The 111,613-nt window shown below is 40.5% G+C and overlaps 1 protein-coding gene across 1 annotated transcript; it reads right to left on the bottom strand.

The window, feature by feature from the left end:
- Positions 1-20,811: 20,811 nt before the first annotated feature.
- On the bottom strand, positions 20,812-83,738 carry arpc1b (actin related protein 2/3 complex subunit 1B). The gene is made up of 10 exons (NM_001006823.1): positions 83,610-83,738; positions 74,786-74,851; positions 57,089-57,193; positions 44,671-44,893; positions 43,023-43,130; positions 41,420-41,626; positions 37,082-37,157; positions 34,619-34,815; positions 22,339-22,429; positions 20,812-21,075 (listed from the first exon to the last, which is right to left on the bottom strand). Exons 2-10 carry the CDS (start codon positions 74,847-74,849, stop codon positions 21,037-21,039), a joined length of 1,110 nt encoding a protein of 369 aa, NP_001006824.1. The 5' UTR covers positions 74,850-74,851; positions 83,610-83,738; the 3' UTR covers positions 20,812-21,036.
- Positions 83,739-111,613: the final 27,875 nt, after the last annotated feature.

Raw genomic sequence — 111,613 nt, 5'->3', positions numbered from 1 at the left:
TTGATAAAAACCAATAAGTTTAGGAAAGCATTGCAACTTGGTAGTTTGGAGTAGACAGGTAGTTCTACCTATTCTTGATTCACCAGAATCTGTTCTTTCTAAAAATGTATGATTTTCTGGGATAAACCTTCTGTTAGTGGAATTTTTGACCTTGAAATCTGAAGTATGCAGCTTTCTGGAGCAGTGCTTTGGAAATTTGGTAGTGTACTGCTGGGAGTTTTTGACCTATACAAGTAAGAAATCTTCACAAAACTATATATATTTGGTATTGACACATTCAGGAGACATGGGACTTTCCAAATCAGTTGTATAAATACATTTTGTTTCTGGTGTATGTGTTTATATTATGGAAAATATTTTTTTTTCATTTTTTAGACATTTAGAAGCCTATATCTTGTTACAGAATAAGAATTACACAAAAGTTCCACCATATTTTGAAAGCTTAAGTTATCCTGAAAAAAACGACATATAGTTTTCCTGGGTAAACTAAAAGTAAACAGTAAAAAACTAAACAGTAAAAAAATGAAGCAAGATTTTTGGTCCCCGGCGTTTTCTAGGTCATCAGCTATGAGCCCTTGTCTGAAACACACTCTTTTTATGTGGGACCGCTACGCCCCCGCATACAATTTAACCTAACCTCTGAAGCTGGATATAAGGTACTATTTAGGTGGTATCTAACCCCAGTTAGACTAGCGAGAATATATCACAACACAAATGATCATTGTTTCAGAGGTTGTTCAGCCCCAGGTACGATGGGTCATATATGGTGGCACTGCCCCAAAGTGGTCAGATATTGGGTGAGAGTTTATAACTTAATTTTTTCTGTCCTGCATCTAAACTTACGTAAAAACCCATATGAAGCGCTAATGGGATTACCCTCGGCCAAAGTTCCTAAAAATAAGCAAAAGCTTTTGAATCACATGTTTTTAGCTGCAAGACAGACAATTGCGAAATCCTGGAAGTCCCTATCCATACATTTCACCTTATTTAAAAATAAGGTTGACTGGATTTTTATTAATGAGAAACTCTCAAGTATAGATATGGACAGACTCAAAACGTTCCAGACAGTCTGGGAACCCTGGATAAAATACAGATATCATGACACATTACCCACTCACCTCCTTACAATATGAGTAAGGCAATAGTGACAAATAGTGACCATTCTCTGCAATATTGTATCCCCATACCCTACCTTAGTTATACAGTTATTGTTGTTATTTGTGCAGAATCAAACTGTAAATGATAAGGAATCTTAATACAGTCTTTAATGATTATCAAAAGTAATAATATTGTGGGAACTGTAGAAAATAAGATAAAGGGGCGATGCCCCATCAGAACCTATAAGTTTGTGTAAAAATGGGAAATACATGATAAATACAGCGATTTTTCATTATATAATTATTGATGCAACTATACTTGTAACAAACAATGCTTTTGTATGCACTGAAAATTTGAAAAAATAAAAATATAAAAAAAAAAAAATGAAGCAAGAAGGGGTGGTAACCTTATTGACACGGGGGGGGGGGGGTAAGTTGGTTGATGAGAACAGGGAAAAAGCAGAAATTTTGAACTCTTATTTTTCATCTGTCTATACATCTGAAGAGCCAGCTAATGAAGGCTTCCCTTTTAATATGCCCAGTTCTAGTAATTTAGCTTCTGACGCATGGGTCATTCGGGAGGAAATTCAAAAGAGACTTAAACATGTAAAGGTAAACAAAGGTCCAGGCAACAAAAAGCACTGGCACTCAAAGCTGCAAAAATGGGACAAGCCCTTTAAAATTCTTTATTGCGGAGGTGCAACGTTTCGGGGCAAAATAACCCCTTTATCAAACATTATCAAGCAAAGTTATTTTGCCCCGAAACGTTGCACCTCCGCAATAAATAATTTTAAAGGGCTTGTCCCATTTTTGCAGCTTTGAGTGCCAGTGCTTTTTGTTGCCATTGGAATTTGGGAGGGTGCCGATCCCTCCGAGCAGTGTGCACCGAGCGCTAATTTTTCTTGGAGAGCTAAGGGTGTGCGGGTAGGATCTCCTGTTCTTTCCAAACAAAGGTCCAGCACCAGATGGGATTCATCCCAGGGTATTAAATGAGCTGAGCGCTGTGATTGCCAAGCTTCTTCACTTAATTTTTCAGGATTCGTTGAGGTCTGGCATGGTGCCGAGAGACTGGCGAATTGCTAAAGTGGTGCCATTATTTAAAAAGGGATCCCGTTCTCAACCTGAAAACTATAGGCCTGTTAGTCTGACATCAGTAGTAGGAAAACTTTTGTTTTGGAAGGGGTAATAAGGGAAAGGGTACTTGAATACATTGCAGTTCACAATACTATAAGTTTGTGCCAGCATGGTTTTATGCGTAACAGATCTTACCAGACTAATTTAGTCGCCTTTTATGAGGAGGTGAGCAGGAACCTCGATGCTGGAATGGCAGTTGATGTCATCTACTTGGACTTAACTAAAGCGTTTGATACAGTACCTCACAGAAGGTTAATGATCAAATTGAGGAATATTGGCCTAGAACATAATATTTGTAATTGGATAGAGAACTGGCTGAAGGATAGATTACAAAGAATGGGGGTAAATGGAACATTTTCTAATTGGACCAGTGTGGTTAGTGGAGTACCGCAGGGGTCAGTCCTTGGTCCTTTGCTTTTTAACTTGTTTATTAATGACCTGGAGGTGGGCATAGACAGTACTGTATCTATTTTTGCTGATGACACTAAATTGTGCAAAACTATAAGTTCCATGCAGGATGCTGCCGCTCTGCAGAGCGAAAAAATTGGAAAACTGGGCAGCAAACTGGAAAATGAGGTTCAATGTTGATAAGTGCAAAGTTATGTAAAGTTATGGTAGAAATAATATAAACGCGAACTATCTACTGAAGGATCTAGGGGTACTTGTAGATAACAAGTTGTCTAATTCCAGGCAGTGTCATTCTGTGGCTACTAAAGCAAATAAAGTGCTGCCTTGTATAAAAAGGGCATTGACTAAAGGGATGAGAACATAATTTTGCCCCTTTATAGGTCCTTGGTAAGGCCTCACCTTGAGCATGCAGTGCAGTTTTGGGCTCCAGTCTTTAAGAAGGATATTAATGAGCTGGAGAGAGTGCAGAGACGTGCAACTAAACTGGTTAAGGGGATGGAAGATTTAAACTATGAGGTTAGACTGTCGAGGTTGGGGTTGTTTTCTCTGGAAAAGAGGCGCTTGCGAGGGGACATGATTACTCTGTACAAGTACATCAGAGGGGATTATAGGCAGATAGGGGGTGTTCTTTTTTCCCATAAAAACAATCAACGCAGCAGAGGTCCATTTGAAGCAGCGTAGGTGGTTTTTCACGGTGAGGGCAGTGAGGTTGTGGAATGCCCTTCCTAGAGATGTGGTAATGGCAGATTCTGTTAATGCCTTTAACCCTTTCCCTGCCAAGCACGTAGCTTCTACGTGCTGGCATAAAAAGTTGTTGTATGACAAGCGCGTAGAAGCTACGTTTCCCATAAAGACAGCGCGTTCTCTGCACTCGCCGATCAATCTGAGTGCAGAGACGCACTGCCAGGCCCACAACCCCCTAGGCAACGAGCTTACCGGCGCTGCTCCCTCCTGGGCCCCCTCCGATCGCCTCTGTGTGACCCCAAGTCGCAGCGACATCATCAGGACGTGCCTGCTGCTTGGGGTATTTAATCCTGCCCCTGGCGCCGCCCTCTTCACTTGTGCAGCATCGTGGAGCCTCTTGGAGCCTGCCTGCATCCCCCTGCGGTCTTCCAGCACCAGCGATCTGCCTGCCTGCCTTTGAGATCTGCCTTGCCTGCCCCAGGTACCAATTTTGCACCATTTACACATCACACTAATTTTTTTTGCTGATTTTATTTTTTTTTTCCACTTTTTTTTTGCACAGGCAACACTTACACACATATACACACCTATACATATACTCACACACATACACACACTCCTTTTGCAAGTGTGCACACATACATATTTTTTACTTTGCCTTTATTTTATTTTCCATTTTTAGCCTTTACACACTAATCACTGTTTCATCAGTTTTATTTTATATTATTGATTTTGTTTCATTGCTTTTTCAGTTCTGCGTTATGCTTTATTTCTGTTTTATTACTTGTTTTACTCTATTACTCTGATTTCTAAGTTCTGTGTTATACTTTTATTTCTGTTATATTATATATATACTGTTATTACTGTTACCTTGATTTTGCAGTGTGACAAGTGATCAGGTAGCCTGAACGCAAGTCACACGGCATAATCACATTTTTCTTGCATTTTTTAGTGGTTTTGTGAGTTTTCAGTTCTGTGTTGTACTTTGATTAGTTTTATTGCTTGTGTTACCTTGATTTTGCAGTGTGACAAGTGATCAGGTAGCCTGAACACAAGTCACACGGCATAATCAAATTTTTCTTGCATTGTTTAGTGATTTTGTGAGTTTTCAGTTCTGCGTTGTACTTTGATTAGTTTTATTGCTTGTGTTACCATGATTTTGCATTTTTCAGTGGTTTCATTGCATTTTATATTTGTGTTGCTGTTCATTTACTGTTCTTGCTTATTGATCTTGGTTGTATTTACAGAACTTTGTGTGTGTTTTATTTCAATAGTAATTAGGTCATAATCACTTTTTGTATATTCAGTGATTTTATTGCATTTTTATTTGTGTGTTGCTTTTTTTATTTGTGTGTTGCATCTACTGGTTTTTGCTTTTTTTTTTTGCTTGTTCTGGATTGTTCCTGATTGTTCTTGGTTGTATTTTTTTTAGGGAGTTCAGTAGTTCAAGGGAGTTTAGAGGGGGGGGGGGGGGGGGGTTTGAAACCAAAGCTGCTTTTTTTCTTAGCCAGATCTTACTTGTTTTTTTTTCTACTCTCTGCCTTGCCTGTGTTGCAGTAGTTTATCTTTGCGTAGCTGTTAGATTTTTCTGGCTTCTGATCATATTCTGATTTACTTGATTTTTTGTGTGACTGATTGGGAGCATTTTGGACTAGGGTGTTATATTAGTTTGAAAATATTTTGTTGGCAACATGGCCAGGAAGTTGTTCTCAGTTGAAGAGGCTGCTGCACTGTGCATGGCCTCTAGCTCGGAGGAGTTCAGTGACTCTGATTCCGAGTATGTGCCCCCTGGTTCAGAGAGTGACTCCTCTACTGAGGAGTCATGGTGTAGTAGTAGCACGGTTAGTGCTCTTGAGGAGCCTATGGAGGTAGAGGAGAGTGTGCAAAATGAGGGAGAGGGTGATAGGGCTAATGCTGCAGCTGGAGGAGAGCCTGCGTGGAGGCCTCCTTGTAATTTTCCCCCTGAGATCCCCCCTTTTACTGCAGTCACTGGTGTTAAGGTGGACACCAGGAATTTTGAGCCTATTGATTTTTTTCAATTGTATATCACTGAGTCCATCCTACAGGATATGGTCCTCTATACAAATTTAAACGCCGAGCAATACCTTACCCATAATCCCCTACCTAGGTATGCTCGAGCGCAGGCATGGCATCCCACTGACATTGCCGAAATGAAAAAGTTCTTGGGACTCACTTTAGCTATGGGTCTCATAAAAGCAAATTCTTTGGATTCCTACAGGGATACCACTACTGTGTTGTCTATCCCTGTTTTTTCTGCCACCATGCAGAGAAACCGGTATCAGCTACTGCTCCGGTTTCTGCATTTCAATAACAGGCTGCATAAATTGAGGCCCCTTATAAATAGCCTGTCTGAGCGGTGTGAAGTGTATACCCCTTCCCAAAACATTTGTATAGATGAGTCACTTCTCCTCTTCAAAGGGCGCATTGCATTTCGGCAGTACATCCCAAGCAAGCGTGCCCGCTATGGGATAAAATTTTACAAACTGTGCGAAAGCATTTTGGGGTACACCAGCTATTTCATGATTTATGAAGGCAAGGACTCCCAATTAGACCCCCCTGGTTGTCCCGTTGATTTGACTGTCAGTGGCAAAATTGTATGGGAGCTCATCTCTCCACTTTTGGGCCAAGGTTACCACTTATATGTGGATAACTTTTACTCTAGTATCCCCTTGTTCACTGCCCTATATTGTATATATTGTATATACTCCAGCCTGTGGCACTATAAATCGTACCCGAAACGGATTGCCCAGGGATCTGGTCTGCAAAAAACTGCAAAAAAATCGTGGAGAAGTTTATGCCCTAAGAAATGATGAGCTCCTTGCCATAAATTATTATGACACAAAAAATGTATTCATGCTGACGACAATCCACGATGAGTCAGTAACTGTGGTAGGCCCCCTAAAACAAAACCTCTCTGTAGCAGGGAATACAGCAGGTACATGGGTGGCGTTGACAGAACTGATCAACTCCAACATTATTATAACGCCACTCGAAACACTAAGGCCTGGTACAAAAAAGTTGGTATATACTTGATTCAAATGGCCCTTTGAAATTCATACGTTATATGGCAGCAGTACCAGGCCCCAAATTATCCTACTATAAATACCAGCTGCAGATAATCCCTGCCCTGTTGTTTAGTGGCGTAGAGGAGACAGAGCCTGAGATGCCCCCTAGTGACAATGTGGCCCGATTGATTGGGAAGCACTTTATTGATACGCTTCCACCCACACCTGGAAAAATGTTTGCCCAGAAAGCTTGCAGAGTGTGCTACAAAAGGGGTATAAGACGAGATATATGGTACTACTGCCCTAAGTGCCCTCGCAACCCTGGGTTATGTCTCAAACAATGTTTTGAAATATACCATACTCGGCTGCACTATTGAAAGGGTAATAAATTGTTGTGCATTGATGGAATTTCTAATAATTATTGGCATCCCACTTTGTGCAAAATTAATATAATAGCCTTATGGTTTATGTATTCAGGTCAGAATTTTATGTTGTGGTTAGTTTGGGTGTTTCCTTACCTAAAATGTTATGTTAGGTTATGTATAGCCAACTGAGGTGTTGCGTGACGGACTGGGCCCCTAAAAATTTGTGGTGCGTGATGATCATGATGTTTCATCTTGCCTGCGGAAGATTTCATCTCCCCTGCCGATGCCACAAGGTTTTTTTTTTACTGACACCTCATAAGCTACCCTTTCAGGGCAGTTGCTATGGCTATATGTATTTCTGGGTGACATTTTAGGTTTTACTAGTGTACAGGGCAGTACTAGTGTTTCAGGGCAGTTGCTAAAGCTATATGTATTTCTGGGTGACATTTTAGGTTTTACTAGTGTACAGTATTAGGTCTCCATGGAATATTTTTTTAATTATTTTTGCACAGTTAGGGTCTTTGTTTGCAGTAGTGAAAAGAAAGTTATAGTTTGTTGGTAGATGGGAGTTAACATTTCAACACTTATGCTAATTGTAGTCTTTCTCCTTATTATGAGTAATAGTATTGTTCTGATGGCATAGCTCTTTTGGTTGGAGAGAAACTGGCGAATTCACAACTCATTAGCTCAGCTTTCAATGCAGATATTGAGGCCTTTATTTTGGGCAATATATATTTTGTTCTTGGTGCAGGCATTCAGCTTTTTTCAGAATTGTGGTGCTATGCAACTTATGCAATAATTCATTATTTCACGTCACCTCTTTAGCCATACCCCCCAACTGTCCCGCTTTTTATAGCGCATCCTGCTGTTCCGGATAGTTCAATGAATGTCCCGCACTGTGTATGGGGGCAATTGGGGGCACTGTGTATGGGGGCAATTGGGGTCACTGTGCATGGAGGGTACTGTGTATGGGGCAATTGGGGGCACTGTGTATGGGGGTACTGTCTTTGGGGGCAATTGGGGGCACTGTGTATAGGGGAATTGTCTATGGGGGCAATATGTATGGGGGAGTACTGTCTTTGGGTGCACTTTCTATGGGTGTATTGTGTATGGGGGGGGCAAAACTGGTACATAGTTATAACTCACTTATAACTGACTGCCTTCTCTCTATATTTTTATTAGATAGTACAGAATGAGGGTATAGCACATTTGCGTCTGATCCCGCCATTTCAACTATATATAAGGAGTATTTATATTTTTTTAAAAATGGGGTGTGGTAATTGGGGCCACAAAAGTGGGCATGCACAAAAAATTGCCGCGCTGCACGCACCAAATCTTTTTGTCCCTATTTTTTTTTTCAAATGTTGAGAGGTATGCTTTAGCTAATGCCAGAGCCAGAACTAGGGGTAGGCAGAAGAGGCACCTGCCTAGGGTGCAACAATTGGGGAAACCTCTCCTGCCTACCCCTAGCCCGCGCTCCCTTCTCTTGCCCCCGCCAGTTGTCATTATTCGGTGGGGGCAATGACTCTTTCACCACCTCCCCGCATCACCCGAAGATTCGCAGGAATACAGATGAAGCTATACAGTCAAAAGATGTTCAACTAAACAGATGAAGGTAAATGGAATATATATTGGGGCTAAATTGGGCAGGTTTTTTTAGTTGTTATTGCAATTTTGGGGAGAAATCTAACTTTGGATCTTTTTTTTCTTTATTTCAGGCCAAACCGCAAACTTCTACGGAGAACTGCGTCCACAATTCTGCATGTACAAAAGCAAGAATGGCGCTGCTGAATAGCTACAGTTGTGCACTTTCAGAAAACATATAGTTTTTGGGGGTATTTCACAGGTAAGGGAGTGTTTAGACTGACAAATTCCATGGAGTGCACTTAGAGCGCAGCTCCAAACTTTAGAGCTGAAATTGCTCTTGTGTATTGCCCCTGTTTTGGGCTGTTTGGAGGCCGTGTCTTTAGGTGCACCCATGCATGTGGGGTATTGTTTTGTTGAGGACAAGTTGTAGATTGATATTCTAGTGTTTTTTTTTTTTGTTGTTATGGCAATTTTGGGGAGAAATCTAACTTTGGATCTTTTTTTTTCTTTATTTCAGGCCAAACCACAAACTTCTACGGAGAACTGCGTCCACAATTCTGCATGTAGGTAAGCAAGAATGGCGCTGCCCAATAGCTACAGATGTGCACTTGGGGGTATTTCACAAGTAAGGGGGTGTTTAGACTGAAAAACTGCAAGGTGTGCACTTAGAGCGCAGCTCCAAACTTTCCAGCTGAAATTGCCCTTATGCATTGCCCCTGTTTTGGGCTGTTTGGAGGCCGTGTCTTTAGGTGCACCCATGCATGTGGCATATCGTTTTACTCGGGATAACTTGTTCTTTCATAACCTGCCTTCATTTGAAAATTTTCATTGGTGTTTTATTCTCAAATTTACTTTGGACTTTGTGACTGTGATAGTGTTTCAGAAAAAAAAAAAAATTTAAAATATGGTATATGTTTTTACTCTATCTGTATGACAGGAGCTACATTTAGACCAAAAACTACACCACAACTAAAAATATAGAGGTGTGCAGTTTCTAAAAATGTGTGACTTATGGGGGTATTCCATTTCTGTCATAAGATATGCCATGTTAAAATAGAGATGGCCTTTTCACTTTTTTTCGATGTAAAATTCCACAAAATGCTGTTTTATTATTGGGGTGTCTTCTGGACAAGAAAAGTGGGTTACCAATACATATTTGGTATTGTTGGATTCAACAGAATCGGGGCTTTTACAAACAGTAAAATTTTTGTAAGTTAATGTAATGTAGAAAGGTGGATAGGGTAATTTGTCACAAAGACCCTACATGCCGAACTGTGTGTTGCTTGCCTGGTGCTAGGGTTCGGCATGTGGTGGAACGAGTGGACAAATTGTTGGGAGGGGCTGGGGAAGACCCGGCAGTCTTGGTACACATAGGCACCAATGACAAAGTTAGAAGAGGGGGGGAAGTCCTCAAGAACGATTTTAAAAAGCTAGGTGCGAAGTTGAGGGCAAGGACTTCCAAGGTAATTTTCTCAGAGATATTACCTGTGCCACGAGCAACATTAAGAAGGCAGCGGGAGCTTAGGGAGATTAATGCGTGTCTGAGAGATTGGTGCAGGGAGGAGGGCTTTGGGTTTCTCGAGAACTGGGCTGATTTCTCAATCGGCTACAGGCTCTTTGCCAAGGATGGGCTGCACCTCAATGATGATGGGGCAGCTGCTTTGGGGGAAAAGATGGCTAGAGGGTTGGAGGAGATTTTAAACTAGGAGTGGGGGGGGAGGGTGCAGCCAGTAATTCTGTGGTAGACAGGATAGATGAGGTAGTGGGCATAGTAAGGGAAAATGGGGAAGGAGACTTGCTTCGGGATACTGATAATGGCAGGGAGGCCCATAAGTTGTTTACACGTCATTCTCACGCCGGAACCAGTATTAAATGTATGTTTACCAATGCAAGGAGTCTGACTGGTAAAATGGGAGAGCTGGAGGTACTGGCGTTGGAGCGGAAATATGATGTGATTGGTGTTGCTGAAACTTGGTTGAATGAGTCTCATGACTGGGCTGTTCATATTGGGGGGTATACATTGGTTCGGAGGGACAGGGGCAATAGAAAAGGAGGAAGAGTGTGTCTGTTGATTAAGCAAGAATTAAAAGCAAATATTAAGGAGAAAGTGATGGGGGTAACAGAGGGAGCTGAATCCTTATGGGTTGAGATTCTCACAGATAGTAAAGAATCTACCATACTAATTGTAGGGGTATGCTATAGACCCCCTAATGTAAGCGAAGAGGAGGAGGCCCAGCTCCTGTTGCAAATAGAAAAGGCTGCTAGTTTGGGGCAAGTAATAATAATGGGGGATTTTAATTACCCTGATATTGACTGGGGCAATAGTACTGCCAGGACAGTAAATGGGAACAAGTTTATAAACTTGCTGCATGACAACTTTATGTCACAAGTTGTTGAGGAGCCAACCAGGAACCATGCTATACTAGATCTAGTGATCTCTAATGACCCAGAACGTATAGCAAATGTGCAAGTGGTTGAACCCCTGGGTAATAGTGATCATAATGTTATTTCATTTGATGTTTGGTGCAGGAAACAAATTTACACGGGGGCAACAAAGACACTGAATTTTAGGAGGCAAATTTTAGCTCCTTAAGGGCAGCGCTTCAGGGCATAGATTGGGGCATTATGTTTTCTGATAAAAACACAGAGCAGAAATGGTTGTCATTTAAAATGATATTAAATCATTACTGTTCTCAATTCATTCCATTAATAAGAAATAGTAGAAGTGTTAAGAATCACCCTATGTGGCTTAACTCTGAGGTAAAGAAGTTAATAGGGAAAAAAAGGAAAGCTTTTAAGAAATATAAGTCAGAGGGGACAGTAGCTGCGTTTAATGATTATAAACACTATAACAAGTGTTGTAAAACAGCAATCCGGAAGGCAAAGATAGAAAATGAGGAGCGCATCGCGGCCGAGGCCAAGACTAACCCCAAAAAGTTTTTTAAGTATATTAATAGTAAAAAGATGCAGGTTGAGGGTGTGGCCCCATTGAGTTATAGTAACAATATGGTTACAGCGCATACAGAAAAGGCAGATGTGCTTAACCAGTTCTTTTCTTCTGTGTATACAGTAGAGGAGCCAGAGTGCCAAGTCCCACCCAATAGCTTCACTGTTGCCTCAGCTCCAACTACACAGTGGTTGGCACAGGATATGGTGCTTAAAGGGTTACACAAGATAAATGTAAACAAGGCACCTGGGCCAGATGGAATACACCCTCGGGTACTGAGAGAGCTAGGGGCAGAATTGCAGTGGCCCTTGTTTCTGATATTCTCAGACTCGCTTTCATCAGGTATGGTACCTAGGGATTGGAAGAAGGCGAATGTCATTCCTATATTTAAAAAGGGAGTAAGATCTCAGCCTGGCAATTATAGGCCTGTAAGTTTGACATCCGTGGTGGGCAAGTTATTTGAAGGCTTGTTAAGGGATCACATTCAAAATTATGTAGTGGAGAATGCCATTATGAGCAGTAATCAGCATGGCTTTATGAAAGACAGGTCATGTCAGACCAATTTAATTGCTTGTTATGATGAGGTAAGTAAGAAGCTGGACAGTGGGGATGCAGTAGATATAATCTATTTGGATTTTGCCAAAGCATTTGATACCGTTCCCCACAAACGACTGCTTTCTAAGCTAAGGTCTATTGGTCTTAGTGAAGTCGTTTGCACATGGATAGAAAACTGGGTACAGAGGGTGGTTGTTAATGGCACATTCTCTACTTGGAATAAGGTTCTCAGTGGGGTCCCTCAGGGTTCTGTACTGGGTCCACTTTTGTTTAATTTGTTCATAAATGACTTAGGGGAGGGTATTATGAGTAATTTATCAGTGTTTGCAGATGACACAAAACTCTGCAGACCAGTCAATTCTATCCAGGATGTGACATCACTGCAGCAGGATTTTGACCAACTGCCAATCTGGGCAGCTAAGTGGCAGATGAGATTTAATGTGGATAAATGTAAGGTCATGCACCTGGGATGTAAAACTATGCAAGCCACTTATACCCTTAATGGGACTGCACTAGGCAAATCCATAATAGAGAAGGACCTTGGAGTCCTTGTAGATAATAAACTTGGCTGTAGCAAGCAATGCCAGGCAGCAGCTGCAAGGGCAAACAAGGTTTTGAGTTGTATTAAAAGGGGTATAGATTCACGGGAGGAGGGGGTTATTCTTCCCCTTTACAGAGCACTGGTAAGGCCCCATCTAGAATATGCTGTTCAGTTTTGGTGTCCAGTGCTCAAATGGGACATTATTGAGTTAGAGAGGGTCCAGAGAAGGGCAACTAAGCTGGTAAAGGGTATGGAAAGTCTCAGTTATGAAGAAAGACTGACCAAGTTGGGTCTGTTTACACTGGAGAAGAGGCGCTTAAGAGGTGACATGATAACTATGTATAAATATATAAAGGGATCATATAATAACCTTTCTAATGTTTTATTTACCAGTAGGTCCTTCCAACGGACACGAGGGCACCCACTCCGTTTAGAAGAAGGGAGGTTCCATTTAAATATTCGGAAAGGATTTTTTACAGTGAGAGCTGTGAAGTTCTGGAATTCCCTCCCCAAATCAGTCGTACTGACTGATACATTATATAACTTTAAGAAGGGGCTGGATGGATTCTTAGCAAGTGAGGGAATACAGGGTTATGGGAGATAGCTCTTAGTACAAGTTGATCCAGGGACTGGTCCAATTGCCATCTTGGAGTCAGGAAGGAATTTTTTCCCCTCTGTGGCAAATTAGAGAGGCTTCAGATGGGGTTTTTTTTGCCTTCCTCTGGATCAACTAGTAGTTAGGCAGGTTATATATAGGCATTATGGTTGAACTTGATGGACGTATGTCTTTTTTCAACCCAACTTACTATGTTACTATGTTACTATGTAATTGTTCTTGGAAAAAAACCACAAAATAAAAATACTTTTTTCTTTATTTCACTTTTTTTTAACATATTTCACTCAAAAAATGTGTTAAATCTCCAGAAAAAGTACACAATTTTATTATAATGTTCAAGCCCAATTCGTTCCATAAAAAACGATATATAACATGCTTTATTTCATGTAGGTTTTCTTGTCAAGAAACCGAAGCAAATGTAATGAGTGCAAAATGTCTAAAAACGGCTTGGCAGTAGATGTTCACTGTTGGGACAAATCGGCTGGCAGTGAAAGGGTTAAGAGGGGCCTGGATGAGTTCTTGAACAATCAGAATATCCAAAGCTATTGTGATACTAATATCTACAGTTAGTATTAGTGGTTATATATATAGTTTATATATGTGAGTGTATAGATTTGTAGGTGTGGGTTGTGTGTGCTGGGTTTATTTGGATGGGTCTTGTAAAAGTCTTGTAAAAGCTTCAATGGACTTAGGTGTATTAGGGGGTTCGAACTGGCTAGGGGCCCTAAACGTAGCAATCAGGCCCTGGGTGCTCCTAAAATGGTCCTTAAGTTTCATTGTGCATTGAAACTGGTGAATATCTATCATTATATCAAGTGTTTGTGATGTTGTGGTGGGTGTTGGTTTCTAAAAAACCCACTGTGTATAGAATCCGGTGTGTGTGGAATAGGGCTACTGGGTATTGAGCGTGGGACTCTCCCCCTCCTGGAACCTTGTCCTCTGGCTGGTGTGTCAGAGGAGTGGGTGATGTAAGGCGAAGAATCAATGCGGCCGAAGCGTTGAAAATGTGTGGAAGGTGTGGATCTGTCCCGAGGTGCAGTAAAATACCCAAAAATGCACCAAAATCACAGAAAATGTAGTAGAAACACCAAAATAATACACAAAAGGTAGTGCGCAGTGCGGTTAGCGAATACACTATCCGCAATTAGCCATCTGTATACACGTCTATTCTGGTAATCCGCCACCACAATGTTCACGTTCTGTTTCTTGAACCTGTGTAGTTCTGCAGTGTGGAGTACCAGCTATTTCACTTGCCATTTGTATTTTTATTGGGACTGCACCCAGGCATCGTTTTTCCTACTGTGACGTGAGTGCCTGTTTACAAACCAAATATTTCTACTACGACTACAGTGCACCCGAGTTCTTTGCATATTTTTGAACACCAGCGAGAGGATGAGGTTCCAGGAGGGGGAGAGTCCCGCGATCCACACCCAGTAGCACTATTCCGCACACCCCGGATTCTGTAAACAGTGATTTTTTAGGAACCAACACCCTCCCACGCGGCGTGGGAGGCCCCACAAGAGACGAGTTGGGTGTCAGCACTCGGTCCACAAGATATGCCAAGATATGCCAAGCAAGATATGCCAAACAGGTAGTGTTCAAGTTCACATACACTTTCAACAGCTGAATTGTTTTTACTCTCTAAGGGACTCTCTTTTGTCCCCACCACAACATCACAAACATTTGATATAATGATAGATATTCACCGGTTTCAACGCACAATGAAACTTAAGGACCATTTTAGGAGCACCCAGGGCACGATTGCTACGTTTAGGGCCCCTAGCCAGTTAAAACCCCTATCAAAGCATTTTTTACAAGACTTTTGATTGACGAAACACGTAAACAACCAAAGTTCCACCTTCCTCATCGTAATCTTACTAACTCCGAGAGAAATGCCATCAAAAGTCTTTCCCAAAACCCCAATATAGTTATCCAGCCAGCTGACAAAGGGGGAGCTGTAGTTGTGCTTGATTAGGCCGACTACAGACAAGAAATTTTTGATCAACTTACAGATTCACCCACCTATCAGAAACTCAATAGCGACCCCACTTGGTCCTATAAGAAAAACATTGATGCAACACTCTCACAGGGCCTACAGTGCAGCTACATTAATAAAGACACTTTCTCACCAGCAAACATCCAAAATGCCCTATCTTTTACACTCTACCAAAGATCCATAAGCATCTTACACATCCTCCAGGACGACCCATAGTGAGCGCCAGAGATTCCCTTCTACAACCCTTGTCCGTGTATGTGGATAATTTTTTGCAGCCTCTAGTGACAAAGTCCTCTACTTACATCAAGGACACTGGTGATTTACTACTCAAATTGCGGCAACTTTACCCTTTACCTGAAGGAACCTTACTAGCCACTATGGACGTTTCCTTCCTATGGACCAATTCTGGAAGATGGTGCACAAACTTAACCAACTCCAGTCAACAATACGGTTCACTGCACACCTTGATGTGAACTCGACTGCATTACTTGATCTCAACTTGACCGTGAACCATGTGACTTTAACTACTTCAACCTATAGAAAAGCAACAGACCGCAATACCTTACTACACCACACGTCCTGTCACCCTCCTCATATCCTTAACAGCATCCCATACTCGCAGATGATGAGGATGGTAAGAAACAATTCAATTACCCGCACACTTCACCAACAGACTGACAATCTTAAAGCCCACTTTCTTCAATAGGGTTACCAACCAAGAGAACTAGAACACAGCAGGCTGAGATCCCTTGCTCACACACAAGAACAGGCTCTACACACCAATGACACCCGGGTACATAGGCAGATCGTTTGACTTTCATCACAACCTATACCCCTAATAAGAGACCTTTGATTCACCATTGGTCAGTACTAGAGAAGGACCGTACCCTTCCTCCCATATTCAGGTCCCCTCCCCGGATAGCGTACAGATGCGGGAGTAGCTTGAGAGACTTGCTAATGAAAACGGACCCTATCCACTGCTACCAGACACCAACTTCACAGTCCTGGCTGCCTACCACTACACTTGGGTGCTACAAGATGTCCTAACTGCATTACCTGTAACTCTCTCATCACGGGCCCCACTTTTAACCATCCATGTTCTGGTTGGCCCATCACAATAAAACACAGGGTTACCTGTACTTCTAAATTCATTATCTATTTTATCAAATGTCCCTGCAGTCTCTTTTATGTAGGTAAGACTATAACGACTTTTCGTGACCGCATCGGTCAGCAATCCGTGCAGCTCTGACAACCGGAAAAGCCGATACCCCTGTTGCAGCACATTTCCTTACACATAAGCACTCTTTGGCCAGCCTACGAAGTATGATCATTGACTTTATACCTCCGCCGGCTTGTGGGGGCGACCGAGAGAAGTTGCTATTACAAAAAGAATTGAAATGAATGCATAAACTCAACACCATGAATCCCTACGGTCTAAATGAACTAGTTTCATATGCTTCCTTCTACTTGAAGTGAGATCTGGATTTTACCTACAAACACTATTGACTTTTTTTAAGTTCTGTTTATCCATAATTTGCTGTTTATTATTAGTTAATTTGTTTTGTAACCACCAATTGATGTTTCTTTTTAACAACAAAATCATAAATAGCTACTTTGTTCTGTAACAGCTAATATGGTATCTAGATGTTTCCCTGGTTTCCCCCTTTTTACTGACTGATGTTTCTTTCCTTCCTACATTCAATTGAGACACAGTGAGAACATTGTTCTTAAACTCTTTATTATACAGCTTGTAAATTACATCTAATTGCTTTTTATAGAGTATAAGGGATCTTGTCAAATTTATTGTTGGCACTGTAATGTATACATCATGTTTGTACGTCACTTGTGCTGTCAGGACAGATATGTCTTTTCATTTGATTATAGGTATGAGCAGTCCTCCAGCTCCATCTACTGGACACCTGTAGATATTTCCTGGTGTTAGTTATTTGTTTAATAAAGTTAGCTATTGACCCCTGATGTCATAACTCCAGGTCACAGGAAGTAGGTGTTTTCCAGCCTGTGCAGTTTATCTCATGTGCTTTCAGCTTCCTCCATGCTAAACAGGCCCTATGCAGCATTGTTGGTGAGTGTATACAGTTTTACTTGCTTAATATACTCAGCTTCTGCATCTTAGAGAGAGAGGTTTGTTTCTGTTTGATAGCAGATTTATTACATCCGTGTAATGTATATGTATGCATATTGTTTCACCAGCAGAGACACTTATACCCTTTTCATTTGTATGTATTTCAGTTTTACCCTTTCATCTTCAAATACTCATTAAACAAGTTAACAACTTACACAGTGTGGTGTTTTGAAGAAGGGTTATCTGCCTGTCAATCTTACTTCAGACAGTGAGCAGGACAGAACAGTAGACAACACCACGCATAGCTGATGCAATACAGCACATCACTATCTAGTTTCCCGCCACACTGGGTATTTAAGTTTTGTTTGTTTGCTTACGTGTAACTTTGAGAAAGGCTGCTGTCGCGGCCGAAACGTCAGTTCTTGTTCTTTACACCTAATAAATCACTAATTTTTTCATAAGTCCTGCGAGATGCGATCCATTTTTCCTACTATATATATATATATATATATATATATAGAAAAAAAGACCAGCAACACCGGATCTATTGCAAACAATCAATTATATATTGAAAAATACATGAACATGGTAAGGGAATTGGGATCTTATATACAGGATACCACAGACTTTTTACGTGTGATCAACAGCATTGAGACTAGGGATAAGGATTTCCTTTTTGTTACTATGGATGTACACAGCCTATACACATGCATTCCACATGATGCAGGTATACATGCAGTTAGAGATTTTTTAAGTAACAACCCCAGGTACACTGGACCACCAGTGGAATTTATTTTGTCTCTCCTGGAGTTTATTCTGTACAACAATTACTTCAAATTTGAGGAGAATTATTTCCTTCAACTGGCCGGGACCGCAATGGGGTCTAATGTAGCGCCCACTTATGCCAACATTTTTATGCATTGGTACGAGACTCGAAATATTTATAGTCACCCACTTTTCCGTAAACACGGTGGTTACTTTAGGCGCTACATAGACGACCTGTTTTTTCTTTGGTATGGACCGGATGAGGAACTTTTGTTATTTGTTCAAGATTTAAATGCTGTACCCTCAAGTATAAGGTTTACGGTACATAGGGATAAACACAGCAGTGATTTTTTGGACGTAACTGTGTATAAAGATTTAATAAATAACCAGCTCCATACTAAGTTATTCCAGAAACCCACGGACAGGAATTCGTTATTGCATTATACTAGCAGCCATCCCCGCCATCTTCTGGATTCATTGCCCAAATCGCAGATGTTGAGGGTTGTTAGGGTAACAAGTAAGCAAGAGGAAAGGATACTTTTTACCATCCACACACTGGTAAGCCCTATACCATTAGACATAGGCTTACATGCGTTTCACGCAGTGTGGTGTATATTATTAAATGCCCATGTGGGCTAATATACTGCGGGAAAACCTGCAGACAGTTGAAAGAAAGGATAAATATGCACCGGGCCACTATTAGGGCCGCTTTGGACCCTAAACCTGTGAAGATGGAGGGTAAACAGGACATATCTAAACAACCAGTGGCACAGCATTGGCTACATGCTAGGCATCCAGTATCATCATTCAAGTGTATGCCAATTGACTGTATTTCAGGCTTACAAAGAGGTGGGGACAGTGATCGCATCTTGCTACAAGGGAAGCATTTTGGACGTATGAATTGGACTGTGTGGCACCTAGGGGTCTGAATAGCTCTCTGTCCTTGAATTGTTTTTTGTGAATACTTCTGTGCAAATGTATTTGGTTTATTATGATTAAGTTGATGCATTCTTATATATGTATATATGGTTATTAACTGTGTGACTCTTTTGGTTGTTCCATCTTGCTATAAGATAATATAATCTGTGACTAGGTAATAGTATTGTTTTAGATAGATTCTAAATATAATTGGGGGCCCCCATTTATCAGGAAAATAATTTTCCTGGATCAGCTAGCGTAGCGCATTCATGTATATTTGATTTTATGGATATGATGGTTTTAATTATGTATTGATGACACTGTGAGATATGAAGTAGGGTACACCAATAATGTATTATTGAACAACCTGTCTCCTATTTAATGTGATATATTACTTTACATCGCATAGTGTGCAGATTACCTGTGTGCATCATGAATTTTACAAGGTGATCACCTTGTAAAATTCATGATGCACACAGGTAATCTATAGAAAATAATTATCTATATATAGAAAATAATTATCTGTGGCCAGCACACCCTTCAAGGTTTCATCAAAAAATGTTTTATTGTAGATATATTGTTAAAACCAACGTTTCGGTCCTTATTAGGACCTTTCTCAAGGATTTTCGGTCCTAATAAGGACCGAAACGTTGGTTTTAACAATATATCTACAATAAAAAAATTTTTGATGAAACATTGAAGGGTGTGCTGGCCACAGATAATTATTTTCTATACAGACATAATTTTGGCTATGCACCCCGCAGAATATTGAGCCTTGGAGTGCGGACACCATTTGGATTGATATATATATATATATATATTATACACACACACACACCCCAATATCTAAACTAATTGTAGATTTTCATCACAATGGATAATTTCGTATTTTGCTTGTTCAAGAAGTCATCCAAGCCACTATTAAAGGCATCAATAGAATCTTGTCATCACAACTTGACAGTCTAACCTCATAGTTTAAATCTTCCATCCCCTTTACCAGTTTAGTTGCACATCTCTGCACTCTCTCCACTCATTAATATCCTTCTTAACCCCTTCACTGCCAGCCGTTTGGGACAAAGCAGAACTTCTACTGCCAGACAGTTTTTGAACATTTTGCACTGTATCACTTTAGGGGCCTTTCCTCGGTGGGACTTTTAGTTTACCCAGGAAGACAATATATTGTTTTTTTAAGGACATCCTAAGTAGAACTTTTGTGTAATTCCAATTCTGTAACAAGATATAGGCTTCTAAATGTCTAAACAAAAATTAGTTTATGCATGAAAATACAACTGATTTGGAAAGTCCCATGTCTCCTGAACGTGCCAATACCAAATATATATATAGTTTTATGGAGATTTCTCACTTGTATAGGTCAAAAACCTACCAAATTTCCAAAGCACTGCTCAAGAAAGCTGCATACTTTAGATTTCAAGACCAAAAATTCTACTAACAGAAGGTTTATCCCAGAAAATTATACATTTTTAGAAAGAACAGATTCTGGGGAATCCATAATACAGTAGGTAGAACTGTCAGTCTACTCCAAACTACCAAGTTGCAATGCTTTCCTAAAGTTATTGTTTTTTATCAAAATTTGTAAAATTTCTTAAAAATCACTTCAAAGCTTCCAGGCTATAGTATCTTATCTCCTACAGGTCATAAAGTAACCAGATAAAACACCCTAAATTTGAACGCCAGGGGTCCACTGAACAGTTTGATGCCCAATATGTATAGGTTTACCTAAGTATGTGGCATGTAGGGGCCCCAATGTGAACATACCCCCATATGATCTATCATTTCTGCTTCTGCAAAATCAACACATTTACATCATTTTATGTGGGATAATGCTACAAAAAAGCATGCTCACCCCAGAAAGCCATATATTTTTGGAAAGTACACATTCCCCTGAATTCAAAATGGGTACCCATGTCTTTCTACTCCAAAGTACCAAGCCACAAATCTTGTCTATATTTGGCAATATTGATGACATTTCCAAAAATCAGACAACCTGTTTACCCTCTTTATTTTCTCCTATAATGTTAAATATCATCTCAGACACTATTGCAAAATAAAAAAAAAATTAAATAAGGGATTTGGAACAAATACTTAAAATTTATTTTGATAGTGTAGAATAAAAATTATGTCCAGCATATTCTGTTCCATAAGTAAGCACAGATACATTAAGCAAAACAAAATTAATTGCGGATATAGGCTTTGGCTTTTAAAAGCTTTGGAAAATTTTGTCTGCTGCAAGACAACCTTTTATAAATGAAATATGAAGCAGCTTGGCAACAGAGAATCCACCCTTCCTGTTTGATCACTTAATCTTCAGATCTTTCATTGCAGATTCCAGGATCTGACAGAAAATAGTAAAAATTATGTTGACATTATGGTAAAACTGTGAACATACACAATCAATTTCACTGAAAAATACCAAAAGTATTATTGACTTATTGTCATCATCTGCACACAAGATTACGTTATGGGAAGAAATTATTTAAAAACTAATTTTACAAAACAACACTAAGATAAGCTATTACTCCCCCCCAGCCCTGCCCATAATTATGCCTAAATAGCTGGTAGAGATAAGGTCATCCATAATTCCAAAAGACAAACTGAGGGTGTCAAACCCTAAAAATTCTGGATAATGCATTTGGGGACAGGACCAGAGAATTAGGTTGGAACACTGCACCCTCCATTATGCACTGGGAGTCACCACCCTGATGTCCATTTTATACCGCTTCACACATGTTAAGTATAACTGGTGCATTACTGTGGGAAAACAAGGTTTGGAAAGTTGGTAAAGTTGTTGAGTGCTTAGATTATTGGCTTGGATGAAGGGGTGAGTTTTTAATAATGGCTTGTAAGAATGTCTAGGTAATATCTAGGTAAGAAGGGGAATTCCAGAGCATGTGTTCAATACGTGGTCAAAGTAATGAGGAGGGGAGAAGGAGATCATGTGTAGCCATGAGACAATGTCTGGGGTTATGTGTGCAAATAAAAAGTTGATATATGGTCGTGCATTATTGTTGAGTGCGTTTTAACTCATTCCAAGTTCAGAGAAGGATGGGGACATTTATACTTGAAAAGGCTAGCAATAGAAAGCCTTTTACCTGAGAATTTGTAATTCTGTATAAAGTGGCTGTTCCTTTTTATGGAGGCTAAGACTCCCTAAATTTTATTATTCTATGCCAATGTACAAAGGACTATTTAATTCTAGAATACCACTGTCTACACTGCATTAAAAAGTAAAGGGGTTGTTCATCTTAAAATTTAAAGTACTCAGCTTGGAATAGAGAATAGCATATGACCCTTATTTGGATTTTATATATATATATTTATATATTTATTGCTGCCCCAAGTCTAATATGGCGTGAAATGTTTATACTAAATGCTACCAGACCTTTTAAACCTAAATACTAAAATGTACCTTAGGACTTTTTTTTTTCTTCCTGCAAGATATCAGCCTGTGTGGCCATAGCTGTAAAAAACAATTTGCCCCATCTTTGTTCTATCAGTATAACCAAAGCTAGTTATGTACATTGGTTGAAATATGGAGCTCTTATTACTTTCTACTGAAAAGCAGAAATTTATAGTGTAGTAGAAATGAATGGCTCACCTTGACGTCCCAGATGCACATCCCTCCATCTAAGCCAGTGGTACAGAACTTGGAACACTTTGCCTTCCCACCACTCAGCACAGATATTTGGCTGTTAAAAGTAAATGTTGGTTATAAAAATTATCTCAATCATTAATACAAACAAATAAGATGCCCCATCAATAATACATTTAAACCGTTAAACACACAATGATATCAGCCCCTGATGGCCAATGCATGTGGTTTAAACAAAATACACATAAAGCCATAAGTCTATCCTCTCTCCTTAGGTGAAGTAAAAATGTTTACAAACATTACCTATATTCATTATTGGTCTGAGGTCCCTGTAGAGCATGTGCTGAATTTAAAGCATTTTTAAAAAAGATTTTGTCACAGGATTTTTTTTTTCCTTTTATATAATGTTTCACTTCCTTTATTCCTCTGGCAGAATCCTGCACTGAAATTAAATCGTTTAAAAGAGCAAACAGATTTAATATTGCATTTTGACATGATGATAGGCATTATAGGGCCAATTCCCACTCAGCGCTGCTTCATGTAGCAAAACAGAGGCGGAAGCTGTCAGTGTAGTTTTACTCAGGTGCTAAGGTGTGTAAGAGAGCGAATCTGCTTCTCTCAGCCTGTAAAAAAAACCATAGGCTGACAGCAGCGGCGCAAATGCTCCATGTGCCCTCAGCCTTGCTGCAAGTTGGAGTCATGTAACCCATCCCTTTTCCCCCAGCAGCCAACAGAACAATGGACAGGGACTTCTGGTGGGTGGACCTTGTTAATGGATGCCACTGTACCAAGCGCCCAATAACCTCTCCTAAAAAAAGTCTACCATGCTGCTAGCAAACTGATCTACAAGCCTTAACAGAGTCCTGTGCACGGGTTGTGTGTGTGTGTACCTGCCCCAACCACCGAAGGTGACAGGCCCTAACCACCTAGGGCACATCAACCAGGGAGACAGCAGCTCCCCGAATCAGCTTATTGGAGAGGTGGTCAATGACACAGAGACCCGACCCAGCGGACCCTTCGAACTCACAAACCATAGCAGATGAGTCGTCAGGAAGGCCTTGCTGAGCACTCCCCTCAGATGACATCTTGCTCACATCTGAGATTTAGGAACACAGCTACGACTACATGGCACAGTAGATCGGCATCTGAACCTCAATGTAAGTGCCTATCCACAGACTTCATGGCTGACACCATCTACCCTTGCAAGGCCAGGAGGGAGAAACCTTAACTAGGCAGGCATAGACTTGCCACACTGCGGCCTATAGTATAAACTCTACAGCGCAAATAAAGCCTCAACTCCACTGCAACATCTACTGGCAGACTCTGTACTACTCTGCTCACTTGTGGAGAGGGAAGCGTGTATGCAGACTCTGAACTGATGGCAAGCGATCCCTATAAACTAAGATTTAAGGTACCCCTATACCCCACTACAAGGCCTTAGCCTTGTTATCCCAAATTATATATTATATATGGATACAGGCATTTGTATAAACCATATCCTGGGCACAGGCTCCTAGGACCAAGACCCTTGAAGACCTTCAGCTAAAGAATACATGGCTGAGATGAAGAAGCTGACCCTCACCTCAAACAAGAGAAAAACATGAGACCTATCTAAATTTCTGGCAATGGATGTATGCCAGGCTCTAAGCATCCCACCATTCCACTTGGTAAAAATAGAAGGAGCACACAGACCCAGACAAGTACTTGCTAAATTCCTTACTCATGTAGAAATGCTTCAAGCATACAAAAAACAGATCTACGGACAAAAAAAACACTTATCTACCTAGATTTCTCTCCTTCTGTAACTCAGAGGATAAGGGAGTTCTCACCCATATCAAACAGTTATTTGAACATAACATACAGTTTGCATTACAACACCCAGCAAAATTAAAGTCACACATGAGGGACAAGAGACTAAATCACATTTTGGGCTTAAATAGCGATAGTTTTATGTACCACTGAATGAAAGGTGCGACAAAGGACCAGTTAGTACATTTGAAAATATGAGTAATAATACTCTTGACTATGCAATTCTGCCATGCCAGTGCAGCACCCTTAAACCCAAGCTGTTGGTTATTTCAGAAATGAGGTTCAATTTTGCATTATGGTTTGTGTTATTGAACATGGGAATGAAGAAGAGTCTGAGGCACACTATGGACTTGACTTTTTGGGAATACTAATTAAAAGGTGTGGCGCACACCCAAACCACTCTTACATGAGAGTATAAGCAACTATTCTTGTCACTCCGAATCAATATTTTTTACCCTGAGCTGTTGGCAATATTAGAAACTAGGCATACCTTTGTGCTAAAGTTTTTATTACTGCTTTTTTGTACTAATTACCTTGGGATGTGAAAACACCTTGTTCAATACCTGCTTAATGCAGTAATGTTAAGGTTGAAAAAGAAAATGTGATGGAAGGTGATTTGAAAAGATTTTTATATTGTTAATGGTTATTGTAGGTTATTACAAATGTTTTTAAAACAGAAACACAGACAACTACTCACACAGAAAAAGGCTCACAATATTCTTTAAACAGGTACACATCTTCACTCACAGAGGTCACATCTAAAGAAACAAACTCATCTCACTCTAATTCGCAGCCTATACAAATATGTCTACCCACTCTAGACAGAATCACTTCCCCTATTAATAAATCCTCCCTCCATTTAAACTCATGGAATGCCAGAGGCTTAAATTCACCTCAAAAATGCAAAAAAAACTTTTACTTCACCTAAAGAAAAGTAAACCAAACATTGTCTTCTTAAAGCAGACACACTGGCAGGAAACCATCAACATAGTGTTTAAGGATTTCTGGATTCAGGAATGCATCTGAGCAGATTACACCAAAAAGGAAAGAGGAGTGGCTATACTCCTCAGTAAATCATTGTCAGATCAGATCCTGTAGGAAGATACTTACTAATAAACCTAAACTTAGAGGGAGAACAGTACTTAACTGAATAACCTAGTGCCCCTAACCATCCATTTTATATTTAGCTGGTACAACTGCATTTGGATCATGCAACAGGGAATATAATCAATTGAGGTGACTTTAATGCAGTCCTAGACCCAACACTAGACAAACTGGGACAAATTACACACACTCCCCACCTAGAGAGCATAAATTATCTGGTGTCCCGTTGGTCCCTCTTAGACCCCTAGCATATACTCTCCCCCACAACAAAGGAATAAGGGAGATAAAAGACAATATTGTGCATTGTCAGCCAATATAGGGGTAATAGCCCTCTCAGACCAGGCCCCCATTCATCTAAAATACAAACTGGCTAAACCAATTACGGAATGTTTTTACTGGAAATTTCCTTCATACATGCCCACAAACATAATTTAGCAACTTCCTTGTTACCTCCTGGGAAAACTCCAAAGATGATCATTTGGTACATTATGATGACCCAGCACTGTTTTGGGGGAGCATCTAAAGAAGTCTTTCGAGGTCACATTATCTCTTACATGTTTCAAAAAAGACAGGACATTCTAAAGTCCTACACTTTCCTAACACAATCAGATAAAAGCAACATATACAGTACCTACTTTGTACTTAACCCAAGGAGCAAATCAGAAACCAAAAACAAAGAAATACAAAAAGCCTTTAACACCTTAAAGGGATACTGACATTGGAAATTAAACCCTTTTTACCTCTATCATAACATTGTCTTTGCGCATGCTTTACAATTTTGCTGTAAAAATTATTTGCCCAATACTTTTACATTACCTATCTGATCCCCCTTGTTCATCTACAAGGGGGCTGCCATATTTGTGCTACAGTAGGCCGTGTCACAAAAGCAGCCCTATCAGTGAAAATGATCAACATGACCTATAGGTTACTTTTAATGTACATTCAAATTTTGTAATTTCGTTTTTTTAGTGTCAGTATCACTTTAATAATGATAAGGCAGGGTAGACTCCTAGCACAACTAGCCAAACCAAGGGGATCACCAACAAACCATTCTAATTGTTAACAATAAGAACATAAATCCTATTATATTGTTCAGAGGCATGAGACAAGGATGTCCTCTCTCTTCCCCTATTATTTAATTTGGCAATTGATCTCCTACCAGAATTCTACAAGATATGCCCACATTCAAAGGCATTATCTTTAGACACAGATGACACACATTTGCGAATGACCTGCTCCTCTATATATCAGACCTGAACACGCATTCCCAGCTCTATTAGAAGAAATATGGCTCTTCAGAGGACACATCAGGATATGTTATTAGCTTTAAAATGTCCACCGCCATTGTCACAATCACGCCACTCTCAGACTCACGTGACACAGTGTAGCACGGTGGATTTTCTATTGATTTTATAATGATTTACAATATATACATCTGCTTTGACATATGAATCAAATCTTAGCTTTGAGTCAAGTAAAAGCAGCAGATTTTTGGACAGCTATTGTCCAATGTTCAAGGTACAATGTCTTTGTTCTATGTATATTGCTGGGTAAACAGTATACACAGGTATTGTTACCCAGCAAATATCCTTGGAATAAACAGCTGATAGACAATATACTCTATGTACAAGTTTGTACACAATATTGCACAAAGTTAGCACTTGGTGTTGGGGGTTTGCTAAGAACTCTGGTATAAAAGGGAGCCTCGACCAAGTGTCAGGAGCTTTGCCTAGGACTCCTGAACGAGTGCCGGGACATTTGGATCATCGCTTGGTTATCAGGAACCTGAAGGTCTTGCACCAAAGGTTATGGGGCTCCCCGATTGTGCTGAATTGTGCAGAACTGGCTAAGCTTGTAACTTTAATCATACAAAGATAAGTAAATCTATTTAATTCTATTATTACTTGTGTGGGTGTAAGTTATTGCTCACTAACAGTCTATCAGAAGGTTTGATCATGGATCCTGCATATGTATTAATATTTGTTATTAATACAAATGATTAATATTAATAAAGGTTACACACCGGGACGGGGAAACAAGGGGTTCCACTCAGTCACCTTTCACACAGGTTAGACTAATGTCAGACACCCCCAAACACACCATTGCCCAAAATAACTATTTGATGCCACCATCTATCATTAACAGGCGATTGAAACCTAATCTGAATGTCTCCATGCTCTCTACAACAGGTACTTTTTCCTAATACACAAATGTATCACACACTCTCTCTCATTGTAGTTAGGGCTAGCTTCCACTAATTCAACAAGCACTCTAGCAGCCAAAGGGTTAAATTACTATCAAACACACTCTCCTGCTAGCAGTTAACTAGTTAATTAGCATTTACACAGACAACTTTCCCTTAACACACAGACAAGAGGTTCATACATTAGGCCCAAGCATTCATACAAGCATGTGAGTTTTAGAGCCAAAGGACATAACTTATTAAATTTTATATTTAATATTACAAAAGTAAACAGTGCATATATATATATATATATATATATAGAGTCCAGAGTGGGGAGCACACCACATAATAGTACTAAACCTCGGTGCCAGAGCTAGGGATTCTACAAATAGGTAAAAATGTCGGCACTCTTAGGATTTACCTGCGCGTGGTACGGTGTTTCCAATAGCCGCTACCACCTAGCAACGCTCGGTCCCTCTACTGCCTCTATGACGCTAGTGCACGCAAGGAACTCCTGCCTGTCAGGAGCGGGTCTCTGTCCTAAGATCGTGAAACGACGGGCTGTAAGTCTTCTTTTTGCCACAATCTAGGAAGGGTATGGGGCGGTCAAATGATACCAGACACACACTTGACGTACTTTTTATTTTTCTTTATTTTGATTTATGTGCACGGTCTTGCTTTTGTGTTTCTGTTTTCTCTTTCTTTGTTTTTGGATTTGTTTATGCTCTGTTGCTTAGCAACATTCTCTTGGCGCCAAAGTCCACCTTTAAAACGCAGCTGTATATGCTTTCTTGTACTCCCTGACGAAAGTCCTAAGAAAGGACTGAAACGTTGGTAATAATAAATTTCACCGCTTGCATCTGACAAATGCCTAAATTGTGTAAATCCTATATATATATATATATTAAAAAGAGACATACGCATACAGAGCAAACCGTAAATAAAATAAAGGGGAATAAAACACAGAGAAACCCTATGTACGTTACCAAGTAATTCCTTTGTGTCCTCCTGAAGCAAGAGTTTGGATACCTGATTCCGAAGCATTTGATACCGTTCCCCACAAACGACTGCTTTCTAAACTAAGGTCTATTGGTCTTAGTGAAGTCGTTTTCACATGGATAGAAAACTGGCTACAGGATCGGGTACAGAGGGTGGTTGTTAATGGTACATTCTCTACTTGGAATAAGGTTCTCAGTGGGGTCCCTCAGGGTTCTGTACTGGGTCCAATTTTGTTTAATTTGTTCATAAATGACTTAGGGGAGAGTATTATAAGTAATGTATCAGTGTTTGCAGATGACACAAAACTCTGCAGACCAGTCAATTCTATCCAGGATGTGGCATCCTTGCAGCAGGATCTTGGCCAACTGGCAATCTGGGCGGCTAAGTGGCAGATGAGATTTAATGTGGATAAATGTAAGGTCATGCACCTGGGATGGAAAAATATGCAAGCCACTTATACCCTTAATGGGACTGCACTAGGCAAATCCATAATGGAGAAGGACCTTGGAGTCCTTGTAGATAATAAACTTGGCTGTAGCAAGCAATGTCAGGCAGCAGCTGCAAGGGCACACAAGGTTTTGAGCTGTATTAAAAGGGGTATAGATTCACGGGAGGAGTGGGTTATTCTTCCCCTTTACAGAGCGCTGGTAAGGCCACATCTAGAATATGCTGTTCAGTTCTGGTCTCCATTGCTCAAATTGGACATGATTGAGATAGAGAGGGTCCAGAGGGTCCGTTTAGAAGAAGGGAGGTTCCGTTTAAATTTTCGGAAAGGATTTTTTACTGTGAGAGCTGTGAAGTTGTGGAATTCCCTCCCCGGATCAGTCGTGTCGGCTGATACATTATACAGTGGTTTGCAAAAGTATTCGGCCCCTTGAACTTTTCCACATTTTGTCACATTACAGCCACAAACATGAATCAATTTTATTGGAATTCCACGTGAAAGACCAATACAAAGTGGTACGAAAACACAAACACACGAAACACAAAAGCATAGACATTGCCTGATGCGTGCTAATGACTAAATAGAGTGCACCTGTGTGTAATCTAATGTCAGTACAAATACAGCTGCTCTGTGACGGCCTTAGAGGTTGTCTAAGAGAATATTGGAAGCAACAACACCATAAAGTCCAAAGAACACACCAGACAGGTCATTAAGAAATTTAAAGCAGGCTTAGGTTACAAAAAGATTTCCAAAGCCTTGAACATCCCACGGAGCACTGTTCAAGCGATCATTCAGAAATGGAAGGAGTATGGCACAACTGTAAACCTACCAAGACAAGGCCGTCCACCTAAACTCACAGGCCGAACAAGGAGAGCGCTGATCAGCCAAGAGGCCCATGGTGACTCTGGACGAGCTGCAGAGATTTAGAGCTGAGGTGGGGGAATCGGTCCATAGGACAACTATTAGTCGTGCACTGCAAAAAGTTGGCCATTATGGAAGAGTGGCAAGAATAAAGCCATTGTTAACAGAAAACCATAAGAAGTCCCGTTTGCCACAAGCCATGTGGGGGACACAGCAAACATGTGAAAGAAGGTGCTCTGGTCAGATGAGACAAAAATGGAACTTTTTGGTCAAAATGCAAAACGCTATGTGTGGCGGAAAACTAACACTGCACATCACTCTGAACACACCATCCCCACTGTCAAATATGGTGGTGGCATGATGATGCTCTGGGGCTGCTTCTCTTCAGCAGGGACAGGGAAGCTGGTCAGAGTTGATGGGAAGATGGATGGAGCCAAATACAGGGCAATCTTGGAAGAAAACCTCTTGGAGTCTGCAAAAGACTTGAGACTGGGGTGGAGGTTCACCTTCCAGCAGGACAACAACCCTAAACATAAAGCCAGGGCAACAATGGAATGGTTTCCATGTGTTAGAATGGCCCAGTCAAAGTCCAGATCTAAATCCAATCGAGAATATGTGGCAAGATCTGAAAACTGCTGTTTACAAACACTGTCCATCTAATCTGACTGAGCTGGAGCTGTTTTGCAAAGAAGAATGGGCAAGGATTTCAGTCTCTAGATGTGCAAAGCTGGTAGAGACATACCCTAAAAGACTGGCAGCTGTAATTGCAGCAAAAAGTGGTTCTACAAAGTATTGACTCAGGGGGCTGAATAATTACACACACCCCACTTTGCAGTTATTTATTTGTAAAAAATGTTTGGAATCATGTATGATTTTCATTCCACTTCTCACGTGTCCACCACTTTGTACTGGTCTTTCACGTGGAATTCCAATAAAATTGATTCATGTTTGTGGCTGTAATGTGACAAAATGTGGAAAAGTTCAAGGGGGCCGAATACTTTTGCAAGCCACTGTATAACTTTAAGAAGGGGCTAGATGGATTCTTAGCAAGTGAGGGAATACAGGGTTATGGGAGATAGCTCTTAGTACAAGTTGATCCAGGGACTGGTCCGATTGCCATCTTGGAGCCAGGAAGGAATTTTTTCCCCTCTGTGGCAAATTAGAGAGGCTTCAGATGGGGTTTCTTGCCTTCCTCTGGATCAACTAGTAGTTAGGCAGGTTATATATAGGCATTATGGTTAAAACGTGATGGACGTATGTCTTTTTTCAACCCAACTTACTGTAACTATGTAACAAATTGCCAACTGTGAGCGTTAATGTCAATGGGTACCTATCTTCAGAACTGAAACTCACCAGGGGCACACTCAATGCTGCCCACTGTCTATGGGGCAACACTTTCTTCGCAATTTCTGGAGTACAGCACCATACAGGGTATGGCCTCAATGGGGCTTACTTACACTGAGTGATATATCTTGAAATGGACTATACTACCTAAGGAATAGCTTAGACACATGCAAACACAAGAGACACTCCATATGTTCCAACTATATTGCCTGTGATATGTATTGCCTTCATATTCACTAATAAAAAAGAAACTTAGGAAGAAAAAAAAAACCACAATAGACAGGCAACAAGATAGCAGCTCCCTGATACCTTTCCTTAAAGGAGAAAGAAAGGTAAAAACGAAGTAAGCTTTATCAAAAAGATCTATGTAAATACAGCCATAAGCACTCACACAAATGCTGCACTGACTTCTCTGTCAAAAGATTTGTTGTGCCTGTAAGTCATGTGCCAGAGACATGCAGCTCTCTCCTGCTCCCCCCTCCCTCAAGAATGCTAAGAACTCACTCCCCTCCCCATAGGAATGTGGATCTGAGTCAATCAGCAGGAAGCTGACTCAGTCTTACAAACTGAGCATGTATACTTGGTCTTGGTCTCAGTGCAGGAGTGAGGCATTATAGGAATTTTCTTTACACAGCTCAGCGTTTTTTCTTCCTGTTGGGCTTATGATCATCTGAACAGGTGAAATATGGGGAGACTTAAGGGCACTATTGAGACAACTGAAGGTATTCCTGCAGCTTGAGATTAACTCTTTATTAGTCCTTCTCTTTTAAGGCAGTGATCCCCAACCAGTGGTTCATGAGCAACATGTTGCTCCAAGTGGCCTCAAAGCAGGTGCTTATTTTTGAATTTCTAAGATTCACAAAACTTTGCAGAATCCACCAGGGAGACCGATAGTCTCAGGGTGTGGATCTATATTTCAACCATTAGCAATTTATTTGGATGTTATATGTCAGCCAATTTTTAAATTACTTCATACGTATCTGTCTGACACCACAGATTTTTTTAATAAACTCACTGAGGTAAAATTACCAGAAACAAAAGTTTTGATATGTTCCCTTGACGTCGTCTGTGATCTGTATTCCACCATTCCACATGCTGAAGGCATTGAATGCATTCGATATTATCTAACTAAGTTAAATCTTAAAACGCATGAAATTAATTTTGCATGTGATGCGTTGGAATTAATATTAACTAAAAATTACTTTGTATATTATGAACAGTACTATGTACAGCTGATGGGCTGTACAATGGGTGCGAACATGGCGCCTATATATGCGAATGCGTTCATGCATATGTTTGAGAATAAGTTCATTTTAAGTAATAAAAATTGGAATGAGCGCATTCTATATTATTGGCGCTAGAGATTTAAGAAGGGGTTGGATGGATTCTTAGCAAGTGAGGGAATACAGGGTTATGGGAGATAGCTCTCCGTACAAGTGAGGGAATACAGGGGTATGGGAGATAGCTCTTAGTACAAGTTGATCCAGGGATTGGTCCGATTGCCATCTTGGAGTCAGGAAGGAATTTTTTCCCCTCTGCTGCAAATTAGAGAGGCTTCAGATGGGGTTTTTTGCCTTCCTCTGGATCAACTAGTAGTTAGGCAGGTTATATATAGGCATTATGGTTGAACGTGATGGACGTATGTCTTTTTTCAACCCAACTTACTTACTTACTAGTGTGTGTTTAGGGAAAATGTACATAGTACTGCCAGGACAGTAAATGGGAACAAGTTTATAAACTTGCTGCATGACACCTTTATGTCACAGGTTGTTGAGGAGCCAACCAGGAACCATGCTATATTGGATCTAGTGTTCTCTAATGGCCCAGAGTGTATAGCAAATGTGCAAGTGGTTGAACCCCTGGGTAATAGTGACCATAATGTTATTTCATTTGATGTTTGGTGCAGGAAACAAATTTACACGGGGCAACAAAGACAATGAATTTTAGGAAGGCAAATTTTAGCTCCTTAAGGGCAGCGCTTCAGGGCATAGATTGGGGCATTATGTTTTCTGATAAAAACACAGAGCAGAAATGGTTGTCATTTAAAACCATATTGTTACTATAACTCAATGGGGCCACATCCTCAACCTGCATCTTTTTACTATTAATATACTTAAAAAACTTTTTGGGGTTAGTCTTGGCCTCTGCCGCAATGCGCTCCTCATTTTCTATCTTTGCCTTCTGGATTGCTGTTTTACAACACTTGTTATAGTGTTTATATTCATTAAACGCAGCTACTGTCCCCTCTGACTTATATTTCTTAAAAGCTTTCCTTTTTTTCCCTATTAACTTCTTTACCTCAGAGTTAAGCCACATAGGGTGATTCTTAACACTTCTACTTTTTCTTATTAAAGGAATAAATTGCGAATAGTAATGATTTAATATCATTTTAAATGACAACCATTTCTGTTCTGTGTTTTTATCAGAAAACATAATGCCCCAATCTATGCCCTGAAGCGCTGCCCTTAAGGAGCTAAAATTTGCCTTCCTAAAATTCATTGTCTTTGTTGCCCCGTGTAAATTTGTTTCCTGCACAAACATCAAATGAAATAACATTATGGTCACTATTACCCAGGGGTTCAACCACTTGCACATTTGCTATACACTCTGGGCCATTAGAGAACACTAGATCCAATATAGCATGGTTCCTGGTTGGCTCCTCAACAACCTGTGACATAACGTTGTCATGCAGCAAGTTTATAAACTTGTTCCCATTTACTGTCCTGGCAGTACTATGGCTCCAGTCAATATCAGGATAATTAAAATCCCCCATTATTATCACCTGCCCCAAACTAGCAGGTGATATTTGCAACAGCAGCTGAGCCTCCTCCTCCTCACTTACATTAGGGGGTCTATAGCATACCCCTACAATTAGTTTGGTAGATTCTTTACTATCTGTGAGAAGCTCAACCCATAAGGATTCAGCTCCCTCTGTTACCCCCATTGCTTCCTCTTTAATATTTGCTTTTAATTCTTGCTTAACGTAAATACACACTCCTCCTCCAATTCTATTGCCCCTGTCCCTCCGAAACAATGTATAACCCCCAATATTAACTGCCCAGTCATGTGACTCGTTCAACCGCTACAATGCCAGTACCTCCAGCTCTCCCATTTTACCAGTCAGACTTCTTGCATTGGTAAACATACATTTAATACTGGTTCCGGCGTGAGAATGACGTGTAAACAACTTATGGGCCTCCCTGCCATTATCAGTATCCCGAAGCAAGTCTCCTCCCCCATTTTCCCTTACTATGCCCACTACCTCATCTATCCTGTCTACCACAGAATTACCTGCTGCACCCCCCCCCACTCCTAGTTTAAAATCTCCTCCAACCCTCTAGCCATCTTTTCCCCCAAAGCAGCTGCCCCATCATCATTGAGGTGCAGCCCATCCCTGGCAAAGAGCCTGTAGCAAATAATTTTGAAAGCTTTCTAGGTACATAGGCCATGTACTAAATCAAATTCAGGGGATAGTTAGCATTAGAGTACTTGGGTGCATCTAGTAATTTAAGTGCTAGCATTTGTGTGCGCGTCCTTGCCTGATGCTGTTCTTGTGTAAGGAGTCCAGGGTAACGTTGTTGGTATCAGAGCTGGCCTTCTTGTCCAGGTTTTGAAATCTCTCTCGTGCAGTCATCCCTCTCTGGGAACTCTGCTTGGGGATATCAAGTTTTCCCCCAAAACTCAAAGTCCCCTGAGCTTCAACATAAGAGTAAAGTACTGGATAGCAGTCATGGCCCTGCCAAAAAAAAATTGTTAAAGGAATTGCATCATATTGTGCTAAAGATTATTACAATCTACTCTTACAAACAGAGATTAGGCTGACTGCATTCGGGGTATTTAGAAACAGCCTGATGCTCATAGAAGGAAAGCCCAATTGCGCCTTCCCCACTAGCAGACCCAAAGTTTTGTTTTTTGCCACCCCTGGTAACTCAGGGGCTGCTGCTGAGGTTAGTTTATCAACTCATGGCCACAGCACCCCTGGTAACCATGATCTCATTAATAATATTAAAAAAGCTAACAAAAATATGGATAATTGGTTTTTGGTCAATCATCTAATTCCCCAACATAATCTAGTTTGAGAGGAAGAGTTTAAAAAAAAACAAAAAAAAAACAAAACACCAATTATATGTTGTTAAGAACATTGTGATTGCTCTGATTGTCCCCTAATACTGTATTTGCTTTTACCCATTTGCCTTATGTCACCATTGTCGAGTTAAATGTGTAGCAGTACCTGTAATCTAAGAATTCCCCCATAAAGGTGACCATTTCTAGACCATTTGTATTTAACAATTACCAAAATCTATTGCATCCTTTCCCCTTAATAACCACTTGGAAGATGATTTGAAAAACAACTGATAACTTTTTATTTACAAGAATGCAGAACAGATCTCTTTGAGAATAGACAGATGATGCAGTAATAGAAAACAATAGTATCTAGAAATGTTTGCCCTTCAGGGGCCAGTAATTAGTCTGCAAATAGTCTACCTGAAAATGTCCAACCCCAAGCATCAGGCCCTTCAAGTGTAACCTAGACGGGAACACATATACCCCTGGGTCTTCAATCCCTACCCTATCCACCCATCAGGCTGTCTCTAATACCCCAAATCCAACTCTCACTCCTAAAGTGAGCTATTACAAATCTATCAAACAACCGAGATCAAACAAGACCTAAGCTGTAAACACAGTTTTCCCGCATATGACCTTCTGGACGTGTCTACCTGCTAGGACAATGTAATGCCACACAATCAAGTAACTCCGTTTAGAACCCTGATATTTATATTATTACTATATTATATAAATTAAAAAAAAAATAATTATATATATATATATATATTTAATTTATTTTGCTTTTATTTTATTTTTGCTTTAGATTGTGGCTTCTTTGTTGTCATATTTTAATCAATAATTTTTACAGCTGTCTATACAGTCTTTTACTTGCATTTTTAAATATCATCTCTGTTAAGATAAACTGCAAATGCCAAATCCCACTCTTCAATTTAAAAGGGACACTTAGGGAAAATTTATCTAATGGTGAAATCTAATTTTCACCATTTTGCACTTCTAAAGAAGGTGACCATTTCTGTGGTAACCTCTAATGTTACAGATAAATATGCTCCTAACTGGAGACTTGATCAACCATAAATATACATTTTGTAAAATTCGTAAAATGTATATGAAGAAGCTTCCAAATCTTTACAGAATTAAATATGGTGGACTGTGACATCATCATCAGTGCCATCCATCATAGATGCAATCATTTCCACTATCATAGTACAGGTATGTGTGTCACTGCCCTAAGACTTCACCCCATGTGGCAGTGGGAAACTGCTCACTTCAAAAGCCATATATAGGATAGTCATTATTGTAAATATAGATCCAAGTTTTTTAGGTGCAAATTAAACCCTCTAGTGGCCAAAGGAGGGGATCGACTACCAAATATATAAATCCGCATAACTACAAAAAAGTAAAAATGTATACATTTTTTTTACACTCCATTAAAATAAACCCCATGTACAAAGCCTATATGTAATAAAATTTATACATTTTTACTTTTTTGTAGTGGTGCAGATTTATATATTTGGTTAGGAAACTGCTGCCTGTAAAAAGATATAGATATCCTTTCAATTTGTGGAAACACGTAAAAAAAAAAAATACATTTACATTTGGCAGATAGTGTTTATGCCCATCAAATGACAATGTCAAAAATACTAATATTAATAATTAATGTTACATCAATATTAATGTATGTGCCAAAGTTGAACTTTCACATAACTTACCTCATCTTCTTGGGGGCATCAGCAATGCAAATCTTGCTACCATGGCTCACCCAAGCCATGCGGTCTCCACTATGGGAAAAGCAGACACTATGTACCCACCCACAGCTGCTGCTGGACTCAAACATCAACTCCCCAAAAGGAATTTTGGAGCCCCATGAATCTGCTTTATTCTCATTATAAACCCCTTGTGCAGACAGTTCTGGACCTTGGAACAGATTTACTTACAGCAGCCACCAGGCTGTTCTCAGTGATAAAGGTCAAACACAAGAGCGGCAAAGTGTCTGTAATCGAGGTGGTGACTCTAGAAGACAACAAAAAATTAAGCTTTTTAACCGATTTGGCATATTATATTATATTATATATTATAAATATATATATTTATTTTTTTCTGTGTATTTCGATTGTGGCTTCTTTGTTGTCATATTTTAATCAACAATTTTTACAGCTCTCTAGATCCAACTCTCACTCCTAAAGTGAGCTATTACAAATCTATCAAACAACCAAGATCAAACAAGACCTAAGCTGTAAACACAGTTTTACCGCTTATGACCTCCTGGAGGTCTACCTGCTAGGACTAATGGACAATGTAATGCCACACAATCAAGTAACTCAGTTTACAACCCTGATATTTATATTACTATATTATATAACTATATAACGATATATATATATATATATATAAAACTATATAACTATATATATATATATATATATATTTATTTTGCTTTTTTCTCTGTATTTAGATTGTGGCTTCTTTGTTGTCATATTTTAATCAACAATTTTTACAGCGGTCTATACAGTCTTTTACTTGCATTTTTAAATATCATCTTTGTAAAGCTGCCCATACACGGGCAGATCCGCTAGGATGTCGCCAAGTGAGCGGATCTTTACCCGATATCCCCACCTACGGGTGGGCGATATCGGGTAACATGTAGACGAATTCGATCGTTTGGCCCTGGGGCCAAACGATCGAATTCTAACAGCAGCAATGGGTCAGTCGGTTCGGGGACCGCATCAACAAGCCGATGCGGTCCCCAATCCGACTGAATTTTCTAACCTGGCCGATCGATATCTGGCCAATTTCAGGCCAGATATCGGTCGGCCAGGCCCCTCGTTTCTGCCCCTACACGGGGCAATAAGCTGCCGAGTCGGTCAAAGGGACCGATATCGGCAGCTTCTATCGGCCCGTGTATGGGGGCCTTTAAGATAAACTGCAAATGCCAAATCCAACTCTTCAGTTTAAAAGGGACACTTAGGGAAAGATGTATTTATCTAATGGTGAACTCTAATTTTCACCCATTAATAAAAGCACTTCTAAAGAAGGTGACTATTTCTATGGTAACCTCTAATGTTAGAGATAAATCTGCTCCTAACTGGAGGCTTGATCAACCATAAATATACATGTAAAATTCACAAAATGTATATGAAGAAGCTTCCAAATCTTTACTAAATTAGGTATGGTGGACTGTGACATTTCTAACAGAACCCATCATCATTGCCATCCATCATAGATGCAATCATTTCCACTGACTATCATAGTACAGTATTTAACTGGTTGCAACATTCTTTTGCCTGTCTGTCTGCCTGTTGCTGCATCGCCTCTATGTCAGGGGAAGCATAGAACATGATGGAAATGGAGAAGCCGCAGCTCATTCTGACACCCTGCTGTTCTGATGGTTCAGGCTGTTGACCAAAATGAACTGAACAGAAGGGACAAAACAAACAACAAAATGTACAGTATCTTTTTGGCTCACTGGCAAATTGGATGGATATGACCACCTTAAAGGGGACATATACCATAAATTTTTACAATGCACTAAACCACTTAAAAATAAGTGCTCTTATTTTAATACCTTTGGGTTCAAATATGTCCATAACTGCTTGAAAACTGTGCACTACCCAGCCCTTTTGCAAGCTTCCAGTTTAGACTCTTCAAGGGGACCATATAATAACCTCTCTAATGCCTTATTTACCAGTAGGTCCTTCCAAGAGAAACGAGGGCACACAACCCGTTTAGAAGAAGGGAGGTTCCGTTTAAATATTCGGAAAGGATTTTTTTTACTGTGAGAGCTCTGAAGTTGTGGAATTCCCTCCTTGAATCAGTCATATTGGCTAATACATTACATAGCTTTAAGAAGGGGCTGGATGGCTTCTTAGCAAGTGAGGGAATACAGTGTTATGGGAGATAGCTCTTATTAGAAGTTGATCCAGGGACTGGTCCGATTGCCATCTTGGAGACAGGAAAGAATTTTTTCCCCAAATTTGAGAGGCTTCAGATTGGGTTTTTTTTTTTTGCCTTCTAGAAGTTAGGCATTATGGTTGAACGTGATGGACGTACGTCTTTTTTCAACCTAATTTACTATGTTACTATACTACTTAAAGTGCAGTGACTATGCAAAGGGTGGGTGGGGCTTTGCAATGTCACAGGCAGTCTTTTTCCCTGCTACTGTAAAGTAAAACCTGTCAGTCAATGCTGTGACTACTTCCTGTGGGAGACTGAAGAGACATTCTTCTTTCATTTCGCTCTGGCTTCTGATTAGATAGGTTGTCTATGCAGCTCTCATATGAGTTTTAGGAGGTAAAATGCTTTCAAAATCTTTCTTTCTGCATCATTTCACATTTTGAGGGAGGATGAATATTATAACTGAATATGAACTTTATATAAAATGTCTCCAAGTCTTTAAGTCTACAAGTGTCTATAAGTGTTGAGACATTTGTTTCCATTCTTATTTTCTCCTCTGCATCAGATACATTTTTTTCCATACTGTTAGAAGCATGCCAGCTATTTTTTGTTACTGTTTATAATGACACAAGCAAATTGTATTCTCTTAAAGAGAAAAAATACTCTGAAAGAGCTTATATCAAAAAGTGGAGGAGTATAAAGAAAATGAGGCACTATGAGACACTATCCAAACTTCCAGAAATAAATATAAATTTATTATTGTTTGACATTAGCGCTGGCTGAGGACCTGCCCTGTGTGGCTTCAAGACAGAATTTATTACTTAACTATGCACATAATCAGTTTTTCGACAAACTCCGCTAAGTGTACCTGCACCCAGGCTGCATTGGCTCCAGGTGCAGGCACAATAAGATTTTTGAACCATTGGGCTAAGAGCAGGGGTACACAGGGAGATTAGTTGTGCTGTGACAAACCTCCCTGCCATACCATCCCACCGGCTAGAATGTAAATCGCTGGTGGGAAGGCATACACGGTGCCGTGATTTGCCAAAGTTGCCTTGAGAGGAAACTTCGGGTGACTTAGGCAAATCGCAGAGCCGCGTATGCCATCCCACCTGCGATTTACATTCTAGCCGGTGGGATGGCATTGCGGGGAGATTTGTCATGCAGCGACTAATCTCCCTGTGTGTCACTGCCCTAGGACTTCGCCCCATGTGGCTTCAGCTTTGATGGGTTGTGAAACTGCTGATTTCAAAAGCCAAATATAGGATAGTCATTATTGTAAATATAGATCCAAGTTTTTTAGGCGCAAATTAAACCCTCTAGTGGCCAAGGAGGGGAACGACTACCAAATATATAAATCCGCATCACTACAAAAAAGTTAAAATTTATACATTTTATTGAACTCCATTAAAATAAACCCCATGTACAAAGCCTACATGTAACAAAATGTATACATTTTTACTATTTTGTAGTGGTGCAGATTTTTATATTTGGTTAGGAAACTGCTGCCTGTAAAAAGATATAGATATTCTTTCAATTTGTGGAATCACGTAAAAAAAAAAAAAATACATTTACATTTGGCAGATAGTGTTTATGCCCATCAAATCAATATTAATTTACGTGCCAAAGTTGAACTTTCCCATTTTTTTTTTTTTTTTTTAAAGTTTCATTTTCATTGTTTTTTAACACAAAAATAGGTAAAATATTGCAGTAAATATATTAAGCAGAGTTAACATAGCATCCATGCGAGGTATGAGGGTTGGTTGGCTGGGATTTTCATGTCCCATCGGGTATACCAGGGTTTAGTTCCAACCATGGGGACCAGATTCTCTCAAATTTCAAGGGGCACCCACGGGCTTCATAAGTGAGTCTAATAGAGGGTAGAGCTGCATTAATGAGAGTTTGCCATGTTTTCACTGAGGGTGCATTGGTGCCCAACCAATTTAGTATTACTACTTTCCTGGCGTAGTATAGGATGGTTCGGTATAGGGATATAGTTTTATTGAGTGGCACGAGATCTTTGATCTGGGCTAACAGGCATATCTCTGGCGTGCATAGGTTGGGAAGCCCCAGGTTGTCTGCCATGTATTTAGTTACCTTAGACCAGTATTTTAGGATTAGTGGACAGTCCCAGGTTAGATGTAGGAAGGAGGACCCTGTTTTGTGGCATCTGGGGCATGTGGCCTCAGGGTTGCGTCCTATTTTTTGCAGTTTGAGGGGGGTAATATATAATTGGTGAATGAACTTGTATTGTATTAATCTGTCGCGAAGAGAGATCAGATCGGTATATAGCACATCAATAGTCTCGTCCCATTGTTCATTTGTCATGTTGGGAATTGTTTGTTGCCGAACTTTCACTTTTAACATCACTTTTAACTTACCTCATCTTCTTGGGGGCATCAGCAATGCAAATCGTGCTATCATGGCTCACCCAAGCCATGCGGTCTCCACTATGGGAAAAGCAGACACTATGCACCCACCCACAGCTGCTGCTAGACTCAAACATCAACTCTCCAAAAGGCATTTTGGAGCCCCATGGAGTAGGGGCAGGGCGTTCTTCGACTTCTTTGATATAAGCTGAAAAGATCCTAAGGGGAAATATTGAAGATACATGTCAGAATAACTCCATATGTGTAAGATCTTTGTGATGCAGCTTTCTGGACAGGCCTGTTGATCAGCTGTTGTGTACATTCAGACCAGTTTAAGGAATGCCTATACAAAAAAAATTGAGTTTTATAAAGGTTACCAAGGCTTGAAGTAATTCCACAGTAAAGCCCAGTTTAGAGAAGTTGGGAGGAAAGGTTGTTGACCTATGCAGGTCACAGCTACCAACTTTTCAACATAAGAGAAGATGAAACATCAGTTTTCATGTTCAGTTTTTCAGATCACGGCTATACCTTTACCTTAAAAGGAGAAGGAAAGGCTAAGTCACTTGGGGGTTCCAAAATGTTAGGCACCCCCAAGTGACTTTAAGCACTTACCTTGTACACTGGGCTGGTGCCCCTGTTAGGAGAAAACCGCACCAGCCCGGGGTACCTGTAGCAAGCGCTTCCTCCTTCCGTGTTTCTTCTGCGGCGAAATCCCTGGGCATGCGCAGTAGAGTGAAAAGCCGACTTTTTTGTTAGAGTTCGGCTTTTCACTCTCATGCATGAACACGGAGGGGGAACCGCTCGCTGCAGCTACCCTGGGCTAGTGCGGTTTTCTCCTAACAGGGGCACCAGCCTGGGGTAAAAGGTAAGCAATTAAAGTCACTTGGGGATGCCTAAAATTTTGGCTTAGCCTTTCCTTCTCCTTTAACATGTTCAAGCAAACCACTAACTGCATTTTGTTTTTGTTTTTGTTTTTTTAAATAAACCTAATGTTACTATTTTTTCAAATGAAATGCTGCCCATTTCAAGGACATTTCCCCAAGCACTTGTGACCAACGTGTATGCACATTTTTTTTTTCTTTCTAGAGCAGCAGGGGTACTATAAGGATAAAACTATATAACCATAGTAAGAATTTCAGGTCTGCATTTTCCCTTGTTTACAATTATTACTACTACATTTTACTACATTTATTTACAAAGCACCAACATATTCTTCAACATTGTGCAATAGGGTACATCATTATTTAACATGCAAGCAAGCCAATAGAGTATGTAATGATTGCTGATCATCTTTGATTTATTGAGGGCAATTAACCTCTCCATGGGGCATTAGCCTAAGAATAATCAGATATTGAAACTTTTTCTCTAGCATCTGGACATACTAGATATGGCAGAAATGTATTCCTATTTTATGGGAATGTTTTTTTTTGTGTACCCAGCTTCTGATTATTACGCTGTCTAAACAATCAAGAATTTGCATCTCTATACATCAACAAGCATCTTCCCTTGGCTTCAAATCAGCTTCTGATTCTTTGTATCCAAAACTTCCTTCTTTATAGGGAATCAACCCTAGAGTATATTTTAATTTTGCATAGGTGCTTCAGCACAGTCATACCTGCTCTTAAAATCACTGGACCCAGCTGCCAGAAGAACATTGTTTGGATGCCAATCCAGACTCAGGACCGTTGAGCGTATTGGTTTCTTGATGTGCTTACACACCCACCTACATTGAAACAATAAAAACTGTATTAATAAATATGCAAGAGGACAATAGACTAAATTACTTTATTCATCAGTAGATCATCAAGAAGATACAGCGGCATCCACTGAGATTATAAAAACAGAGGATTCATTTTTTAATTTAGGTGCTAAATGGTTTTACAGTGAGATTGGATAAGATGTGGAATGCTCTCCCTAAACTCTTTGTACTGGCAGATACATAAGGTAGAATCTATTGGAGAGAAGTCTAAGGACAATGACACACAGGGAGATATGTTACCCGTGTTTAAAAAAAGAAAAAAAAAAACCCTACCACAGGTGACAAATCTCCCTAAAAAGCCTTATCCTATGCTAACATTGGAATCGCTGTAAGTAAATTACATTACTCACCGCGATTCGGCTCTTAATCATAGGAAAATGCAAAAGCAGGCATTTCTCTGCTCTTAAAGCCGAATTGTAAGTAAGCATAATATATTGTGTCGATTGCAAGGTTAGTAAAGGGCAAGGCATTTTAGGAGAGATTTGTTACCCACTATTTTTTTACGGGGGCAACAAATCTCCCCATGTGTCATTGCCCTTAAACAACTGAATGGAGTACTCCTGAAACTGTTTCACTGCTCATGCCGTGGCTTCTTCAGGTAAGTAGTAGTTGGTACCTGTCACCCAGAGATAAAAATCTGTATAATAAATGTCCTTTCGGCAGCTTACCTAAGGGGACCCCCGATGGCCCTACCTGACTCATATCTGTGTGAAAATCACAGGTGTCAATCCAACAGGTTTCATTTTTTTAGTCAGATTTTTTTAGTCAGACCACATTGGCTCAGTGATGTGGTCCTCACGCCAACCACTCCTTCCTCCTATCTAAGGCCAAATGATCAAATTAGCCTGATATCTCCCACTTTAGGTGGGCATATAGGGGAAAGATCTGCTCATTTGCTGATCTCGCCAACTAACAAATCTTTCTCCCAATATGGCGATATCAGGCTAACTCGATCATTTGGCCCTAGGGCCAAACAATCAAATTAAAATGATAGATATAGGAGCTATTGAAGAAAGGGCTGAATGAATGAGCCAATGCGGTCCCCGATCCGACAGCGATGCCTGATTGACAAATTGACCAATTTTTGCCCTGATATTGGTCGGGAAAGCCCATTAAGAATCTCCAGACACGAGCAGGTATGCTACCAAATTGGTCTGAATGACTTGAGAATTGGCAGCTTAAATATGCCCATGTATGGTCACCTTAAGGATACATGGCATAAAAATGTTTTTACCTCAACTCTACTACGCTTTTCACACGCATAAAATACGGATGGCCATAATCCCTTCCACAAGCACCTATAATAATGAGCTGAAAATGCATGCAAGCTTGCACGTTAGTCTCAAAGGGGGAACAATAGAAGCCACATTTGGGCTGTTAAAAAAGGTAACGGGTAAAATGCAAAGGTAAAATGCCCTTGCCTGAACAATTGTCCTGAAAAATGCACCTAAGATAAAGCTTACTTTTAAATAAATCTAGTTACTCTATATTTTTCTACAGTTACCAATCATTTTCCTGCTCGAAGTAGCAGATGGAAATTAGCCTGGATCCACTGCCCACTGCAAACTTGTTCTCCTTAGGTGACCACTTTACACAACGTGCAGCACGGTTAATCCTGAGAATGACCAGTGTCGGTTTCCACACATTGTTTCTTAGAGTCCACACATAGGCATTACGATCCGTACCACAGGTTACAATGCGATTGCTGTCAGGAGCCCAGTCAATACCTTGGACCAGGGAAAAATAAAAATGTCAAGTTTGATAGCTTTTTAAACCATACATATTATATCACATTATTATTATATGGGCAGGGCGCTCTTTGCATCTTGTATTGGTTATTGACTGCTTTGTATGTAAATCAGCGCTTTTACTCCCTTCCATTCAAATGAATTTGGTGGACCCATATTTGTTATTATCTTTGTAAATATCGGTCATATATTTTATTTAGATTCAGCGTTTTGTATTTTGCATGTTTATTTATATACATATATTTCAGTCTTTATAACTTTGCAGGGTGAACAGCCAAATTTTGAGTATTCAGCAATAAATATTCTGTGACCGGCACACCCTTTAAAAACATCATAAGTTTATTGTAGACATATTGTTTAAAAGAATCCAACGTTTCGGTCCTCAATAGGACCTTTCTCAAGGATAAAACAATAGTGTTCAAACCAACCTTAAATACACTCTTATATCAACAGACCATTATGCAATTATCCAATTTTCTTGTGAATGTGCAAATTCAAATGGGCCAATCTCTGACCATCAACAGTGCATATTATATCATCATAAATAATTATAAATTGTTACATCATAAAATAAGTGCTTAATTAAAAAAATATTGAATATTACACAATAGTGTAATAACATAGTTACCATACAGTATAAATTCTTAAAAGTGCAATATTAAAAATAGAATTATTAAAAGTGTAATATTCACCAATTATATCATCTAAGGCAGGGCTGTCCAACTAGTGGCCGTGGGCCGAGACCCCCCTCTCTGTGGTCCCCCACCTGTCTGGCTGCTTTGATGGCTTACCATTGTGGAAGCTTTAAAGGGGACCTGTCACCTTAAGAAATAATTCCAAATTGATTTCTATTGTGTTTGTCAAGCAAAATAAACTTTACTTACACTATATAAATTATTTTAATCTTATTTTCTTCAGCCTTGGAATTCACAATTGCAGCAAGCAGGCAGGTACCATTTTGTGGACACTGTTATCAAAGCAGGCATTGCATCCTGCCAAAATCTTGTTTCTTTGCCAGTATGGGGGGACCTAATGCCCATGTCCATGCACTGGTTACAAAATTACATGGTGAGGAGGGAGGGGGAATGTGAGGAGGGCAGCAAAATCTAATAAGTTCTGAATTGAAAGTGAAAGTAACTCTCTGCCCCACCCCTATGCCTAAGGCATAGAGGCGGTGCAGGCAATATATGATTGACAGCTGGGATTTTTAATTGCCTTTATAATGGGTATGGATGTGGTAATAAAAAAAATGATTTTGGGTTTCCTGTTTAATTTGAAAAGGGCTTTTATTATACAGCTTTTTATGTCTGGGTGACAGGTCCACTTTAAATGATATCAGTACTGAGATTAAATGGCCCTCTGTGTTGTTCACACCTCATTTTCAGGCTGTAATACCCCTGTATTGTTTAAATATGTAATCTCCTATACTGTTCACACCTTTTAATCTCTGCATTGTTAACACCTGAGGCTCAGGCTGTAAACACCCACATTGTTCACCTGTTCACACCTCAGACTCAGCATTGTGTCAGTGTATGCTGTCTGTGTGTGCCATACACACAGGCAGCATAGGGCAGATAGAGTATGGCACATACAGGCAGGGTAGGGCAGGCAGAGTATGAAACACACAGGAAGGGTAGGGCAGGCAGAGCATGGCACACACAAGCAGCATAGAGTACTGCCTGTGTGTGCCATACTCCCCCTGCCCTATGCTGCCTGTGTGTTCCATACTCTGCCTGCCCTACCCTGCCTGTGTGTGCCATACTCTCCCTGTCCTATGCTGCTTGTGTGTGCCATACTCTCCCTACCCTATGCTGCCTGTGGGAGGTGAACCTGGCAGGGGTTTGTTCTGGGAGTTTGTTAGCATTTGAAAATAGTCATTATATGGTCCCTAAGATGTGTAGTTATGTGCTGGGGGTTGCTGTGCTATCCACAGGGGAAGAGGAGGCATAGGGATTTAAGGTTGTGTCTTAAAGGAACAGTAACACCAAAAAATGAAAGTGTATAAAAGTAACTAAAATATAATGTGCTGCTGCCCTGCACTGGTAAAAGTTGTGTGTTTACTTCAGAAAGTCTACTATAATTTATATAAATAAGCTACTATGTAGCCATGGAGGCAGCCATTCAAAGGAGAAAAGGCACAGGCACATAGCAGATAACAGATAAAACACTATTGTATTCTACAGAACTTATCTGTTATCTGCTATGTAACCTCTGCCTTTTCTCCTTTTTCCCAGCTTGAATGGCTGCCCCCATGGCTACACAGCAGCTTATTATATAAATTATAGTAGTATTACTGTAGCAAACACACCAGTTTTACCAGTGCAGGGCAACAGTGCATTATATTTTTATTACTTTAAAGCTCTTTCATTTTTTGGTGTTACATTTCCTTTAATATGACATAATATAATTCTTTCACATATGAATGAAGGGTGATATCCCTAGAGTGAGTGCCAACCATTTGGGGTTTTGCTGCACTATTACCATTAATGTGGGTATAGTCTTAAAAGCTCTTGTGATAACATGGGTGTGGTTTTAAGTGGGTGCAGTTTGAAAAGGGGGAGTGGTCAAACTGGCTTCCATTATCAGCCCTCTACCCTCTTGGCCAGAAAATTCCGGCCCTCGGTACCCCAGAAGTTGGACAGTGCTGATCTAAGGGGTCTCTCAATGAGAGAATTGGTTGACTTTTTGTTACAGCCCTGTGTAAAGGCAATCAACGGTTATGTAAAGGATATAAATTATTTTTTAAAACTGATCAAAAGTATTACTGTACCTTTAGGTGAGGTGATACTGGTTACCATGGATGTACAAAATCTGTATACATGTATACCCCATGGGGCAGAACTATCAGCTGTTAAATTGATTATTGAAAATACAAACTACAAGGGCCCTCCCATTGAGTTTACATTGACATTATTGGAGTTCATTCTGTACAAAAATTACTTCAAATTTGAAAAGCAATTCTATATTCAACGCACAGGCAAAGCAATGGGGTCACGAGTGGTGCCCTCATATACAAATGCATATATGTGGGAATTTGAATGTTCCAACATATATGGTAATGATCTGTTCAGGAAATGTGATGCCTTTTATAGGCGCTATATAGACAATATTTTCTTTATATGGGATGGCCCTGTAGAATTGCTAGTACAACGAGTAGGGATCAGAAAGAATAAAGATGTCAGATTAAAAGTCAATAGGTGAATTGTGATTGGTGGTTGGTTGGTGTGCCCCCTTTTTCTAACCTTGAGTCGAGGTCACTCAGTGACAAACAGTGGGCACCCTGGCATAAATAGTGTAAGAAAGGCAGCATTTTAAATTTAAACCAATAAATATCAATGGATGAAATCTGATTGGCTGTTGTTGGCCCCACCCACTTTTCTAAACTTGGACCATAGTCACCCAGTTACAAACTGTGCAAAGTTTGGGGACCCTGACATTAAACATGTGAGAATGGCAGCAGTTAAAATTTCCCCACTGAACAATGAAAGAAATGTGATTGGCTTTTGGTGGCCCCACCCACTTTTTCTAACCTTGAGTACAAAGTCATGAAGTGACTGACTGCAAAGTTTGCGAACCCTGGCATCAAACCAATAAAATTCAATAGGTGAAATCTGATTGGCTGTTGGCGGCTTCCACCTAGTTTTTCAAAACTAAACCTGCAGTCCTCTAGTGGTCAACTGTGAAAAGTTTGGGGACCCTGGTGTTAATTCTGTGAGAATGGCAGCAGGTTGAATTTCCCCATAATAAAAGTCAATGGGTAAAATTTGATTGGCTGTTGTTGGCACTTCCCATTTTGCATTTTTTTTTTAAAAAACTTGAATGCGTAGTCACCCAGTTACTGACTGTGCAAAGTTTGGAAACTCTGGCATCAAACCAATAAAAATCAATAGGTGAAGTTTGATTGGCTGTTGGTGGCTCAGCCCACTTTTCAAAACTGAAACTGCAGTCCCCTAGTGACCAAGTGTAAAAAGTTTGGGGACCCTGGTGTAATTACTGAGAGACTGGCAGCAGGTTGAATTTCCGCCGAATCAATAGGTAAAATCTGATTGGATGTTCACAGCTCCGCCCACTTTTGGGCATCCAGCAATCATCATATTTTCATTCAGGCTGACCCCATAACTATGAGATTCAAGTTTGGGGAGTGTAGCCTCAAAGCTGTAAAAATTGGCAGTTTCAATTTCCCCAAAGCCCCTCCCACTTTGCGGTCATCTAACAAATGTCGCTGTTTCATTCGGGATGACCCTATTATTATGTTATTCAAGTTTGGGGGCTGTAGCTTCAAAGCTGTAAGAGGGGCAGCAGTTTGAAAATCTTCCCTATCAAAGTCAAAGGAAAAATTGGGGTGTTCGGAGGGGCACCACAAAAAGATCGGGATCGCTTAGAAAAGCACAAGCAACCTGCTCCGCTATAGGGCAAAGAAGTGTGGAGAGTTTGGGTGTTGGAGGAGGAGTAGTGTTTAGAAAATGGGGGGCGCGAAGAATAATAATAACTAGAAAGGGAAGTTTGAGAACAAACTTCATGATGGGCTAAAAAACAAAGTCACTGAATGGGCTCTGCCCACTTTATCTAACCTTGGACCACAGTTATATAGTAAAAACCACTGTGCAAAGTTTGGGGACCCTGGTTTTAATAGTGTCTGAATGGCAGCAATTTAAATTGACATCTGATTGGTGGTTGGTGGCTCCACCCCCTTTTTCTAACCTGGACCTGCAGTTACCCAAACTCTGCAAAGTTTAGTGACCCTAGGATTAATAGTTAAAGAATGGCAGCAGTTAAAATTTAAACCAATAAAAGTCAATAGGTGAATTGTGATTAGCGGTTGGTGACCCTGCCCCCTTTTTCTAACCTTGAGTCAAAGTCACTCAGTGACAAATAGTGGGCACTCTGGCATAAACAGTGTGAGAATCACAGCATTTTAAATTTAAACCAATAAAATTCAATGGATGAAATTTGATTGGCTGTTAGTGGCCCAGCCCATTTTTCCTATTTTTGAACTGCAGTCCCCAAGTGACCATCTTTTGGGGACTCAGGCATAAAAATTGTGAGACTGACAGCATTTTACACTTCACCATTGAAAGTAAATAGGTGAAATGTTATTGGCTGTTTTTTCTAACTTTGAACGGCAAATGCCCAGTGACTAACTCTGGAAACTTTAACAACCCTGGAATTAATATTTAAATAATGGCATTAAATATAAACCAATGAAATCTAATGGGTGGAAATGGATTGGCTGTTGGTGGGTCCACCCACTTGTTCTAACCCTGAATATGTAGTCATCCAGTGACTGATTGTGCAAAGTTTGGTAACCCTGACATAAATAGTGTGAGAAAGGCAGCATTTTAAATTTAAACCAAAAAAATTAAATAGGTGAAGTCTGATTGGCTGTTGGTGGCTCCACCCACTTTTTAAAACCTAAAAATGCAGTCCCCTAGTGACCCTGGTGTTAATACTGTGAGAATGGCAGCAGGTTGAATTTCCCCATTGAAAATCAATAGTTAAAAGCGGATTGCCTGTTTGTGGCTCCACCCACTTTTTCTAACCGCAGTTACCTGGTGACTAGCTCTGCAAAGTTTAGAGACCTTAGTATTTTATATTTAAAGAATGGCAGCAGTTTAAATATAAACATATGAAGTCTATAGGTGAAATCTGATTGGCTATTGTTGGCCCCACCCACTTTTCTAAACTTGGAACATAATCACCCAGTGACAAACTGTGCAAAGTTTGGGGACCCTGACATTAAACATGTGAGAATGGCAGCAGTTAAAATTTCCCCACTGAAAACAATGAAAGAAATGTGATTGGCTGTTGGTGGCTCCACCCACTTAAAAAAATACAAAAAAACCTTAAATCCGTAGTCACCCAGTGACTGACTATGCAATGTTTGGGAACCCTGGCAACAAACCAATAAAAATCAATAGGTGAAATCTGAAATGTTTGGGGACCCTGGTGTTAATTCCCCTAGTGACCCTGGTGTTAATACTGTGAGAATGGCAGCAGGTTGAATTTCCCCATTAAAAGTCAATAGGTAAAGTCAGATTGGCTGTTGGTGGCTCCGCCCACTTTTTCTAACCTTGAACCACAGTTACCTGGTGCCTAACCCTGCAAAGTTTGGGGACCCTGGTGTTATTACTGTGAGAATGGCAGCAGGTTGGATTTCCACCAAGTCAATAGGTAAAATCTGATTGGATGTGAACAGCTCCGCCCATATTTTCATTCAGGCTGATCCCTTTCCCAATAAAAGTCAATGGGTCAAATTTGATTGGCTGTTGCGTTTTTTTTAAAAAACTTGAATGCGTAGTCATCCAGTGACTGACTGTGCAAAGTTTGGGAACTCTGGCATCAAACCAATAAAAATCAATAGGTGAAATTTGATTGGCTGTTGGTGGTCCCTCCCACTTTGGGGGTCATCCAACAAATGTCGCTGTTTCATTCGATTGCCCAGGGGCCCCATAGAAAAAGTCAGGCACGTAGATTCTACGTGCCAGACTTTTTCTGCTCTCTCCCTCCCTTCCTCCGCTCCCCCCTCCCTTTCCTGTGCCGCCCACTCACTCATCCTTCACTGCAGTTGCTGTGCCTGCGTCTTCTGTCTCCCTCCTGCAATCTTCAGCTTCTTGACCCCATAGGTACCCATTTTAGATTTCGGGGAATGTGTACTTTCCAAAAATATATGACTTTCTGGGGTGAGTGTACTTTTTACTAACTTTATCCCACATAAAGATGTAAATGTGTTGAGTTTGCAGAAGCTGAAATGACAGAAATGATAGATCATATGGGGGTATTGGGCATTGGGGCCCCTACATGCCACACATACTTAGATAAACCTATACATCAAACTGTTCAGTGGACCCCTGGCGTTCAAATTCAGGGTGTTTTATCTTGGTACCAAATGATACATGGGAGATAAGATACTGCAAACTGGAAGCTTTGAGAAAATTTTTGGAAATGTTATCAAAATTGCCAAATTTAGGAAAGCTTTGCGACTTGGTACTTTGGAGTAGAAAGACATGGGTACCCATTTTAGATTCGGGGGAATGTGTACTTTCCAAAAATATATGGCTTTCTGGGGTGAGTGTACTTTTTTGTAGCGTTGTCCCATGTCTCCTGAACATGCCAATACCAAATACAGGTCCTTCTCAAAAAATTAGCATATTGTGATAAAGTTCATTATTTTCTGTAATGTACTGATAAACATTAGACTTTCATATATTTTAGATTCATCACACACAACTGAAGTAGTTTAAGCCTTTTATTGTTTTAATATTGATGACTTTGGCATACAGCTCATGAAAACCCAAAATTCCTATCTCAAAAAATTAGCATATTTCATCCGACCAATAAAAGAAAAGTGTTTTTAATACAAAAAAAGTCAACCTTCAAATAATTATGTTCAGTTATGCACTCAATACTTGGTCGGGAATCCTTTTGCAGAAATGACTGCTTCAATGCGGCGTGGCATGGAGGCAATCAGCCTGTGGCACTGCTGAGGTGTTATGGAGGCCCAGGATGCTTCGATAGCGGCCTTAAGCTCATCCAGAGTGTTGGGTCTTGTGTCACTCAACTTTCTCTTCACAATATCCCACAGATTCTCTATGGGGTTCAGGTCAGGAGAGTTGGCAGGCCAATTGAGCACAGTAATACCATGGTCAGTAAACCATTTCCCAGTGGTTTTGGCACTGTGAGCAGGTGCCAGGTTGTGCTGAAAAATGAAATCTTCATCTCCATAAAGCTTTTCAGCAGATGGAAGCATGAAGTGCTCCAAAATCTCCTGATAGCTAGCTGCATTGACCCTGCCCTTGATAAAACACAGTGGACCAACACCAGCAGCTGACATGGCACCCCAGACCATCACTGACTGTGGATACTTGACACTGGACTGCAGGCATTTTGGCATTTCCCTCTCCCCAGTCTTCCTCCAGACTCTGGCACCTTGATTTCCAAATGACATGCAAAATTTGCTTTCATCCGAAAAAAGTACTTTGGACCACTGAGCACCAGTCCAGTGCTGCTTCTCTGTAGCCCAGGTCAGGCGCTTCTGCCTCTGTTTCTGGTTCAGAAGTGGCTTGACCTGGGGAATGCGGCACCTGTAGCCCATTTCCTGCACACGCCATTTCAGTCCACTGCTTCCGCAGGTCCCCCAAGGTCTGGAATCGGTCCTTCTCCACAATCTTCCTCAGGGCCTGGTCACCTCTTCTCGTTGCGCAGCGTTTTCTGCCACACTTTTTCCTTCCCACAGACTTCCCACTAAGGTGCCTTGATACAGCACTCTGGGAACAGTCTATTCGTTCAGAAATTTCTTTCTGTGTCTTACCCTCTTGCTTGAGGGTGTCAATGATGGCCTTCTGGGCAGCAGTCAGTTCGGCAGTCTTACTCATGATTGCGGTTTTGAGTAATGAACCAGACTGGGAGTTTTTAAAAGCCTCAGGAATCTTTTGCAGGTGTTTAGAGTTAATTAGTTGATTCAGATGATTAGGTTAATAGCTCGTTTAGAGAACCTTTTCATGATATGCTAATTTTTTGAGATAGGAATTTTGGGTTTTCATGAGCTGTATGCCACAATCATCAATATTAAAACAATAAAAGGCTTGAACTACTTCAGTTGTGTGTAGTGAATCTAAAATATATGAAAGTCTAATGTTTATCAGTACATTACAGAAAATAATGAACTTTATCACAATATGCTAATTTTTTGAGAAGGACCTGTATATATAGTTTTATGGAGATTTCTCACTTCAAACTATCACGTCGCAATGCTTTCCTAAATTTATTGGTTTTTATCAAAATTTCTCCTATAGTATCTTATCTCCTACAGGTTAGGGGGTGTTTCGGCACATAATACACTGGTATGTGCCGAAACACCCCCTAACTATACAGAGACCCCCAGAAAACCTTATAAAAGCTTTCCTAAAGTTATTGGTTTCTATGACATTTCAGAAAATCGCCTAAAAATGTTGCAGTTTGCCGCATTTATCTCACACAATTTATTGCGTACAAAGGCAAATCACCCCAAATAGGAACATCTAAGGTTTACTGAACAGTTTGATGCCAAATATGTATAGATATACCAAAGTCTGTGGTATGTACTGAACCCAAAATGAAAATAGCGCATAAGGATTTCTCGCCTGCCAGCTCAGCTTTTGCATACAGAGCCCCCTGTCAGTGCATTATGTGCCGAAGCTTCCCCTAACTATACAGAGACCCCCAGAAAACCATATATTTTTGGAAAGTACACATTCTGATGAATTCTAAATAGGTAAAGTTATTTTTGTACACCAAAGTTACACATGGCAAAGCTATGCTAAAAACAGATCAGGAACACTTATACAGGGATAAAAATGCGATAAAACCACAAAAATTGTGCAAATCAGTGAAACAACAAAATAAGTCACACAACAGTGTAATTACTGGTTAGAATATCTGATCCAATAGTCACGCTGTCAAAATAAACAGTTTTTATGGAAAAGAAACTAAAAACAAAGTGGTAAAGTGAAAAAAACAAAACAAAAAGTGTTTGTGTATACATGCGTAAAAGTTGTGTGACAGTGTGTAAGTGTGTATATGAGTGTATATTAGTGTGAAAAATGAAAAAAACAAAAGAAAAAAACTGCTAAATTGTGTGCTGTAAGTATATGTAAATGTATGTAAGTGTGTATAAATGCATGTAAGTGTGTGTTTAAGTGTGTAAGTGCAAAAAAAAAAAATCAGCCTTACCTGTCCTGAAGATCAGATCGCTGCTCTGTCCTTCTACTGCAGTCCTGGGAGCAGGAAGTCAGTGGGCCGGCGCTGGGGGGAAGGAGGAAGCAGGAACAAGCACAGACCCGATGCGATCGCGTCTGCTGCTTGTAAGCCAGTCCTACTGTCATCACTACAAACAATCCTTCGATCTGCCGACAACGTATGTGACACGTCGTTGGCAGTTAAGCCCTTTTACTGCCACGACTTATCCCATACGTTGTTGGCAGTAAAAAACTGAAAGTCATAAATAGTAAACAGCATGAACAGTGGGTGAACAGTAATTGCATAATAAGGGCACCAAAAGTTAAAAAAAAAAAAAAAAGTTTTTTGTTTGTTTTTTTTTAATCAGAAATGTCCCTTAGGTAAATGTTTGGATGCTAAGCACAACACTGTGCCAGGCCCTCCACAAAAATTTTTTTTAGAGGGACCCAGCACTCTCAGGAATCTACACACCCTCCCCAGTCACGTGCATGCCTGCCTCCTACAGACAGTTTGCAGGCAGGCATCCAAGTGAGGAAGTAAAGTGGCTATAAAGGAAGCAGATCCTGCAATCAGGACCCTCCTTGTCCCACCTGCGAGGTCTGCTTCCTCTACAGTTACACAACTGCCTAGACAATCAATTAGGGCAGTGCTGTCCAACTTCTGTGGTACGAGGCCCAGAATTTTTCTGGCCTACATGGTGAAGGGCCAATAATTGAAGCCTGTTTTGACCACTCCCCTTTATTAAACCACACCCATGTTATCGCATAACTATACCCATATTAATGGTGGTAGTATAGCAAAAACCTGCCATACTCTGGCTGCCCTACCCTGCCTGTGTGTGCCATACTCTGCCTGCCCTATGCTGCCTGTGTGTGCCATACTCTGCCTGCCCTACGCCGCCTGTGTGTGCCAACACACAATGATGGCACTGCTCCTACAGTCTGCACAATAACTATAAATTAAACTTTTTAATTGCAGTACCACTGCATTATATGTTCTTTTTATAGTGTGCAGGGATTATTTGTGGGTTTCTACTACTGCCTTAGGTGTGAACAGGTGAACAATGTGGGTTGTCATGTTATACATGCATTGTTGTTTCATGCTTTGCTTTTCTATTCATTTGTTCCCATCTCTCTCCCTGTAGTTTCCTCATTTTTCTGTCTGTGTGGTTAACCCCACCTCCAGTAGTATTTCTAGACTCCATTTTATGTACACACATGTATTTGCTGGAGTGGATCATATTATGATCTTTTGACCTATCTTGAGTGTTCACTGTTACCAAGATCTTCACAGTTTGGAATAAACTTCTCAATGATCTACAAGGTGCCATTCTGATTGAGTCAACTGTCTGCCAACACTACTGAGGTTGTAAGTTATTGCTATCTCAAGACAACTTGATAAGTTATAGAGATCACACTTGCAATGCTTAGAATAGGGAGGCAGAACATGAGTGATGACAGTCTGAGCCTTAGGTGTGAACAATGTAGGGATTATAAGGTGTGAGCAATACAGGGGATTTCATTTTTAAACAATACAGGGGGTTTACAGCCTGAATCTGAGGCGTGAACCATGCAGGGGGGTAGTACTGATACCATTTAAATCTTACACAGAGCTAAGATATCAAAGCAGCCAGACCAGTGGGGGGGCCACAGCAATTGGACATCACTGAATTATGGGCATGTGCTATTGGGGCATGTGCCTACTTCCTATTTACAATGATGCTGAGGTTAAGAGAAATTAGGATTAAAATCACAATGAAAAACACTAAGGAAATGTTGAACATGTAAAAATATACTGTCTATAATTATCCAGGTAACAAAAAAATTAAAATGTGTAACCCTTTCATGGCACACTCACTTCTGTTGAATAAGCAGTTGCACCCATATAGAAGGCCATGAGAAACACCTGTCCTCACACAGGGGACACACAAGGAGATTTTCAATACCTTTTCCTCAGATCACTAACGGGATCCGCAGGGGTAAATGCATTTGACCGCAGTGTAGCAGATCTCTCTTTACAGGCTGGCACAGTCTTTACAGTCACTGCTTACTAGATGGTCTCTCTTTCTTAACTCTGGCAAAACAACACGGGCTCCCTTTATAAGTTGCTGGGCCCGCCCCTGATTTTCGGCTCCAAACCTAGTCCCACCTTTCTCTCCCAACAGTGCACTGGGGCATCCAGCCAATCTGGTTCCTCCCCAGCCTGTAGCCGTGCTGGATGATGTCACAGACTGAGGAACAGGGGAAAGAGTTCTCTGATCCCCTACAAATGTTTAATGATTCTGAAAGTACAGCATCGTTATGGAATTTCTAACAAACAAGTTGTTTTTGATAAGAGGTTTAAATTGAGTTAGAGGTTATATATTTTTGGAATCAAAACATATATACACACGCAGAGAAGTATCTTCAAATCTTTTAAATTGAGGCTACATTTTAAGTGCCATGTTTTGCAATCAAATACCTGTGACTTGTCCATTATGTTCCTTCAGCTCATGGATTTTGGTCCATTTATCTCCATCTTTCTTGTAAATGTGAACATCATGACTATTTGGACAGAAGGCAATTTCTAGAAGCAAATAGTAGAGAATACATTTCAAAAGTTAATGCGCTTAAAGAGTACCATGGATCAGCGCAAAAATTTGGTGTACATAATGCAATACAAACAAACAAAAACATTTTTTTTTAAAAAGGACACTTTCAGGGCAGTTTGAAAAAAAATACTTGAGCCCTATGAAACTTTGTTTCGTCTTTTTAAAGGAGAAGGAAAGGATAATAAAGAGTTAATCTCAAGATACAGGCAGACCTTCAGTTGTCTCAATAGTGCCCTTAAGTTTCCCCATATTTCCCGTTCAGATGATCAGATGCCAAACAGGAAGAAAAAACGCTGAGCTGTGTAAAGAAGGTTCCCATAATGCCTTGCTCCTGCACAGACACCCAGACCAAGTGAACATGCATGGCACATGAATTATAGACACAATAAATCTTTTCACAGAGAAGTCAGTGCAGCGTTTCTGTTCTTATGGCTTTATCTACATAGACCTTTCTGATAAAGCTTACTCCGTTTTTACCTTTCTTTCTCCTTTAAGTCTTTTTATACTGCTGTTTCTATACTAATGAATGTGCTTTTACATTTAGGTACCGTCATGCACGTTTTTTCCCCACATAGAGGTCCTGGTGTGGGATTTCAATTTGCATTATGTTTGGGGCATGAGTTAAGTAGTAACGGAGAATGCTTCTTCTAAATAAGAAAAAGTGTAAAATACGTCCAAGAACCAACGCTATTATTCTGTAGTGGAGGTTTAATAAATTGTTTCACATATAGCTTTTATAATTTTCTTAAAGTAGAATTGTTGGGATAATAAATTGTGACTACTGTATATACTCAAGTATAAGCCGAGTTTTTCAGCAACAGCGGCCCCCTTGTTGATAGACGGCATCAGCAGTGGGGTGGCGGTCAGGGAGAGGAACTTGGACTTAAATCAGCAACAGCATTGTATTAAGGGTACATCCCGCATCCTTTGAGTCTGCACCACTCAATAATGCGGCCCTTTGTCTAATAGTGCAATATGTTTATGTGCACAATTTATCCATGGCTGTAAAATAGTATTAATTATAACAACCATCCCCTGTATCTAACACCAGTGTCCCCCCCCCCCATAAGTGTATACATACTGAATGTGACTATTTAAGACTCCCCTGATTGTGTATATATATATATATATATATATATATATATATATATATATATATATGAGTGTAAATATATCAAATTGATTCCCACGCGTCAGTCTCAATAATCATGCTCTGAAATTGATTTAATGATTAAATAACCCTAGGCTTATACTCGAGTCAATAGGCTTTTCCAGTTTTCTTAGGTAAAATTAGGTACCTCGGCTTATATTCGGATCGGCTTATACTCGAGTATATACGGTAAATATAAACAACTGAAAATTCAGTATCATAACTGAATTAACTAGGATAATCTTTAGTATTCTCCTCTGTCTCTCTTCTACATAGTAACATTCCTTCCTGACTCCAAGATGGCAATCGGACCAGTCCCTGGATCAAGAGCTATCCCCCATACCCCTGTATTCCCTCACTTGTACTAAGAGCTATCTCCCATAACCCTGTATTCCCTCACTTGCTAAGAATCCATCCAGCCCCTTCTTAAAGCTATATAATGTATCAGCCAGCACAACTGATTCGGGGAGGGAATTCCACAACTTCACAGCTCTCACAGTAAAAAATCCTCCAAGTAGAGAATGTACCATTAACAACCACCCTCTGTACCCGATCCTGTAGCCAGTTTTCTATCCATGTGCAAATGACTTCACTAAGACCAATAGACCTTAGTTTAGAAAGCAGTCGTTTGTGGGGAACGGCATCAAATGCTTTGGCAAAATCCAAATAGATTATATCTACTGCATCCCCACTGTCCAGCTTCTTACTTACCTCATCATAAAAAGCAATTAAATTGGTCTGACATGATCTGTCCTTCATAAAGCCATGCTGATTACTGCTCATAATGGCATTCTCCAGTACATAATTTTGTTTGTGATCCCTTAACAAGCTTTCAAATAACTTGCCCACCACGGATGTCAAACTTACAGGTCTATAATTGCCAGGCTGAGATCTTACTCCCTTTTTAATTATAGGAATGACATTCGCCTTCTTCCAATCCGTAGGTACCATACCTGATAAAAGCGAGTCTGAAAATATCAGAAACAAGGGCCACTGTAATTCTGACCCTAGCTCTCTCAGTACCCGAGGGTGTATTCCATCTGGCCCAGGTGCCTTGTTTACATTTATCTTGTGTAACCCTTTAAGCACCATATCCTGAGTCAACCACTGTGTAGTTGGAGCTGAGGCAACAGTGCAGCTCTCTAGAAGAGTCAAATGTTGACCGACAGCTAACTGAAAGACACCGTCTAGGAAAACAGAGAACACACCTTTGATGTATCTGACCCTACTGTCAATGATAGGGATTGGAAGAAGGCGAATGTCACTCCCATATTTAAAAAGGGAGTAAGATCTCAGCCTGGCAATTATAGGCCTGTAAGTTTGACATCCGTGGTGGGCAAGTTATTTGAAGGCTTGTTAAGGGATCACATACAAAATTATGTAGTGGAGAATGCCATTATGAGCAGTAATCAGCATGGCTTTATGAAGGACAGGTCATGTCAGACCAATTTAATTGCTTGTTATGATGAGGTAAGTAAGAAGCTGGACAGTGGGGATGCAGTTGATATAATCTATTTGGATTTTGCCAAAGCATTTGATACCGTTCCCCACAAACGACTGCTTTCTAAGCTAAGGTCTATTGGTCTTAGTGAAGTCGTTTGCACATGGATAGAAAACTGGTTACAGGATCGGGTACAGAGGGTGGTTGTTAATGGTACATTCTCTACTTGGAATAAGGTCCTCAGTGGGGTCCCTCAGGGTTCTGTACTGGGTCCACTTTTGTTTAATTTGTTCATAAATGACTTAGGGGAGGGTATTATGAGTAATGTATCAGTGTTTGCAGATGACACAAAACTCTGCAGACCAGTCAATTCTATCCAGGATGTGACATCCCTGCAGCAGGATCTTGACCAACTGGCAATCTGGGCAGCTAAGTGGCAGATGAGATTTAATGTGGATAAATGTAAGGTCATGCACCTGGGATGTAAAAATATGCAAGCCCCGCATACCCTTAATGGGACTGCACTAGGCAAATCCATAATGGAGAAGGACCTTGGAGTCCTTGTAGACAATAAACTTGGCTGTAGCAAGCAATGCCAGGCAGCAGCTGCAAGGGCAAACAAGGTTTTGAGCTGTATTAAAAGGGGCATAGATTCACAGGAGGAGGGGGTTATTCTTCCCCTTTACAGAGCGCTGGTAAGGCCCCATCTAGAATATGCTGTTCAGTTTTGGTCTCCAGTGCTCAAACGGGACATTATTGAGTTAGAGAGGGTCCAGAGAAGGGCAACTAAGCTGGTAAAGGGTATGGAAAGTCTCAGTTATGAAGAAAGACTGGCCAAGTTGGGTCTGTTTACACTGGAGAAGAGGCGCTTAAGAGGTGACATGATAACTATGTATAAATATATAAAGGGGTCATGTAATAACCTTTCTAATGTTTTATTTACCAGTAGGTCCTTCCAACGGACACAAGGGCACCCACTTCGTTTAGAAGAAGGGAGGTTCCATTTAAATATTCGGAAAGGATTTTTTACAGTGAGAGCTGTGAAGTTGTGGAATTCCCTCCCCGAATCAGTCGTGCTGGCTGATACATTATATAACTTTAAGAAGGGGCTGGATGGATTCTTAGCAAGTGAGGGAATACAGGGTTATGGGAGATAGCTCTTAGTACTAGTTGATCCAGGGACTGGTCCGATTGCCATCTTGGAGTCAGGAAGGAATTTTTTCCCCTCTGCGGCAAATTAGAGAGGCTTCAGATGGGGTTTTTTGACTTCCTCTGGATCAACTAGTAGTTAGGCAGGTTATATATAGGCATTATGGTTGAACTTGATGGACGTATGTCTTTTTTCAACCCAACTTACTATGTTACTATGTTACTATACCTTCAACTGCAGATGTGTGGAAATCATTTCCCCTAGGTAAACATACACATACTTTTTGGGGGACTGGGTGCCTTTGTAACCAATGCAACAGGTGTACACATTTTTACTGTACTAAGCATTCTTTGCTCTGTTTTATTGCCCAGTGTGACTAGCTTAAACACTCTTCATTACAAACAAATGAAACTGTTTCCCCCAGCTGGAGTGCAGGCTCTATTAGCCCACATCTCTGGGTGATAGGTGCCCTTTCAGATGTTTTTTTAATTTGAAAGTTTTTATTGATTTTTCTTTTATGCAGAAGAAAAAAGGTAAAACAGTCAACAGATTTGTTATACATTTCAATCGCTTAATTTACTTTTATGCAATAAAAAAATACGAAATTGGTAACAGAATGGCTTAGTTCATTTTTCTCTATTTTCACGGTTATTTCTTTTTTTCTTCTATCAGGCTGAGGTTGATTGAATGGTTGTAGGGAAAAGATAACGGGAAGAAAAAAAGTAGTAGGTAGAAGTTAGTGGGGTAGGGGGAAAGCGTTGAGGATTACCAGTTCTCAGTTGGTTTCTATGTGCCTTTCAGATGTTTTTAAATAGTACCAAATTACATGTTGGATGAAAAATGATGTAAATTGCAAAGTTTGGGGCAGTAATAAAAAATACTTCCTAAAATTGCTAACTTTATCAAAGATTTGCAGTTTGGAATCTTAGAGAAGAGGCATCAAACTGTTAAAGTTTACTGTTAATGTATTTCATGTATTTATAGAACATGTGGGGAAAAAAAGATGGGTCAACACTGTGGCACTATGGTTAGCGTGGGGGCAGGTACCTGATGCAAGCGGTGACTAGGCCAGTAAAATACTTTGGTAAAAACACTATAAGCACTGCTGCCTAGGTAGGTTTGATTCCGTTGGAGCAGGGACTGATGTGAGTGATGTATAATCACTGTAAAGTACTGCTAAAAAATAATGGGTATTATTAAGGTATACCCCCTTGTTCAACATAAGTTTAAAGGGGGTGTTTACCTTAGTTTGACAAAGACATTGATATTCTAATAAAAACTGCAATTAGTTGTCATTTTTTATTCTTTGTGGTTTTTTAGTTATTTAGCTTTTTAGTTCAGCAGCTTTTCAGTTTGGAACAGCAGCAATCTGGTTGCTAGTGTTTTGTTTACCTTAGCAACCAGGCAGTGGTTTGAATGAGAGACTGAAAGATGAATAGAAGAGGGGTTAAATAAAAAAAGATAAGGAATAAAAAGTAACTAATAAAATTGTAAGCTCACAGAGCAGTAGTTTTTGGCTGCCGGGGTTTAATGCTGATTTGAAAGCTGGAAAGATGTACAACAGAAGTGCAAATAATTAAACTAATTATAGAAAATAAATAATGAAGATTGTAAAATTGATGTGGATAGGATATGTAACATACAAAAAGTTAACTTAATTAGATAAGTAGGCTTTTGGCAGAGAGCCCAGAATACTTAACAGGCAACACTTGCACTTAGATACAATTGTAACTAATAAGCTAAACAGGTCTCTTTGGGGAATTAAGGCTGATGCCACACATAGAAGCGTTTTTCCACTTGCGGAAAATATACACCATATGCTACCTGTGTCTGCCCCTGAAATAATGCGATACGCTCAGGTGCAGGCAAATGTAGCTGAATTAAGCATAAAAACACAAGGCGTTGAATTCTCTCGCATTTTTATGCGGATATCGGCTACATGTACCTGTACCCTTGCATCTCTCATTTATTCCGGTGCAGGCAAGTAATATATGGTACGTATGGCGCATATTTTCAGCAATCGTTTTTCAGCTTGCCGAAAATATACGCCATACGTCTGGTGTGGCTTCAGACTTAGACTTGTATCTTAAAGAGCAATTTTATCTTTTTAGTAAAATTGTAAGACTCATGCCACACAAAGCGTATGGTGCATATTTTCGTCAAGCCGAAAAACGCTTGCAGAGAATATGAGCCATACGCTTGAAACGCCCCCTTACCTGTGCCTGCATCTGAATGAATTGAATACGCTCAGGTGCACTGTCTTCCATTTTTATGCGGATATCGGCTACATGTGCCTGCACCCAAGCATAAAACAAAACCCCAAATGCCCCCGAACGGTGTTCAAACTTTAAATAACCTGCCAAATTTTGTAAAATTGTAGTGGTATTTAGGGGGTGTGATCTCAAAAAAGGGCATGGTCAAAAAATATTCTAACAGCAAACAAAAAGAACATTGATTTTGTGCTTTGTCCAACAGAGTTAAAACTTTACTTTTATTACGAGTAAAACCATAAAATATTTGTCGACACCTATTAAATGTGTCAACTGTTGTATACAAAGTTAAGACCAATTAGTAATTCAGCACATGTCCGGAGTGCATATTATAATAATTAGTGCATACCAATATCATTTCCAGGACATGTTCAGAGTGAGGGCTAACGTGTAGGAGTGACATATATATTTATATAGCATCCAATGTACAAGTATAGGTAGCTTAACTGCACCTGGTGTTTGTGATTTAACGTTCAGGTTATTAGCCCTTATAGGGAAATTCCCAGTACACACACATAGGCAAGGGGAAAGACAAAGGTAGCCAAGGGGAACATGTAAGGGGGGAATTAACACGATTCACAGACGAATATATAGTCGGTAGATACAAGGGGAGAGTCAGCTGGTATTAGCACTAATAAATATCAATTCAAATCATTTAACATGTCATTCTGACATCAGTAGTAGGAAAACTTTTGGAAGGGGTAATAAGGGATAGGGTACTTGAATACATTGCAGTTCACAATACTATTAGTTTGTGCCAGCATGGTTTTATGCGTAACAGATCTTGCCAGACTAATTTAGTCGCCTTTTATGAGGAGGTGAGCAGGAACCTTGATGCTGGAATGGCAGTTGATGTCATCTACTTGGACTTTGCTAAAGCGTTTGATACAGTACCTCACAGAAGGTTAATGATCAAATTAAGGAATATTGGCCTAGAACATAATATTTGTAATTGGATAGAGAGCTGGCTGAAGGATAGAGTACAAAGAGTGGTTGTAAATGGAACATTTTCTAATTGGACCAGTGTGGTTAGTGGAGTACCGCAGGGGTCAGTCCTTGGGCCTTTGCTGTTTAACTTGTTTATTAATGACCTGGAGGTGGGCATAGACAGTACTGTGTCTATTTTTGCTGATGACACTAAATTGTGCAAAACTATAAGTTCCATGCAGGATGCTGCCGCTTTGCAGAGCGATTTGACAAAATTAGATAACTGGGCAGCAAACTGGAAAATGAGGTTCAATGTTGATAAGTGCAAAGTTATGCACTTTGGTAGAAATAATATAAACGCAAACTATCTACTGAATGGTAGTGTGTTGGGGGTTTCCTTAATGGAGAAGGATCTAGGGGTTTTTGTAGATCACAAGTTGTCTAATTCCAGGCAGTGTCATTCTGTGGCTACTAAAGCAAATAAAGTGCTGTCTTGTATAAAAAAGGGCATTGACTCAAGGGATGAGAACATAATTTTGCCCCTTTATAGGTCCCTGGTAAGGCCTCACCTTGAGTATGCAGTGCAGTTTTGGGCTCCAGTCCTTAAGAAGGATATTAATGAGCTGGAGAAAGTGCAAAGACGTGCAACTAAACTGGTAAAGGGGATGGAAGATTTAAACTATGAGGTGAGACTGTCGAGGTTGGGGTTGTTTTCTCTGGAAAAGAGGCGCTTGAGAGGGGACATGATTACTCTGTACAAGTACATTAGAGGGGATTATAGGCAGTTGGGGGATGTTCTTTTTTCCCATAAAAACAATCAACGCACCAGAGGTCACCCCTTTAGATTAGAGGAAAGGAGCTTCCATTTGAAGCAGCGTAGGTGGTTTTTCACGGTGAGGGCAGTGAGGTTGTGGAATGCCCTTCCTAGTGATGTGGTAATGGCAGATTCTGTTAATACCTTTAAGAGGGGCCTGGATGAGTTCTTGATCAATCAGAATATCAAAGGCTATTGTGATACTAATATCTACAGTTAGTACTAGTGGTTGTATTTATAGTTTATGTATGTGAGTGTATAGATTGGTAGGTGTGGGTTAGGTGTGCTGGGTTTACTTGGATGGGTTGAACTTGATGAATATAATGTATCGTGTTATAGACACGAAAAAGACAGAACTGGCACACCTCTTATTGTTAAAATTTAACTTTTACTTTCACTAGTTAAAAATGGTAGGTTAAAATAGATAGAAAAGTCAAGAAAAGTTTTGAAATGTTACATATCACACCTTGAAAAAAGTTTCAATTCTAGCTCTTATCCTCCTAAATAATGTTGCTTGGGAAGTATCTTTATCTATTATAATTGGTTACTTTTGTATCCTTGCTAGTCTGCGTGTTGCATATGCCAAAGGAGAGCACGGTCTTTTCATTCAGGTACGTATTGCTAGTCTCTGCACAAAAGGTCAAAAAATAAGCACACCATCCATTCAATAAATTTTAATTAACCCTTCGTGTGTCGTGTGTTTTATTACTTAAATAACCCTTGTTGTCCAAGGGCTCAGGTGAGTATTGGACTATATTTAATTTGGTCCTTATTTACTGGGTTGCTGCAGACTTATCAGGTAAATATCTTATTATACTCTGGTAAGTGTAGTTCTAAGGTTCTTGTGCTAGATGGAACTCCTAACTATAGACTCATTCTGTTTATTCCCTGGTGCAGCTCAAGGATATGTGTACTATACAACATCAGACTCGGAATCCGTTTACAGCACAGCATTTACAAATTCCTCAACCCTATGTTATAGCACATCGGTTGTAAAAGTAGGGCTTACTATTGGGCCCAACTGGGTGTTGAGTCTTAGTTAACCCTTATAGTCTACTTTTAACAACAGGTTGATGGCAATTACAGTGATCAAAATCTCTATTAGAGATTCAGTAACGATTACTTATTTTGTCACAGATACTCATAAAAATACGTATAGGAATCACATTCATATTTACTGCCTCAATATATGTTTATAAGGATCAAGTTCACGTCATAACCAGTGTATGGTGCACTACTATTAATTATTTTCTTGTACGGCATATGAATTGCGTTCAATTATAAAGATTCACTGTATTGCCTGTATTGGGCAATACAGTGAATCTTTATAATTGAACGCAATTCATATGCCGTACAAGAAAATCATTAATAGTAGTGCACCATACACTGGTTATGACGTGAACTTGATCCTTATAAACATTGCATTATACATTGTGAAAAAGCAAGTTTTAACGTCCCCACGTAAATAATGTGAGCACTATTAAGCTTATAGCGATTACAAATATATTGAGGCAGTAAATATGAATGTGATTCCTATACGTATTTTTATGAGTATCTGTGACAAAATAAGTAATCGTTACTGAATGGGTTAAACAGCGCTATCGCAATGAATGATTCTACCCTCTTGTAAAAAAGGTGCGGATGCTACGATAAGCGGATGAGTCCGTCCACCTCTAATAGAGATTTTGATCACTGTAATTGCCATCAACCTGTTGTTAAAAGTAGACTATAAGGGTTAACTAAGACTCAACACCCAGTTGGGCCCAATAGTAAGCCCTACTTTTACAACCGATGTGCTATAACATAGGATTGAGGAATTTGTAAATGCTGTGCTGTAAACGGATTCCGAGTCTGATGTTGTATAGTACACATATCCTTGAGCTGCACCAGGGAATAAACAGAATGAGTCTATAGTTAGGAGTTCCATCTAGCACAAGAACCTTAGAACTACACTTACCAGAGTATAATAAGATATTTACCTGATAAGTCTGCAGCAACCCAGTAAATAAGGACCAAATTAAATATAGTCCAATACTCACCTGAGCCCTTGGACAACAAGGGTTATTTAAGTAATAAAACACACGACACACGAAGGGTTAATTAAAATTTATTGAATGGATGGTGTGCTTATTTTTTGACCTTTTGTGCAGAGACTAGCAATACGTACCTGAATGAAAAGACCGTGCTCTCCTTTGGCATATGCAACACGCAGACTAGCAAGGATACAAAAGTAACCAATTATAATAGATAAAGATACTTCCCAAGCAACATTATTTAGGAGGATAAGAGCTAGAATTGAAACTTTTTTCAAGGTGTGATATGTAACATTTTAAAACTTTTCTTGACTTTTCTATCTATTTTAACCTACCATTTTTAACTAGTGAAAGTAAAAGTTAAATTTTAACAATAAGAGGTGTGCCAGTTCTGTCTTTTTCGTGTCTATAACACGATACATTATATTCGTAATTTTTCAATACTGAGCACCCTAACATATACCACTGCAGTGCGAGGTTCTCTTTCTACTTTATATACGGGTTGAACTTGATGGACACTGGTCTTTTTTCAACCCTATGTAACTATGTAACTATGTAACTATGTAACAGCGATTCGCTCGTCAAACCCAGGCTCCTATCAACTTCCACCACCCCACACTGTAACCGGCTTTAACAGGCCGATCGGATACAATTAACTACCATTCCCCAAGTAAAATTCGTTACCCCAGCACGTCCCCTCACCAGGCTACACTCCCCACAGCAAACCCCTTACCCAACTCGTATCTGCGGCTATCAAGAGCCGCTCCCATATACGGCGCAGTTAGGACTCGGTCCCCTCACATCTAGCTGCGGCTATCAGGAGCCGCCTATACACAGCACAAGTGTGCCGGACAATTTAGCTCAGGGGGCTCAAACTCAATTTACCTGGGGGCCGCAGGAGGCAAAGTCAGGATGAGGCTGGGCCGCATAAGGGATTTCACAAAAAATTGGCTTTCAAGGGATAATGCAAGGCACGGCGGGCGGGAGCTGCTGATTGCGGAAATGACGTTATGCCATCATAACAGTTATTATGGGAAGATGTTCTGTGTGCACAATTAGCTCCTTAGCAGCTAATTGTGCACACAGAACGTCTTCCCATAATAACTGTTATGATGGCATAACGTCATTTCCGCAATCAGCAGCTCCCGCCCGCCGTGCCTTGCATTATCCCTTGAATCGCAATCCAGTCATTGCTTTTGAGAAGGCGTTGGTGCGGGCCACAAATTACTGTACCGAGGGCCGCAAATGGCCCGCGGGCCGCGAGTTTGAGACCCCTGAGCTAACTGACTCTCTAACACGGTAGCGCCCACCCCGCCCTACGCGTTTCGTCACGTCCATGACTTCATCAGGGGAAAAAACGGGGGCGAGTCAAAAGCCCTCCAATCAATAAATAGGCAACAATCAGTGACGTAGGTTAATGGAGAAAGAGTAAATAGCGCCATCTAGTGGCGAAAAAATATATCGTAGTAATGGGAGAATACACAGCCAGTCTCAGTAAATATACCAGCAACGAAACAGGGATTAATCCAATTTACTTAGTCAACCTGTGTTGGAAGGGGATCCAGAATACAAGAAACCGACCATAACAATATGAGGGGTTATGCCAACACTCATAGTTAAAATTTCTCCACAAATTGATCATAATTAAATCCAGAACCACTCAAATACAGCCAATCAAGTTTTAGAAATAAACGGAGTGTAGGTAAATCCCTCATTCAGACCAAGAGTTTTTAGACCTCAAGCGATAAATCCATTGGCATTCTTTTTTCAGTAAAAGCTTGTTAATATCACCTTTCCTAGCCCCTAATTGGACCCTTTCGATGCCATAGAAGGAGATAGCTCGTATATCAGACTGATGGAAATCCCTCACATGTCTGGCCAATGGTGTATCTTTTTTGAGTCTGATAGTACTAATATGTTCCAGAACTCTCTTTCTGAGTTCCCTGAAAGTTTTCCCTACATACAATTTGGGACAGCTGCATGCGCCAACATAAATTACCCCCGATGTTCTGCAGTTAATAAATTGTTGGATATCATATATTCTTTTAGACTGGGGGCTCCCAAATTTCTTTGTTGGCTTTATATACTGGCACGCTTCACAATTGTGACATTTAAAGCAGCCCAGAGTAGGACTCAGGAAATGTTTCGGTGGGGTAATATTGTCAAAATAATGACTATGTACAAGTATGTCTGACAAGCTCTCAGATCGTCTTGCCACCATTACAGGCATTGGTGGTAGCACTTTTTCCAAATCACGATCACCTTTCAAAATGCCCCAATGCCTACCCATTATGGTCTTAATCTCCCCCCACTGGTTGTTAAATGTGCCCACACATCTAATCTCTTGGGATTGACGCGTGGGTTCACCAGTAACCTCGCACAAAAGTGTGTCTCGGTCCATGGACAGAGCCCTCTGATAGGCTCTTTTTAGACATCTTTTGGGATATCCCCTTTGTATGAATCTTCCTCGCAACTCCCATGCTTGTTTCTTGAAAGACTCCAAATTGGAGCAATTCCTTCTCAATCTAAGATACTGACCCATAGGGATACCTTTCTTTAAAGGTACGGGGTGAAAGCTAGTGAAGTGAAGAAGGCTATTGGTGGACGTGGGTTTCCGAAAAGTTGTAGTTTCAATCTTACCCACATCAGTGATATTTAAGGATAAGTCCAGAAACGACAAAGTGTCCCCACCAAACTCATATGTAAAATGTAATCCCAAATCGTTACAATTGAGCCGGGTAATCATATCCACAAATTCGCACCGTTCACCCCGCCAAATCACCAAAACATCATCGATATAACGTTTCCATAACGCTATCTGGGAAAGGTAGATATTGTATTGAGGGTCTAAGGCTATGTGATTTTCCCACCAGCCCAAAAACAAATTCGCATAACTCGGGGCATACGCACTCCCCATTGCCGTGCCCCTAATCTGGTGATAAAACTTACTGTCAAAAAGAAAATAATTATGAGTCAACACAAACTGAAGCAGCCTAATCAGAAAGGAAACCCGTTTCTCACTATAACAGTCCACGACAGAATGTCTCAATGCCATTATCCCTTTGGAGTGTGGGATACTCGTATATAATGCCTCCACATCGATACTGGCCAGGGAGCACCCTGAGTTTATTTCTAAACCCTGTATTTTTTGGAGAATATCTTTAGTATCCCTAAGATATGATGGTAAAGCTTGTACATGCGGGGCTAAGTGAGAATCCAAATATTTGCTGATATCCCTAAAGAATTTCTTTGTTTTCCACTCTCTCAGGGTCTTACGTAAGCTCTCTACATTTAATCTAAGTTTCTGTTCTAAATCTTGAAATTCTGGTTCATCCTTGAATGATTGTGCTTCCTTAATAACACTTTCCAATGACTGATTAGACTTAGCAAGTGAAGTAGATTCAAAATATATCGTAGTAATGGGAGAATACACAGCCACACAGTCTCAGTAAATATACCAGCAACGAAACAGGGATTAATCCAATTTACTTAGTCAACCTGTGTTGGAAGGGGATCCAGAATACAGGAAACCGACCATAACAATATGAGGGGTTATGCCAACACTCATAGTTAAAATTTCTCCCTAAATTGATCATAATTAAATCCAGAACCACTCAAATACAGTCAATCAAGTTTTAGAAATAAACAGAGTGTAGGTAAATCCCTCATTCAGACCAAGAGGGTTGACTAAGTAAATTGGATTAATCCCTGTTTCGTTGCTGGTATATTTACTGAGACTGTGTGGCTGTGTATTCTCCCATTACTACGATATATTTTTTCGCCACTAGATGGCGCTATTTACGCTTTCTCCATTAACCTACGTCACTGATTGTTGCCTATTTATTGATTGGAGGGCTTTTGACTCGCCCCCGTTTTTGCCTCTGATGAAGTCATGGACGTGACGAAACGCGTAGGGCGGGGTGGGCGCTACCGTGTTAGAGAGTCAGTTAGCTAAATTGTCCGGCACACTTGTGCTGTGTATAGGCGGCTCCTGATAGCCGCAGCTAGATGTGAGGGGACCGAGTCCTAACTGCGCCGTATATGGGAACGGCTCTTGATAGCCGCAGATACGAGTTGGGTAAGGGGTTTGCTGTGGGGAGTGTAGCCTGGTGAGGGGACGTGCTGGGGTAACGAATTTTACTTGGGGAATGGTAGTTAATTGTATCCGATCGGCCTGTTAAAGCCGGTTACAGTGTGGGGTGGTGGAAGTTGATAGGAGCCTGGGTTTGACGAGCGAATCGCTGTTAAATTATTTGAATTGAGATTTATTAGTGCTAATACCAGTTGACTCTCCCCTTGTATCTACCGACTATATATTCATCTGTGAATCGTGTTAATTCCCCCCTTACATGTTCCCCTTGGCTACCTTTGTCCTTTGCTTTTCCCCTTGCCTATGTGTGTGAACTGGGAATTTCCCTATAAGGGCTAATAACCTGAACGTTAAATCACAAACACCAGGTGCAGTTAAGCTACCTCTACTTGTACATTGGATGCTATATAAATATATATATGTCACTCCTACACGTTAGCCCTCACTCTGAACATGTCCTGGAAATGATATTGGTATGCACTAATTATGATAATATGCACTCCGGACATGTGCTGAATTACTAATTGGTCTTAACTTTGTATACAACAGTTGACACATTTAATAGGTGTCGACAAATATTTTATGGTTTTACTCGTAATAAAAGTAAAGTTTTAACTGTTGGACAAAGCACAAAATCAATGTTCTTTTTGTTTGCTGTTAAATCTATAGGTGGGAGACACCCTGTGCTAGTCTGACCTCATGCATTTTTAGGTGTTTTGAGTATTCTTTTTGGTGTTTTCAAAAAATGTTCTCTTTTCATTTTGTCTTTACATTTTTCAAATGTTGGGAGGTATGTTGTGTCACCAAATAAATTGGAAGAGCTGTCCCAGAATGCTGTAAAATCTGTTTATGAAATATAAATGGGTAAGAATATATTTGGTGAATACTTGTAGCTTCAGTTACCATAACAGGGTTTAAGTTTTGTTTGCAAGTATTGAATACACAGTGATAGAAAGAATTATTTCATGTTAAGTTTGCCGCAAAAGACACAAGTAATATAGATTGTAGACCTAAATAAATTAAAATATGCTATACTGCTGCCAGAATAAGATGTACTAACAACAAAGTTATTCTACAGTAAGAAGGATTATATTTCTAAACTGTACATTAGATAAAACGCTGAGCTCTGTAAAGAAAATTCCCATAATGCCATGCTCCTGCACCAAGACTGATGTACTTGCTCAGTTATTAAGACTATGAGGAAGCTTCCTGCTGATTGGGGGGGGGGGGGGGGTTGGAGAGGAGAGAGCTGCGTGTCTCTGAAGTGTTTCTGTGAGTGCTTATGGCTGTATTCACATAGACCTTTCTGATAAAGCTTACTTAGATTTTACCGTTTCTCCTTTAAAACACTAGAAATGCTTAATGTTTCATGCCCATTCCCGCAAAATACTCTTTGAACTTCATAAATCAGCTACAAGAATGTGAACAGTAAGAAATTCACATGCAGGATGTAATTGATCAAGCTCATTATCTGATTGGTTTATTTTAACTATAGTGGTTTTTGCAGGCAGCAAAGACACCCACATGCTACAGTGTTCACAAGAAGTGCAGCTAATGTGCAATTGTACTTACCAAAAAGTAAGTTCCTTAGAGATAAAATAAATAAAAATTAGGCTTTAACTTCTCTTAAATTAGCTCTTGCTATAACTAAAGAAAAAATATAAAAAGGTGAGGCTCAAAGAAATGTACACATGCTATTAAACAGATACAATCAGATATTATTTAAAAAAATAACCTAATCAAAACTAATTTGATCAATAACAATATGGCATGAACCCTCTATTGTAATACACAAGTTTTTGCACCCTGTTTCATCTAAATAAACAATTTTCGTAAAAATATATATTTTTTGTGTAGCATTGGGTAATCCTAAATAGCCATTTTAAGTACTTAAGGGCAGCCCCGGGTCACACACAAACAAACCAAGGGTTCACATAGGAGCCTATTTATTATGCTGCGTAAAACGAAGTGTGCTGAAAAAACTGTATATTTTACAAATGTTCAGGTGGAAGAAAAAAAACACTAGAAAAATTATGCCTTTTTTACGTGGGAAAGCCTGCTGATGTGTAGCAACTTTTGTTGCATAATAAATAGGCCACATTCTGTAGATATGTTTGATCACCTTAGTAGTAATATTGGTGTGTAGGCAGCCATCTCAGTACCATTGTGCCTTATCCTCAACTTTCAGAAGGAGCCAGTGCTACACATTATAACTGCTTTTAGATTGTTTCTCCTACTCCCATGTAACTGGAGGAGTCCCAAGCCAGACTTGGATTTTTTTACTATTGAGTGCATTCTGAGCTACCCAGGGCCGCCATCAGGGGGGCACAGGGGGGACAGTTGTCCCGGATGATTAACGCATTAAAGGGGGCCCGGCCGTTATACAGTTTTTAAGCACAGGCCCCCTTTTAAGATTTACAAGCCCTTGGGTCATTGGTGGTCAGTGGGTGTTGCCGGGGCCATAAGAAGAGGACGCAGCAGGGGGTGCTAAAGGATGTTGGGGACGATGCTGGGAGGAAGCTGGGGGATGCTGCATGGGGGGAATGGGCTATAGTATGAGGACACTGGGGGATTACCAGCAATGTTTTAGGGGGTCCCTGCCCTGGCACCAATGCAAAACGTAACCCCTGGCTACCAATGTTTTAGGGGGCCCTGGCTACCAATGTCTGTGTCTTTTGTACTGATGGGAGGGGTCACTGGGGTGGGGGGAGGAGGGGCCAGAAAATTTTGTTGTGAGGGGCCCGTGATTTCTGATGGCGGCCCTGTTGCTACCTTCCCATTATTCTGCTGATTAGCTGCTGGGGGGAAAAGAAAGGGTGGTAATATCACTCCAACTTGCAGCATAGCAGTAAAGTGTGACCGATGTTGATCAGAGCAAAGTCACATACAGTGACTTAGATCGCTTACCTTGTACCCTGGGCTGGTTCCCCTGTTAGGAGAAAAAAGCACCAGCCCAGGGTACTTGTAGTGAGCACTTCCTTTTTCTTCTGCCGGCGAAACCGTGGGCCCGCGCATGCGCAGTAGAGTGAAAAGCCGACTTTCTTGTTTAAGTTCGGCTTTTCACTCTACTGCGCATGCGCGCACAAGCGAAAAGGAAGTAGGAAGCGCTCGCTGCTACCCCGGGCTGGTGCTGTTCTCTTCGTACAGGGGCACAAGCCCGGGGTAAAAGGTAAGCGATCTAAGTCACTTGGGGGTGCCTAACATTTTGGCACCCCCAAGTGACTTAGCCTTTCCTTCTCCTTTAAGTCATGAATCAGAGCCATGCCAAGTAGTATATCACCCAAGGCAATACTACTTGGCTCAGCACTCTGCCAGCCTGCCCTATGCCCCGGTTGCATCCCCCAATACCAAACCTTGGCCCCTCTACACACAGTGTTGCTAGCTTGTTTCCTCAGTCCTCATCCCATCTTGCTTACCCCCAGGCAGGCTGACTGATGATCACACATTGGAACTGAACCCTAGGTACATGCCTTTATTGCCTATCCCTAGTTCTGGCTCTGGTCTGACAATTAGTGATAAGTGAATCTGTCCCGTTTCACTTCGCCAAAAAATTTGCAAAACGGCAAAAAAATCCGCAAAACGCATTTGTCTTGCGACTTTTTCCACTAAGAATTTTCTCAGAATTTCTGCAAAAACATGACATGTTTTATGACTGCTAGGATTCATTTGCTAAGGGATTCAAGGACACTTACGGGTTGCATCTTTGTTCCAAGCATGACAGGTAATGGGCTCCAGTAGAAAACTGTGGTAGGCCATTTCTGCGTGAAGAAAATATAATTTTAATATGCAGGGAAAAAAAATCATTTTTCTGGCAATATAGTAACATATTAACATAGTAAGTTGGGTTGAAAAAAGACATACGTCCATCACGTTCAACCATAATGCCTATATATAACCTGCCTACTGCTAGTTGATCCAGAGGAAGGCAAAAAACCCCATCTGAAGCCTCTCTAATTTGCCGCAGAGGGGAAAAAATTCCTTCCTGACTCCAAGATGGCAATCGGACCAGTCCCTGGATCAACTAGTACTAAGAGCTATCTCCCATAACCCTGTATTCCCTCACTTGCTAAGAATCCATCCAGCCCCTTCTTAAAGTTATATAATGTATCAGCCAGTACAACTGATTCGGGGAAGGAATTCCACAACTTCACAGCTCTCACAGTAAAAAATCCTTTCCGAATATTTAAATGGAACCTCCCTTCTTCTAAACGGAGTGGGTGCCCTTGTGTCCGTTGGAAGGACCTACTGGTAAATAAAACATTAGAAAGGTTATTATATATAGTTATCATGTCACCTCTTAAGCGCCTCTTCTCCAGTGTAAACAGACCCAACTTGGCCAGCCTTTCCCCAGACTTTCCATACCCTTTACCAACTTAGTTGCCCTTCTCTGGACCCTCTCTAACTCAATCATGTCCCGTTTGAGCACTGGAGACCAAATCTGAACAGCATATTCTAGATGGGGCCTTACCAGCGCTCTGTAAAGGGGAAGAATAACCCCCTCCCGTGAATCTATGCCCCTTTTAATACAGCTCAAAACCTTGTTTGCCCTTGCTGCTGCTGCCTGGCATTGCTTGCTACAGCCAAGTTTATTATCTACAAGGACTCCAAGGTCCTTCTCCATTATGGATTTGCCTAGTGAAGTCCCATTAAGGGTATAAGTGGCTTGCATATTTTTACATCCCAGGTGCATGACCTTACATTTATCCACATTAAATCTCATCTGCCACTTAGCTGCCCAGATTGCCAGTTGGTCAAGATCCTGCTGCAATGATGCCACATCCTGGATAGAATTGACTGGTCTGCAGAGTTTTGTGTCATCTGCAAACACTGATACATTACTCATAATACCCTCCCCTAAGTCATTTATGAACAAATTAAAGAAAAGTGGACCCAATACAGAACCCTGAGGGACCCCACTGAGAACCTTATTCCAAGTAGAGAATGTACCATTAACAACCACCCTCTGTACCCGATCCTGTAGCCAGTTTTATATCCATGTGCAAACGACTCCACTAAGACCAATAGACCTTTGCTTTGGCAAAATCCAAATAAATTATATCTACTGCATCCCCACTGTCCAGCTTCTTACTTACCTCATCATAAAAAGCAATTAAATTGGTCTGACATGACCTGTCCTTCATAAAGCCATGCTGATTACTGCTCATAATGGCATTCTCCAGTACATAATTTTGTATGTGATCCCCTAACAAGCTTTCAAATAACTTGCCCACCACGGATGTCAAACTTACAGGCCTTTAATTGCCAGGCTGAGATCTTACTCCCTTTTTAAATATAGGAATGACATTCGCCTTCTTCCAATCCCTAGGTACCATCCCTGATGAAAGCGAGTCTGAGAATATCAGAAACAAGGGCCACTGTAATTCTGACCCTAGCTCTCTCAGTACCCGAGGGTGTATTCCATCTGTCCCAGGTGCCTTGTTTACATTTATCGTGTGTAACCCTTTAAGCACCATATCCTGTGCCAACCACAGTGTAGTTGGAGCTGAGGCAACAGTGCAGCTATTGGGTGGGACTTGGCACTCTGGCTCCTCTACTGTATACACAGAAGAAAAGAACTGGTTAAGCACATCTGCCTTTTCTGTATCCACTGTAACCATATTGTTACTATAACTCAATGGGGCCACACCCTCAACCTGCATCTTTTTACTATTAATATACTTAAAAAACTTTCTGGGGTTAGTCTTGGCCTCGGCCGCGTTGTGCTCCTCATTTTCTATCTTAGCCTTCCGGATTGCTGTTTTACAACACTTGTTATAGTGTTTATATTCATTAAACGCAGCTAATGTCCCCTCTGACCTATATTTCTTAAAAGCTTTCCTTTTTCTCCCTATTAACTTCTTTACCTCAGAGTTAAGCCACATAGGGTGATTCTTAACACTTCTACTTTTTCTTATTAATGGAATAAATTGAGAACAGTAATGATTTAATATCATTTTAAATGGCAACCATTTCGGCTCTGTGTTTTTATCAGAAAACATAATGCCCCAATCTATGCCCTGAAGCGCTGCCCTTAAGGAGCTAAAATTTGCCTTCCTAAAATTCATTGTCTTTGTTGCCCCCAGGGCCGGATTTAACTTTTCGGCCCCCCGAGGCCGGCCCCCCCCCCCCCCCCCCGAGTGCGCATGCGCGATGCCCTCTCCCCCCGAGTGCGCATGCGCGATCAATGCGCAATCGCACATTTAAATTCCCATACGGAGCAGTGGGGAGAGGTCCCGACTGCTCCGTATGGGAGCCAAATTTTAAAAATTCTGTTGCGGCGGGGCGGCATGCCGCCCCTAAACTTGTGCCGCCCTAGGTCTGGGCCTTTGTGGCCTTTCCACAAATCCGGGCCTGGTTGCCCCCGTGTAAATTTGTTTCCTTCACCAAACATCAAATGAAATAACATTATGATCACTATTACCCAGGGGTTCAACCACTTGCACATTTGCTATACGTTCTGGGTCATTAGAGATCACTAGATCCAGTATAGCATGGTTCCTGGTTGGCTCCTCAACAACCTGTGACATAAAGTTGTCATGCAGCAAGTTTATAAACTTGTTCCCATTTACTGTCCTGGCAGTACTATGGCTCCAGTCAATATCAGGATAATTAAAATCCCCCATTATTATCACTTGCCCCAAACTAGCAGCCTTTTCTATTTGCAACAGGAGCTGGGCCTCCTCCTCTTCGCTTACATTAGGGGGTCTATAGCATACCCCTACAATTAGTTTGGTAGATTCTTTACTATCTGTGAGAAGCTCAACCCATAAGGATTCAGCTCCCTCTGTTACCCCCATCACTTCCTCTTTAATATTAGCTTTTAATTCCTGCCTAATGGACACACTCCTCCTCCTTTTTCTATTGCCCCTGTCCCTCCGAAACAATGTATAACCCCCAATATTAACTGCCCAGTCATGAGACTCATTCAACCAAGTTTCAGCAACACCAATCACATCATATTTCCGCTCCAATGCCAGTACCTCCAGCTCTCCCATTTTACCAGTCAGACTCCTTGCATTGGTAAACAAACATTTAATACTGGTACCAGCGTGAGAATGACATGTAAACAACTTATGGGCCTCCCTGCCATTATCGCTATCCTGAAGCAAGTCTCCTCCCCCATTTTCTCTTACTATGCCCACTACCTCATCTATCCTGTCTACCACAGAATTTCTCGCTGCACCCTCCCCCCCACTCCTAGTTTAAAATCTCCTCCAACCCTCTAGCCATCTTTTCCCCCAAAGCAGCTGCCCCATCATCATTGAGGTGCAGCCCATCCCTGGCAAAGAGCCTGTAGCCGATTGAGAAATCAGTCCAGTTCTCGAGAAACCCAAAGCCCTCCTTCCCTGCACCAATCTCTCAGCCACGCATTAATCTCCCTAAGCTCCCGCTGCCTTCTTAACGTTGCTCGTGGCACAGGTAATATCTCTGAGAAAATTACCTTGGAAGTCCTCGCCCTCAACTCCGCACCTAGCTTTTTAAAATCGTTCTTGAGGACTTCCCCCCCTCCTCTAACTTTGTCATTGATACCTATGTGTACCAAGACCGCCGGGTCTTCCCCAGCCCCTCCCAACAATTTGTCCACTCGTTCCCCCACATGCCGAACCCTAGCACCAGGCAAGCAACACACAGTTCGCCACCTTTCTAATAATTTAATCCCCTACAACTATAGCCTGCCTTCCCTTCCTAGCACTACTCCCCCCACCTGTATTAGAGGTGCCGGCTCCCAGGGTGCTCTGAGAGTCAGCCTGCTCCATGCATGCTAGCTCAGAGCTGCCTTCCCCAGCATCTTCACCTAAAGCGGCAAATCTGTTGGTTTGTACAAGCTGTGAACCAGCCCCCCTACCCTTGTGTCCCCTACTGCCCCTCTTAACTGTTACAAACCTGTCTCCCTCATTAACCTCCACTGTCCCTTCTCCCCCCCACTACACCGGCCCGTGCCAGTGGTTGCTCAGTGAGCCTCCTGTTCTCTCCCATGTTTGCAGCTGCCCTCAGTGCTGCCAGTTCCCCCCTTAGATTCTGCACCTCAGATTCCAAGAGGAAAACCCACCTGCATCTCTCACAAGTAAATGATGCATGGAACTGCTGCTCCAGGACCACATACATGCGACAAGATGCACACTGAGTAACACCAGCAATCATACTGCAACTCATATTGCCACTGGGTACTTACAGTCTTCCGAGTGCAATCCCTTGTATAGTGCCTTTTTAGTTTCAAACACCTTTTTGTTTTTAACGCCTGCCAATATAGCAGGCTATCAGAACACTTCCCCACACCCTGATACAGCAACATGCACAAAGCTACTCTCCTTCAAGCTGTGCTAGGGATTGACACAGGTTAGTAAGTGAAGGGCAGGGGGCACTTAGAAGAAAGGTTTACCAGTAGGAGAGTGACCCTTAAAACTTTGTAGGTGACTGTTCAAATCTAATTTCTGATTGGTTGCTATGAGCAACATCATGGGTGATTTGGTGGCAAGTTTTGGTTAAATGAAAGCAAAATTTACTACCAAATAAAGCCTCCTGTAAGCTGATAGTGTGCAAAGAGACTACCAAATAGCCAATCTTATTTGGCACCTCCATGAACTTTTATTGTGCTTGTGTTGCTTTCTCTTGTGCTTTAATGCAGTCCTTGATCTAATGGCCTACATAGCTGCAATTAGGATCCAAAGAAAGATCTGCACATTTAGTAACCTCACCAAATGAGCAGATCTTCATTTGTTTGAAGTCCTCCCTCATCTCATTCCATTCCATTGTGAAGTGATGGATTCTGGGACGTTTTGTACATAATATGTGCACCGCAGAAAGCAAAGGGACGTTAGGTCCATGGAACTATAACTTGACAATGGAACATTGAAAGTAAGAGAGAGGTTCTATGACATGGTGAGCCTGAGATGGGTATGGAATTGTTTGGTATGAGTATCATGGTTTACTTTTAATTTGTGTAATCAGATAGGTCTGTAAAAAAGATTTATTTCTGGAATTAAATCAGTTTATGCACCTTATCTGCATAAGCCCAACTAAATGATCTTGTGTCAAAAAATGGCATTTATTCCATTTAAGTGTGAAACCTTGGCACTACCTTGGTTCTGTAAACAGTTAAAGGGAGCTTTATTTACTCCATAATACTTAAAGCCCCAGATAAATTGAAGGATTTTTCTTTTTAGTGGAAACAAATAATATTGACTCAGACAGGGAGGGCTCTGAACAAATAAAGGAGTTTGGCCATTTAGACAGATGAGGCAAGTCACCAATCAGATTGTTTCATATTTACTAGGGATGCACTGAATCCCGGATTAGGTTCGGGGTTCGGGCCTAATCCAGCCTTTTTTTGATGGGTTCGGTTTCGGCCAAATCCACGGTAACGGGCGAACCGAATCTGAATCCTACTTAGCATAAATTAGAATATGCTAATTAGCACCCAGAAAGGAGTTTTAAGGAATTTTATTTGTGTACACGGCAACTTTCAACCCTTTCCAATCTTAATTAGCACATGCTTAATTAGGATTCAGTTCAGGATTCAGCAGACTCCATCAGGGTGGGTTCGGCCAAACCCAAAAAAGTGGGTTCAGTGCATCCCTAATATTTACCCTTATTATTGTGGTTCTCCAGTAAAAAGAAAAATAGGCAGTGGTACTTGAACACTTTATAAAAGATTTCTGCATATTCCTCGTTAAACAAGTCAAAAATATAATGTCTGTTGTTTAATTGGTTTCTCATCTCATTCTTAAAGTTGTTTGCATTTGATGGTATTCACCAGTTTAATATTCCATTTACAGTCTACCTGAGTCTAGTTACAAAGAATATCTGAAAATCTTTTTAAAAATGTATATGAAATTTTGTTGTGTATCAACTAAAACACATTAATTGATACATTGCTGAATTTCAGAGCTTTACCACCATCAACTTCTCTTTACCTTATTAAAGGGGATATGTTATGCAATACTCATCTTCAGGTATATTATTCTTCCCTTCTCACAATAATGATGCAGAAATATACATTTTTAAAGCATTTTACCTTTTTGGCAAGAGCTGCAAAAGAGCTGCATGAGTCTAGGCTGAAACTAGGAGTGTCTCTTCATTCTCTCACAGGAAGTGGTCACACCACTAAACTCTGCATTAGAGGGAAGTTTCTAATCTACCTTCCCTAGCACATTTACACACACATCAGTAGCGCCTCCCCATTACTGCCTTCCCCATGCTCACTCACTGGATTCACTCTTGATTTGGATTCTAAGGGCAGTTGCAGATGGGGAGATTAGTTGCCCCGCAAACAAATCTTTGTTGCTGTGGGTGACCAATCTCCCAGCAATGCCATCCCACCGGCAAGAACGTAAATCGCCGGTGGGATGGAATACGCGTCGCTACGATTTCCCAAAGTCACCTGAAATTTTCCTCTAGTCTAGAGAAACATGTACTGCATGAGTATGTGTGCATGTTCCAGGGTCACTGATCCTCTGGCTGTGTCAGAATGACAGTACTGCACATGCCCCTTTTATTTGCATTTTCCTGATCGGATTGGCCAAAACATGTCAGCCAATCCGATCAATGACCAGCAAAGGAATGGAAAAAGATTACTATGCTCAAAGGGTGAGAGGCCCCTTGGCTTGCAGAGAGGAAATATGAAAATCTATGCAGTGCGATATAACTACCTATATACATACATACATACATATACACACACATACACACGGTATATTTAGAAACTGTAGTAGACTTAAGGAATGGTGATCCAAATTACAGAAAACCAATTATCTGGAAACCCTCTAGTCTTCAGTATTCTGGAGGTTCAGAGCTGTCAACGTGACAGCTAGACTAGCCAGGGGAACTGTGCCCCCGAAAATTTTCCCCGATACCCGGCAGCAAAGTTACACATACTTTCGGAAGTGCCGTCACGCACACACACAAAATCGCTACTGAAGCCAAAAAATTCTCCCTGTACATGTGCAAATGCATCAAGTGACATCACTGAATGTTTAATGCTCGTCTGAAATTCATTGTAGGAATTCATAAGACTACTGCTGGGGGAAGGGAGAATGGGGCAGAGCCTTTAAAATTGGGTAACTCTCAAAGAAATAAGGGGAGTTGACAGCTCTGCAGGCTCCATACTCGTCCGTAGAGAATATTTTGGCATATTGAAGTGACTTTCTCTTTAACACTTATAGTTCTACTATACTATCCAACTTGTGATTTAAGGTTTTCTGCATCAGCAGGGATATTTTCAGGGCCGGATTTCCCCTGAGAACACCCATAGGCCGGTGTCCCACATCGCCCCCAACCCAAATTATTCGACTATCAGTCGCTATCCATTCTCACCCAAAATTTCAGCAATAAGACAACAATACAAGGCAAACCAACTAGCCAAGGCCCAAGACAGAGGCATAAGGTCTTAGGATGTTAATTGGCAATAATTTGGGGGCCAGTCATGTTTTTTTTCGTTGCTTAGGCAATGTTTTATATTGGAGGGGGCACCAAAAATGAATAGTAATATAGATAATTATCAATCTCTATCCATCTTCAATTACACAACAATATAAGGCAAGCCAACTAGATAATGCCAAGACACAAAACAGAGGTATATACCAAAAGGCACAACAAGTTAATAAAATAAATAAGTCCAGGACTAACAAAGTGCAGACAACCGAGTTAGGTACTAAGGAAGGGTGGGCAGCGAATCCGGCTGCTGCTGAAATGTAACATGAAAAGCCACTCATCTCTCTGCAAAAGCACATGCACACCTTATCCGTGGAGAGAGAGAGCTGGTTTGAGGAAGCTATAGGAATATTCTTTGTTTTTTTTTCCATAGTAAACTGGCACACAAACTTGATACTTAAAGGGGTTATTCACCTTTGAGTTAACTTAACGGGCCCTTAGGATGAAGATACATGGAGCTACTTAGTAGCAGCTACTTGTCACAGCTACTAAAGAAAATACCCTGCCATAGACAATACTGATTATTGCCTCTGCTAAAACACACAGAGACACAATTAGCAGTAAACGATCAGCATTGTCTCTTTTAGTAGCTGTGACAAGTAGCTCTGCGTGCCTTTCACCCTTAAAGAGGAGTATTCCTCACTGATTGAAAAGTCAAGGCGTGGTTCCTCATGCGCATTTTAAAATGCATTGAATTAGAGCAATAAAGTAAGAAGGGTGTTTTTTGTTTTTTTAAGTTTAATGTGGCTAGTACTAATAACTCATTTCTTGCAGGGTTCCCTTAAAAGATTTTGCAATTGGTTTGATCCGGGCAGGTTGACTTTTCAAACTTCAGTAGTAACTTTTGTTTAAATATTTTAATGATGCTCACCAAGTCCACAGGGACAAAAGTAAAGGTTTCGGCAGAGAAGCAGGTATAGGAAGATATATAAGACACTAACAGCACACAGAGGAAGTTGAGTTCTCCATGAAGCTACAGGATACGCCCTAACTCAGAGCAAATATTTAGTACAAGAGAAATTTCTGCACCGTCAGTTAGGATCAACAGAATCCAAGTAGCACAAAGATATTGCATGAAATACTCACTTGCTCCTGTTAGTAGGTACAGGGAAAGACGGCTGCTGTCCGTGGACTCTGAGCAGTCAACACAGATGCAGCGGAATGCTGAATGTCTGGAACTTGTATCAGACTCTGCCCAGGCTTTTTGCTACTTCCTTATGTGGGGGTGGGGAGTGCAAGCTCAGAGACAGAGGAAAGCATTACTAACAGTAAAACCCTCCCCTCAGCTTACTGCTCCTTAGGCTGATGAAATCAGCACAGGGAGATTGCTGGAAAATTTTAATGTAATACATTTTTGCATAGATTTTGGAAAAGTATTGGTCCAGGGCCTTTTTGGGTTGAATTGGAGTGTGGCGAATATAAAAGGACATTATCATGTAAATATGCATCTAGGGCCCCTGTAATAAAAGGGTTAAATGTGGAATCTGCCCATGGCCTATTGATTTTAAGGGCTCACTGTCCCACTATGACCTCTTTAACTTAATTGTTCTAAACCAAGGAGGGAGTAGGAGGAGGGCAGGAACTAAAGACAGAGAGAGCTCAGTGTGTCAGGGGAGATCTAAATTCAGAACTTCAGATAACTGTGCGTCAGTGCCCAACATATGTATAATAATACTCAGTGCCGGATTTCAAATCCTGGCGCCCCTAGGCCGCCCATGCGCGAACAAACCCACCACCCCTGCGCCGCGCCGACGCAAGCATGCATGCACGGGCATTTAAACTCCCATACGGAGCAGTTGGGAGGAAAAAATAAAATCCCAATTCCAAATAATATCCCAGAATTATTATGGATCAAATACAATGTCAATTCCATGAACATTCCAAATGCTATCTTTTATTTATTTTGCTCCGTATGGGTGCAAAATGTCAAAATTTTGTTGCGGTGGGGCGGCATACCACCCTAGGCCCGGGCCTTTGTGGCCTCGCCACAAATCCGGGCCTGATAATACTGACACTTCAGCTTGAAAAGAAAACACTGTGCAGACACTGGCAATCAGTACATCTCCATGGGGCCAAAATTCCTGCTCATATAACCAGTGCACCGGAAGCAAAATAGAGAGAAATGCTTAGTAAGGGGAGGGGAGAGATCTGGGTGTGTTTTCAGAATTCCTTTATGTGCATATCTAAACGAGACTCCTTTGTGTGTCTGTGTGCAGTGCTTATACAAGCTTAAAGGAACAGTAACACCAAAAAATGAAAGTGCTTTAAAGTAATTAAAATATAATGTACAGTTGCCCTGCGCTGGTAAAACTGGTAAGTTTGCAACAGAAACGCTACTATAGTTTATATAAATGAGCTGCTATGTCAACACGGGGGCAGCCATTGAAGCTGGGAAAAAGGAGAAAAGGCACAGGCACATAGCAGATAACAGATAAGCTTTGTAGAATATAATGGGGTTTTATCTGTTATCTGTAACCTGTGCCTTTTCTCCTGTAAATGGCTGCCCCCTTGGCTACACAGAAGCTTTATTATATAAACTATAGTAGTCTTTCTAAGGAAAACACACCAGTTGTAGCAATGCAGGGCAGCATTACATTATATAGTAATTACTTTTATACACTTTCATTTTTTGGTGTTACTGTCCCTTTAAGTAAATTACAAAAATATTGTATCTGATCCATAATAATTATGGGGTATTATTTGGAATCGGGATTTTATTTTTTCTTGCAGATGTTAGTCTGTATTTTCTCCAGTTTCTCCCCACCCCCCCAATACATACAGGCAGGTTAATTGGCTCCAGATAGAATTGTAGATTGTAGGCTCCACAAGGGCAGAAACTGATTGGAATGATGTATAATCTTCTGTATGGTGCCATGAAATATGTTGCTGCTATAAATAAAGCATAAAAATACTATGTTCTTGAGCATTATACATGGAGTTGGCAATGCACTTTATCTGCCACATTTTCAAGGGGCAATTGGCTCTGCATTTAAGCATCAAGTTAGTACAGCATTTATTTTACTTAGCTGAATTTGTGTGCCAGTTTATTATGAAAAAAACAAAGAATATTACTATAAACAGCCTTCCGAAACAAAAAATCACCCTTTAGGGATCTGGCACATGGGGAGATTAGTCGCCCGCGACAAATCTCCCTTGTTGCAGGCGACTAATCTCCCCAATATGACATCCCACTGGCGAAAATGTAAATCGCCAGTGGGATGTCATATCGGGGAGATTAGTCGCCCGCAACAAGGGAGATTTGTCGCGGGCGACTAATCTCTCCATGTGCCAGAGCCCTTACCAATATCATTTCTCTCTCAGCATATATTAGGTGCCACTGCCCTCAACTTGGTTTTCTGCAGTTTCCCAGCCCTAGACTTATTTATTTTATTAACATGTTTATTCCTAATAATAATTGTGCCTTATTATTATACCTCTGCTTTGTGCCTTGGCATTGGCTAGTTGGCTTGCTTTATATTGTTGTCTAATTGAGAATGCATGGGGACTGAGGATCATTTATATAACTATTCATTTTTGGTGCCTCCCTCCTCCTTCAATATAAAAAATTGCCTATGCTACCAAATAAAAAATAAAATAGTATAACAGTATAACAGTTCAATTGTGTAGTTTATGCGCATACAATTGGAGGTTTATCTTCACCTAAATGGAGGAATTCCATCTTGTGACAACCACAGGCCTGCGTTTTTCCTCATGTTTTTTCAGTAAGAGTTCTAAATGCAACTTGTTTTTTTCTTTTTACTTTATCTTAAAGGGGTAGTTCACCTTTAAATTAACTTTTAAAATTTTGTAGACATTAATATTCTAAGAAAATTAACAAGTGGTGTTCATTTCTTATTTTTAGCTTTTTGTCAGCAGCTCTCCATTTTAAAAGCTATTTGGATGCTAGGGTCTTTTTTACCCCAATAACCAGGCAGTGGTTTAAAAAGTTGCAAAGTTGCAGGGAATAGGGCATTCTATAAGTTAATGTAAAGGTGAACCACCCCTCCAGTATTGTTTGTGTGTAACTGCAATTGTATGGCGATGAGAGGGCCCACGAAGGCCTAAAGGAACAGTAACACCAAAAAATAAAAGTGTTTTAAAGTAATTAAAATATAATGTACGCTACTATAGTTTATAGAAATGCCCTGCTGTGTAGCCATGGGGGAAGCCATTCAAGCTGGAAAAAAAGGCTCAGGTTACATAGCAGATAACAAATAAGCTATGTAGAATATAATGGGGCTTTATATGTTATCTGCAAAGTAACCTGTGCCTTTTCTCCTTTGAATGGCTGCCCCCATGTCTACACAGCAGCTTTGTTCATATTAAAGGAACAGTAACACCAACACTGTTCCTTTAACTATAGTAGTCTTTCACACACCAGTTGCACCAGTGCAGGGCAACAGTACATTATATTTTAATTACACATTTTATTTTATTTATACACTTTCATTTTTTGGTGTTTCTGATCCAGATATTTCTTCTAGACACTTTATTAACACACATATCATATAAAAACTTTAATATTATAACCGGGCATTGAATAAATTACCAGTGATATATAGGACATAGTGAAAATGGCAAAAGCATAACTGCTTGACTTCCGCTTTAAACCGAATGTTTGGTTCCCCACGTCACTTCGCTTTCATAATGTGAGTTGCCAGTGATTAATGGCTTTATTTTCTTGTTGGATCAGGTAAAGGGATGGGCAACAAAGGCCTTCTCATCTCGTGTTGTGTTTGCAAGCCTGTGTGATCTGAGCACTCTGGCTGAGCTTGCACAGGGATGGGGAGCTGCCTGGAAAGTCATCAGAGTTGGAAGAGATCTGCTGCCTGAGCCTAGTAATGTTATTTATTTAAAATCTGCTTATAATATTCACATTTCTATATAATATATATCCTTATCAAAGCATTTAGAAGAGCAGACCTTTGGGGTCCTTAAAAGCCGGTTCTGCTGCCTGGATAAATCAGGAGGCAGCCTTATGTACAGCCCCTCCAAAGTTTCCAACATTGTGACTGCGTGTGCTGTACTGCACAATCTGGCGAACCAGCATGGCTTACCAGGCGATGTGGCCAATGACCTGGAGGACCCCATACATCCACAAGATCCTGTCCGAGGTGCGGATGCCAGAGGGAGTGAAGTCCGGGGACAAATCGTTACTAATTGCTTTTCCTGTAAGTACCTACAATCTTTATTCCCATACACAAGAAATACCAAACAACTTCTCCAAAAATAAAAAAGATTTATTTACAGGGAACCCACTTCCAAAATAAATGTTTTAAGCAGGTGATTCCCCCACCCGCAACGCAAATCGAAAAAACACAAAGAAAGATTTCAAAAAAACATAGGCCTAAGAAAAAATAGGTTCCACAAAACCCTAATGTGTCCGATTTATTTTCTTTTGTGAAGCTGCCTAGCCGTACCTGCAGGAGTGGGAGCTGTACTCTCACCAGTAGCTCGACTGGTGGAGCTTGTTGGCTCTATTGGCTTTTGTGCCTGTTGTAGTAAGGCATTTTGTTACTCTAGGAGCAAATTTTGGCGAGCCAACAGTGCCAGTTGTTGCCTTTTCAGTTCTACCCGCTCCTCTTGCAGGCTCAACATGGCAGCCTCGTGTTGCGCTTTCCGTGCCTCACTGGCCTGCTGGAGGCTTAGCATTGCCGACTCATGTGCAGCTTGCTATGCCTGACCTGCATTGTAGGCGTTAGTGGCCACACAAGTCGACATGCATCAGATCCATTTTTCGCATTAAGGCTTTGTGATGCCTAATTAGGGATTTGTGGAACCTATCTTTCTCAGGTTCCTGGGGGGCCACGTTATCTCCTCTGGCCTGGGTTGGGAGCTGCTGCTGGGGAATGTTGGCCGACTCCTCATCTGAGAAGAAGGCCACATTGCTGCCACCTACATGTGACCCTCTATCACTTTCCTCCCCACTAAACGTATCCCCTCCAATTGCAGGATCGCACCGTGGGGAGTGGAGCATAGATGAGGAGCGTCCACCTTTTGGAAAAAAGAAAAAAAGACTTTATTTAATTTTTTGTTATTATGTTCATGATGCCAGACAAACTTCATGGACAATAATGATTGTCATTTTTTGTTAAACGTGCCAGACACACCGCTCACACTCTCAGTGTGAAGGAAAAGCAGCAGCAGCTCCTCAAATTTGGTGAAATGGACCCTCTTAGCAGGCCCACCTCCATTTCTGGATCTAAATAAAATATAGGAATGGTTTTATTGTCTTGTCTCCAATAAGCAAGCGATAACAACACTTGTTGTTACTCATTGTTGCCCCAATCAATTCCCTTTACTTTCAAGTGTAACAATACTAAGGCATGCTTTGACACAAACCCTACTAAAATGCTGCAAGTTGCTGTTAAGTGGCCTCGCTAACTCCCAGGGCTCTCCCTTATACTCTCTCTGTATTAAACAATGCTTAAACAATAATCCTCCTTTATAAAGGAGAGTACAGGGCATTAAGGGGCCCGTTTACTAAAGTGCATTTAAATTGTCTAAGAGTATAGTCTCAGAGAGAATAAAGTTATCATCTAGAACAGTGCAATATTATATAAAACAATAAAAAGATCAATAAGGGCAATGAGAAATTATTAGGGTGGTGCATTTTAAACTCCTCTAATGCAAATATGCGACTAATTTGAGCGTAACGCACCCTTACAATAAATGCAAGTATATTTGGCGACTATTCTGACGCACAAATAAATTACAGGGTATATTTTGGCAACGCAGCACAGAGTCAGGATCCAGAAGAATAGTCGGTCAGGCAAAGGTCGGTCCAGGCAGCAGGCAAGAATAGTCAGGAACAGGCAAGGTCAATACAGGCAGCAAACAAGAGAGGTCAGGTACAGGCTAAGGTCAAAACATGGCAGAACAACAAGAAAATCACACCCAGGAACTCTCAGGAGTAAGAACCTACGTTGGGCAAGGATTACAAACAACAAGCTCTTTAATTATTTGAATTTGGCACCATGATGACGTCATACGCGCACGCCAAAGTGAGACACAAGTGCGCAGAGCGCCGGACGCGAGCGCGCATGCACGCACATAAGCATAGGGGCATGTGCGTTAAAAGGCGGCGCGCCGTGTGCACGCCTAGGAGGAACCGGCGGGCGTCCCCGCCGCCCCACTAGACCACCATGTACCTTTACATACAGCAGACAAAATGTCCATGTGCAAAGACAAGTAACAAAGAGTTTGAGTATATTGGCTTGGGCAAATAAGTTTTACAGACAAAGTCAAGCGAACAACAACTATGCATAACTGCAAATGCAATAAAATAGCTAAAAATGCAATAAAATACCCAAAACTGCACCAAAATCACAAAAATTGTAGTAGAAACACCAAAATAATACACAAAAGGTATTGTGCAGTGCGGTTAGCGAAAACGCTATCCGCAATGGCAATAAAACATTTTTTTCAGGCAAGAATAAAAACGATGTGATGAAAAAAAATGTTTACAAAATTACATAAGTGTGTAAGTGTGTGTGTATACTAGGTAAAATGTGTTTTGTGTGCATGTGTGCAAGTAAGTGTAAGTGCTGTGAATATGTGAACCCCCCCAAAAAAAATGTATGTGTGTGTAAGTATAAGTGTGTAATAAGTGTGTGGTTGTGTGTATTTGGCACTTACCTGGGCAGAAGAATTTGGAGAGACACAGGAGAGGCAGCTGCACTGAACGATCTGTGAGTAGGCAGTGCAGGAAGAGGGGGGGCCTATATTTTTTTGTTTGCTCTTTTTTTTCATTGTGTATATTGGGCTATTTTTTACCTACTTTCAAACTAGGCTTTTGCCTAGTTTTTAGAACTGACTTTGGCTGGTTTGGCAAAAAAATCTGCCAAACCTGACAACACTATACCTGAGTGAGGATTTTTTGAAGAAACCCTTTATTTCATGTTTACATTTACAATATTTGCTCATTTGCACCTTGTGTTCCACATAAAAGTCTAACTAGTACCCCAGTTCCCCCACATGCCCCTCAAATAGATTCCATGAACTGCAGCTGTTAGGCCTCATTTTTGTGGCTCCATCACACCACATTAATGATGGCAAGTGATTTATCTCTGCCTTTTTAATGGTTTTTTTCTTGTATTTGAATCTCTGCAAAATCCAGAATGTTTGTGTGGCTTTGTACTTTGTTTTCCAAACTTGTTGAGCATTTTTTTTGGCTTCTGTGAACTTATAGCTGAAGCACAGCGCCAAAGGCCCACAGTGCAGGAGAGGCGACAGACCCACAACAGACACCACCAGAGGCAGAGGAGCAGCCCCAGGATGTCAGTGGGGCAGTGTCAGGCTGCAGAGTGGTAACAGGCCGAGGAGAGGAGTCAAGCCAGAGGACGAGTTGTAGCGAGCAAGCCCACAAACGTCTCACACTAACCGGAGGCTTGCCTGAGGATGTGGACAGGAAGCACGGTAGTGGAGAGAGGCCGGAGAGCCAATAGCGAAGTACCAGGGATCAGGCGAAGGAGTAGTTAGACGGGTCCGAGTCGGGGCAGGCAGAACAGGTTCAAGAGCGAGAATCCGGGCAGAAGTTCAATCGGAGAGTCAGGGTATACGGAAACGCCAGGTACCAGAATAAACTTGATAACCAAGCAAGGATGGCTTGGAAATGGCGACTATTTACAGGCCTCATTGCATATGGCGTCAAGACGCACGCCGCAGCGTGCGTACGTGCGCGCGCGACTTTTCGCCGCATGTGATTTTGCGTGCGCGCCCTTTAGTTGTGCCTTTTTGACGTGCGCATGATTTTACGCGCGCGACTTGGCGCACGCAAGCGTCTGAGCGGCATTCCTTTGGGCGCATGCGCTAAAAGACGTGCATCCTTACAGGCAGATATATCAGACCTTGTTCAGTCTCCAGGTAAATATTATTTGGTTTGTTGTTTAACAAAGCTGCCAATTTAGCATTTTCTGCTATGTATTCTTACGTCTATGCACTATTTATATTTCTCAGAACACCAGGCTGGACCTTCGCCCCAGACCTTGTCACCGCCACCTGTGTCAACCCCCAGGCGTAAGTAATTGCACCCCCTGGTGTTGTCAATAAAATATTACCAAAAGCTAAGTGGTTAGTGCCAGGGCTATCAGTGGCAGCTTTGGGGGCTTCATAGACATGGCTGATTAAGTGAAGAATTGCATTAGCAGAGGTGGTAATGGGGTGTTATGGTTCTGACAAGCCTAGGGCCTTGGTTTGTGTTGCCCCCAGTTTGTGATTCTTATATATTAAAGGCATCTATCACCCCTATATTGTTTCCCCCACCAGAGGTGTGGGCCAATAGAGCTAATAGAGCCCACGCTGTGGTTGTGTCCAAAAAATATTTTGAACCCAAAAATCCCCCCGCCAACACTGGGCTACCCTCCTGGTGCGGGCGGCCATGTTGCTGGGCGTGCATGTGCATAGTAAGCTAACTCCTTGCTCACTTACTATGCACCTGACGTAAGAGCGGTGAACGTAAATCAGCCTCCAATGTCTCGCACACACATGCGCATAATGATCAGCCAGTTGCGGCGCACACTCACTCATTACACGCATGCTTATGAAGGCAGATTGTGCAGCCGGCCTACTGTTTATTTTCCTCTACCTGGAGTGTGGCTCTATTAACCTTTGGTGGGGGGATATATTTTAGGGTGACAGGTGCCCTTTAAAGGGGAACTGTCATCAGAAATAATCTCTTATGTTTCTGTTTATAGTACGTAGAGAAAATCAGCACTGTGAAAATGATTACCTTTTAAAAATAAAACATTTTGGTTTAAATAATGTCTTTAGGTATCTTTTTACTGGTGGGGTCAGTGACCCCCATTTAAAAACTGCAAAGAGTTTGTAAAAGAAGGAAAATAATTAAAGTATAACAAATAAGACCAATTCAAATATTGGTTATAATTGCCCATTCTGTAACGTGCTAAAAGTTAACTTAAAGGTGAGCCTTTTACAGACATTTACAGACATTTTACATTTACAGCCTTTTACAGACATGCCAGTCTGACTTCTCTAACTCAGCATGGGGAGGGGGGGCAGCTGTGGGTGTTGTTGACATGACATAGTAGATGATAAGGCACGCTCACTCTTCTCCATCCTGAATGCAGTTTTAAAATAACATTTGACAACCATGCTTTTTTTGGAGTACATGTAGGATAATGCTTTCCAATTATTGCGTTTATTGCAGTAGCAGTTGGTTTGAATTCACATATATTTTAACAATATAGGTGACTTTGTAATCATGAATTGACATAATTGGTCCCCTTTAAGCGGCAGATGTTTAAAAATGTGAGGCTACAACTTCCTACCTAAAAACTCACTGACGTTCTTTTCATTCCTATGATATTTTTCTAAGCATATTTCTTAAATGGTGAGTTATTGATAAATAAACTGTTTTAAAATCAGTTTGGAATGAACACAATGTGGGTGTTTTTGTTCCTGTATTAAGTTCTAAACTCACATTTTTATCAATGTGCCCCATGTTATTAAAAATGCTCTTCTCTGAATAAACTGTTTTTTAAAGGGAAGAAGTGGCTGTGTTGAAGGCTGACCTGGAGAGGCAACACCAGGAGCGGCTTGCAAGTGATGAGCGGTTCCGAAATGCTCTACTGGCAGTTCTGGGGCATGCGCTGCATGCGCCTGCCTCTACTGGGTCTGCTGAAGGGTCACTGCCTGGGCCCTCTTTAGCACCTCAACCACCACCCCCAAGTCCTCAGCCCAGGGCAAGGGGCCGTGGCAGAGGCCGCAGAAGAGGGTCTGACCCTGCCTGTGGGCCTGGTAAAAGGCGCAAGTAGGTCTCCGATCTGTTTCCCTACTTTTCCCTTGCAGCCTGTTGTAGCCAGACCTCTACACCAAATTGCTCTCTGGCCATGAACTTTTTCACGCATCTCTTCAGAACTCACACTATCCGCTACATGACCTGACAGGAATAAGCACCAAACACCAAGTCCCAAAATCTTCCTCAACCAAAGCCGAATTTTCCTCCCTGAGGGGCACCACAATAATACCTCATGGTGCCCTCCCCAATACCATCTGGGAAGCACTTATAACATCAAAGTGCATTTGCTCTAACGTCTATATTGTGTGTTTGCCCATTGAGAGTTTGTGCCATGATAACATTGTGTGGCACCCTCCCTACTTGGAACATCAAGGTGCATTTGCTCTAACATCTATATTGGGCATTTCTCCAAATACAAATTTGGCCATGCCTGTGAATTGGCCTACTAAAATACACACTAATGATGCAATTCTAACCCTTTCCCTGCCAAGCACGTAGCTTCAACGTGCTAGCATAAAAAGATGTTAAATGCCGAGCACGTAGAAGCTACGTTTTCTTTACCTTGCGCTCGTTCTCTGCGCTCCCTGCTTAATCCGAGTGCAGAGAGTGAGCACAGGGTAAAGAACCCCCTAGGGAACGAGCAGAGGGGGGTAAATAGTGGCCCCAGGGGCCCGATCGCCCAGGGGCCCCATGGGAAAAGCCAGCAAGTACTTCCTACCTGTCCCTTTTCTTCTGCTTTCCCTCTCCATTCTTGTGCCCCCCCTCTGCTCCCCCCACTTCCTGTGCCGCCCACACACTGAAGCCGACTGCTGCTGCTGCTGTCCCTGCGATCTCCTGTCTCCTTCTGGGATCTCCAGCTGTTTGTGCCCAGGTTAGTGCCAGATTCACACACAAACACACACTTATTACACTAATACAGACTTATTCTTACACTTATACACACACATACATATTGGGGGGGGGTTGGGGGGTTTCACACATTCACAGCACTTACAGCACTCACACTTACTCGCACACACACATAAAACACATTTTGCCATGTGTACACACTCACTTATGCAATTTTGTATTTTTTTTCTTTTTTTTTATCGCATCGTTTTTTTTCTTCCTGAAAAAATTTTTTTATTGCCATTGCGGATAGCATATTCGCTAACCGCACTGCGCACTACACCTATTGTGTATTATTTTTGTGGTTTTATTACATTTTCTGTGATTTTGGTGCATTGTTAGTCATTGTATTGCATTTTTAGCCATTTTATTGCATTTTCAGTTATGCATAGTTGTTGTTCGCTTGACTTTGTCTGTAAAACTAATTTGCCCAAGCCAGAGTACGCAAACTGTGATTCTGACTGCAGATATCACTAGGGAAAAAAAACAAACATTGATTTTAGGTTTTTTGGGGGGATTTTAGCAATTTTACTGCATTTCACATGGTTCTTTTTACTGGTCTTGCACATGGACATTTTGTATGCTGTATTTCAATTTGGCTTCCTCTGTACTCCACATAGTTTGGTAAATCTATGCATATAGGGCATCAAACTGTTCTGTAGACCCCTGGCATTCATATTTAGGGTGTTTTATGTTGGTACGTTATGAAATGTGGGCTACATAATGGGGCAAAATGCAAGCTTCGACGATTTCCAGAAATGTTATAAAAACTGTTCTGTTTAGCATAGCTTTGTAGTTTGGTAGTTTGCAGTAGAAAGTTGTATTTACCCATTTTTGTTTTGTCAGAATGTGTACTTTCAGAAAATATATGGTTTTCTAGGGTCTCCGTAGTGTTAGGGGGTCTTATGGCACATAATACACATACCGGGTGCAAAAACTGCACGAGCTGGAGCGTCATTTGTGAAAATTCATATGCACTAATTTAATTTGGGTGCCCTTGTACTCCGCATAGTTTGGTAAACCTATGCATATAGGGCATCAAACTGTTAGTAGACCCCTGGCGTTCATATTTAGAGTGTTTTATGTTAATACGTTACAAATTGTGGGGGTACATAATGAGGTAAAATGCAAGCTTTTTGGCGATTTTCAGAAATGTCATAAAAACCGTCCTGTTTAGCATAGCTTTGTAGTTTGGTAGTTTGCAGTAGAAAGATCTATTTACCCATTTTTGTTTTGTCAGAATGTGTACTTTCGGAAAATGTATGGTTTTCTAGGGTCCCCGTAGTGTTAGGGGGTCTTATGGCACATTACCTGGTGCAAAAACTGCACAAGCCGGAGCGGCATATGTGAAAATTAATAAGCACTATTTTTATTTGGGTGCCCCTGTACTCCACATAGTTTGGTAAATCTATGCATATAGGGCATCAAACTGTTCAGTAGACCTCTGGTGTTCCTATTTGGGGTGATTTTCCTTTGTATGCAAGAAATTGTGTGAGATAAATGCGGCAAATTGCAACATTTTTAGGTGATTTTCTGAAATGTCATAGAAACCACTAGCTTTAGGAAAGCTTTGCAGATTGGTACTTTGCTGTAGAAAGGACTCTTTACCCATGTTGGATTTGTCAGAATGTGTACTTTCCAAAAATATATGGTTTTCAGCAGTTACCCTACATTTTTGCAGTTTCTATCCCACATAAAATGCCATGTGGTTATGAATTAGGTAAAGGTAAGCCATGAAATTAGTGGCACAAGGTATATTTTAGGGTCTCTAAGTGCCACGTGCTTTCATAAACCTATGTACAGTGGGCATCAAACTATTCAGTAGACCTCTGGGGTTCATATTTAGGGTGTTTTATCTTGGTACCTAATGGCCTATAGAAAATAAGATGCTGCATATTGGAAGTTTTGAGGTGATTTTTGGAAATGTCATAAAAATCGGCAAACTTAGGAAACCTTTGCAACTTGGTACTTTGGAGTAGAAAGACATGGATACCCATTTTAGATTTGGGGGAATGTGTACTTTTCAAAAATATATGACTTTCTGGGGTGAGTGTACTTTTTACTAACTTTATCCCACATAAAATGATGTAAATGTGTTGATTTTGCAGAAGCTGAAATTACAGAAATGATAGATCATATGGGGGGTATGTTCACATTGGGGCCCCTACATGCCACATACTTAGGTAAACCTATACATATTGGGCATCAAACTGTTCAGTGGACCCCTGCTGTTCAAATTTAGGGTGTTTTATCTTGGTACCTAATGCTATGTGGGAGGTAAGATGCGGCTTGGTACTTTGGAGTAGAAAGACATGGGTACCCTTTTTAGATTTGGGGGAATGTGTACTTTTCAAAAATATGTGACTTTCTGGGGTGAGTGTACTTTTTACTAACTTTATCCCACATAAAATGATGTAAATATGTTGATTTTGCAGAAGCTGAAATGACAGATCATATGGGGGTATGTACACATTGGGGCTCCTACATGCCACATATTTAGGTAAACCTATACATATTAGGCATCAAACTGTTCAGTGGACCCCTGGTGTTCATATTTAGGGTGTTTTATCTGGTTACTTTATGACCTGTAGGAGATAAGATACTATAGACAGGAAGCTTTGAAGGGATTTTTAAGAGATTTCACAAATTTTGATAAAAACCAATAAGTTTAGGAAAGCATTGCTACTTGGTGGTTTGGAGAAGAGAGGCAGTTCTACCTATCCTGTATTCCCCAGAATCTGTTCTTTCTAAAAATGTATAATTTTCTGGGATAAACCTTCTGTTAGTGGAATTTTTGACCTTGAAATCTAAAGTATGCAGCTTTCTGGAGCAATGCTTTGGAAATTTGGTAGTGTACTGCTGGGAGTTTTTGACCTATACAAGTGAAAAATCTCCATAAAACTATATATATTTGGTATTGGCATGTTCAGGAGACATGGAACTTTCCAAATCAGTTGTACTTTCATGCATAAAATAATTTTTGTTTCTGGTGTATGTGTTTATATTATGAAAAATATTATTTTTTTTTCATTTTTTATACATTTAGAAGCCCATATCTGGTAACAGAATTGGAATTACACAAAAATTCCACCATATTTTAAAAGCTTAGGTTGTCCTGAAAAAAATGATATATAGTTTTCCTGGGTAAACTAAAAGTCCCCCCGAGGAAAAGCCCCTAAAGTGAAACAGTGCAAAATATTCAAAAACTGCCTGGCAGTAGAAGTTCCACTTTGTTCAAAACGGCTGGCAGTGAAAGGATTAAAAAAAAAAACATTCTCCTTTATTTGGGGAAATCTAAAACATCTTGCTGTATATGCTGTGCATTGTATGAGTACAGCACAATATCAGTGTTACCAGTGCAGGTGTAACACACTTTCTAATCTGCAATTTGCTTAGTTATGGCTCTTCTTTTAATGGCACTTTTAAAGGCATCTTGTGTGTGAAAAAGCACATGTTGTACTGACATACCAAAGAAACATGCCTCCTTCTCCCTTGTTGTATGACTGACTAAAAAGGGGCATCTCTTTAAATAAATTAAAAGTAAGTCTAAAGGCATTCTTTTTAAGTACTTACTGCATATGTAAATTCCCAGATCCCTGCTTGCTTCTCTGAGATATGGTGCTGGCAGCCTACAGCAGTGTGAAGACTACAGTGACATCACTGAAATATCTCTGTCCTTCCTATTCTCTGAGCATGTGTGTAACTTGATCCTGTCTGCTGTTCTGAGCTACACATGCCCACCAGCCAATCAGAAGCGGATCTGCCAGAGGGGAGGGGGGGAGGAAATGAAACACATGTGCAGTATGAAGCAAGGAGGGAAAGGAAAGGAGAATACCTTTTTAGAGATGGCTGCCTGTTCTAGAAAATGTGAAGTAAGTGTGACTGAGTAAATATTTGATTAGGTGAGCCAAAAGTGTGGTGTTTTTACTAGACAATAGGAGGACTATTGGGCATTATGCTTTTTAAATTTTGACTTGCATTCTCCTTTAAGCTCCTTATTCTCTGCTGTGCTGAGGAAACAACTATATGCTATTCAGGTTATCTGTATGTCATTACAATGCAGATTAAGTATATGCTGCCTCCTCCTGGTATATTGTTCCTAATGGCAGCTTTACAAACTCATCCTTTCCAAAATGCAAGTCACTAATGCCTAAAAGGTCAATTGAATGGTGTACTACTATGCACTAATGCTGGGTGGCTGTCAAAAGCCTAGGTCAAGAGACCAGCGCTGGGCAAATTCCTCCTCCTCCTGGTATATTGTTCCTAATGGGCAGTTTTACAAACTCCTCCTTTCCAAAATGCAAGTCACTAATGCCTAAAAGGCCAATTGAATGGTGTACTACTATGCAAGGGCCTAAGTCAAGAGGTCAGCACTTACCTTATGCATCTGTGACTGCTTTTAAAAAGTGAACCAGATATGTTTTCAAAAAACAAGTGACAGAAATATCAATCTGTATGAGGAATAAATTCTTAAATAGAGCGTACCTAACTCCCCACCACCTGGCCAAAATCTATGAAAACGAGTCTGACCAATGTCCCAAGTGCAGAAACGATGTAGGTACAGGTATCGGACCCCTTATCCGGAAACCCGTTATCCAGAAAGCTCCGAATTACAGAATGCCCGCCTCCCATAGACTCTATTTTAATCAAATAATTCATATTTTTAAGTTTGATTTCCTTTTTCTATGTAGAAATAAAACAGAACCTTGTAATTGATTCCAACTAAGATATAATTAATCCTTATTGGATGCAAAACAATCCTATTGGGTTTAATTAATGTTTTATTGATTTTTTAGTAGACTTAAGGTATTGAGATCCAAATTACAGAAAGACCCCTTATCCGGAATACCCTTGGTCCCGAGCATTCTGGATAATGGGTCCTATACCTGTACTTTGTTTCATGTTTTCTGGTCCTGCCCGGTGATAGAGAGATTCTGGGGCGAAATATTACGGTTTCTTAATGAGAAGCTAGTCTTCCCAAACATACGCTCTCCGGAACTGCAACCGGTGACCTGCAACTCAGCCCATATTCTAGACTGTGCTATCTGCAGTTACTTTACTACGCTAAGAAATCCATTCTCCTGCAGTTGAAGTCCCTAGATCCTCCTCCTCTTCAATTTTGGCGAAAATTGGTGGACGATTCCCTCCCTAGCCAGAAACTGACTTATTTAGCAAGGAGGTGCCCAGAAAAATTTCATGCCATATGAGGCACATGGTTGGACCTATAAAGTATGGATAAGTGCAGATAAATATTAATCCTCTATAACCAAAACTGCTACCTTGCCTCACCCCCCCCTCTCTTCCTTCTTTAGTTTGTTTTCGGTTGTTAAACTGTTTGAAATATAAAACATGCAAAATAAAATCTTTAAAAAATATATATATATATGTTTACAAATGTGATATTGTTTATCATGTATTGTCTTTTTGTTAACATAATGTTTCTATTGCCTGGCTGTAGGGGCACAACAAGTGTCATGCAATAAGTGCTTGGAGTCAAACACGTTACCCTTTTCTTAGGCTTGGTCCTTTAGGGGTCAAGCATGGCTGTTTTGTTTGTTGAAAAAACGTCTATACATGTGTGCTGGATGTTTAAATTATTGATTTGATATTTATTATGATTTTGTCATTAAAAAGACACATTCAAAATGTTTTTTTGTTTACTTTATTTTTCTTGAACATCATCCAATTTCTAGATCAATTTAGTTCTCAAGGGAAGAAGGTATAAAGGTAAGTTATTGCTCTAGTCAGTAAGGGGCCATTGATTGGAAGGAACACAGGCAATGTGATTTCACACAGCTGGGCAAGAGTCCCATCCTTCTAAATCTCAGCAACAAACAGCAGTCTCAGCAGTGTGTAGTCTTATCCCACTGTAAGCCAAGTGAGGAAAATTTCCTAAAATAAAATTATTCAATTAACAAAAAAATAGTGCTTTTATTTAGCCTTGAACAGCATTTTATTTTTGTTTAAACAGTCACTTACCCAGTATTTGTGGGTCTCCTTACAACAACGCTTGCAGTCCAAGAATAAGAGGTATGGGCAGCACCTTGGACGGTCCCATGGATTCTGGCAGGGAGTCTGGTTGGTGTTGTCATTCAGAATGCATTTTGTTATTTTAGGCTGGAAATACAAATATTTTTCAACAACACCAGTAATAAATGTGCTTCTTAAAGCAGAGTAAGTGGTAGTCACCTGAATGTGGCAGTTAGCAGCAAAGGGCAGAATGTCTGGTACTTCTCCACACCAGGTCCGTCTCCCAGAAAGTTGCTAACAGCAATGACAGGTCCAAGCAGCAGAAATGAGGTTTTAGCTTCTCAGTAGCAATATTCCAAAGCACCAAAGGATTCCAGTGGGGGTAGGCACACATAACACAGTAGGATCCCACAAACCCGAAAGAACAATTAGTTAGTAATGCTAATAATTAAAGGACAAGTGAACCCCAAAATTAATTTTTTGGCCTAATAAAAATACTTAAATTGTCCTTTAAATGGTTGACAATTTGTACATCACTGATTTTTTGTAGTAAGTGTGTCTACTTACACCAGAAGGTGTCCCGGTAAGGCCTGTACTGCTAGGGGCACACCAGAACATCACAATCAGCAGGCTCTTTATAAGTAAGAAAGGAAAATATTGGTTACATTTAAAGAGATTGCACTGATAATGTGACCAAATTTTCTTACTATTAAGAACTGACATGATTATATAGTGAAATTATAATGCAAATAATATTAGGCCAGTTGTATGCACAGTTAATTGGTCATGGTGATACACATCCATTAGTCATAATGGGTGTGTATCACCATGACCAATTAACTGTCACTAGCGGTCACATAGAGTGCCTTCAAGACAGCATACACATGCATGTGACAGATTCCAAGTTAACAAGGCTGCCTCCCATTCACCAAAATCCCACTTATTACACATACTCAGGTGTGAGGAGTTAATTGGTCTATTAGAAAGAGACAGGTTCATACAAATGCTTTCCAAAACTACAATTTCCAAGATGCTTAGTAAAACAAGGGTAAGTAAAGTGGCACATAATTTGGATATAAATTTTGTTACTATGAACAACTGACATGATAATATAGTGAAATTCTAATGCAAATAATATTAGGCCAGTTGTATGCACATATGAGTAAGAGGTGTGTATCACCATGACCAATTAACTGTCACTAGCAATCACATACAGTCCCTTAAAGACAGTCCCTTTAATGAGAGTTGTGGAAGTGGATGTAAAAACATGGTTAAAAAGTACTTATCCACTAGCCATCCCCGCAGCATTTCTCCTTGAGTGAAGCGCTCTTAGAGGGCTGACTGAAGCAGGATATGGGCATCATGGACACTTCCGGGAAAACCAGATCTCACACTCATGATCCGCAGGCGGGACATTGATGGAATGGGAGCACATTCTGTTACGGTATCGCTCCTGGTGAAGCAGAGTTGGTGTGAGCGGAATAGGAGTGCAATCAATGGCTCCTAGGCAATTTGAAAAATGGCCAATTAGGTAAAAGTCCTGCTTTACCCTTGTCCACTCTGCCTCAGTTAAGGGAAAGGAAATGAGCTTTTGAGTTTGCAGCAGAAGTGCCCTGAGCACTTGCCCCAGTATCCTGCTTAAGGTGGGCTGGCTCACACTGATGAGGCGTGCGGAGACCTGTTGGAAACTGCCACTGCCCAGGAAATTCAAAACCCCAAGCAGTTTGCATATCCCGGCAGGGCCTGTGCCGTCACAGGATCCAGGTCCGCCTAACAAGATTAAAAACCTGGAGAATGGCGGTACGGCTCAGGCGGTACATCTGCACCGTCTCGTCATCAGACAGCTCATCAAGGGAAGGGACAGCACTCCAGAATCGAAAAGGCTGTCTGATCCTAGCAAGCGGCAAAGGAACAGGGGGCTCCGGTTGGCGCTCCTCCTCTGCCCTTTTCTGGCAAATCCTAATGACTGCATGCAGCACAGGAAATAATATGTTGTGCTCCATATTGGCCCAAACTGGAGGGGTTTTATACCTTTGGCAATCTTTAACGAGCAACCTGTGCAGTCTTTAACTCTTCCCTGTTTCTGTATCTGAAAAGCTAAGGACAGCCTGTAAATGACTATTTTTTTCTTTGATCTTAAACTCTATGTAAAACACAAATCACACACAAACTACTCAACTTCCCCTTGACAGGCATGTATCAGAAAATCCCAGATAGCAATTATCCCTGATAGCAAAATCACTTTTTAGTTTAACTTCCGCTTGAAAGGCAGGTATGATAGCAAAATCCCTATTTGGTTTAATTTCCCTTTGAAAGGCATGTATGATAGCAAAATCCCTATTTGGTTTAATTTCCCCTTGAAAGGCGTGTAGCAGAAAATCCCTCTTTGGTTTAACTTTCCCTTGAAAGGCATGTATGATAGCTACATGCCTCTTTGGTTTAACTTCCCCTTGAAAGGCAGTTATGATAGCAAAATCCCTATTTGGTCTACCATATATACTCGAGTATAAGACGAGTTTTTCAGCACCAAAAATGTGCTGAAAAAGTCGCCCTCGGGTTATACTCGAGTATATACGGTTTTAAGATGTCAACCCCCCTAGTGGGCGTGCGCTCTCGCTCGCAACCCCACCCCCCACGTGGGCGTACGCTACTGCGAACCCACGCGTGCACTCGTTCGCACACACCCCCCCACCAGTAAAAGCAGTAAAGGTCATGGAAAGGTATATCTCTCCAAGGTTCCTGTCAGCCTGATATTAAAGTCAGGTCTGGCTACTGGTAATTAGTAAGCAGCACAGGTAATGAGGTAGGCTTCGCTCTGCCACGAAACTGCAACTATGTAAATTGCATATCCTATAAGTGACTGGCACGTAAATCGGTTTGTTTATGCTAGTCCCCTTTTAATTCACATTTCACAGTTACTGTAATTGCATGTTCTACTATTAAGTGGGCTGCTATATTTGTCCAGCAGCAGTTCATTAGGATTACAAACTCTGACAGGCTGAGAAGGGACAGTCAGGTTGGCAAAACAGTCAGGTTTAGGAACTTTAAGTAATGGTTACTTACAAAAGCAGATCTATCATTGAAAAATGATCAACATCACTAGGTAAAAATCATTGTTTACAGCCTTTTCTAAGGCCTTACGTACTAAGAGATCGGATCTGCTTAAAGATCATAATACTAATGAAAATAACAATAGAGTTGGAAAGTCAAGGGAAACTGATGTTGATAAGAAAAAGAAAAAGAATAAAAATAATATTGATAGAAATTTTGGTAAGAACAAGGCTAATGTTAACTTTATTTGTAATCAGGATAGAAATAAGAATCAGACAATTAATTTTGTCACAGCCTATAGTAACCAGTTTTATAGGATCAAACACATTATAAATGGTCTCGTTCCTATTTTGTTCAATGATCCAGACTTGATACCAATTTTGCAGGAAGGCTTTAGGTTTATAGCACGGAGGGCTCCCACTTTAGGCAGTGTCCTCTCTGCAACACTCTGGAAATCGCAACCTGCTAAACGAACCTGGTTAAAAACCAAAGGGACTTACATCTGTGGAGCTCGTAAGTGTGTGACATGTGCATATGTCAAGCGCTTTACCAGCTTCCAAAGTTCACTGGTTCACTGGTAGGTCGTTTGACATGTGGTTCTATGCCAATTGTAATACACAATTTGTAGTATATTTGTAGGCTGCACTACCCGTCCTTTAAAGAATAGAATGCGAGAGCATATTAGACACATAGGGCCCGATTCACTAAAGTCCGAAATAAGGAGTGCTATTTATAGCATGCGTTAAAAATCTTGTCACTTCTTATTTTTTGCTCGATTCACTAAAAGGACACTTGTCATAATTAAGAAGCGATGTTCTTGGCGTTATTTATCTTGCGACGACATATTTTCAAGCAATATATTACGCAGAGCACAACATATTACGCAGCACGTTGCTTGAAAATATGTCGTTGCAAGATAAATAACGCCAAGAACATCGCTTCTTAATTATGACAAGTGTCCTTTTAGTGAGTCGAGCAAAAAATAAGAAGTGATAAGATTTTTAACGCATGCTATAAATAGCACTCCTTATTTCAGACTTTAGTGAATCGGGCCCATAGTCTCTAGTAATGAAACCAGTCCAAGTAGCTAGGCATTTTATACAATGTTGCGAATCAAAGGTTTCTTTCTTACAAATTCAAGTGATTGATAGGGCTTTACCGGATGAAAGGGATTCAGACAGACTTGCTAAACTTTTGCGTTTAGCTGGCCTTAATTCAATTTTTGACATTAGTTGCTATGTATAGGTCTAGTGTCCGTATTTATAATGGTTGTGTCTATGGATATCTTTACTTACAGATTTTATAATTTACCAATTTGATATATATTTTATTTATAATTATTTTTTGAAACATGTCAATCCTTAGCTATATTTATGTAATATGAAAACTTGGTCCAGTGATCCTTTTGATCAAATAATTGTTTACACTGAGGAGAGTTGTCGATTAATCAATGAAATTCTCCCCTTTCATTTTAACAAAATTTTGTATATATATTGATTGATATTTTCATATTTAGACTAAGGCTATGTATTTCGTATGGGATTAAATTGTTCTATTACTTTAATTGAAGTCTGTAGAGGATATAGGAAGCGATCTGTTCCTCATTCTATTTTAATTAGGAGGGGGTGTGTTTTTCAGAATTGCTCGTCACAACCTTTTCACTATTTAAACTTGTTTGTGATTACAATTGTTTGCCTATGATTAAGTGCTTAAACGCACGAAACGCGTCAGACACCTTGTTTTTTAAGATGAAGGAATAAAGATCGTATTTTAAGCAGACTCCACTGTCCAGTGTGTTCGATGTTCCTTTCAATTTTGGTGAAATCTCCCCTCAGCTGCGGGTTCGGGGCCTTGAGCACCCGGACCACTTCTGGATAACGGTGAGCACACATCTACATTTCTCTCGGCACAACTTTGATAATTTTGGGATCGGTTCAGGGCCGCTGCTGGCCAAATGGGTGCCCTAAGCAGAAATTTACTTTTGTGCCCCCTCCCCCAAATATTATGGAAGTAAAAATTAAATAATAAAAAAAACACCTACTATAGGGGCCCCACACACAGTGCCCCCAATATCCCCCATAGACAATGCCCCCATAGTAAGTGCCCCCAATTGCCCCCATAGATTGAATGAACTATCCAGGACAGCGGGATGCGCTATAAAAACTGGCGGGACAGTTACATAGTTACATAGGATTGAAAAAAGACCAGAGTCCATCAAGTTCAACCCATCCAAGTAAACCCAGCACACCTAACCCACACCTACCAATCTATACACTCACATATGTTATTATATATAAAAACGATTTTTTTTTGAGCAGCTGGGATGGTGCCCCCCTGGGAGTTGGTGCCCTATGCAGACTGCATACTCTGCTTATAGGGAGCGGCGGCCCTGGATCGGTTACTAAGTGATAGGCTCGGGGTATTTACACCCGAGCCTCATTTAACTGTTTGGTACGTTTAAATACTACCTATAACTTTATTAAGGAGTTATTTCTTGAGAGAAAAATCTGGGCTTGATTTATTCGAGTCTTCTTTCCTAGTTTTAGGAACATCACTGGGTAACTTATCAACACAACTAGGTAAACAATCAACATAAATTGGTAACTTTTAAGGTGGCCATACACGTGGCGATCTGATGATGTTTCGTACGACCATCGGTCGCACGAAACATCGTAAGATCCGCCACACACCATTCAGGGCTGAATCGGCAGGTAAGGAGGTAGAAACAATAGGATTTCTACCTCCTTCTGCCGATTCAGCTCTGAAGGGAGAATTTTGGTCAGACGCCTTCTATGGCGCCCGATCAAAATTTTCAAACTGGTCCGATCGGCGAGTCGTCCGATATCAGCAGCTTCCTGCGATATCGGTCGACTTGCCGACATGCCATACACGCACCGATTATCGTACGAAACCTCGTTTCATACGATAATATCGGTGCGTGTATGGCCACCTTTAACCTTTTTAGTGCCACAGGACGTAGAATCTACGTCCTGGGTACCAAAGTACCTAAGTGTCACAAGACGTAGATTCTACCTCCTGCTGCACTTCTGGGTTTCCCAGCCTCCAGACAACAGTCAGAGGGGGGGAACGAGTGGCCCCTGGGGCGCGATCACCCAGGGGCCCCATAAGAAATGTCAGGACACGCTGTCTGTGCGTGCCTGACACTTTCTGCTCTTCCTTCCCTCCTCCTTCTGAATACTCACGATCGGGACGCAGGAAGAAGCTTCAGCGGCTCTTGGGTCCTTCCTCCCACCTCCAGCTGATGTGTGTGCCTGCTTGTCCCAGGTAAGTGTAAAAAAAACACACATGCACACACATAATACACACTTATACTCACACTTACACACAAACACATACATTTTGGGGGGGGGGTTGGTGGGTTTCACACATTCAGAGCACTTACAGCAGTCACACTTACTTGCACACTCACACACATGCACACAAAACACATTTTACCATGTGTACACAGACACTTACACACTTGTGTAATTTTGTAAAAAAAAATTTTATCGCATCGTTTTTATTCTTGCCTGAAAAAAATGTTTTATTGCCATTGCAGATAGCGTATTCACTAACCGCACTGCGCAATACCTTTTGTGTATTATTTTGGTGTTTCTACTACATTTTCTGTGATTCTGGTGCATTTTTAGGTATTTTATTGAATTTTTAGCCATTTTATTGCATTTTCAGTTATGCATAGATGTTGTTCGCTTGACTTTGTCTGTAAAACTTATTTGCCCAAGCCAGAATACTCAAACTGTTATTCTGACCACAGATATTATTAGGCAAAAAAAAAATTATTTTAGTGATTTTTTTTTTTATTTTTATCAATTTTATTGCATTTCACATTGTTCTTTATTACTTGTCTTTGCACATGGATATTTTGTCTGCTGTATTTCAATTTGGCATCCTGTGTACCCCACATAGTTTGGTAAATCTATGCATATTGGGCATCAAACTGTTCAGTAGACCACTGGCGTTCATACTAAGAGTGTTTTATCTTGGTACGTTACTAAATGTAGGGTACATAATGGGGCAACATGCAAGCTTTGTGACGATTTTCAGAAATGTCACATAAACCGTTCTGTTTAGCATAGCTTTGTAGTTTGGTAGTTTGCAGTAGAAAGTTGTATTTACCCATTTTTGTTTTGTCAGAATGTGTACTTTCGGAAAATGTATGGTTTTCTAGGGTCTCGGTACTGTTAGGGGGTCTTATGCCACATAATACACATACTGGGTGCAAAAATTGCATGAGCCTGAGTGTCTTATGTGAAAATTCATATGCACTATTTTTATTTGGGTGCCCCTGTACGGCATGCAGTTTGGCCAATTCATGTATATAGGGCATCAAACTGTTCAGTAGGCCCCTGGCGTTCATATTTAGAAAGTTTTATGTTGATACGTTACAAAATGTGGGGGTACATAATGAGGTAAAATGCAAACTTTGTGATGATTTTCAGAAATGTCATAAAAACCGTTCTGTTTAGCATAGCTTTGTAGTTTGGTAGTTTGCAGTAGAAAGTTGTATTTACCCATTTTTGTTTTGTCAGAATGTGTACTTTTGGAAAATATATGGTTTTCTAGGGTGTCCATACTGTTAGGGGGTTTTATGGCACATAATACACATACCGGGTGCAAAATTTGCATGGGCGTCTTATGTGAAAATTCATATGCACTATTTTTATTTGGGAGCCCCTGTAGCTTGGTAAATCTATGCATATAGGGCATCAAACTGTTCAGTAAACCCCTGGTGTTCACATTTAGAATGTTTTATGTTGATACGTTACAAAATGTGGGGGTACATAATGTGGTAAAATGCAAGCTTTGTGACGATTTTCAGAAATGTCAAAAAAAAGTTCTGTTTAGTATAGCTTTGTAGTTTGGTAGTTTGCAGTAGAAAGATGTATTTACCCATTTTTGTTTTGTCAGAATGTGTACTTTCGGAAAATGTATAGTTTTCTAGGGTCTCCTTACTGTTAGGGGGTCTTATGGCACATAATGCACATGCTGGTAGCTTATATTGCAGCGTATACACTTTGTATGCACTAACTTCCTTTTGGGGTCTCTAAATGCCAGATACATCGGTGATCCTATGCACAATTGGCATCAAACTGTTCAGTGGACCCATGGCTTTCATATTTAGGATTTTCTTGGTAGCTAATGTTATGTGGGAGATAAGGTGCTTGAAAGTGGAAGATTTGATGCGATTTTCAGGTATTTCATCAAAACCAACAATTTTGGGAAAGCATTGCGGCTCTGTAGTTTGGAGTAGAAAGACATGGGTACCAATTTTGAATTCGTCCGAATATGTACTTTCCAAAAATATATGGTTTTGGGGGGTCAATGTATTTTTTTGTGTTTTTACCCCACAGAAAATGCAGTAAACGTGTTGAATTTTCAGTAGCTAAAGAGACCTCTGGGGCAATTTCTATGCACTAACAAACTTATGGGGTCTCTAAATGCCAGATACAGTGGTGATCCTATGCACAATGGGCATCAAACTGTTCAGCTGACCCTTGGCTTTCATATTTAGGGTGTGTTTTCTTGGTACCTAATGTTATGTGGGAGATAGGGTGCTTGAAAGTGGAAGATTTGATGTGATTTTCAGGTATTTCACCAAAACTGGAAATTTTGGAAAAGCATTGCGACTCTGTAGTTTGGAATAGAAAGACATGGGTACCAATTTTGAATTCACCCGAATGTGTACATTCCAAAAATATATGGTTTTGGGGGGTCAATGTATTTTTTTGTGTTTTTACCCCACAGAAAATGCAGTAAACGTGTTGAATTTTCAGTAGCTAGAGACCTCTGGGGAAATTTCTATGCACTAACAAACTTATGGGGTCTCTAAATGCCAGATACAGTGGTGATCCTATGCACAATGGGCATCAAACTGTTCAGCTGACCCTTGACTTTCATATTTAGGGTATGTTTTCTTGGTACCTAATGTTATGTGGGAGATAAGGTGCTTGAAAGTGGAAGATTTGATGTGATTTTCAGGTATTTTACCAAAACTGGCAATTTTGGGAAAGCATTGGGACTCTGTAGTTTGGAGTAGAAAGACATGGGTACCAATTTTGAATTCGCCCGAATGTGTACTTTCCAAAAATATATGGTTTTGGGGGGTCAATGTATTTTTTTGTGTTTTTACCCCACAGAAAATGCAGTAAACGTGTTGAATTTTCAGTAGCTAAAGAGACCTCTGGGGCAATTTCTATGCACTAACTTACTTATGGGGTCTCTAAATGCCAGATACATTAGTGATCCTATGCACAATGGGCATCAAACTGTTCAGCTGACCCTTGGCTTTCATATTTAGGGTATGTTTTCTTGGTACCTAATGTTATGTGGGAGATAAAGTGCTTGAAAGTGGAAGATTTGATGCGATTTTCAGGTATTTCATCACAACTGGCAATTTTGGGAAAGCATTGCGACTTGGCTTTCATATTTGGATGTATTTTCTTGGTACCTAATATTATGTGGGAGATATGATGCTTGAAAGTGGAAGATTTGAGGTGATTTTTTTAAAATTTTCATAATTTAGAAAATGCTAAATTCAGTAAAGCATTGCCGTTTGGTACTTAGGAGTTGGAAGACATAGTTACCCATTTCAGATTCGTCAGAATGTGTACTTTTCAAAAATGTATGGTTTCCTGGGGTAAACCTAATGTTTCAGGTTTTTGGCTTTGGAATCTTAAGTATGCCGTATTCTGCTGTAATGCTTTGAAAATTTAGTAATTTACTGCTGGGAGTTTTTGATCTATAGAAGTCAGAAATCTCAATTAAACTATACATATCAGGTATTGGCACGTTCGGGAGACATGAGGCTTTCCAAATCAGTTGAATTTATGTCCATAAAATAAAATATGTTTTTGGTATAAATCCCTATATCATGAAAAATAGCATTTTTTCTTTTTTTTTTGTATTTCAAGCTATAAATCTTGTTCCAGAAGTGGAAATACACAAAAACTCAGGCATATTTGGAAAGCTCAGGTTCTCCTGAAAAAAACAATATATAGTTTGCCTACCTAAACTTAACCCTGCCCCCAGTAAAAGCCCCTAAATTGAGAGAGCACAGAATGTTTACAAAACGTCTGGCACTGAGGGGAACCGAAATGTCAAATTCTGCTGGCACTTAAAGGGTTAATGTACATTAAAATTTTGAGGTATTGATTTCTTACTTTCACTCATTATTTTTACTGCCCAACTACTGCCCAAATAAGAAGCAGCACGTCCCTAAGCGCCAGAGAGTCACTGGGCACATGTACTGTTGTGAAGCAACAGATGTGAAAACAGCTCTAGGATAAGTACTGGGCTGGCTGCCCTTCAGTAGAAGCAGAAAATTATGTATGTACATCATATTCCCTTGCACCGAATGGTGACATTTAAGGACAACAATTGCAATGGAACAGTGAACATACACAATATATACAAAATAAAAGTGCCATATACAGTTATATTCAGAGCATGTAACAAATCCCTATCTGCTGTGTATTTCAGTATTTCTGTCGCTGTGCTTTCTACATCATAACATACTAACACTACGTAAACATAATCCATCCTGCTGATACGTACAGTCCTGTAATACACTACCTGCCATATACTGATGTTACTGTAGCATTAACCTTAAGAGTTCATTTTCCGGCTGGTGGTAAACACTTTGTGTGCCATTAGCAATACTGTACATGCTCAGTTGTTCATTCATTACTATAGCATTAAAAGACTAGTAATGGAAGTGAAAAGCTCAAATGCTAAATGCATATTCTGCTTATTAAACTTATATAAAGGACACATATTTTTGTGAATGCATTATAGCAGGAAAGTAGATATTTGCAAATTCCTATCTATTTAGTGGAGCTGATGCACTCTCACAAATAGAAGTTATTAGACAGTATAGACAGTTAAAAAAAAAACCTAGCAGTAGCTGCTGCATTTCCCACCCTAGGCTTATACTCGAGTTAATACATTTTTCCAGTTTTCTTAGGTAAAATTAGGTACCTCGGCTTATATTCGGATCGGCTAATATATATACGGTAATTTCCCCTTGAAAGGTGTGTAGTAAAAGGACAGGCGGACAATGGTTAATCACTTGTTTGGACAATTTTCCTGTTCAACACGAACATTTCGGCATTTTGAAGCCTTATGTAACCCTTTCTTGGCACATTCACTTAATATGGGCTGTATTTTCACAGGAGATGTGTGTTCTCAAAGAATATTGATACTGGGAACTGGGAACAGTGCAGTGCCTCCACCTAGTGGACACTGAGGAACACACCTCTAGGGGATTTCCACTAGGAAATAATAACACACAGGTTGCAGCAATATCAAACTTTATATAACTTTGAATAGAAGTAGAACAGTTTTAGGAATGACTGATACTCTTATCCTGGGGAACTTGTGTGGGCTATCCACGGCTGGCACA

Source organism: Xenopus tropicalis, chromosome 9 (assembly GCF_000004195.4).
Source record: "Xenopus tropicalis strain Nigerian chromosome 9, UCB_Xtro_10.0, whole genome shotgun sequence".
In the NCBI taxonomy this organism is placed as follows: Eukaryota; Metazoa; Chordata; class Amphibia; order Anura; family Pipidae; genus Xenopus; species Xenopus tropicalis.
Note: the sequence above shows the minus strand (reverse complement) of the source record. Positions and strands in the feature narration are given on the sequence as shown.

Excerpts from the sequence above, each read along its gene's own strand:
- arpc1b (NM_001006823.1), bottom strand. The coding sequence starts at position 74,849 with ATGGCCTACCACAGTTTTCTACTGGAGCCCATTACCTGTCATGCTTGG. Across the intron at positions 41,627-43,022 it reads TCCAGTGATTTTAAGAGCAG|GATCTTTTCAGCTTATATCA; the intron begins GTATGACTGTGC and ends ATTTCCCCTTAG. Across the intron at positions 34,816-37,081 it reads AGAACAGCCTGGTGGCTGCT|GGCCATGACTGCTATCCAGT; the intron begins GTAAGTAAATCT and ends TTTTTTTGGCAG.